At 35.5% G+C, this 144,179-nt stretch overlaps 1 protein-coding gene across 13 annotated transcripts; it reads left to right on the forward strand.

The window, feature by feature from the left end:
- The first annotated feature begins 36,925 nt into the window (after window positions 1–36,925).
- On the forward strand, window positions 36,926–114,866 carry LOC125349995 (sodium channel protein type 3 subunit alpha). Of its 13 annotated transcripts, none has more exons than XM_048344265.1 (26): window positions 36,926–37,189; window positions 42,748–42,866; window positions 43,602–43,691; window positions 48,620–48,748; window positions 49,224–49,315; window positions 50,323–50,595; window positions 50,798–50,861; window positions 53,535–53,676; window positions 55,438–55,644; window positions 61,125–61,409; window positions 67,520–67,867; window positions 68,847–68,979; window positions 71,188–71,426; window positions 78,053–78,226; window positions 78,386–78,742; window positions 80,908–81,378; window positions 93,185–93,302; window positions 94,380–94,534; window positions 95,377–95,550; window positions 103,911–104,033; window positions 107,602–107,874; window positions 108,643–108,696; window positions 109,526–109,663; window positions 110,625–110,729; window positions 112,148–112,418; window positions 113,674–114,866. In XM_048344265.1, exons 1-26 carry the CDS (start codon window positions 36,926–36,928, stop codon window positions 114,864–114,866), a joined length of 5,991 nt encoding a protein of 1,996 aa, XP_048200222.1. The 13 variants fall into 13 exon arrangements, with proteins under 13 accessions (XP_048200222.1, XP_048200228.1, XP_048200233.1 ...); XM_048344271.1 differs by having other exon boundaries at window positions 67,520–67,729; XM_048344276.1 differs by having other exon boundaries at window positions 67,520–67,720.
- Window positions 114,867–144,179: the final 29,313 nt, after the last annotated feature.

Consider the following 144,179-nt stretch of genomic DNA (forward strand, 5'->3'; position numbering starts at 1 on the left):
TAACTGACTTTCAACATTACACACTTAAAAAGCAGAAGGAATTAAGCTATCCACTTATCTATGTTTGCAAATCTACATGGATCAAAAGCATTGCCATCATTCTTTAACTGTAACTGCTACTTCCTCTGCTGTGATCTTAAAAGTGAATAAATAAATAAATAAGGGGCTAGCTAGAGTAAATTAGTAGAATCTACCTGAAGACTGGGAAACTGACAGTTTTAAAACAGTGAGAATAAATCAACAACTAATATTTATTCAAGTGCTTACAATTGTCCAGCCTTTGCACAGCACCTGCCTTGGTGTTAACCAGCATTTAACTACTGTGTAAGCAGGCTGCCAGTCTCTACTTAATTCCAGGAATTATTTTAGAATCTAAAGTCTGTGTTTGCATTATCTGCCCTTCTATTTGGCTCCCTCCCGAGCCTCCTGGAGCCCATGCCTGCCCACCTACTCAGAAAGCTGCCTAGGGCAGGAGCCAGCCAATGTGCTAAGTCCATTTGTTTCCTGTACAGCAGCCCACTCTCATCCCACCTGCTCTGCTTGACGCTGAACAATGGAGTCCAGGTGTGTTGTGACACAGTGCAAGTACTAAAGCCAGGGCCACCTGTCTTCCTAAGTGGCAGAGGGAAAGGTGGTTTTTTTTTTTTTGTTGTTTTTTTTCTAGAAAACTAACATTGCTAATTTGGCATGTAGTATGTCTGCAGCTGCAGGAGGAACATGTGTTTTTCAAGGGAAGTGAAGATACTACTGGTGGGTTTTTTTCAAAATGGAAAGCAAAAAGCCCCACAACTTGTGTTACTAGAAATAACCTATTGCAAGAAAAGTAAATATGTACTTTTTTCTCTAAAATATCTTTGAAAGCTGCTAGTGCCAATTATAAAGGGAGAGATAAGCACTGTTTGGCTCTGTCCACCCAACTGAGGAAATCTAGCAAGAATTAATTGTTGCTGGACTTCAGTGGCTCACACCTGTAATCCTAGCTACTCACCAGGCTGAGACCTGAGGATCGCAGTTGGAAGCCAGCCAAGGCATAAAAGTCCCTGTAAGACTTTATCTCCAATTAAGCATTCAAAAGCAAGAAGTAGTGCTGTGCCTCAGGGGTAGAGCTCTATCCTTGAGCACAAAGAGGCTCAGGGAGCCCCAGGCCCTGAGTACAAGTCCCACAACTAGAAAAAAAATAATTTTTTTGCTCCAGAAAATCAAATTTTTATGTATGACATAGTCTCCATGTCCTCATGTTCTCAAGGGTTCAAACTCTGTTTTAATCCAATAAAAGTTTCTCTTTAGGATTTCTGTTTTCTCCACAGTTGTGCCAGAACTACCTTTTTACCGGGCTCGGGTCGCCTCCCCTGGCGCAGGGATCAAGGCTCAGCTATGCTTCTAACAGCTCCCTTTCTCACCCTCTCCCCTGGTCACCCGACCTGCAGGCAAGGCCAGGGTGGAGTGGGGGCGGGGCTCAGGAAAGACCTCAGGTGCACAGGGCCTTAGGAGATCGCTTTACCTCCCTCCTTACCCGTGAAGAAAGCCAGGCATACGAGTATCTCGGAGACACTTCATGAGCAATCTGATTTATTAGGGCGGGGCAAAGGCTAATGGTAGGAAGGGACGAGAGAAGGTGATCAGCCAGAACGCTGATGATAGGCTATGAGATTGCCATAGGACCCGCCCATGAGCTAATGTCACTTGGAAAGTGCCACGCCAGGGGTGAAAACCCTTGAGACTGGGGGCGCATGGGCTGGCGAGAAAGTTTGGGGGCTGTTCGCAAAGCCGGTTCTTCTTCCGGACCCAGAGAATTGTGGCCTGCTTCCGCATTCTCCAGGGCTGGGGAAGGGCAGCGTCTGGGGTGCACGCTCCAATGCCCATCCCCTGAAGGCCAAGGGTGAATGAACCCCAACACCTTTTCTTTCAGGTAGCTTGTGGAAATTCTGAATTATTCTCCGCTAAAGACATTTTTCCCCACATAGAGCAAGTACAGATTTCTTATATGAATATTCTTATTGACAGTAGTTCTTAATTTTTCCATTTTTACTTCTGGTGTCTTAATCAGATCTTGGAATGAAAATGTTACAGCATTACAAAACTTACTACTTCTGTTATCAAAGAAACACTCCTTCTAGACACAATTGTCATTTGATTTCTTAGTTTTCCTTCTTCATTTCTACATTTACTTAGTGCATAGTCTATGGTGTATGAGTTCACATTAGAAAACTTAGTGAGTACAAGAGTAAGTTAAGATGTTTCAGCCTTCATAAATTTACAATACACTAGGTGAGCAAATATGTTGAACAATTACGTATGCACAAATAATGATGAAATGGAATAATGAGACAATGTAATCAGGTTAAAATAAAAAAGAACTCTTAGGAACATATAAAATATTAGAATTTTATTTTTATGTTTTTATTCATTTCATAATTGAAAGATCTGTAGATACTAAAAAACACAGACAATAGTGTAATGCGCTTATCACCATATGCAGCAATCATCAAGATTTTACAAAAATTGATTTGTTACTTTTTTATTTTTCTAAATTATTTTGAAACCAATTCCAGACTTTCACATGACAGGGTTATGCTTTCATGATGAGAATAAGCACATGTGCCCATGGACACATAGTAACTCATTGTGTGTCATATACTGAAGTGTCAGACAAGTGAAAGGAGAGTACAAACCGGTGAAAAACTGTTAGTGATGGAAGAGGGAGAGAATGTCTTGAAAACAATAATTTGGAATTTCTGCCATCTCAGTGGTATATGAGAGCAAAATTTTTTTAAAAATGCATAAATATAAGATCAAAATAGCTCAATAGCTATGCACATAGGAACACATAAGATGATGCTAAGCAAAATGAACTCTTAAGTTATGGAAATAAGTGGTTTATTTGTTGTTGTTATTTTCAACTTATTATGTGAAATTGTGCCTTTTACTTTTGTCTTTTTTCCCTATGGCTTTACCCCTGATGGCATTGTAACTGTATATACGTTTATTGAACTAGGGAAGGGAGAGGGAACATCAAAAAGGAAAGACAAAAGGTAAAAGTCAGGGCTGGGGATATGGCCTAGTGGCAAGAGTGCTTGCCTCCTATACATGAGGCCCTGGGTTCAATTCCCCAGCACCACGTATACAGAAAACGGCCAGAAGTGGCGCTGTGGCTCAAAGTGGCAGAGTGCTAGCCTTGAGCAAAAAGAAGCCAGGGACAGTGCTCAGGCCCTGAGTCCAAGCCCCAGGACAGGCCAAAAAAAAAAAAAAAAAAGGTAAAAGTCGAACCAATGCAACAGCAATACTTACAAGACTGTAAACCAATTGTACAATGGGGCGGGAGGGGGGAAGGGGATGAAAATGTGGAGGAGGGAAGGTGGGAGGAAAATGAGGGAGGAGGTAACAAGTTTGATAAGAAATGTACTCACTGCCTTACATATGAAACCGTAACCCCTTTGTACAGCACTTTGACAATAAATTAATTAATTAAACAAAAAGAAAAGGTAGTGTTTTCTGCATGTATAGCTTTAAGACTGAGTTAGTATTCTTATATGTGGCTAAGTTTTATGCCATTGAGAGCAAACACCCCATTTCTGGATTCCATCTTCTAACCACTCAGCAGCCTCCCAGGAAAATAGATCCTTATCTTGAATTTTAGTGTTGGTTTCAAATTCAGAAGAGAGAAACCTGGTCCAGGTGGGACACATTTCAAGAAAAAGAAAAGAAAAACAAAGAAACAAAGAAAAAAGATGTGCAAGGGACTCAAAGTGTTTGTAGCAAATAGCACTCCCCAAATACAGTCCTGATTACCACAGCGGGGGAACAGTACAGGACAGGCTATAACAGCAAAGGAAGGGAACAAGAAGGAATGTAGGGGATTAAAATGATAAATGTAGAGAATCAAGAGGCAGGGAACAATTTCTGCAGAGATCTCTAGAGCTAGAATAGACTGAGGACATTAGCCATGTTTGAAGTATAGCACCAGTGTTGCATCTTTTTAGCATATCATGCCATTTATTACTTATTCTCACAGTTATATATTATTTACACCTTCTTTACTCTGCAGAAAAAATGCTTTGTGGCAATGTATGCTTTGCTTACTTTGATGTTCCAAGAACCAAGAACAGTTGCTGGAAACAAGAAATACTTAATGATGATTGTGAATCAAAATTAATCTTTTCAATTTAGATTTATATACATAGGTTTCTCACAAGACTGTGGAACTTTGGTGTAATGGGTGGAGGTGTCCTGAAGTTGAAGTTATGTTCAATCTGTTAATTTTAAACATGTAGACATAGTTTGAAATTCTTATCTAGTCCATTATCTGTATATTTCATATCAAATAAAACTTCATCTTTCACCACTTCCACAGCATTTTGTACCCACATTTATAATGGTAATATTTTGTCCTTTCCCATGTTCTCATCATTTTTCTAGTATATGGGACATCTTAATGATCTGATCCCTTACTACCTCGACTGCCAGCTTTTTACTAATATCTTTCAGAATCCCAACAGCCAACATTTCCAGCAATCAGTTTGCATTTGTGACTTTAAGCAGATTGTTTTTTTTGAAACAGAAATAACATTCAAGAATTCAATTTGAATAATCTGATCAGAAAAGAATTCTTGAGTTGGGGCTATAGCTCAGTTGTATAGCACTTGCCTAGTAAATATAACATTGAAGGATCAAACTCCTATACTGTAAAAATACCATTCATCAACTGACTTCCTCTACTAATCAACTAACAAACTGTTAGGGTTATATTTTTGTTGTTGCTGCTGTTAAATTTTGTCTTTTAGAACTTAAAAACAACTGGATGCTGGGGTATCATGTCTGTAATCCTAGAAGCCCAAGAGCCTGAGATCTGAAGATCAAATTTGAAAGCCAGCCTGGGCAGGCAAAGTCCATGAAAACTCTTCTGCAATTAACTACGAAAACAATCCTTAGGTGGAGCTGTGGCTCCAATGGTAGAGCACTAGCCTTGAGCAAAAACAGCTAAGGCACAGTGTCCAGACCTTGAGTTCTAGCCTCAACCCCAGCACACACACAGAAAGGATAAAAACTAAATAAAAATTAATTTTTCATAAAGGTTTTTTAAAAGACATTATACCTTCTAGGCTTAGAAGACATGGACTCAAAATGGTTTCCCATTTTTATTGTCTTAGCTTTTTAAAAATCTTTTTGCAGTGGTAACTATTGCACCCAGCCTTCAGCATGCTACTTCAACACATTACTCATTTACATCATTAGCCCTGTTTCAGTGTTAAAAATAAAAATACAGGGGAAGATAAAAGTAGTATTAAAATAAACAGGTTTTTAAATTTTTTTAAGTATTTTGAAATAAAGTATTTTCAGTTAAATATTTTACTCCTTTCAAATATTTCCAAAGATTACTTCTAAAAAGTATTTTGAGATAAAGTATTTTCAATTAAAAATTTAATTTCACTCATAGTTACCTAATCATGTGTACATTTGTACCATAGTTACTGACATGCCCTAAATTTTTAGAGGAGAGTGTGAGATATTGCATAAGCAAAGTACCTTAAGTGCTTGTTTATCATTACCAAGAGATGTGAAGGATGCATGGAAACACTGTGTTTTTCCTTTTAGCTTAGATGATCTGACAGTTTGACAGTGTCATATGAACAAAGTTCGTGTAGGAAAAAAAAAAGGCCTGTTGCTTAGCCACAAAGCCCTAGAGTGGAGAGAGAATGTATGCAGAGGGCAAACAGGTCATCCAGTGCTCTTCTTAAGGAAGCAGAGCAGCAGATCTCCTGATACCTGTTCTTCTATATGCCATACCTGCCTTTCTCTAATGAAACCTAGTCATGACTATTGGCCTTGTAAACAGCTTAGGATATTTATTCCTGTGAAAAGATATATCGTCTTTACTTATAACATGTATATCTCTATAAAAGGACATAAAATTGGCACTTCATACTTAGATACAAGTTACCATGAGGTTATTCATTGATAAGATGGAGTAAGCTTGCCTATATTAAAAAAAAATAAACTAGAATCTTGTCTTAACTCTGCTGCTAAATGATAAGGTTTCCTTGTTGATGGCTTGTGTTAGATTTAATCAACACTATTGTATATACTTGTGACAAAATGCTACTCAGAACAGATATGTATCTGGTTCCTGATACTATGTTCCAGGCATTGTATATATATTTTTTAATTTCTAAAATTTAAAATTTTTTTCCAGTCCTGGAGCATGAACTCGGGGCCTGAGCACTGTCCCTTGCTTCCATTTGCTCAAAACTAGCACTCTACCACTTGAGCCATAGTGCCACTTCCGGCTTTTTCTCTTTATGTGGTGCTGAGGAATTGAACCCAAGGCTTCATGCATTCTAGGCAAGCACTCTACCATTAAGCCACATTCCCAGCCCCAGGCATTGTATTAAGTACTAAAAATGGGAAGCTATTGTACTTTCTCCTAAGAAACTTACAAAAAGAAGCCTTAAGAAAAAACATTGAGAAAAAAAAAATCACTGCCCCCCCAAAATGCCTTAAGAAAAACAAACAAAAAGAAAAACTAAAGAAAGAAAGAAAATGTCTAGCCTTGTGCATGGGATTGTTGAAAAGGATGGTTGCAAATAAGTCAATATTTATAATGAAGAATGAAAAAGTTTACCAAGCAATATCCAGGGAATGTAGAAGGGGATGGCTAGGTCATTCATGGGATGAGAAGAGAGGGTATCAAGTTCATGGTCCTCAGTGGGAATGCTGTAATAAATAGTAGTTGGTCAAAAGTGGTACCAGATACCTTTGCAAAATGGCAATCACAAATCTACACAGATATAGCATGGAAGCTATTTCACATTGGAAGTTATAAAGAAATCACATTCTATTCTACTTTTTTATGATGGAAAAAATATTTTAATATTATTTTAGTATACTTGTAAATATTATTTTGAGTTATCACATATGGGATACTGAACCATAGATACATAATTATATTATTTAGTGAGTAATTTTAAACTGACAATTATCCTTATGTTTGAGCCAGTTTGTGTCACCATGTAATTTTTGCTTTTCTTTATCAGTTTTTAGTGAAATATGCAAATTATTTGTGATTCTCAACTCTCATAGATGTCAATAAAATTTCATAAAGAATAAAATGAAAAAAAAAAAAACCCACCAAAGTTCTGTCTTAAGTTAATGGTTTTGGTCAATGTTGAGTTGACTTTTTATTGGATGAGAGACAGATAGCTAGTTTCATTTGTGGACATGTGGACATTCAATTTTTCCACATAATTTATTGAAGAATCTCTGTCACTCAATGCATTTCCCCCAAATAATTTCAATTTACTTTGATTTGTAAAATCTTGCTTTATATTTGAATGTGTGATCCATTTTGGGGAAAGTCCCATGGACTACTAAGGAGAATTAGTAACTAATAGATGTAATGTTTTGTAGATGTCTATTAAATATATTGGCTCTTTCATCTAAGTTATGTATTTAATTGGGGTTTTGATGTCACTCACCATTATTGAATCTTGACCTATTTGTTCATTTATTTCCAGTAGTGCTTATTTTATAAAACTAGCAGCACTAAGGTACAGTACATATATATTTGCACTCAGTATATCTTTGTGTTGGGTGCTTCTTTTATTAATATAGATGATCTTCCTTATCTCTTATAACCAATCTTTTGCTTGAAGTCTGTTTTGTCATATAAAATCATAGCTACTACTAATTTCTTTCAGCTTCTACTTGCTTAGTATATCATTTCCCATCTTTGTACTTTCAGTCTCTGTGTTTCCCAGTAAAAAGTTTTTCTTCGCCAGCAGCAAACAGTTGCATTTTGTTTTTAAGTGCCACCAGCTAGTCTGTCACTTATTTTCTATTTTAATATATCAAGCAAATTAGAGAGCAGAAACAAAAACAATTCACATATTTAAATGTAGTTTAAAAGTAGAAATACCAATAACATTCCCAATAAAGTTAGAAAAGAGCTAGGGTAGTTATGCAACAAACCAGAAGTCTAAAAAAAAATTTTTAAGCTAAGCCTGTTGTTGGTAACTAAGTGATAAAAAGGAGAAGGAGTGAATGGAAAGGAAGAAAAAGATGAGAAAGAGGTAAAGTATATGAGATGACTTATAAGAAATGATAATGAAGAACATAAAATATAAATAAGTGGAATACAAAACATAAAAAAGAGAAAGAAAAAAAAACACCAGTCAATACTATGTTGGCACGAATTTTCTCCTATCTTGTCTTTTTCAGTTTTCTTTGTGTGCCAGGTGTTGGGGAGCTATCTTTTTTCTTAAGGTTGAACAAATTAGACCAGAAAGAATTGTTTGCATACTGGGCCTGCACTGTTTTCCCTTCTCTGTGAAAAACCTTCCTGATTTCCTCAGCAATAGTTGCTTTCTGGCCATCCATGAGTGTACAAAGCAATCAAACCAAAGCCTTCTGTGCTAAGGCACAGAGATCTGTTTGATCCTGTGTGTCCTGGCCTCTCGGTTCCCTGCCTTAGGTGTCCTCCTTGTTTTCACATCCAGTTGGTCTCTTCCATGTTAACAGAGTTTGGATTGCTGCTCTGTCAATGTGTTTGTCCTTCTCTTGTCTCTGTAGAGTGACTCATGGCTTACACTTCCTACCAAATACATCTTTGCAATTCAGAATAGAAGGCACAACCAGTTTCCTGCATCTGCACTGATTCTACAGGTGATTACTTGCTTTCCTGGAGGAGAGAGGTCTTTAGGGTTTGGAGGGAAAAGAGTTCAGGGTCTGTTGCTGTCTCCCACCATCAGGTTTGATTATAAGATCTGTTATACTGATGATTCCTCTCCATGGCCCAAATGAACAAGTTAGGAAGTGCAGGCCCTTTCTCTGACATCTACTTATTTTGTGATATTTAGATCTCACATGTTTTCTGTGTGTGTGTGTGTGTGTGTGTGTGTGTGTGTGTGTGTGTGTGTCTGTGTGTGTGTGTCTGTGTGTGTGTTGTTTCAGCAGTCCTGGGGCTTGAACTCAGTGCCTAACTGAGCACTGTCCCTGAGCTTCTTTTGCTTAAGGCTAGTACTTGAGCCACAGCACCACTTCTGGCTTTTTCTGTTAAAGCAGTGGTGAGGAATCAAGCCCAGGGCTTCATGCATGTTATGCAAGCATTCTACAACTAAGCTACCTTCCCAGCCCACAGTTCTCTCCTGTTAAACTTTGCTTTTGCAGAGGGCCTGTTGGGCACTGTGGGCCTCTGAGCTTCCCCTTTTCTCTTTTGCTTGAAGTCAATTTAAGAGGATTCTTTGCCTTTCTTAGAGTACTAGGTTAGAGTCAACTTGTTTCTTTGGTAAGTCTAAAGATTAATATTACTGGCTGCCACCTGGTCCTGGTCTAACATTCATTTCCTTTCATTGCCTTTTCATGTCAACCACCTCTTCCTGAAGTTTCACACCTGATGCTTTGTTTTAGATTTATGATGTGCAGGAATGTGGTGGGTGCTTTTAACCTATTATGTTCCTTTCCTCTGGAAATGAGATCATCTGGACATGCCCTAAACCAAATTAACTAGTATTCTTGAACAACAGAATTTGGGACACATAGACAGGCATGCACAGAAGGGCAATGTAGAGAGAGAAAAAGAGAAATTTTTAAAGTACTTTTAGAGATTTGTAGGTTAAAATATATGAACATCAATTTAATTACCTCCTTTAAGTTGTTGCTATGTCATATTCACAAATCAAAATAGCCCAGTGATCTCTATTAACTAAGCTTCATTGAGTTACAAAATACTTCTCAAGTTCATTTATAATATTTTACAAATGTTTGACCAGAATGCAACCTTAAAAAACTATCCCAGAATATGTGTATATACACGTATATATCCACATACACATATGTATTACATGCAAGTATATTTACACTGTTCTCCAAAGTTACTCATTTTGGAAATCCCACGAAAAGAAAATGTCTTCACAAGTTCAAGGCCAGGATAAACCATACAAAATTTTGTATACAAATATAAAGTACTCTTTTGTATAGACGTTAATAAGTTTAAATATTGTACATAATTCCAAATATAGAAAATAATCCCAAGTACAGAAAAAAAGCCAGCAAGGTTCAATAACTGTGGGTTCAAAGAGTGTAATTTCGCTACACACACTCACATGTGGAGACAGATTACACTTTACTTGTCCAGGTAATTTTTACTCTTCATCACCCCAGCACTGTCACCTTAGGGACACTGTGACCGTTACTGATATTTCTAAGTGAGGGCACCATTCTTCCTATGATAGAGGAGAATGGGCGTGTTTTGTCTTTCCTTCAGTTACGTGTGTCTGCCAGTAGGTGGCAGTACCATGTCGAATGCTGCCAGCCTTTTTTTTTTTTTTTTTTTTTTCTCCTTTTTTTCCCCTAGGGCTGTTTTCTGATATATGTTGAGTACCATAGAGTGAATCTCAGAACAGGAAGCAGAAGCAAAAGCAGAGAGGATTCTGTAAAGGTCTCTTTGTTTTCTTTTGCACAGAGAAAGCAAGAAAAATAACATTGTAATTAATTTGCAAACCTCTGTGGCACCAAATCTTGAAGAACTGCAGGGGAGGCACATTATATTCTAACATCTTGGATTCCAGGCTTTGTTATGCTGTGATTCCTAAGGCTCTGTATCAGGTAAGCTGACAAAACATTTAATAATGTTCACGGGAGAATTTAGCTGTCAGGGCATTTTTTTTTCTTTCTCATTGTAAAATCATCTTCATGCTGCTATTTTTAACATAACATTTAAATGTAAATGACAATAACTAAAGGCATCATTTGATGTGTAAACTGCTTACTATTCCTTTATCTTCCAAAGGAAACAGAACCACTGTCTGGAAATGGTGACTTACAATACAGAATAGGCGTTAATGGTCTTGTGTATTGAAGCATGCAGAAGCTTATGATACTCTGTACTCAGAGAAAATATGTTTTATTATACATAAAGCTGACCAAAGAATTTCATGGCTGTACCCCACCTACTTAATTGTCCGGCATACCCAGTGTCTTTTACACATAAATGTATGGTGAAATTGGAACTGTCCTTCTGTGCTTTCCTCTTTTATTTAAAAGCTATGGAGAGGCCGTGCAAACAGGCAGTGATGACAATACAGAGATGTTTGATTCTTTATAACATAGCATTTTTCTCTAACATCTCTTTTTGTAGAAGTCGGCAGATCACCAAGAGTAACTATGAAAATATGTCTAGTCCTCTAATACTAAAATAATTTTTATATACTCTGCAAAGGCTCTATTGCTCTATCTTTTAATATGTCAATTTTATAATGAATATTTATCTTTTAGTTCATTGTCTTAATTGTGTAAGATGACTTTGAATTTTCTCACAAGTGTAACAATTTTCCTTTTGTTTTTCTGTGTGGATTTAATAATTTTATTAGTAGTAGTACCTTTATTAATCATCAAGAAGGACCACTTGAGCCCTAAGGAAAATTATTTACTTTGTAGTTTATCTTTTCTGAGTTTTTCCTTAAAATATTTTATAGAACAATCATGTTTCAATCAGTTAGCAGTCACATACTTAAGAGTAACAAAAATATTACCAGAAAAATCTGTAGGTATCATTAATTTAAAGATTTTCTTTTTAACCACAAAGGTTTTTAGGTATGTCTATACAACAGGTATGTCACTCCTGGGGACAAAGACGGAGGCATCAGAGCTTGCAGGAATTTGCATAGAATCTTTTTTAACAATCACATCCTCTGTGCTGTGTTTCTTATATGAAATACTGACTTGTGATTCCAATCTGGGTTTCTACTAAGTACTAGCCAGAAGAAACCACATCAGAAGTAGAATGTGAGGTGTCTCAAGTATGATTTCCAATGCTGTGGTTTAGAAAATATCTCACTTAGTTATTAACATAGAGGAGCAATCATACTCCTCCTAAAGACATTTCAAAATAGTGGTTGCCTCAGAAATTTCAGAAGAACTCCAACTATAGGATACAAAGAAAACTGCTTCCTGGCAAAGGGTTCTCAGAAATAAATGTTAATTGGCTTGAGTGTATTGTACTGTACACAACATGCGTCTCCACAGGTGACTGGATATGAGTAACTTTGTTCTGTGTAAACACCGAAGCTTCTTGATTGATCTAGCTTATATTTATGAATCGGTGTTTGTATTTTGGCCCTAAATGTTATCTTTTTGTTGGTTTTATATAACTGCAGCCATCTCTTAGTAGTCATGACCTGAAAAGCAAACACACCAAACACTTCACATTGCAAAATATACCTTTTGAAAATGTGTAAAAATAAAATGTCTCCTTAAAGTGGAGCTGTGTGGCTCAAGAGGTAAAGTACCAAACCTTGAGTGAAAAAGCTAAAGGAGAGTGCCCTGACCCTGACTTCAAGCTTCAATACCAGTACAAAAAAATATTGTCTTTTGATTAAATTATATACAAAGAAAATTTGAGTATTTTATTCTTTACAAGAATCTAACGATGGTTTGGAAGGCCAAGAATATTATAGTTTGTTCATGTAGCAAGAGAAATATGTTGATCTCTCAGCTGGAAGTCTGGGGCTCTGGTTCAAGTTTTGCCACTAACTAGCAGCCTCAGAAATGACTACAAATACTAGCAGTGCATTTCTCTGGCCTGTAAACTAAGAACTGAAGTCAAAGTAAGAACTGAAATCAAAGACATATCTGGACCATTTGCCTCTAAAATCCTACCATTCTAATTAATCTAAATTTTCTCCAGCTTAATTATAATCTTATGAATCTTTGGGTCTCACTAAGTTCTACATCACATTCAGTAGTAGACTAGTCTTGCAAATAGAGGAGATATCTTAATGGTGTTTGGTTTTCTAGGGTGGAAACAAGTAGGGAGTAATATGGAGAAGAGGTTAAGGGAAACAGCCTGGCAGGTTGAACCTGAGCTCTACTCATGCTCACAAAATATTTAACCTCTCTCTATCTCTCCATTATGTCATCTATAAAATGAAAATGATAATGCTTACTGACAAGATTGTGATGATAAATATAATAGTATCTTTTTATTGCACAGAGCCAGGGATGTCATTATTGTCTCCGTCCTCTATCTATGGCCCCAAACACCCACTGAAAGGAACAGTTATCACTAGCAGTTTTAGTGCCAGTAACAAAATACCCTCTACCACAACAGGAAGGATAGAATGAAAACATCAAGAAATCCTGTGAGTCATTTTCATTCTGGATGAAAGTTGGCTCTGGCTAAACAACAGCACAATAAATGTGTTACCTATCATAATGCCAATTAGTAGCAACATTCTAGGCACTTTCTAGAGTGTTCATTGAACTTTCCTATAATCTTCCAGAAGACATTTCTTTTTCTGCCCACTGATGTTAGTATACAAACTATTCCTAAGATTTCTTTCTGTTTTAGCAAAAGAGAAGCTAAGCTTGTGTTAATAGAATATTTCTTGGAAAGAAAAAATCACAGAAGCAATGTAACTATCATCAAAAAATCAGATTTAAATAATCAATGATTTCCACCATGACTTCCAGATTACAAAGTCTAAATCCCAGAAATAGCTTGGCTAGGTGATTGACTCACCAAACTGTCTACTGCTTAAATCCTTTAATGGTGCAATAAAAGGTAAAAGGGCAAATTGTACCAGATAAAATTGTTGGCACACTGCAAAGTCCCTGTTTCTCTCGAAAGGTTTTCTCCAAGGGCAGCTTCATGTTCCTGACAGCTGTGTGCTACTAGAAGCTAGGACCAATGTAACCTTTTGCCACCCAGTCCACTTAATCCTTCCCTTCAATCACCCTTGGCCTCTTTAATCTGACTCACATAAATGGCCTGTCAGCTTCATCTTCATGGCCACATGGATAACTTAATGGACTCATGATTACACAGATTGGAGATAGCTGAGAGCTTGGGCAGCTTAAAAATTCCAGGGTAAAAATTTTCAATCAGACAAATGTTGAATTGGGTGATTGTTGCTGTCTTGGCTCTAGAACACTCCAGATATGTGAGTTATTACTTTTAGGGTTGAAGCGAATGGAAGGCATCTATACCAATAAGCAGCAAAAGGCATAGTTTTCCACCAAATGATGAATGTGGGACCCAGATAGTGAAATTTCTTCACCTGAGTGACTTTGTAGATTAGTTTATCCCTATAACTATTCATTGTAGGAAACACTGTGAACTGACTTAAGGTTGGGAATTAAAGTTTCATTTGTCATGTTAAAAATATATTATTCATTCTACCTTAATATTGATAGTTGGTTTGTTGTTGGGTTTTTGTGGGTTTTTTTTCTATCAACTAGGATACTAGCAACCAGGATTCATTACCCTACTATACTTTACATGTCACTTAAGAACATTAGCAGTTCCTTCCTGTACTTTCAAGACCTAATCTTGGATTTAGATTAATTCTCATTTTAAATTATTTCAACTTCCTTTTTATCCCCTAAATTATGTTCACGGGACACTCAGATGTCACATTATGTATTGTTGATCTGGAGCTAAAGCAACAACTTCTTGAGACAGATTGTTTTTTTTCTTCTGGTACTGGAGCTTGAATTCAGGTCATGAACACTGTCCCTTTGCTTTTTTTTTTTTTTTCTCAAAGGTGACACACTACCATTTGGGTCACACCTTCAGTTGTGACTTTTTGGTGGGTAATTGAAGATAGAACTCTCATAGACTCTCCTGCCTGAGCTGGCTTCAAACAGTGATCTTCATATCTCATCTTCCTGAGTAACTAAAATTACAGGCATGAGACCACTGGTGCCTGTAGTGACAGATTGTTCTTGGAGATAATCATAGAATTTGGGAAGGAAAGCAGCCAATCATGCTGCTACTTTGTCTTGCAAGTTCACACTTTTACATTTGGTCTGTAGGCTATTTTTGTAGTTGAGCTCTACCTGATAATATTTTTCACTCTGAAGTGAAGCTATCACATTCTTTAGTTGCATTTTAATGTGCCATCACAAGTTATAAACACTGATTTAGAACAGAAGAGTGCCAATCTTTATTTGTTTAATATAGCAATAAATAAAAATCTTAATTGCTAGAAAAGGCATACTTTATTTTCTACAAGCTGACTCTCAGGCCCTAGTTCTTTGATTATTTGAGATATGAAGACACATATAGTTATATAATTAGCCACAGTATTAGATATCTTTAAAATTGATGTAAACAGCTATTCAATGGAATATCATAACTTTCAGTGTGCCAAGCACTAAATGTTTGAATTCTTTCTATGCTGTTCTGGTCTTCTCTGGTTTGAAGTGATAAAGAAGCTTATGAAAAGAATTTTTTAAAAAGTTTTTGCCCAAACTATATTTAAAAGGAACAATTGCAAAGTAATGCATGAACAGGCTGGCATTATTCAGATATTGTCTATAACCATATGTTACGAGGTGGTCATCTGAAGAAATTTTCAGAGATTAAATTCAATGAACCTTTTCAATGTCTGGGGTTATTTTTATAATAACTGAATTAGGCTTTCATTCTTTCTGAGGAAGCTCTTTTTTGATTAAGCTCTGCTGAAGCAAAGTAAGAGAAATGATAGTCCCTGAATTATTAAAGAGTGGTTTAATATTATTTTATTAAATGGATGGATTCAAAGATAGGAAGTAACTCTTTAAATAACTTTGTCCATTTACTGCCAAGAAGTTCCCTTTGGGGAATTTTAGTCTCCTGATAGACTATACTTTATTCTTGAGTTGTACAGAACATTTTGTAACTTTTTTTCCTCAAGAACTTTGACCTAGAATAATTCACTAAGTCACAATTCTTACTGCTAAGAAGTGACATTGTTTTTCTAGAGAAGAACATCAACTTATCCTTGGGTGAGGTTTAGTAGGAACTGTTTCTTGGGTTTCAACTCTACTTGAGAACTGGCCACCCATTTCTGCATTTCTCTGTCTCCTTGGTTCTCCTGCTATGCCATTTACTTTTCTTAAGTTATTTTTGTTCCACCTAAGCAAATATGTTCCAAAATATTCTAGGCATTTTCTTTTTATGGAACTTATGGTTGGAAATAGCGTTAAAGAATAAACTCTGTGGCATAGCTCAAGTGATAGAGCATCTGCTTAACAAGTATGAAGCCCTGAATTCATTGTTCAGTGCCACAGTTAACCACAACAATAACAGCATGCTCTGGAAATTAAAAAAAAAAAACAACCCAAACTCCTGTGTGGGAAAAATAGGTTAGAATAATGAATGGAGCTATTCAAGTTGAGAATGGGGGGCCAGACAGTTCATGAAAGTTCTCTCTTGAAAAGGAGAAGCTCTCTCATAGGCCTAGGATATTGTTGAGAGAAATGCTTTCTTTGAGAAAGCTTGAGAGTCTGAATTTTTAGTGGAGGATCTTGCCTTGTTAGCAATTGTTATCTATTTCACTTTACAGTACCAGTACTGGAAAAATCCAGCACAACATCCCCAGAGTCACATCTAGCCAAAGGATAGTCAATTCCTTGTTTTTTCCTTTGCCACTCTAACCAGTGTTTTTGTCATTGAAGGAAAATAAACCTTGTGGAGAGGAAATCACCTTAACCACATTCAGAGGCACAGCGCTACTGATGATAATCAGATTTTGTCTTTACTGCTGTAGTCTCAACCTATACCCACCATTTCTCCATCTCTTTGGTTTTAAATCTTTGAATAGCCCACGCTGCCTTACCTCCCTCCTGTTTTCTGTTTTCTCTGAAAATATTGACATCATCATAGCACTGACTGGCATCATAGATTCTTTTCTACTTCCTTGGTATTTTACTCCCTTGATGTTAGGATCTTGTTCCTTCTGACCTGTAATTCTTTTTGAGAGTTCACCAAATGTTTGTTATGATATGTTTTACAAATTAACTACAAAGACAAGCATAGACAGTAAGCATCAGTAAACTTTCACTTGTATAATCAGAGATTCACTTTACTATTTATTCTGTATTTTATAAATAGTTGTCTTGAAAATGGAGTCTTAAATTATCAATTAAGGGTGAGGTTGCAGAAAGTGACTCTAAATATCCAGGCCATCCTGCAGGGAACACAACATTTTGATTTTTCAAAACTGAAACCGAAATCCTTGGAAGACACAGAAGAAAGTCAGGTTTTATAAGCCAACAAAGTTTTAAAAGCCAAAAGGTGTTTTAAAATAATATTTCTGGGAAGAAAATGAATTAACCTAATAACTAAGTAGAATTAATAATTAACTGAATTTCCACTCTTAAGGTGAGTCAGCTTTTTAAGCTCTGTAAGAGGACATTTCTTGCTTAACAACTTGGTTGTTTTCCTGTGTTGCTTTCTCAAAGTCCTTTCCGCAGTCTAGGGAAAGACCATGGTGGCCTCTAATAAGACATTCTACTTGTTCTTTAGAGCAGATTATATCCTGAGGTGATATAACTATTTAATATTACTGCTTAAGATGGCTTTCTTCACTATCTCTTACATTTTGTCAAAACCTGGTCTGGAAAATGATCAGTGTATTAGAAAAAAAATCTGTTAAATCTCAGGATGAGACTATATTCTGAAGCAGGGAAGTGCAAGGCCAGGCTTATCACAAAAGTCTGTGATACAGTGCATGAGTTCAAATGCTGGGGCTCGATTACTTTGTTTTAAAAATTACATAAATGATTTTGGCTGTCCACATGAAAATATAATTAAGAAATAATAAGATATTATTAAGATAGAAGACCTGAAGGAACAAATACAACTACTCAATCAGTGCAGATAGCAGATAATTTATTGTGGACATACCAACCTCCCTCTCCTACCACCTACATATTGACAAGAACTAGCAGCACCTTTAGGGGAAAGCATTTAGTATATTTTGAAAAAGAGAGGATAATACTGAAGACTCGTTGAAAAGTGAATGAGCATATTCAAGTCATGATACAGGTCTTTGTGCAACTTAACACACCTCCAGAACATTAGTGAGCCAGCTCAGGCATTTACTAGATTAGGTTGTTTAAATCTAAAGATCCTGAGTCATTGTAAAACACATCTCTTTGTAAATACCTAATTAAATACACTGTAGTGGCGTGAGGTTTCGGAAAACACTCTATGAGCTCAATTTACTCAGAAAATAAACACTTTGCTCAACAATCCACATTTCTCAAGAACGTGAAATATCTTCTACTTTTACTCTTATTTTCTTTTTAGGTAATAATTTGAAGACTGAATGTTTAAAACATAAAAAATCGGACTAAATATGGAAGCCCTCTATAATTTGTAGTTAATTTTTCTACAACCCAGAGAGAGCTCTAAAAGAGCTTTTTCTTCTTCTTCTTTTTTTTTAATGGAAGAGAGGCTGGTGACCAGTTGAAGAATAATGAATGAGTTTTGTGTCCAGTTTTCCCCAAATACATTTATCAGCAACCTGAGTCACCCATGTCCTGAGGAGACACCAGGAGCTTGGTAAAATATCTGGGCCCCCAGCCTTGTCTTACATTAGCTCTTTATAGGTTTCTTCTCAGGATCACTGTCCTCTCTAATCAGCTTCTTGCCTACTAGATATTCTCTACCTGGAAAGGTGAAGACTGAGGAGCCATATCATTCTTATAAGACCCTTCTTGGCTCTTCTTAGCAGTTTGGTCATTGCGATCCCTGTTCAGAATAACATTTTGCATTCCATGAAATGGTTTCTTACCTGTGGCACTCTGGCTCTCCTTCGACCTCAAAAGGATTGAGTACTGAGCAGCATCCCTCTTGCCTTTATGTACAGAGACTGGCAACTCTATGCTCCCCGCTGCAGTAAGTGGCATCATCTACACCTAAATCAGGGCAGTGCCATCCCTTGCTCTATTTTGGTGCCAGTGATGTGCTCAGTGTCTGTGAAAGTCACACAGACTCTCTGGGTCCTGAATTCAGATCTCAGCAAAGACATTTGTTTAATTTGTTTATTTTTTCAAATTTAAATTTTAATTGGAAAGGTGATATACAGAGAGGTTAAAGTTACATAAGTCAGGTAATGAGTATATTTCTTCTTGGACAACACCCCTTTTTATTTCAAAAACTTTATTTTTAAGGAGATTTAACCAAGTGATTGGTGCCATTTCACTGTAAACCAGACTTAAAAGTTTCATAGGATTTTTTTTTTTTTCAGAAATCTTCGATTTGGTCTATAACCATTCCACCCTGAATGCACTCGATCTTGTCTGATCTCGGAAGTGAAGCAGGGTTAGGCCTGATTAGTACTTGGATGGGAGAAACCTTCAATTTGTATAGTTTCTCAGATGAAGAAAACTTTGATAGTACCATTTTGTGAAGAATTCATGTTCACAGAATTTAATATCTGCAGCCAGAATGGGGTTCAATGACAATTCTCAGCAACTAAATTGCAAGGTCTACTCTCCCCAAGGCATTCATAAGCATTTCCTAATTACAAACAGTTTGCATTTGAGCAAGCCATGATCTACACGAGGGTCCAGCTTACTTAAGTTTTCTAGAAAAAAACTTGATCTCAAACTGTCATCACACTTCTGATTCAGTTACATGGCCAGCACATAATGTCAAAGGCTCTTGTTCTGAGCACAGAAGATTGCTACATGGTCAGACTCTTTGCTGTCAGAAGGATAGAGGTTATACCATGGAGAGTCTCAAAATTTGGATGCTGAACTAGATGTTTAAAGATATGACAAATTAACCCATTAGTTACCAGCATCTCCCTTCTTTCTATAGAAATGGACCCTAAACATGTGAGATCCTAAGTGCTCACTCAATATATCACAGCAAGGGACAGCAGACTAAGCCTAGAATACAGCCCACTTTAATTGCAACCTCTTCTTATTTCTTTCATCTCTCTTCTTTCCTCTCTCTCTTCCTCTGTCTCCTCCCTCTATTCATACCCCTACCATCTCTCTCTCTTATTTCTGTTAAAGCTTATATTTAAAGGGCATAGGGGGAAGGGAGGGACATATTGTTCTAATGCACTCACTGTCTTCTGCAGCACCTCTTGAGATCTCCTAAATTTAACATTATAACCATCTAGGCACAGGGCTCACAGTTTAGAGCCAGCCTTCTAGTGCAATGGTTTTTTTGTTGTTGTTGTTTATTTTGTTTTGTTCCTGTGCTGGTCTTGGGGCTTGAGCTCAGGACCTGCACACTGTTCCTGGGTTTTTTGTGTTCAAGGCCAGTACTCTACCACTTGAGCCACAGCTCTATTTTTTACTTTTTTTGGAAGTTCATTGGTGATAAGAATCTCAAGGACTTCCCTGCCCTGTCTGGCCTTGAATCATAACCCTCATATCTCAGCCTCCTGAGTAGCTAGGATTACAAGCATGAACCAACAGGGAAGGCTGACGTGGGTTTTTGAAAATAAAGAATCACCGTCCAAATGAAATTCAGAACCTCCGATGTCATCCTATGGTCCAACACAGTTTGCCACTTGCAGGGCCCTGCAGACAGTGATTTAAAATGTCTCTGCTCCAGATAAATTCTAACCCTTGTATCTTAAACCTCTAAATAGTTGGAGGGTAGCATGTGGCATAGTCAACACCTCCATTTTGAAGTTTTACATCAAGATTCCAGTCTATATTTCCCTCAGGTTGCCAAGAGAAAAAGGCAATCAACTCTGAACACTCAGTTGTGAAAACAGTGTGCTGTCATTCTCATTACAGTCAGTGAACAGTCTGTGTTTGCTTGGAAACTGCCTATATCGCAAGGTACCAGCAAGCAGCAGGATATATTGGGCTGAAGGCAAGTTCAGGATAGGCTGTTAGTCTAAGACAGTTGTTTGCTTCCTGTTTGATATATTGCCAATATCCTTCAACATAGAATGCTCCCTGTAACTTGGTTCTATTCATATTTAAATTGTACTCCATTGTACTCCACTGCAGATCACAGGGCAAAATAGCTCTTCCACTGTAGTATACATCCTCATCTAAAGTCTACTACCCAAATCCAAAATCAACTATCTAACTAAGATAGATAAGGATTTCTGGAATTAGAGGGAGCCCTTTCCTTGTAGAACATCTTGGAATAGGGAATTGCCCTTTTCCAAATCATTCCTAGGTCTAAAGGTTTGATCACTTCTTAGTAGGGTAATAGAGTAAGAGGAAGACATACAAGAGGCAAAGCATGGTCCACTAGGAATATGATACCCATCTGTGCACTTCTAAATATTCTAGAGGCTAACATCACAAATAGAAAAAAGAAACCAGGAAATTAATTTTATGAATGATGTATTTTCTTTAAAATAATATGATCTTGGGGCTGGGGATATAGCCTAGTGGCAAGAGTGCCTGCCTCGGATACACGAGGCCCTAGGTTCAATTCCCCAGCACCACATATACAGAAAACGGCCAGAAGCGGCGCTGTGGCTCAAGTGGCAGAGTGCTAGCCTTGAGCGGGAAGAAGCCAGGGACAGTGCTCAGGCCCTGAGTCCAAGGCCCAGGACTGGCCAAAAAAAATAAAAAATAAATAAAAAAATAAAATAATATGATCTAAATATTATTTCAAAGGTTGATACTTAGCTACATTTCAAATGCTTACTTCCTATCTGTGGTCAATGGCTACCACACTTGACAGAACAGGCATAGAGTTTATTTTAGGTATTTTGTTCAACAAGTATTTAACAATGTTCTTTTTACTGTGGCAGCCAAATCCTAACCCCAGAGAATTAATCTGACATCTGCTCAATAACGACAAAGAACAATATTAAACTGTAGTATGAATTTTAAAGTATATATATATATATACATATATATATATATATTTAATTTTGGAGTTGAGAGGAATGCAAAGTCATATCTAGCCTAAAAGAGGAGTGGGATGAGATTTGAACTATACTTGGGGTGTGACAGATCAGGATTGTTGAATTATACATCAGGCAGAGGCAACATTTTCCAGTATCAGATGCAAACATCAGGAATTTTCAAGGAATGGCAATTAGATATTTTTTCTAGACAATATAGAAAGACTTTTTCATTGATTGATTGATTGACTGACATTGGTTTTATTGGTCCTTGGGCTTAAACTCTGGACTTGTGCACTGTCCTTGAGCAAGGCTAGAACTCTACCATTTGAGCCACAGCACCACTCTCAGCTTTTCCTGAGTAGTTTATTGGAGATAAGAGTCTCACAGATTTTTCTGCCCAGTCTGGCTTCAAACTGTGATCCTCAAATCTCAGCTTCCTAAATAGCTAGGATTATAGGCATGAGCCACCAGTGCCTGGCCATAGGATTTTTCAAATGAAGTGGCAGAAGTAAATTGGTAAATACTTTTAGAGAAACTTTGGTTAGTTTTTCCAAAGAAAAAAGCCACAGCAAAATTTACTGAACATGTGGTTTTTAGACAAGTTGCTTATCTCCTCTGAACCTGTTAATATTTTTTATTTGAAGAATGAGAACAATAATTGATTTTTATTTTATATGGCTATTGTGAATATTAAATCAACTATCCAGTACCTGGAATGTAGCAATGTTCTCTATTACATCATTAATATGTCTCTAAGATATTTTAAAGTAGAAAATACTTTGAGTAAGACTTTCATTGAAAAGAGAATTTACATTCTCATTGTAAAGAGAATTCTGTAGGCTTAGGATAGATAAATAATTATCTTTGAGGAAAACAGGACCTTAGCCTATGTATTTTGATCTAGATTAAATAGGACTACATAATTAGAACATACAGTGCCTATAGGGCATTTGGCTTTGTTACTGTTACATTGAGTCCTTTGTGTTTATCATCTCAATAGGAGCATAATACAAAAATAAATCACTTATTTTCCTAGTCATCCCTTATTATTGGATATTTTGGCATTTTCTTGTTGATGATATTATAAAATATTCTAATAAATAGAAAACACAACTTTCCAAAAGGGCAGATTGAATTTCCAAACAAAAAAGAAGCCCATGAAATGCTTTGAGAAGTCAAAATTAAATAATTCACTGATTAAATATGTTTGTGGAGCACCTACTTGGTGCTCTGCAATGTCTGAGGCACGTGGAATTCAAAAGGAACAAAATAGGCCCCTAAAGGTAAGTATTCCAGCCCCTGTAGCTGTCTCCATCATCTAAGAGAGGAAAAACTGAGCAGTAAATACAAGTTAGTGCTTCAGAATGTAAGAAGGCTATTAGTGCCTTGGAGACTGGAGAGCAAGGTAAGCAATTGGAAAGCAAGTATGAGCATGTTTGTTTAGGAAGACAGATTTTGAGTGAGAAGCAAGGGGATCAGGCTCCATCAGGCCAGCCTAGGTTACACAGGGAGACAGTGGCCAGGGGCAGAAAGGTAAATTTGGCTCAGTACTTAAAGGAGATGAGTGAGTGGTCATTCAGATCACTGTATAAGTGTTCCAGGAACAGGAACCAATCTGTTTTTGCTTCTAGGTGCAGAATACAGTTAGAAGCCATTTCATAGGCAACTGTAAGAGGTTTTGACTTGTTTTTCCCTATGTAGCAACTGGAGGCTTCTGTGAAGAATGGCATGATGATAATTTCTATTCTCTCAAGATTGCTCTGATGGATGGGATGAAAGTAGGCTACATGGGAATCAGGCTGAAGGCAGGAATATAGAAAGCTATTGCGGGCTGCTGCCATAAATCATTTCAAGGTTCCAGGTTCAGAGCAATCACATCACAGGACATTAAGTGCATGAATAACTGAGACAGAGGAAGCTATGATTGTCATTTTTGAGACATGAAATGAGAGCCACATTATTGATGTATATGCTTCTAACTTTAGAGGAATAAAATTTGAAGAGTTGTATTAGTGCATATCAATTGTATAAAGTAGTAGAGTGTGTTCTTATATATGTATTATATATGCATGTAACACTTCAGTTATATATACTCATATAACACTTCAGTTATAACCTCCCTCTTCTATCCTCAGTTACCTTCTCCTCTGCTTGATAGCCCCATATTACTTTCATTTCCTGCCTTTTCCTTTTTAAAAATATTCCACCAATGCAAGAAAAACACAGATTCTATAAGCCAGTTGCTGTTGACTGGGGTTCAGCAGCCTGTGCATCAATTGTGTGCTGGTTAGAAATGCAAATCCAAGCCTCTTTCACATCTACTACATGGAACGTGGGGGTGGGGCTAGGAAAGACGTATTTTAACAAGAAGTGCTTTAGGTGATTCCTCTGCTAAATTTTAAGAATCACAGCTGTGAACTAGATTAGTGAAACAAGATGGCCTAAGTGATCCTATCCAGTTTTAGGATATCATGTTTCTAATTCCAATATTTAATAGCATCAGTATAAAATTAAAGATAGTTCTTTAGAAATGGATTATGTATAATAAGTATAGATTAATGTTTAAGATAATTTGGTTTTTAATCTCTCTCTCCTTCTTGATGCCAGAAGATGGAATAAAAGTACATATGATAAATATGTTAAAGCTTATGGGTTAATAAAGTTATCTTTTAAAATGTACATTTAGTTCTGAGTCTTCTGAGCTCAGCAGTATTTGATTGATTGATCTTTTGACATTTTTAGATCTCCTGATTTTTTAAAATTTAATTTTATTGTCAAGGTGATGTATAGAGGAGTTACAGTTACATATGTATAGTAGTTAGTACATTTCTTGTTATACTTGTTACCCCCTTCCTCATTTTTCTCTCTTTACCCCCTTACAGTCCACCCCCCCACCCCCAAGTTGTCAGTTAATTTCCAACATACTATCGTGTGAGTATCATATTGATTCGCCCTTTTTCCTTTGTCTCACCATTTTGATGTTCCCCTTCCCTTCCCTAATTCAACTAAATGTATTTACAATGCCCGGGGTACCAAAATCAGCATTGTTTTAAAGTACAAATGCAAATCAATCTGATACAACTCAAAGAAATTCCAAATTGTAAGATAATATGGCTTACCATGACAGTATTCAAGGATAATCGCTAGAACCTAGAAGAAATGGATGCGCATTTTGTTTCCTAGATGACATTCCCATGTTTATTTCATGCTCCTATTGTGGTTTTGTCCACTTAAAGTTATCTTTTGGATAAAGATCTTAAGTGGTAAAGCCAATAAACTAAGTAGCAGGTGGGCAGCATAAGAGGCTAGAGAGGTGGCAATAGGTTGGATTTAGCAAACACTGACAGGGTCCCTCTGGCAAGGCCTGTGAGTTCTTCCGTGAACAGTTTTGCATTCATTTAATTCCTCATACAGAATGCTGAGGAGGCAGAGTTTAATAGTCTACTGCATGACAGAACTGATTTTGTTCTGAAAAATTCTGAAGCAGGTATGTCACGTTGTCAGCACAGAAGAAGATTAAATGTACAGGAAGAAAGTAACTCAGCAGGAATTGCAAAAACACAAAGTAAAATAAGTACATTTGGAAGCAAACTAATACTAAAAACAATGAAAATATAGTGTAATAAAACATTTTGAAAACACTGAGAAGTTGGAATAGTTTAAGATAAATTGCTAGGCTAAATGAAAATTACACAACTGAACTGATTGTTAGAAAATGTCAAATATTAATATTAATGATGCCATTTCATACAAGAATTAAAAAAATAGTAATGGGTTGAGTAAAATACAATTAAAGCAACTTTGGCCAAGATTCTATAGCTGTTATAACTCACTTATGCTGTGTAAAACTTGCCGACTTTTTTGAGGTACCACTTCCTCCTTTGTGGGATGAAGAATTTCCTCTGAATTTCTAAAATTTTTGAAATTCTAATAAGATCTTGTCAAAAGGAGGCTGACCTTTTTTTGAGAAGCTTTCTAAATTAGAATATACATCTTAAGTCATCTGAAAAAAGTTTGTGAATCATTTTATCATCCTCTAGATGAAGCTTGAAGAGTTTAATTTTAGCCAGTATTACAAGACTTTTTGGATAAACCTTGTATATTTGCACAATTAAATTTAGGGGACCTATTGAGTAAAGTGATGATCATCTCTCAAGCATGGACTTAAGCTCTACTCTTATAGTTTAATCTTGGAATAAGTCTATCTTTTATACACAATCTTATGAATTGTTTTGGTTTCATCTTGTCTTAAAATAGAATAAAATCCTTGAGATCCTGTGTGCTTCCCTGTTTTCATAATTACTGTGTAGGTTGATGCTGAATCTCAGCCTTGATTATGTAAAGTACTCATACTGTGTTTCTAGTAATTTCAATTATTTTACTTCAAAGCTTTCTTTCTTTCTCAAAGAGTAGTACATGCATCTTTTGCACCAACTTTATTTAAGAAACATTTTAATAATACAGATCTCTAGGCCTTGCTCCAGGCTTTCTTTCATTTTTTTAATTAATTAATTTATTTATTGCCAAAGTGATGTACAGAGGGGTTAAATTTTCATATGTAAGGCAGTGAGTACATTTTTAAGTACATTTTTTTCTTTATTGTCAAAGTGTGATACAGAGGGGTTATAGATTCATATGAAAAGTAGTGAGTACATTTATCATTCTACTTGTTACCTCCTCCCTCACTTTCCCCCTTCCCCTCTCCCAGGCTTTCTTTTAGAAAGTTACATCTTTACTAAATTGCCTAAAAAATATCTATGCTAAAGTTCAGAATTGCTTTAAAATGCATGGCCTAGTTTTATAGATGAAAATGATGGAAAATGTTTTAAGATATAATTCTCTCCTCCATTGACCTACCTTCATTCTACTGTGTAAAGACTTTACCACTTCCCCATGGCCCCACAAGCTGGGGACTTTTCAGACTCAATCTTATGTAGATGGGTATTACTACTAATATGACTTTAATTTTATTAAAAACAATATGTCATTAATAGTAATACTATTAAAACCTCCAACTTTTACAGAAAATTTACTCAATACCAGTTATAATTTATGATCACACTTTTGCATGTGTGTTTATTTGTGTGTGAGAGAGATTTTAAAATCTTAATTTTGATAAAAGGCCTATGTTGTTAGATATAAATCTCGGTAAGCATATCAAGAAATTAAAAATTGGTGTGGCTAACTAAACGGTTCACCATCACATAGCTCCTGAATGGGAGAGACATCTGTGTCACCTCAAAGTGAGAGGTGGAAGAGGTGAGGCAGAGTTGGGAGGTGAAGGTACTTCACATTTTGCTAAAGTGACTCTGAGTCACTGAGAGACATTGACAGATTTTCATAATAATATGTCTCTGGTGACAGAACAGAGAAATGACTGGAGTTGTAGGATAGAACGCACCTGGATCCAAAGATTTTAATAGACTCTATGCAATTTAAAAACTGACATTTAATGTTTTTGGTCATAGCAAAAGGTAGATGAAGATCTATTGCTGACCATCAGTGAGAAGGTAGGTTTACAAACATTGCACAAGTTAAATGAAGTGTACATTGTTACAAATATCAATTACTGTTGTTAGAATCATGCATATTGCCCATTTGAAACAACGGTATTGGTTTCACTTGTCATAAGATAGAACTTGTATTTAGAGCTAAGAGGAGAATGATACCAGATTGTTAAATTTTAGGTAACATCATTCTTTGGGTTAGCACGCTTGTCTAAATTTTACTTTTAGAAATGAGATTTATTTGTCTTAGTAAGCCAATTTAACTGGAGAAGAAAAGGAATTAGAACATGAACTGGGAAATTATGGAAGTATACCACGTACTCCTGTGGTTGCCCCTATGGTTTTTGAGGTATTTGAGGAAAAGAAGCAAAGGAGAAGTAGAGAGGGGAGATGAGACAAGAAGTTAGAAGATGAGGAAGAGAAAGATACTAATGAATACCAGCATGCCTTCAGAAAAAGAGCAAATGAATCAAAACAGCCAAAGAAGGACGAAAGGCCCCTAGGCACCGCCTCACCCGAGAATGCTGGCTGTGGTTCTTGGTTTCATCCTCCTCAGAGCATGCCAGGCCACACTTCTTCAAAGATCTAGCAAATATTCTGATTTGAATCAACCCTGCTTTTCTACTAGGGCTACATGTTAGCAAAGTACCAAGGGCAGTAACCTAAGCCAGCATGCCCACTTTATTCCATATGCCAAGGATGCAGGCCCGTGTTGCTCTGTTCTCTTTGCACACAGATCTTAGAGCAATAAAAATGAAGCCGGGCCACATATGAGTTGTTCAGTGTTGACATATCTGTCAGGCACTCAGGGCAGAGTGGCTTATTGGACAAAGATATTTTCAAGGGATATTGTTAGAAAACATGGGCTAATCTGAGAAAAGGCCTGAAACTATTCCAAGAAAATGTGCTGTGTATAAAAAATACCTTAAACTACTACTTGAGGATAAATTTGTGGTAGTAGAAAGTAAACTAAAATTTCTGATTCTAAGCATGGGCAGCTGTACCAGGACAAAAGAGTCCTTTCCTCTGCCTGTATAAGGTCCCCAAACTGGCAAACAAATTAAATGAAAATGTGGCAGAGATCACCTAAGTAATGGAATAATGTAAAAGCTATTGATGCAAGGAGACATTAACTTAACATTTTATTTCTTTTATGAAAGATACCAATTTTGTGTATTTTTTAAATTGGCTAGGATTACATTGAGTTTGAATTTTATGCTATATGTTTGATAATCATATTCAAAGTTCACTAGTCTCTATTGGATACAGGCCATACAAATAGGTGGTTAGTATTTGGTTTCATACTACCTTCTGAACTGGCCAAGTTTTTGTACTGACCAGAAAGGTACTTATTTATTTGGTGTATCAGCTGCAACTAACTAGAAAAGCTGTCTAAACATGTTTTAGTCAAGTAGGATGCTTATTGAAAATAACAAGCAGTGCAGAGGTTGTTTGAGTCCAAGAGCTGAGCTATCCATCAAGAGCCCAGGGGTAAATATGTCTGTGTGATCTGCTGTACTCGGTGTGTCAGCTTTGCCCTCAGAGGGGGCGTCATTCTGTTGCAAGTTGGCTAAAGTAATGCCATGTGTTATACTGTGATGCAGAAAGGTCTAGAGGGTACTAAATGCTGTTTCCTTCACCTCCTCTTCCTAAAGAGTTGCAGATATCTTTTATAGCCACTCCACAAACTTCCCCTTACCTCTTACTGGCCATAATTGGGCCTAAGATGAGGCATTTAGGGTGGAAATCCATGTCAGGAACTCAAATTCACAATGTGCTTGTTTGCAAACATGAGGTAGAAAAATTCAACAGCCATAAAACTCAGTGATGATTTGTCTGCTACAACATTGCCTTAATTGTTGTCATTAGTTAGCTTGTCTCCTCAAGCTTGTAGCTGACTTATAAGAACAAAATCAGAGAAAACAGCCTCTAAAACTAATTATGATTTCCAAGAAAATTGTTCTGAAGATAGAGAGGAGCTTGTGCTTTCTTTATCCACTTTTCCCCTCTAGAGACATGACATGTTCCAGGTAGGAAAGGAAGTCATTTTAAATAACAATACTATCTCTATGTTGACACACATGCATTTAGCTAATAGGGAAGGAAAATAGTAAAGTAGACTAGGTTTCATTTATGTCTGACTATTCTGGATTTTTTTTCAGACTAATAATGGTGTTGAGTTTCTTAATAATACAAGACCAAGAGGTATGTGAAACAGAAGGCCTTGCCTAGCATTGTCTTTTTAGATTAAATGATATATATATAATATATACACACATATATGATGTGGATCTATATTTGCTATCTACTCATTACCATTTATTTTGTGTTCTACATTAAAGTAACAGCAATGCTACATCACTACTTTCTCAGGTTAGATGACTCTTTTCCTAATTCAAGGCTTATCTAAATTCCATATCAACAAATACCAACCAAGACTCTTCTTATTTTTCTTGCAGAACCATACAGGCTACAATTTTTATTCCTCAAATCAATAATTTTGTAACTTGGATAAATCAGTTTGAAATATCAACATCATGAAATTGTATGGACATTTAATGAGCTAATGTGCATAAATCACAGGGTAATATTTGTGATAATCATTTAATAGAATTCTATTATCATTTATCCTTCAAAGCCATCTAGTTAGAAAGGCACACAAACTAGATGTTATTACCAAACTCTTTCAAAATACAGAAAGCAATGTTTTTCCTTGATTATATCCAGCACTTATTATTTTAGTATGCCAAATGCTATGTGTATGTATTATAGTCTTGGTCACATATGTAAATTGAGATTATATAAGAACTAGACTCTTATTAGTCTAAATGAAAATTCTACTGGAAAAAATAATTGTGTTTGGTAGGAAGATAGGTAATTGATTCATCTTGTCTTTTAGATTATGTCCTTCCTATAACAGTCTTGTTACCAGGAAAACATAGGATCTTTTCCTTGGCAATAAAACCAGTCCCTTAACTCACTCCTTCATAATCATAAACCTGAATTACATTGTGAATTATTTTTTATTATATTTCAAGTTGTATGACAACTTTTCTTTCTTGACTGTGGCAAAATTTCAGCTTTCTGGCACATTACAGACAAAGTAAAATGAATTGATTTTGTCTGTAATGTAATTTTTTAATGTGTGGAGAGGGAAAAGACAGTATACTAGCAGGTTGTAGAAAATAAAAAGTATCTGCTATTCTTGAAAATAAGGCAAGATGAGAGCCCATGAGCAAGAATAATGGAGAAAATATATATTTTGTGTTGGTAGTGCCACATCATACCCCAATTGTTTACTGTGCCATTTTCCTTGAACCTGATTCATCAGCAAATATTAATGTTTGTACTCATAGTATCAGGTTGTTTCTACATACTTTCATAATCTTATGATACTATCAGTTCATACTGATAAGTGACCTTAGAAAACAAATTGAACTATTCAAATCTTATTTCTCTGTAGCTAGTTATGTATATTTGGATACTTAAAATAAAATTCAAACAGTTGACCAGGTGCTAGTGGCTCTCATATGTATCCTAGCAACTCAGGAGACTGAGATCTGGGGATCATGGTTTGAATCCAGCCCAGCAAGAAAGCTAATGAGACTTTTATTTCCAAGTAACTACCACAAAACCTAGAAGTGGAGCTGTGGCTCAAGTGGTAGAGCTCTAGCCTTGAGAAAGAAAAGAATGAGAAAGAAAACTCTGGGACAGTGGTATAACTCCTGTTTCCATAACGTGGAGTTCAACATGCCATGTGAACTTGTATTATTTTTTTCTCTTTTTCCTTGTCTATTTGTTTGACTGAGTGGTTTGTCTAGTTTTGTTTCTGTTGTAATCCCTTCCTGTGGCTGTACCCTTGCTACCACTGAATTATATCCGAGTACCCTGGATATTGTCTATAGGGGTAATAGAACTAGGGAAGGGAGAGGGAATACTAAAATCGAAAGACAAAGAACAAAAAGACAAACCATTCAAAAAGCAACACTTAGAACCATTTGGTGTAAACCAACTGCATAACTCTTGGGGGGAGAGAGGAAAGGGGAGGGGGGAAATGAGGGAGAAGGTAACAAGTAGAACAAGAAATGTACTCACTGCCTTTCATATGGATCTGTAACCCCTCTGTATCACACTTTGACAATAAAGAAAAAAATAAAATGAAAAATAACAGCTAAAAAAAAAAAAAAGAAAGAAAACTCTAGGAAAGCACCTAGGCCCTGAGTTCAAGCCCCAGGACTAGGACCAAATAAGTAAGTAAATAAATAAATAAATAAACAGTAGGAAGATTCAAGACAAATATGTTAATTATAATAGCAAAGGAAATGAAGACTAGAATCTACAGAAATATCTTGCCTCAAAGCAACAATTTGTATTTTTCAGTAGAAATGTTGGTGGAAAATGCTTAGCCTTTTCTGTCTGTTCCTCATTTAAAGGCAGATTTCCAGTAATTGTCAACTCTAATATTTATCTTTAATTAAAACCTTTTCAAATATCTTTTTTGATGTCTAGGTAATTGTTCTGACATCATTGTCTAATGCCCTCTGTGTTCCTTCTCCTTGAAAATTTTCAGACATATCAGGTCAGCTTCTTCATCATCTCACGTTGTTCTTAAATGATGTCGTATGGATTCTTACCTTCAACTCTAATCTGTGACTCCTCAATCAATATTTCTGCAGTTCAGAGAGCTTTTCTGAGTATTAGACACATACTCTAATTATATACCAAATGTCTTCCAAGCATGTGGAACTAACTGGTACAAACAATTGATTTTCATGACTGACAGTCTCCATTTCTCTACAGGGTTGATGTCAACTTATTATGTACGATGTAAACATGGAAATAGATTAACCTTACAAACTCTTCTTTCATCATTTACCTGGTCATAGATCTTCTCCCTAACTTCTGGGTAGCCTACAATCTTCCAGGCACAATATTTGCACATGAGGTACATTTTTTCCATTTAAATGTCACATTACCTTTATGAAATATGTACTATTATTATTATGGTTATCTTCTCTATTAAGTGATATGATATGAAGGTTATAAAGGGCATTAGATCTTTAGATTCTGGCAGAGCAAAGCCATGAATCCAGTTGTAATTGCCAACTCTACATCTAAGACTAAAGCTCTAGAGCTCTTGTCAAATTCTCTTCTTCCTTTATACCAACTGCTTTTTTCTATGGCAGCTATTCTCAAGACAAAGATTTGAGACAAGTAGAGGAGCTTGGGATTCTTTTCCCGGGAAAAGCAGTGAGGGTTAAGATATCTTTATAATTAGACCCTTTTGCTGTTTTGCATTTGCACTGAGGATTCTGTAGTTATGGACTAAATGGTAATGCTTCAGCAGGCATCAAGGCAGTGGCATCAAACTGTGGTAGTCCTTGCTCTGCACTGTCACCTTGTCATAATGTCAACACTCTCACTGCTAGTTTACATATCTCAGAGGGAGTATTAAATATTAATTTTGCTAAAACTCAACCCTTAAGTATCCAAGTTTTTGGTGTTCAGTATAAGAAAGTGGGAATAGCATATGTTATTTTGTCTCTATGCTAAAGCATCATGGTTGTCTCTAGAGAAAGCACTGATTGGAGTCTGGAGCTGAATAAGTCACTTTACTTTCTTCATGGAAAACCATTTCAATTGAAAAGATAAAGTGACAAGCCAAGGTTATTCAGGCTCGAGTATGTGGCATATATATTCTCAAAAGTGAACAATGGAAAAGCCTGTCACTTTAGGAAAAGCAAATGACAGCATTTGTTTTCAATGTTAAAACTGGAGCTTTCAAGTAGAAATTGGGATTTGGAGAAACTGTTCACTTTCCACCAGGAACTTGACAGCCCCCCAATGTGCTAAGACTTTCCTTATGACATCACTAGCGATAATGAAGAGCTGTGGTTTAGGGTGTCACAGAATGAAACTCAAAATGTAGAAGAACATGTGTAATAGTATGGTAATATTTTTCTGAATGATATGCATGTTGGTAAAAAATCATGCCTAATTAGTTAAAAGATGCATCCAAAAGGTACAATTGATCAGTCTTGATATCAAAGATGAATATGAACAATGATGTGAAAAAGGACATTATGTGGTTCTACCTTTCATCAATAAATTTAAGAGTGTAAAAGGATTCTGGGACCCAAACATTTGAAAACTCCTGCTCTAGGATCACTTCTTGTTAATCTCTTGTTCATACTGCCACCATCCTTGAAGTCTTCAAACTGATCATGGCTTCCTCAGTCTTCTGTTGAAGACCTGTGATTTGTGTTGTCCTATCTTATACCTATCTTTTGTGCATGCTGGTCTGGGTTTAGGTGTTACAAGCTGCTTCTTGTACTTCCAAAACTTTCCATGATTTGCTTGTCTATGTGTCAAGACATATACTCCACTTTTCTTGCTTAAAACCTATTCATACATCTTTCTACCAATCCTCCCTCTACCAACTCTAAATCTTTGTCAAATCCCACTAAATCTATAAAACATAGTCCAATATCAATTTCTCCTGGAAAGTTCCTGAGCTATAATTCTCCTTCACTTCCTTGTGCAGAATGAAATGATCCCCATCATAACTTCTGATAATAAAACACCATATATATCTATAAATTCTGTGTATGGTCATCCATAGTCATACTTGACTATTAGCTCTTTGAGGGAAAATTCCATAAGGATGTGATCCATGGAAAGTAGTTGATATGTAGTAGTCCTTCAATAAAGAGGTTCCAGAGATGAGTCTCACAGACTTTCCTGTCCAGGCTGTCTTTGAACCATGATCCTCAGATCTCAGCCTCTTGAATATCTAGGATTACAGGCATGAGCCACCAGTGCCTGGCAATCTTCTAAGTTTTAAATTCTGTTCTTGGTTCTTATAATAGGATATATTAAACTTGAATCTTTGTATTAATTGAGAGAGGGGAGTGTTTGATTTGCTCACACAGTCACATACTGAGGCTCTTTTTTTAATCAAAAGGATCATATCTTAGATTTCTTCTTTAATCTTGAGAAGATAGTTCTGGAGAAAAATTTCTATGTTAAATTTGATATATTTTAATAAATTATAATGCACATATAGCCATTAATAATATATTCCACACCAAGGCATCAGTACAAATTAATTTTTAAAATTCTTCTCTAATATAGATATAAAGTTATGTAAGAACTTTGTATAATAGGATCATAGAGAACTATAATGAAAAAAAATTTCTAGAGAGCTGCCAAAATTCTGAGGGTTTTTTTTGGCAGTAAGGTGCATCTATGAGAAGCTCTGCTCTCTGACTTGTTTAGTGTCCATCTAGACAAATATTGGGCAAGCCCTAGTTCTCCTTGTAAAGGAAAACTGAGTGGAGGTAACCTGATTTCGCAGGTTTAGAGACAACCATTTCATAAAGAATTTTATTGCCTGTAACCAAGAACTGATTCTTCATTCTTCTCCTTCTTACCAAATTAAGAAATCAAGGGATGATTTCTTTATAAGCAAATGTTTATGATTTTTATCATGGTAACTTGGCCCATGACATTTCAGAGAAATCAGAATAATGTATAAAGAAATATTAGATTTTTCCTCATTTGATATGTTAAATGTAGAGTTATTTCTCTATTCTGGAACGTGGCTCACGTCTGTAATCCTAGCTACTCAGGAGGCAGAGATCTGAGGATCCCGGTTCAAAGCCAGTCAGGGCAGGAAAATCCATGAGACTCTCATGTCCAATTAACCATCAGAAAACTGGAAGTGGCACAGTGGGTCAAGTGGTAGAGTACCAGCCTTCAACTGAAGATCTCAGGGACAGTGCCCATGCCCAGAATTCAAGCCCAATGACTGAAAAAAATAGAAAGGAAGGAAGGAAGGGAGGGAGGGAGGGAGGGAGGGAGGGAAAAAAGAAAGGAAGAGAGAAGGAAGGAAAGACACAGGTAACTCTCCTAGAAATACTCCATACCAATCTAGCTCTCCTATCCCAACTTCAGCATGATTTTTACTTCTTTGTCAATAAAGAAATGCCAAATAGTTAAGTAGATACTCAAATACAAAGACAAGCTTTTTTCTGCTAAGAAAGCAACTATGTTTCAGAAAGTTTCCATGAGACATGCTTGTCATGCTATTGCTTTTTCATTTAACACTTGGGAAAAACCATTGCTACTCAGTTCATGACAGATAATGTGACACAAGTGGATTACACATCTCTGGGTATTTGATGCCTACAGAAAATGCTCATACTCATTCTGCACTTAACAGCACACGGCCTAGAGTTGGATTGAGTTTGTAGCCATCAAAATTGACAGGCCATGGCTGAAAGCATTAGTTCACTTGTTTTTCTGTCTTTTATGAATTTAAAAGGTACAAAAAATAAATGATTGATTTTTGAGAACAATGGAAAATTATCCTCACACTTCCTAATATGTGTGCTACTTGATAGGGGAAAAACAGGCTGTATAAAGTAGGGTTTTTGTTTTCACAATTAGAGAGAAAAATGGTGCCACTTTTTGACAGGTCTGATACTATGACAACAACAAAGTAAGAGGACTGATTTAAACACAGGTTGTTGTTTGTTGTTTGTTTTTTTAACTTTTATTATTGGAACACATCAGGGAAAAGAAATTCAGATGAACCTTCTAAAGCCATATAGGGATCAATTTCTTTTGTATTTTATTGTAGAATCCTGAGTTTCCAGTTTGTAAGTCAGTTGGATCTATGCAGTGAAGAGCCAACAACTCAAATGCCATTTAGGGATTAAGAACTACGAGAATAGAAAACAGTTGGGACCAGAAAGAGAGGACATTACTTATAGCAAAATGTCACAATGATTGGTGATTTTTTTGGTAATATAGTTCAAACCCTGATACAAGCCAAAACAAAACAAAGCAAAATAAGGAAAAACAAAAACAAAAACAAGAAAAACAAGGGAAATATAGTAAGGTACATTGTATCCATAAACCGCTTTGTTGAATGGCAACTCCTTTGTACAACTATTTAATGATAATAAATATATGGTACAAAGAAAAATGCAAACAAAAGATGAGCCATTTTTTCTGGAGAAGGTGGCAGCCTTGCTGCTGGTGATGCAGTTCACGATGCTGACAACTAGAGCAGCAAATGCTCCTTCCCCAACATGAAATTTTGCATCAAGCATGCATCACAATAACTGCAAATTTGCCTAACTTTTTGAATTGGGAAAGTAGTAAGTTGTGAAAAGGGAAGGGAAACAAATCATGGGTCCTTAAGCAATTCTATTGATAAACATTAATGGAATTACTACTTTACCAAACATAGGCTGTCATACAGTTCTGAATCGAAAGTTTCATAATGGACTCTTGTTAACATTCCACTCACTTTTAATGACAAATAAAATTCCATATATTGGTGGGGTACTATCTGATTACTTAACATCTATCCATTGTAAAATGGCTATTTCAGGCAAATTATCATTCAGAACAGACTTGTGATTGGTTTATAAATTTGAATTATTAAAATCCAAACAATTGATGGTTTTTCTAAGTTAAAATTTGTAGTATACATCTAAAAGCATGGCAATGTCTGTACTTTAAAAAACTATTGTAAAAATTAAAATCTATTCATTTTTTGTGATTTTTGTGTAGTTCAAGCCCTGGTACAAGTAAAAAAAAAAAGGGGGGGGGGATTTGTCAGGTTGCATTGTTTCCATACACTCCTTTGTAAAACTTAAAGATAATAAGAATATGTTAGAAAAATAGATTTTCTTATTCTCCTCTGCCACTTGCTTTCTTCGTGCTAATATTTTTTTTTCATTTACTGTAGGCAATTCTCATGCTAGAAGCTAAACGTAATTAAATGTGCAGGATGAAAAGATGGCACAGGCACTGCTGGTACCCCCGGGACCTGAAAGCTTCCGCCTGTTTACTAGAGAATCTCTTGCTGCTATCGAAAAACGTGCTGCAGAAGAGAAAACCAAGAAGCCCAAAAACGAACAAGATATTGACGATGAGAACAAACCAAAGCCAAATAGTGACTTGGAAGCTGGAAAGAACCTTCCATTTATTTATGGAGACATTCCTCCAGAGATGGTGTCAGAGCCCCTGGAGGACCTGGACCCATTCTATATCAATAAGAAAGTGAGTGTTCATTCTATACCTTACAGTAAGGTTTTCGTTACTCACATGACCTTAGAAAACTTTCCTAGGGCTTGTATATTTGTGGTGCCATGAGTTTTCACTGGTGAAAGACTTCTCAATATTCTTTAGTGGCTCTAACTTTTGTGCACCATAAAAAAAGAGATTCTTAATAGAGAAAAACTGATTATAGTAGATAAAAATGAATAAAGGATTTGTATAATTTTGCAATAATTGAGGTAGCAAACAAAACTGATATCAACAAAGTTAACTATTTGCTTTTGCTAGCCTATTTAAGTGCATAATGAACCATCAAACAGTGCTGAAGAAAAAGAAAAGTTTTGGTATGATGTTGTGCTTACATGTCTTAGTTCTTCTTTGGCTTTAGGATTCTTCAAGATTTCTTATGTGCTAGAGGACAATGAATAATCTACTTTGCAACTTCCTTTGTGCTGATAATACTGCTCACCCAGAGGTGCAGTTTTGTTTTCCATCCATGAACCTGAACTCTGATTAAGAGTTACTCTCACCATTGTTGAGATTATGACAGCTCAACTGCAGAACTCCTACTTGTATTTAAAACATTACCCTGAGGGAACAAATCATGACTAGAAAAACAAAAATGATAACCCTTGCCTATACATAACATAACTCTACATGTATAACTGCATCTTCCTAATGCTGAAATAATCACATCATATGTCAGAATTAATCAATTTCTGTCAGTAAACGAGCTGAGTGATATTTTGTTGAGAATTTTAAAAATTAGAGGAAGATGGATGCTTTCTAAGAAGAAGGTGTTTTGACATCTGAAAACACCATTTTCTATTTCATCTTTAAAAACAGTAGTTTAATTTAGAAACTAGGAGCAAATTAATATGATGATATAATGGTTATGGATTAAGGATGATATTGAACACCTTTACTAGTGAAAGCCTATCCTTTTAAAGCAATAGCTGAAGAATTGTCATTCTTTAAGCAGTATGTAATTCCAAGTTCTAAGATTAGTAAAGAAGTATGCATCAAGCTTAGCTGTCCATACAGAGCATCTGAGGATGACATAACCCCTCCATCTTGTCTTCCTCCTCGTTGTACTCTTCCTCCTCCCTCCTCTCTTCATCTTCTCATTCTTTTTCTTCTTTCTTCATCATGGTACTAGTGGTGTCCTCAACCTTTTTTTTTTTGTATTTATTAGTTTTCAAATAGGGTCTTGCTTTTTTGCTTGGACTTTCCAGGATTATGATCCTCAGTTAATCTTCTGATGTAACCGGAATCTACCAATTGGTATATACCAACACACCCAGCTTTTTATTGATGGATTGATTGATGTAGTCAGTCATGGAGCTTGATCTCAGGGCCTGGGCACTGTCTATGAGCCTCTGTGTTCTCAAGGCTAGCACTCTACCACTGGAGCCTCAGCATCACTCTGGGTTTTGAGTGGTTAATTGGAGATAAGAGCCTCAAGGTTCTGCCCAACCTGGCTTCAAACCATGATCCTCAGATCTCAGCCTCCTGAGTGTATAGGATTATGGGAGTAAGCCACAAGTGCTGGCTTTGCTCAGATTTTCAATTGGTTGACAAGGGGTCTCATGGACTTTTGCTTTCCACATCTGAGCTTAATGCACAATCCTACTAATCTCAGCCTTCTGGGTAGCTAGGACTGTAGGTGTGAGCCAATGTGCTTGGTCTTGAATACATTATTATAGCATAGATCTGATTCCACATGTCTGGGTTGAGGCCAGATATCCTACATTTTTTATAAACTATCAACTAACAACATTGCTGCCAGTACTTAAATACCCACTTGGAATAAAGCTTTATTTAAAGTCATAAAGCCAAGTGGAAACAGTTAAGCAGCCCCTTTTTTTCTTTTTAATTGGTTGCACAAAAAGTGACTACAAATATGTGTGTGTGCATGTGTCACATACACAAATATCTATACAGTTCTACAATAATTTATCTTAGTACTTTACAACTAATATGATAAATAAAACTTTATCTTATTTTAGTGTTACATATTATGTATGATATATTTGTGATATATATATATATATATGTATGATGATGATGAAAAGATAATTACCAGAAACTGGGGTGGGGGGAGGGAACCTTTCATTTGAGAACTATTGCTCTAAAGTAGACTTTTTCAAAGATGTCTTCAAGACACAAGGCCTTGATAATAAGTATTTGCTATTTGAAAAAAGAAACTTGATCAGGTTAGTACGAGCAAGGAAGAGCAAGCCAAAGTAATGGTGAAAATCATAAACCAATGGATCTTTTGCAATAACCTGAAGACATTTTTCTCCTGATGGCAATGCTTCCTAATTGCAGAGGTACTATGCCAGGCTACCTCACAGTTAGAATGTTAAATGTGCTACATCATTTTATTAAGAAAGTTGGTATTGACTCCATGCTTGACAAAGATGCTTCCACTTATCCTTTGCTTTCATAGATCTTGTTCAAAAGAAAGGTTGTGCTGGTTATGCCATTGTAATTATTTTCATGACAGTGATACATCTCACAATAAATAGAGTGACATCTGATTTTTAATATATCAGGCTTATAAATTTGGTAAGTGTGAATCTGCCACTAGCAGACATAATTCTTTGCCTTGTGCTGGCAAAGTCTGGTTTTATTGTCTCCATATCTGGGAATGATTTATCCATAGTGGCTCTGAACAATGGAGTCCTTTGGCCAGAATCTCTGCACTGTCCTCATTTACAAAGTTATGTATAAAGTTGAAGACTCAGATGCAACTACAGGAAAAAGCGCTTCTTGAAAAGAACCAGTGGAAGAAATTCTAGAATTTTAAAACATGAACTACATGAAAAAAGTCAGGTAAAAGGCATGAAAAAGTTTGAAGGCTTAATGTAACTATTTTCTGCCATTATTTAGTAACATATTTTAGTGCCTAATTTAACTGGATGTGTAACATCACAATATATTTATTTTTTTAATTCTTATTTTATTCCATTGGTGATATTCAGAGGGGTTGCAGTTACATAAGCAAGATAATGAGTACATTTATTTTTGAACAGTGTTACCATTCCCTCTTTTTCTTCCACTTTCTTTCCTCCTCAACTCCCCTCCCTCTAATGTAAAGTTTTTTTCTAACATAGTGTCTAGTGAGTATTACTGCTGCATTGATTCACCCTTTGTCTTACCACTGCTGTGACATTATAACATCTCTTAATACCATTTAAGTTAACATCATTAAATAGCGACAGTGGTAATAATAGCAAACATTTGTTGTGCTAACCCAGTGTTACACAGTACTTGAGCATTCTAGTTATTTTTTCAATTCACTAGTGAGGCAGTTATTAGGGCTAATATCAGTTTATAGGAAGGGAAACTAAAGTCAAGAAAAGTTGATTAGACAGGGTTGTATTGCATCAGTGGAAGATCCAATATCCAAAGCTAGACAACCCAGCACCAGAACAAGGGCTCATACTCACTAAATAAAATCATGTACAGACCTCATTAACAATAAAAAAGATGGCTAAAAATTGGTCTTACCAAGTTTTAAGTCCTATGATAGGTGTGGTTCTAGTCATTGACAAATAACTCCTCATCTTGCCTCAAGGTAGCAAAAATTTGAGTGGACATATAAACTGTGTATATCCTGGAAGAAAGAATGAAATGGTGTTCTAGAGTCACTGGGGGATCATTCTTCCTTCTACAGCCCTTATGCTAGAAACATTAAGTACTACTTCTTAAGATACAGAATTAGAGTTCTTTCCTTGGAATCTTGACTTTAGAGATGGCACTATTTACTCATCATCCAATCATCTGTCATGTTCTCAAATAATTTTTCAGTTTAGGCACATAATTCAATGATATCAGAACTCCATTTCAGGCATCTTTCTTATAATTCTTTTATTTATACATGGCATTAGTAATTATTCCTTGTTTCTCAGAACTGAAGATTTTTGTGTCAGTTATTGCTTTCCAGAAAGAAACTAGATTGTTTTCTTAGGAACTTAAAAGTTTAATGAACATGTAATTGGTATGTAAGCATCGATAGTACTGCAGAATCTAATCTTGCAGGAAGAATAAAGGGTTCTGGATTTGAAGGATAATTCATACCAACTCAACCTATTTCTTGAGATACTTTCAAAATAAAATTATTTGCTAATGTTGAATGTGAAAATTGCCTTTACAGAGAAATTATTTCCAAAAGCATGAGTTAATGTACCACAAATGATGGCTTACATTTACATATTTATTGCTGCTGTTCAATGCATAAGTGTACTTTGATGGCTTGTGATAATAAATGACCTAGTCATATGAATTCTTTAATGTTTATGAAGTTCAAGAGCAGTCTTTCCAAGTTTCACTGTCCCTTGCTGCTAGTAGAGGATACTCATCTTGTTGTCTTCATATAATTTATATAAGTCTATTAATTGAAAATGGTTAACCAAGTAATGGTTGACTCCATGGACTTAAAGGGCAATGCACAGAGAGCTTGTTTTGTCTCCCTTCCATATTCACAATATGAATATTGCCGCCTACCTATTCAAACAGAGCATGTTGTTGTTGAACATGAATGTATAAGATATGGCCCTTAGCTAAGGGCAAAAACATATTATCACATCAATCAATATATAGAACAGATGTCATAAAGGTAAATAGTTCCTTAAAGGTAAAGTCATATGTAATAAAAATAAGCACTCATTTGCAAACCATAGGGCAGGAGGAGGAGGAGGTGTGGAGGGGTAGATTGCAGGCTCTCTGTGCTCCATACCTTATAACATCAAACCCAGTCATATGCTCATGGAGGTGACTGCTTGACAATGATTGCAAACAGCTTATCAGAGAGTACAAATGAGTAGGGGGCAATAGGAACTATAAGGTGGTTAAAGTGGTTGGAGTAGGGTGATTCTGGTAGTAGCAAACCCAAGATGATCTTGGGGGACTTGGTAGTTAATCACTGAGAGCAGAGCTGAAATGCGAGGCTGATAGGTTGCAGACCATCGGTGTTTAACTGTGGGATACCCTTTGAAGTGATAGGTGTCAGACTGATTTTCAACCCAGCTATCCTTTCTTAACATTTTTTTGAGAAGGAAGATTCAGAAAAGTCAGGTAATTCAACCTACTTGAACATTTTAAATGGAGAAAACTCCCATAAAGAAACATAAACAAAAAGGATTTTAAAGGTTTGGCATAAATGAAAGATTGTCTTAATAGCAATATGTACAGAATAATCTGAAAAGTTTCCAAAACTGGAGACAGATGGCAAGTTTTAAATAGAATGAAAATCTGTAAAGCTTCAGTATAATTTGGTTTAAAATGTGTAGGATTATTAGTTTGTATCAGCAAGTTGGTAATTTACAGACAGATTAGATAATCATAAATTGTATCTTTATTTGCAATTGAATGTTAATGTATAGAAGCACCTAATATATTTACAGTATACAATTAACACATCGGCACCATAACAACTGGCTTCAAAAAACACATTTGAGAAAACAAGTCAGGAAAATATTTTTTATGTATGTGAACCTTCCAAACAAACCACTTGCCTAACCTAATAATATCTTTCTTGTTATTTTCTTTTTCAGACTTTTATAGTATTGAATAAAGGGAAGGCCATCTTCCGGTTCAGTGCCACCTCTGCCCTGTACATTTTAACTCCACTAAACCCTGTCAGGAAAATTGCTATTAAGATTTTGGTACACTCATATCCTTTCTATGGGATTTGCCTGAATACTATTTCTTAACGAAAATGATATTTTAAATTTAAATACTTATAAAATTATGTTGAGATGAATATTAGTTACTAAATGTTGTTAGTTTAGTTGGTTTGTTCTTACTGTTTTTTGTTGTTGTTTTATTTTTTAAAGAATAGGTGTAACACACTTAGCCATAGAGTTATCAGGGTAATTCCAGAGTAAATATGAAATCACAATAGTAAATGTGCGGAAGTAGCATACAGGAGGAACACATTTCCCTCACACAATTATCATTTCCAATTTAATGATATGTAACCATTGTTGACAAAAGTTGTAGTATATGCATTTGGTATTATTTTCTAAATATTTAAATAGACCCCCTCCTTCGATTTCTTTCTCCCTGCCTCTCTCCCTCCATAAACATAAACTGATAAATTCCCCTAGCTGTATAATTTTGCACAATGAATTAGAATGCACAGTCATTAATATTTGCAGCAAATAGAGACTTTCTTTACTAAATTCAATTTTATGAATATTTGACATATAGCTTTTCAAATAAATGTGCTAGAATGTAGAGCAAGAGTTATATTTTCTTATAATTTTTACTTTTGCTTTACTATTGCTTTAATATAACTCAGTAAGATTAATTTCAAAATTAACTTGTGTTGATGAGTTGATATGGAATTGATTCTTTATAAATGGCCGTGAAAACAAACTAGAATTTTTCCTTAACTATAATCTACTTTATTCAGCATGCTTATCATGTGCACTATTTTGACCAACTGTGTATTTATGACCTTGAGTAACCCTCCAGAATGGACAAAGAATGTAGAGTAAGTAGGAATAACTTCTTGGAGTGAGAAATGCCCACTCAAGTTCTCTAGCAATCTCCTGTGCTTATGGTCTGTGTTATAGTTTCCACTTTTTGAACTCTAAATACTACTAAGAAAAAAAGTTACTTCCGTAATATGAAAGAAGATAAGGGAAGCTCTTTGGGGGAATTTTACTTCTGTAAGGTAAGTATTTCAACAAATTCATAGAAGGTTATAATTTTCAAGGAAGATTACAATTTAGCATACACTTTTTAGTAAATTAAATCCATCTTTTAGCATAAAATTAATACAAACACTGCTAAACATTTTAAATATGCTACAATGATCACTTGAGTAATGTGATGAATAAGTTATTGTATTCTATGTACTGTTATTATTATTATAGTCTGGTTAAAATGTCATAGGTGTTAGTTCTATGTTATTTTATTTGATATTTTGTTTATGTGATATCATTATATTTAGATGTTTAAGTTCAGTGACTTTGACATTTTATATACCTAAGTTATACATTAGATTTGTAGGTTATTTAGAAACAACATGTGTACTAAAACCCTAAGATATATTTCTTAATAGAAATAAAAACATCTACCAATCTGGGCTCTAAGACATAACATGGAATAAGGAGAAAACATGATTAATGGTAGATTACTCAAAACTGTGAAATGATGCAACCAGAATACTAATAAAAACAATAATTATCCCAAAGAAAGATGCTTGTCTAGCTATTCTTCCAATATTTGCATCTAATCCTTCCTCTGATGAGATGAACACCCATCTCCATTTTTTTGATATTATCAGAGTAAAATATTTGATTCAGAATTTTAACTCAAGGAAAACTTTGTCTAACCACAGACATTTCTGAGGACATTAATCCATCTCCTACTTGCACTAAAGGAAAACACTTCTACTTATTTTCTACATTAATCTTCATTCTTTTTCTTTTGACTGCACTGGAGTTTGAACTCCTGAACATGTGTTTATAAAGCTGATATGACACTGCTGAGCTATGTCTCCAGCCCCATTGCCCATGGGTTATTTTTAGAATTGGGTCCCACTCCATGTCTAGGTATGTACTGAGAACTTTCTCACCTGGGCTGTCCTGAAGCGACAATACTACCAGTCTCTTCCTCTAAAGTAGCTAGGGATTGTAGGTGTGAGCCTTAGACTCAAATGCCTTTTTTCTTATTGCAAGAGATTTTGTATTAAAGTGTGAGATAATGTGTTCCTTATTGTTTCAAATATTAATGTTCTGTAGGAAATTACACACATACTATATGTCTGCATAATATTATGATTGCCTTGTCATAAGGTAATTTATATAAAAATACACCGAAATAAACAGAAAGTGTTTAAGTAATATGTCTTCTTTTCTGCCAAAAGCTGTTTGGATATTTACAACATCATTGGATGACTATAGAAAATTAGCAATACAGGCAGATGGTCCAGGTAGAGGATGGGGAGCATATGTGTCTGTCCCTCCAAGAACCAAATGATTTGGGGACCTTTCATGGAGCTCAGGTCAGATGTCCCCCACCCCTGAGTAGTATAGTCAATGACTGGATACTAAATTATTAAGAAGAAGTATATAAAATACTCTTATTGATTCTTATATTTTTTAGGTAACGTCCATTGGGAGATACTGTTGCTTTCATTTCTGTCAGTAAATTAGCATGTTAATCGAAGTTTATTCATAATAGTAGTTTGAAATACTTTCTAGAAGTCAATACCATAGAAAATCTATTGCTTATGTAGAGAGAGCCCATTAAATAGAGCTTTTATTATCATTTACAATTTAGAGTTGACAAAATAAACATATCACTATGAAATATGCAATGTATTTTTCTTCCAGGGAGTTACTGTAGCATTTAAATATGTACAATTTTAATTTATTGGTATAAAATTAATAAGCCACTTAAAGGGAAATTTTGAATATGTCAATCTCATGTTAAGGAAACAGTATCATCTTAGAGATGTTTTACTCATTTTGAAAATAGTCTTAGGTTATTTTTTTATTTTATTTTAATGCCAGCCTGGGGCCTGAACTCTGGGCCTAAGTGCTGTCCATGAGGTACTTTTTGATCACGGCCAGCACTCTAATACTTAAGCCATAGTACCACTTCCAGTTTATTCTGTGATTAATTGGAGATAAGATTCTCATGGACTTTCCTGCCTAGCCTGGCTTCAAATTGTGATCCTCAGATCTCACCCTCCTGAGTAGCTAGGATTATAGGTAGGAACCACCAGCACCTGGCTTTCATCTTGGCCTTAGAAAAGTTCTGACATACACCTTCCAGTTAGAAGGCTTTGAGTAATTTTTCTGATCAATTAACAAGAACAGTTTAACAGTAAACCTACAAGAAAGCAAAAAAATAGTAGTGGTTACATAAAATACATAAATAAACAGTACAAGGAATAGAGAAGATAATTCCATTTGGGGATGAAAATAGAAGTTATTGGCTAGGCATAATCAGTGAGATCCTATTTCATCAAATAAGCTGAGAAGGCCACACTTTGTAGCCCTGTTTCTCAGGAAGTAGAAGTAGGAAAATTGTGGTCAGTTCTGTACCAGTGCAACACTTTATTTGAAAAGTAGCTAAATTATTAAAATGGTAGGAACATGACAAACTGTAAGTACAAGGCCCTGAGTCTAAAGCCCAATACCAGCAAAGAAAGAGGGGGGTGGGGAGAGAGAGAGAGAGAGAGAGAGAAGCAGAAGAAAAGGAGGAGGAGGGGGAGGGGAAGGGGGAGGGGGAGGGGGAGGGGGAGGGGAAGGGAGAGGGGGAGGGGGAGGGGGAGGAGGAAAATAGGGAAGGAGGGAGGGAGGAAGGAAGAAAGGAAAAGTCATTGGTATTAGAATCAGTCTCTGTATAAAGGTACAGAATAAGAGTACAAAGAATGGAGTGTATGGGTGATATTATGTAGTGAGTTGAGTACTGTTGAAGGCAAAGTGTTTCTACTGTGACACAGGTAGACAAGATGACATGATCATATCAGCAGCCCAGAAGGGGCTGAGCCAAGAAAGATCAATCTCTCCAACTTCCCACTTACATGTCCAGTCAAATTTGCTAATTTTAGAACATATAAATGCTTGTGTATGCAATCTCTGTCTAGATGTTAAGCTCTATGTCTGGACTGGCTTCCTTGCATAGCTATTGTCACTCTATATTTCAAAGGATTTCTTATTTTGGGAATGTAGAATTTTCTTACAAGGCACTATATCTAATGTGATAAAAAGAACATCTATATAAAGTGTTTCTCTGCAAACAAAATGCCATGGTAATTACATGTAGTGCACAGAGATCTGAACTAAAATGAAGTTACACATAAGCTCAGAAAAGTAGATGTGATGGTTTCTGCATATATTAATTTTCCTCTTTTATCATTTGCCTCTTATGAAGAAATTGTATGCAGGAAACTTGTAAAACAAATACCCATCCAAACACTTGTACATATAAAATACTGGTAGGTAGGTAAATATAATGATTTTAAAAATAAGAGTACATCAGATTTTTGTGGATTGATGTACTCTGACAAAATAAACTTAATTTTTTTTAAAGAACAATGCTGAAAAAGAAGTACTCTCAACTATTCTTTGGAAGAAACAGAAATAACTTATAACACTCACAGGGAAAAGGGCTAGAAATGTACTATATTTCATAGCAAACACAGAAAAAAAGCCTTATATGATTCTGGAAACAAACTTGAATTCAAACAACTTTTACATGATTTGGACCAAGGTATATAGTAATAGGATGAATGCAGGTTAGCTTTAAGAATTTTGTTTATCCCGGGGTTGTGGTAATTGTTAGAACACACACACACACACACATAATTACACACACACACATACACACACACACACACACACTCACTCCTGAAGAACGGAAATACTGTTTCTTGTGATCATGTATACATACCTATGAAGGAAGAGACAGAGTGAAAGAGAAACAGATTAAAAGAGAAAGGAAAAGTTTTCTAATACTGAATCTGACTCAAGAATAAAAAAAGAAGTGCATTCCTACTGTGTAATACATGTCAATAGTTTTAGCATGAGCTTAATCACTGAAAATGTGAATGGAAATATTTATTATAGGCAATAAGTCTAAAATGTGTTTCCTCTAAAGTGAAGAAGCCACCTGCTTCCTGGTACCTAAAATTGGAACTGAAATTTCTCTAAGTTTGACAAAAGGGGTGGTATTTTGCAAATTCTTATTTACTATAACAGCAAATGACATTCCGTGGTTCCTTCTTACTTTGGCCACTAGAAATTAGAAGGTTGCGCAAGAGCATAAACCTTGTGGTTTTGTGGAGGATTATCCACAAAATTCATGAAATGATTATGCTAAAACCTAAATGATTTAGTAAGAATAGATTACTGAGATGGGCTGGGCTGTGGCTCAGTGGCAAAGTGCTCACCTTACAAGGACAATGTCCTGGGTTCAATTCAGAGAGACAGAGAGACAGAGACAGAGACAGAGAGACAGAGAGAGAATATATTGCTGAGGAATATATTTTCCCTTCACTATATTCATTGTCACAGTTTTATATGATTAAATAGAATATTTATAAGCAGAAATAGGAACAAAATTTTAGCAAATTGAAAAGCCGTGAAACCCAATGCTGATAGCTCATTCCTGCAGTCCCAGCTAGTTAGGAGGCTGAGATCTTGAGGATAGCAGTTCAAATCTAGCCCAGGATGTGAGATTCTTATCTCCAATGAATCACCAAGAAAGCTGGAAGTGGAACTGTGGTACAAGTGTTAGAATGCTACCCTTTAGCAAAAAAAGCTTAAAGACTGCATCCACGCCCTGAGTTCAAGCCCCAGGAAAGAGAAATAGTAACCCCCCCCCACCACACACACACACAAAAACATGTATTTTAATAATTCAAAGGAAATTTCTTTGCTTTGTCTTCTGTGCTTTTCCCAGGTATACCTTTACTGGGATCTATACCTTTGAGTCACTTATAAAAATCTTGGCGAGAGGGTTTTGCTTAGAAGATTTCACATTTCTTCGTGATCCGTGGAACTGGCTGGATTTCAGTGTCATTGTGATGGCGTGAGTAATTTTTTAAACTTGATAGAGTTAAGTAAGTGGTATTAGTTGCAGCATAAACCAAATATGTTGAGACATATTTTAAGTGAATAGTTCTCCTACTAGTTTAATAAGTTGCTTGCCTTTTGTATTTTGAGTATACATATTAGAATCTACAATGTGAGATATAGATTAATACTGAGCAATAAATAGAATTACTTTCACGTCCTGCATTCTTTCTCTTCAGTAAAATGAAATTATTTATTGACTACAGTTTAATAGCAGCAATTGTAGTTCAATATATTTTGCAAACAAAAGTGTTTATATTAGTGAAATTTGCATAGAAACAAAGCATTTTTTTCTTGAAGGCAACTATCATCATGTGATGCCAAAGTCATTCTGTTTGTTCAGGACCAGGGTCTCTACATGCCAAGCCCAGCATTAGTTATTTAGTATGAATGTTGCCAAAACTATCAGTAACTCTGATTTAATCCTACAGGTATGTAACAGAATTTGTAAGCCTAGGCAATGTTTCAGCTCTTCGAACTTTCAGAGTCTTGAGAGCTCTGAAAACTATTTCTGTAATCCCAGGTAAGAAGAAACTGTGTAAGGTAGTAGGCCCTTATATTTCCAACTTTTCTTGTGTGTTATTGTGTTTGTGTGTGAACTCCCCATTACAGATATGTGACAGAGTTTGTGGACCTGGGTAATGTCTCAGCGTTGAGAACATTCAGAGTTCTCCGGGCATTGAAAACAATTTCAGTCATTCCAGGTGAGAGCTAGGTTAAACACCGAGGCTGGCTTTAAATCATCTTGAGGTTGAAATTCCACATAGAGCAATAACCTTGATGCATTCTGGTGTTCATAATCATTTCCAAGAATTTCCAAGTGATGCTTTAATGTCAGCTTGGTCCCTATAGTTCTAGAAAGCTCACTTATTTATAAAGTCAGCCTTTGAGTTTAACAGAAAATTGCATGAGACATCTATTCAAAATACTGGTTTTACAGTCTGTCTTTCATGTGTGCTTATGACTCACAGTTTACTCATGCATTCTGATAAAGCTTTGCTACCATGGCTTTACTAACTGATTTGTATTGCACCATTCACTGCAGATCTATTTCTAACATAGATCTCTTCTATAAAAGAGCAAAGATGATTATGGAAAAGCTTGCCTAGGACAGGGAATTTGTATTAGCTTAAAATTCTTTTCTCCTTGACATCAATGCTCATGGAGACTAACTGAAAGAATGGATTGGGAGAAAACAAGTTCGTGAAACATAATCTGAAAGAAAAAATAACTTCAACTTTGTTGTGTATACATTTCTGGCAGCAAATAAAACTACACAAGCAAAACTTTAGGCCTAGATAGGTAAACTCTTATTTTGAACCTTCAGAAAGCACTGTTTGTAGAAAGCCAACTCTCCATCTATTTCCTAAATCATGAGGCTATCCATAAAGCTTTGATGTCTATGTAGCCAACCATGTGTTTGCGTTGGGAGTAGGGTGTGTGTGTGTGTGTGTGTGTGTGTGTGTGTGTGTGTATAAAGATGTGGCTTATGGTGCTTTCCTTGGCTGACAGGAGATTCTCTCTCCTTAGGCCTGAAGACCATTGTGGGGGCCCTGATCCAGTCAGTAAAGAAGCTCTCTGATGTCATGATTCTCACTGTGTTTTGTCTGAGTGTGTTTGCGCTCATTGGGCTGCAACTCTTCATGGGCAATCTGAGGAATAAATGTTTGCAATGGCCCCCGAGCGAGTCTGCTTTTGAAACCAACACCACTTCCTACTTTAATGGCACAATGGAGTCAAATGGAACATTTGTTAATATAACAATGAGCACATTCAATTGGAAGGATTACATTGCCGATGATAGTAAGAATGATTGCTATTACTTTAACATTATTATTGCTGAATGAGTTTTCATGGCTGAGACTGTGAGCATGATGCCCCCTTTGTAACAGTGTATACACTGTTAGTGTATGGTTGGAACATAAGTTATATAATTAAACTGGTGTGTTCTTAATGCAAACAGCATTGATTCAGAAATGAAATCACTTATTCTTTATATGAACAGGTCACTTTTATGTGCTGGATGGACAGAAAGACCCTTTACTCTGTGGAAATGGCTCAGATGCAGGGTAAGAGACAAATCTTTTTTTAAAGATGTATTTTTTTTGCAAAAAAAGGAAGGTATAAAAAAATCTATCTAGAAAAAAACTAGTTTCAAAGACTAGTTTCTGTATAAATGATAAGATTCTGTCTTCCTCAGAAGTGCATTGTCTGACTTATTGGATTGTCATTGCAAGGACTCTCATTCACTGCTGGTGGAAAGGGAAAAGAAGAAAACTTGAAAAAAAATGACAGGTTCTTAAAAAAACAATAGTCTTCCAAGACAACAAACAAGACTACCACAAGAAGTTTGGGACAACAAATTTGAAAATGTAGCCACAAAAGTACTTGCTTGTGAATGTTTATAACAGCCATATTCAAAATCTTCCCAAACCACAAGCAAAAAAAAAAGCCTTTCAAATGTAAAAGAACAAATAAACTGTGGCATGCTCATAAAATGAAATCATATTTAGAGATAACAGTAAATGCCACAAAAGACTTTGATAAATCTGAAATGCATATTTCCATATAAAAATACTTAAAACCAACCTGAGAAAGCTACCTACTTTACCATCCCAATTTCATAACATTCTGGGAAAGAAAAAAATCGTAGGAATGAGTAAAAAAGTTTGTGTTTTTAGTATGATAAAGAGTTGACCAAGTGAAACATAAGGCAGAAGAAACTATTCTGCATAGTTGTGCAAGTATGAATATGAACACTAAATATTTGTCAAAAGTTATGGAACAAAGTAGGAAAATTGATATATGTAAATTGTAGTCTGTGAGGAAGTGAATGTGACAAAACATTCAAATATATTTAAATGTATGAAACTACATCACTAAAGGAACTGGATTAATAATGTGCTGTCAAGAAATTGTAGTGCATGCCTGTACTGCTAGCTACTTAGGACACTGAGCTCTGAGAATGGCAGTTTGAAGTCAGTCCAGAGAGAAAAGTCTGAGAATTCTATTTTCAATTAACCAGCAAAAAGTGGAACTAGCAGCATATATCAAGTGGTAGAAATAGTGGAATAGTGGAATGAGAACATGTGGCCTTGAATTCAAGCCTTAGTATTTGGAGAAAAATAATTATATTAATAATGTGTTGAATTTCACTTTGTAACTTAGTGGAGTTTGTGAGACTAAAGGCAAAAGGAACAATGTTTCAGTAGATAAAGTTGTTTCCCAATAGTAATTTTAATATGGATTATCATAAAACATCTATGCATGGGTACTGCCATTGATCAATTAGTGGATGGTAGCAGCCAGGTTGCTTAGTTTTAGAATAACAAGTTAAAAATAAGCAAATGGAGGAGTCTAGAATGATCCCTGTGGTGATAGAATAGACTTAGAGACATAAATTTAACTTCAAGCTTAACTTATCTAAACAGATACATCAATGTGTGTATGTACATTACAAGATTGTACACAAATGTTTTGTGAGTTGAGAAGGCCCAGGAATGATGATTTCTCAGTAGCAGCAAACAACATCTGGCACCCAGATCTTGATTTCTAATAGAAATAATTAGAAACCAGGGCCTACTGGGTAAACTGTTAGGTCTAAAATTGGTAAAGGAAAGATAAAAGTTGGTCCTGAAGCATGCTGTGTGCTAGAAAATAAAAGGAAGCTAAGAAATAACAATACCCAAAAGCTTGGAGTATTTCAAATTAACACAAATATCCAACTAAGAAAGCTTTCAGTGGACAAACCAGGAAAATTTTGAGCAAGAAATGAAAATACCATCGCATGATAATTCAAGGAGTAAAACAAACATAAACATATAATGATGTAGGTGGCATATTCTTACTATTTTCAAAAGGATTCAGTATGGAAAAGAATAAAAGTGCAAATTTACAATGGAGAAACAACAAAAACTACTTTGTCAGATAGAGAAAGTTACTAAGAATGACAAGTCACTGAGTATGTTCCCTTGCAATGATGTGCTGATAACACCACCTTACTTCTATATGCCTCCACCCAAAATCTATAACCCCCAAATAATGTTAAGATAAACATGAGATAAATCTTAACCTAAGGGCATCCTACAAAATGTACAAGTACTCAAAACCAGCACTGTCATCAATAATAAGAAAAGCCTGAAAACTGATCCAATAAAGAGCCATGTAAGGAGACATGACAACTAAATTTCATGTGTATCCTCTTGTAGGAAAAGGACATTATGGGAAAACTGAGGAAATACAAATAGAGTTTAGTAAATTGGAATGTTTCAATATTAGAATCTGGCCAATCTGCATTCAGGAAGTCTGTACATTTTTCTACTTTTTCAATAAATTTAAAATGATCTTAAAAGGTAAATTTTACTCCTATGGCCTTGTTTAATAAAATAATTCACTAAGTGGTTTCCCATCCTTTGATTCTCTTCTGAATTTTAATTTTAAATTATTGGTTCCTACCACTTTATAAGGAATAGAATAATAATGGAAGTCTGTGGCTGATACCTCTTGCTATTCTAAGAGTCCATAAATCTGAATTGCTTATGCCAAACTTTTCTACTGGTTCTTTTCCTAATACATTTCATGTAATGAATTTCCTGTATGACTTGAAATGTATAAATGAAGGTCAAGTAAAGTTTATCATGGATAGCAATTACAATTCAGAGTTTTGCCAATTTCTATAAGTCAAATGATTTAAATTGCTGAAATTTCTCTACTGACCCTACTATCATTTCTGTCTCTCACAGGCAGTGTCCAGAGGGGTACATCTGTGTGAAGGCTGGTCGAAACCCCAACTATGGTTACACAAGCTTTGACACATTTAGCTGGGCCTTTTTGTCTCTGTTTCGACTCATGACTCAAGACTACTGGGAGAATCTTTATCAGTTGGTATGGTCCAAATAAGAATGCTTAGGATTCATTTTATGAGCATATATAAAATGATGGCTTTGTGTACATGTTTCTTATATTCTGGAATGAAGAAGGTATGATTTAAAGCAAAGGTGCCTGGACTCCTAAATGGTCATTTAGTTAGTATATATTTGTGTGTGTGTGTGTGTGTGTGTGTGTGTGTGTGTGTGTGTGTGTGTGTGTGCATGTGTGGGTATCCATATGGAGAGTTCTTTGTAAGATTGACATTTTGTAAGGGGATATGGAGACTGTAAAGAGTTTTCATGACTTTGGTAAATCTATAATCTAGTTATAGAGATAACAATGGCATGTGTAAACCTAAATAATAAATGGACACTAAAGACGTAAAAGGAGACTTCGTAGAAGAAGAAATAAGAATGGCCAATAGACTCATGAAGAGATGTTCAACATCTCTGGCCATAAAAGAAATGCAAATCAAAACAATACTGAGATTCCACTAGAATGGCCATATCAAGAAGACTAATAATAACAGATGCTGGTGGGAATGTGGCCAAAAGACAAGGCTACTACACTGCTGGTGGGAATATAAAATTGTTCAACCACTCTGGAAAGTAGTAGGGAAGGTCCTCAAAAGACTAAATATTGAGCTTCCCTATGACCCAGCAATCCCCCTCTTGGGCATATACCTAAACTGACCACAAAACAGCCTACACTAAAGCCACCAGCACAACCATGCTCATTGCAGTATGTTCACTATAGGCAAGAGGAATCAACCCAGATGCCCCTCAGTGGACGAATGGGTCAAGGAAATGTATAAATACACAATGGAATTCAAACCTTCCACTGGAAAGAATGACATTGCCCCATTCATAAGGAAATGGAAAGACTTTGGAAAAAGTATATTAAGCAAAGCAAGCCAGACCCAAAGAAACAAAGGCTGCATGGTTTCTCTAATTTGTAATAAATTAGAATGTACCTATCAATATATAAGTAAGCTCAATGGATAGTAAATGACAAATAATTACACATGGACATGATTACTTAAACAGCAGTCTGAACATTCACATACTGAGAAAAAACAAACAACTTGGGGGAGAGGGTAGTTGGGAAGGGGAAAACTGGGAGAGAATGAGGGAGTTGTGACACTATTCACAAGAAATATACTCATTACCTGATTTATGTAAATACAACCCTTTTTACATCACCTTTATGATAAAATTTTCAAAATTTAAAAAAATAAATAAATTTGTGAATAAAAATGTTAACAACCAAATATAAATGGCTGGTGTAAACATTTTAAAAAATCAATTATAATTTTAAAGTTAAAGCTACAGGTAATTGAATCTAAAAGAGTGAGGCAAGGGAGAGAGAGCTATGGCATTTCTAAATGATACAGACAGACTGTTATAATATGGAATTCCATTTAAAGAAATGAAGGACTAGTGTTCTCACTTGTAATATTGCTCCGCATTGTAACTCTGATAAAGTCGCTTAGTGGGGCTTAGTATATGCTCACTTAGTACATATTTATATGAAAGGACAGTATAATAAAACTTCTGATAATTTGAATAGTGTACCTCTCTGTCTCTCTCTCTCTCTCTCTCTCTCTCTCTCTCTCTCTCTCTCTCTGTACTTGTTCATTTTACCTTGCAACAAAAAGAAATAAAGTAAGTTGGTCATAGTAAGTTGGATAGTAGACAGAATTCTTCTCTTCATGAAACTTGGAGCTGGTGTACATGATCTGAAAATACCAATAAAACTATCCCCTTTCTTCTCCAGACATTACGGGCTGCTGGAAAAACATATATGATATTTTTTGTCTTGGTGATTTTCTTGGGCTCTTTTTATTTGGTGAATTTGATTCTGGCTGTGGTGGCCATGGCCTATGAGGAGCAGAACCAGGCAACCTTGGAAGAGGCAGAACAGAAAGAGGCAGAATTTCAGCAGATGCTTGAACAGCTTAAAAAACAGCAAGAAGAAGCACAGGTACTGAGTTATAATAAGCAAAACTTTGTCATTATTTTTGCCCCTAATAGGAATGTTGTTGTGACATAGCATTCTCATTAAGCCAATTCAATTGAATTTTAATTTGTGTATAGACATTGTCATTAGAAAAGAGAAAGTAATTCAACCTTAAAGTTGTGTCTGAAATCAGAGTCAAAGCAACTTCACTATTTTGTATGTACTATATTGTATTATGCTGTATCAGGCCATGCCATACTATTAAGAAATTGCAAACTATACTCTCACAGAAATAAACTTTACTATAATGAAATTAACTAGTTCATAGAGAACATTAGAAATAAAGTTTACTATGTGATTGTCTCATAGAAATTAATTTTTGGTTGCATTTGTAAAATAAATTATACTATTGAATTTATGAAAGAAACATACCTGACATTTAAAACTATTGTTGTGGCTCATCGAGTTATATATTTGAATTGTATTGTGAAGTAAATTGAACTCAAATGTAAACAAGAAAACTTTAGCATACATACCTACATTTAAGCATACCTACACTTCAGCATTCTGCTTTCTGAAAGTTGTTCACTACAGTTTATATGAAGATTTTAAAAAAGCATCTGAAACTAGGTGCCGGGTTGGGGGTGGGGTGGGGAGAGAGAGAGAGAGAGAGAGAGAGAGAGAGAGAGAGAGAGAGAGAGAGAGAGAGAGAGAGCTAGAGAGCACTAGCCAGTTCTGGAGCTTGAACTCAGGGTCTGTGTGCTGTCTCCAAAGTTTTTGCTTCAGGCTAGCACTCCACCACTTGAGCCACAGCTCTACATCTAGGTTTTGCTAGCTTTGAAAATGATCCTCAGATCTCAGCCTTATGAATAGATAGAATTATATGTGCTAGGCTTTTTTCTTTCTTTGTCTTTTTTTTTCCTGCTACTATTAAACATTATGTTATGTAAGTAGCAAATGAGATCTTCCCCTGGTAAGGAGAGGAGCACAGAACTGAATTAGAAGTGGAGTGGGTAGAATCACATATTTTAAGATGGAGATTGTGGGGAGACATATTAAGAATCTGAAATCCTCTATACAACTATTTGGAGATAATAAAACAAGTAAAAATCTAGTTTGTGTTAGATTCAGTTGTAGTTCCTCTAGATAATTGCTAATTTTTAGTTACTCATTTTAACTCAGGATTTTCTAGTGAGTACCTTATCACTGTTTAACTTGTGGAATTGTTTTTCATGCTCTTATTTTTCATGCATACATATATATATAAACATATATATACATACATATTTCTTTTATGAAGTGATTGCTGATTTCAAAACTTGGCCTTTTTCTTATTGAGCTTGATATGTTCTTTACAAATATACAATCTGTGTACAAGTGTTTTGTCATAAATTTGCTTTGCAAATATTAAATGACAGCCTGGGACTTATTTTTTCTTGTACCTAAACATATTAAGGGCTAAAGATGTTTATTTTGATTAAGAGGAATTCATTTATTTATTTTTCACTTTTATTGCCAGAAGCTTCATCTAAAAGATTTTGCCAAACAACACCACAAATATTTTTTCTATAGTTTGTTCCAATGCTATAGATTTTTAAGTTTTACATTAAAGTAAATAATATTTAAAGTTAATTTATATAAAAGGAGTTACATATTCCTTTTAATTTATGCATTAAAATATGTTATTTCAATGCAATTAATTGGATAACATAATGATTCTCCACTAAACTGGGTTTGAACTACTGTCAAAAATCACTTGTTCATTGTCATTAGGCAAATTTCTTTTTAAAACATACCTTTGTTCCATGTACTTGCTGTATTTGTTTCTATTATGTGCTGATATCATAATCTCCTAACTAGAGTGGCTTTATAGTAATCCTGGAAATCAAATGTCATCAGCTCTTCAACTTTGGCTTTCTAAAAGCCATTTTGGGCATTCAGATCCTTTACAGTTCCAAATGAAGTTTAAAATAAGATTATTGATTTAAGTTTGCACAATTTTTATTGTCTTATTTTCAAGTTTACCAGCTTTTCTTCTGTGTGATCTAAATCTTTTGTTAACCCTATCTAGTGCATTTTTCATCTCAGATACTCTGGATTTCATGTCTAAAGATTGTATCTACATCTTCTTTGTACATCTTCAATTTATATTTTTAACATGTGTAATGCAGTTATGAAAACACATTAGAGTTCTTTTTGACTGATTCCCACATCTGTTTCCGTTGTTAATTTATTTGATTATTTTTGAGTTATACATTCTTCTCTTTACATTTTGAAAAATCTTCAAATGAATACTACAACTAAGTATCCATTGTACTTTTTTGAGTGTAGGGTAAGGTTGTGTTGCTATAAAAATTATTGATCTTTGTTATAGAATATAGTTACAACACTTACAAACAGATACCTTGGCATGTTGAATCATTTGGAGGTTTGCTTGTGGCAGAGTGTAAGAGGAAGAAGTCTTTCCCACTGATCCTCAGCATTGATAAATTTTATTCTCAGAACAGAAAGGAGATCAGAAGAGTGCCAGAAGTTTGTATCTCTGTACAACTCTCTGCCTTATATTATTTATATTCATAGAAGTATCCCAAGAATTCGCACCATATATCTGCCATGAGGAAGGTCTACAGAGACACTCCACTGCATTGCAGTCTAGAATCCCAAGTCCATGATCTAATACACCAACAGAACTTGCTTTCTTCACTTTTGACTTCCAATTGTCTTAGAACACCCTGAACCAGTATCTTCAGCCATTGAGTTTATGTTTTGTCTGTTTGATGAGAGAGAGAGAGAGTATAATGATCAGAAGTCCATGTAAAGTTGAATACATAGTGACTTTCATTTACTTTTTTTTCAGATGAATGCACCCAGATAACCTGAAGTAGTCATTGAATAGCAATATGTAACTGAATTTCATAGACTCAAAATTTGATTTCTGCAGTTACTTTAAGGACTGACAACATATAGCATTTGTCCTCTTTTGAAAAACAGGGATTTATCATTGAGTTACTTGGCTTTTTACCAAAAACTCAGCATTTTCTGGACATGGAGGCCTTGCTATTTTTGTCCTGCCTTGGTGTTTAGAGTAGTCATTTGACCACACTCCACTGATTTCAGAAGGAAACTACAAACAAATTTGGAACACTTGACCATCTAATGAAGTAGCCCTTATAGTTGCCATAAATTTCTACAATATTTAATTACTTATCAGTTTAATTTCATCTGCTACAAATAAAACACACTAGTAAGACAATAAAATAAGATCGATATTCAGAAAGTAAGGACTTTCCATTTTAAAGTTTTAAGTGTTATAAGACCACATGCAATTGTATTTTTACAGCATAACATCATTCTATTATCATTCATAAAAACAAAGATACACATTTTAAAATGTTTCACAAATCACATAAATACAGCTTCTTTAAATTCAGAAACAAAAAAGCCCTGTGCCTAATGGAAGTATAAATAAGCTTGTTTTGTCAAGTCTCCTCTCATTAATCATCTATTGGCCTCTAGTACCAGAATCTTCATGATTTTACCTTCACAACATTTAAGTTGATCTTATGACAATTTTCAATACCTATGTCCTTGTTCTGAGAGACTTAGTGGCCTGGTGAGATTACCTGTCCTTCAGTGTTGCCCACATGTCAGTCACCCCCTCTGACTCCAGAACCTACTATCTAGCAAATGACTTCATAAAGCTTAGCATCATTTCCACTTCTAGTTGATATTTGTTGAAGGTTCTCTACTGTTAGTCATTGTGTAGACATGAAGAAGAATGATATATGCAGCTCAGTGGACTCAAACATCAAAACTTTAAAACATGGGAAAAGACAAGTGTTTTGGATAAGATCATTGGCATTTGTGACTTTGCGTGTGTGTGTGTGTGTGTGTGTGTGTGTGTGTGTGTGTGTGTGTGTGTTCATCCTGGGGTTTGTACTCGAGACCTGGATGTTATCCCTGAGCTTTTTTCCTTTACTAGCACTCTATCACTTGAGCCATAGCTCCACTTCCAACATTTTGGCAGTTAGAGTCTCATACACTTTTCTATCTGGGCTGGCCTCAAATTGTGATCCTGAGTTCTTGGACTTCTGAGTAGCCAGGATTACAAGCAATAGCTATCAGCAAGAGGCTTTTGTGACTTTGAAATGTTAAAAATCACACAGAGTAGTGTATGCTGTCTCCGCGTATATGAGTCTGATAAAGTGATTATTGGGAATAAGGTATAGAACAAAATTAGAAATAATGACTTTTAAGAGATTTATATAATTAGGGATGGAATCAAAACAAGTGTGGTTACTGTATTCAGACTTTGAATGGGATTTCAAATGGCTTCTGTATTTTCATGAGTAACATATAGTCATGAAATTTCATTTTTAAAGGACAATGTATAAAGCAAGTTATAGCTTACTTTGAATCATAGAGAAAAGGTCTTCTCTGTATAAATATTAAGCATCAATCTGTTGCTTGTTACAAGAAGATTTCAGGAAGTTGGTTATGAGGGGATCTTTGCTATACTAAGTAAACAGGACACTCACAGTATCATAGAGCTGGGCATAAACAGGTACACAGACACGATAGATGACAGGAAACATCTGCCTTTCAGGGACTCGGCAAATCTCTGAAAGTGGAACAAGTGACAGATTTGTGTTGATGAGTGACACAGAAAATGTGTTGTGCCGGAGGTTACCTTTGTTGCCTTAAAAATCTGTTTTGGGTTTTGAGTTATTGGAACTGTTACTGAGAATAGGTAGGGAAGTCATGTCATATGCAAAAAAAATTCCAAAAGTGATTTAAATGAGCATGACTATCAGATTTATGGTGAGAGAATAGTATTACCACTTCCTTGGTTTCTAGGACAATCAAATCAATAAGTGCTGTGTGTTTGCATCTGTACAAGGAGAAAAGAAGAATTAAGGTCCTCATTTAGACTTTTTTAAAACACAGAATATTTTTCTTCCTCCAGAAAATGGTGTGTGTATATGTATATTTCCTATTATGAATTATTATATATTTTATATAGTCATTATTATAAGTATATAAATATATACACATTTATATACTTCTGATGTATCAAGTACAATATAACTAACCTACTGTAGATAAGTGCTTCATTTATGTTCTTTAATCACAAAACACAGTCATTATAAAGCATCTTAAAGAGCTCCTATCAAATCATCCTGGATGATTTTAGAGTGATCATTATAAGCAAGAACTCAAAAACACCCCCAATTCATGCTGTCTGACAGGAAATTTTATGGAATATCAAAATTCTGAATAAGAGTTTCATTTAAATGCTGGGCACTTTGTTATATCATTTTCAGTCTAGGTTTCAACATGGATATAGTGTTTAATATGTATATATAAATATCTTTGTTACAAATTATGTGTTGTAGCATCCACCGCAAGAATTCTGTACTAGGCAATGGAATTCTATATCCTTGGAGATCATGTTGATCCTAAACGATCTGCCTCATATTGTCTTTCCTTTCCTTTCACTACAGGCCGTGGCTGCAGCATCGGCGGCATCAAGAGACTTCAGTGGGATAGGTGGATTAGGAGAACTCTTGGAGAGTTCCTCAGAAGCATCAAAATTAAGTTCCAAAAGTGCTAAGGAGTGGAGGAACCGAAGGAAGAAAAGAAGGCAGAGGGAGCATTTTGAAGGGAACAGAGAGGGAGACAGGTTCCCCAAGTCCGAATCAGAAGACAGCGTCAAAAGAAGAAGCTTCCTCTTCTCTATGGATGGAAACCGGCTCACTGGGGACAAGAAGTTCTGCTCTCCTCACCAGGTACTGATGACCACCGAGTCCCCTACTTTTGCATCTCCCTTGCTGTTGCTCTTAAGTGGTGTATTTTGTGTTGGTATATATCTTTGTAGAAGTTGTTTTAGCTGATAGGGGGTAACAATACGGTCATTTAAAATGGTCTCTAATAGCTAAGTCTGGAACCATTAATAATTTGGAAAGTAATTATCTTCATGAAACCATTTAAAAATGTGGTTTTGGTACAACCAACTTATCAGACTTTTCAATAAGAGTTTTGGAAAGTTCCACTTACCTTTTCCATATGGAAGATAAACTTAATTTCTTTGTGTATGGGTTCCTGTCTTAATCATATGAAGTTTTAATTGTAACATGTAAGTATCAGGGCTGGGAATATGGCCTAGTGGTAAGAGTACTTGCCTCATATACATGAAGTCCTGGGTTCAATTCCCCAGCACCACATATATAGAAAACGGCCAGAAGTGGTGCTGTGGCTCAATGGTAGAGTGCTAGCCTTGAGCAAAGAGAAGCCAGGGACAGTGCTCAGGCCCTGAGTCCAAGGCCCAGGACTAGCCAAAAAAACAACAACAAAAAAACAAAAGAAAAACATGTAAGTATCACACATTAAGGAATTGTGCCAACAGGAGCTTCTAGAGATGTAACACATGTATGAATTTTGGTGAGAAATGTCTCTGGGTTTGCTTATATATTTTGGTAGGAAAATTATGCTTTGGTGAGTCTACATTATCATGGCCTGGGGGAATGTGTAATACCTTAGAATGAAATTAGGATCTAAATGTTCTTAAAGAAGTGACTCTGGAGACAGTCAACTTTTACTCTAATTTAATACTCAGCATCCTATTTTCTAGCATATTTTCAAGACAAAAAGGCAAAAGAGAGTTGCAACTGTATCACTAATACATTTACATAATGTAAAGAGTAATTAGAACTGTGATAAAGAGCACTAAGGCTTTGAGCATTCTATTTAGCTCCATTAGAATTGCATGTGCTATAAATTACAAATTCTCCTAATTGTATTCATCTGATCTAAAATGGTACCCTTAGGTTAATGCTTTGAAAGGCACACTATATGATTAAGTTAAAGCAACTAAAAGCACAAGTCTATAAATCAAGCAAGGCATAGTGCACCTTAAAAAACTTAAAAAGTAAGGATGATAATCATAAAAAAGTTCAATTGAGTATTTAGGTCTTAACTGGCATAAAAGGGGAATAGACTAAATGTCAGTGCATGCTCATTTCAGTTTAGACTGAATACAGGAATAAAAATGTTAAATAGAAAAACAGACTGAACATTGATAAGCTAAAACTTGCATTCTCTTATTAGAACAACACAGACATGCCAACACAAAGAGCTGCAATGTAATCAATGTCTTGACTAAATATATGTGGGGTTAATTTGATGATCTATATAGAATTCAGTTTCTCAGACCACATTTCCTAATTAAAATTCACCTCGATAGCTTAGCATTTTAGCATAAAATATTTTGACAATTCAGCAGAATGACTGATGAATGAAAATCTGTGTCTCCACTCCAAACTAGTTCTGTGACCTTAAGTAGTTTGTTCTAAGAAATCCTGTTGAAATGAGGTAATAATGCCTATCATAAAGAGTTATGGAGGATTAAGCATTATATATAAATTTTATGTGACAAAGAAAAGTTACAGTAGATGAATGAACTTCAAATGAAGTAAACTAAAATATTGAAGTAGTCTCAATTATATGCGCACTCTCTCCTATAGATAGATAAATAGATAGATAGATAGATAGATAGATAGATAGATAGATAGATAGATGCATAGTAGCAATGTTTTCATATTTATCATTTTCCTTATTGGGTAAAAACTTTTAAATTAGTTCTTAGAAAAAAAGTTAGTTCTTAGAAATAACATATTTATTAGTCGCTTCTTGCATGGAAGGGAAAGTTGTCAAATATATAACTCAGTGAACAAAGAGATTCCATTCACTGACATTATGAAACTTTATTCTAAAGACTGAAAAACAATAAGTAAAGAAAATAAGTTGTGTATTTTGTTAGAACTCATGAAAAAGTGCTATAGTAGTAATTCCTATTAGGAGATACAATTTTAAATTAGAAATAAAGACCAAGACCCCATGAAGCAGTGTGTCTTGAAGCTCACAGAGCAGCCAGGATGCCTCAACTGCAACAACTGTGTCAACAGCTAAGGGAATTTTGCTGATAGTGGGTTTGGGTTTTTTTTTTTTTATTTGTTTTGCTGATAGTGTTTTAACATCAAAACAATCAATTCATGTGATAGAATTTTAGAAGTAAAATAATTTTTTAGCCCTGAACTTATGGGTCCCAGGAAAGATAGAGAATATTAACACAGTATGGGAGCAGTTTACAATTCTTGCTTTATAAACAGAAAAAGACTTTTGTCCGGCAGGAGCCAGCAAAGGTGGCAGGGACAGGATGTGTAAGTACAGAATATTTATCTCAAAACAGATACTCGCCCTAAAAATGTCAAGAAATTATGGCATGCTCTTCTCTAACAATGTGAGCTTTAAATATTATTTCACATGCATCACATAATTTTATTAATAAATAGTTAATGTTTATTCCTAGTTCAGCATTTAAAAAGCATTTCAAGGCATATGATAGAAACTGAATCTCTGCCAAAGATTTTTGTCCGTGTTGTTTGGACACTCAGAAGCCATTTTATTTTAAATTAGAAACCTTGTAGATATATACAAGTATATAATAAAATATAGTTGATTTATGAGGGACATTGAAAAGGATACACCTGTAAATTAAAATGCTATTTTAAATAGATGAGTAGATGAGCATTTCCAACAACTATATATTCATTTAAATACTTGCCCTAGGACATCTTGCAGTTCCCTGATCCTCCTCCCCTTCCCCCTCCCCCTCCCCCTCCCCCTCCCCCTCCCCCTCCCCCTCCCCTTCCTCCTCCTCCTCCTCCTCCTCCTCCTGTCCAGACCTTTAGTTCAGGGTTGTGTGACACAGATGTAATTCTTACATTTTCCATTTTGTTACTTAGAGGAAAGAAAAAGTATGTATTTATCTACCTGGAACAAAGTAAAAATAAATTTGTGTTTGGGCAGTCCTGAGGCAAGCCTCAATGGTCTTTCCGTCAGCACAAGAGCTGTTTCCCTCCAGAAAGGGCTGCCACAGCTGTGGGTATTCCCTTCTCCTTGCATCTTCCCATGTGTTATTTTTGGTTTATTTTCCCTGAATCCTATTTTTGTTATCTCCTTTTTCTGTCTCTGTTGCCTTGAAAGCTGTGCTCACACCCATTATTATACTTTTCAAAGAGTGAATAGAAATTTCAAAGAAACTCAGAGATCTGGAACGCCTCTGAAAATATCCTAACATAAAAACATGTCAGTTTAAAGGCACATACCAGAGGCATTGTGGGTGAAAATCATACCACATACTCACACACACAAATTCATTTTTGAAGCAGCTTTAGGACACAGGTGTATCAAGTAGATTACATTGAGCCACTCAAGAGATTAGACAGATAGATAAATAATCCATTTATCTCTCTATATAACATATAATTTAGGTTCATATTTCTCTGAATATGGAGTACACTTACGTTTAGAGTCACATGGAATGTATGTTAGAAGTTCAGATTTCTGAAACCCTATCTTTTACTGCTTCATATGTTTTGTTCTTATAGAACTACCTAGGGCTGGGTAATTTATAAGAGTAAGATGCTGACACATGATCTGCAGGTTTGGAAGTCCAAGAGCATGGAAATGGCAATTGTCTGACTTCTGGAAAAAGCCTTGCAGGTGGTAGGACACATAAATGAATGCCAGAGAGGAGTGGGGAACTGAGAACTCATTCTTACCAGAAAAAAAAATGTCCATTTATGAGAGTTCCATCCCCATGTCCCACCTACTTTAGGCTCCAACTCCCACTATAGCTACCCTGAGAATTAAGTTTTCAACACATAAATTTGTAGGACAATACTCCAACCATATCACCTGCTTACTGGATCACAATTCCAAAAAACATGAGACCTAAAATATTCATTTTAAACACTCAAAGTGATTTCTGTACAAAGTTTCAAACATTAGTGAGAACATTCACTATTATATGTATAAGTTAAGCTGCATTTGAGAAGATTAGAAACATACACATTTTTGTAAATGTGGAGGGTCTAATATCTTGATCATTTTGCTGGGAAAGCCATCTAAGTATTGTTTACTATTTGGTAGACCTTCCTCTCAGAAATGACTCCCATAGTGGCTTAGCCTTGGGTTAACATGATGAACATCTACTAGTAACCACAGAGACCTTAATCAAATATAGAAGAATAGTACATTCACAATGAATAATATCTTTCAAAAATATCACTGGGACAGAGGAGAGCAAAAATTATTCTGGTGCTTTGCAGTCTGTGAAAATTCATAAAAATAAAGCTAAAAATGGAGCCAAAGAAAATCAAGTTGACCTAATTCATGAAAAAGTCTAAAAATAATCTGATAGAATTTATTTTTCTTTTTTTCATTAAAACTACTTTTTTTCTGATGGTTAGGAGAAATGAAATGTCTAAGCATGTTTTCTCGTGTGTGTGTGTGTGTGTGTGTGTGTGTGTGTGTATTACCCTATCTATGAAAAGAAGTAGGATAGAGAATGAGAAGGCATATATAGTAAACAAAGAGGACTTCCATTATTTTATTGATTTTATAGGTCTTAGATTTGAACTTGAAGCCCCGCACTTGCTAGGCAAGTGCACTACAGCTTCAGCCATTTCCTCAGCCCTTGTTTCATTAGCTTAGTTTTCAGATATAGTTGGGTGCTTTTGTCCAGGGTTAGTCTCAGATTGAGATGCTGCTACCTCCCCTTTCCATGCTGAGGTTACAGCTGTTCACCACTACCCCAACCCAGAAATGGCATTATTACTGATGGCAGAAATAAACAAGTATTCTTCAAACTGACCGTTGACATTTTTGAAAACTATTTCCAAAATAGAATAAACACAGATTTATGAGCTGCTTCTAGTTTAAAAGGCACTCAAAAAGGGAAAGGAGATTAAAGCTAGTCACCATATTCTGGTAACAGTGAACAATATACTATGTTTATTTGTAAATATGATTTAAAGAAAAAAACAGTATGGGTTGGAGTAGTAGGCTCTCACTGAGGTATGGGTTGCCTCTCATGAATGATGGCCTAGGTTTGATCTTTAGCACCACAAAAGAACAACACAAAAAAAGAAATTTTGAAATCATCTAGTTCTTTCTAATATAGTTAAAAGTTCAGTAGAAGGAATCAGCTGTCTTCCATATCACTTTATTTGATAAAGTCATTTTATAGAACTTGCTTCTTTAAGCTACTGTTAGATTTTCAGTGAGAACAGTATTAACTGTAGTGTTGTAAGAGTGCTCTCTGTTCTGTTTGCTGCACTATGTAGACTCTCAATTAAAGGGGATCACTGATTGCTCCATGAGAAATTGTTAGGAAATAATTTGAAAATTATTTAGAAGACAGCATCACAGGTAAGTTTTGTGATTTTTAATCCCATGTGGACAAAGATAAATGTATCTAGAGAGTGGCTTTCATTTTAGAACCAGAAGAGAGTGAAGACATACTTTTTTCAATTCTATAACTGTCAAGATGTCAAACATTTGTACAACTATTTAAAGTTCAATCCCATAGTGTTACTTGAGGCAATATCTATATATCTATTCTATTATTTTCAAGTCATTCAGATGATAGCAATGAAAAGAGAAAAGTGTGTCCTAGTTGTTTAGCTATAACTCCTTCCAAAAGAATCATCTGTCTTTCCATCTTCTGGTCTTTCCCCTGTTGTATTAGGAGAACATAATCCCACTCACAATAAGACACTGAAGATTACATAAAGAGATTATTATGCACATCATGAATTGCAAATCAAGAGTCATGGTACTCTTCATACTGAAGTTAATACTTACATGTACATTGTCATCTTTAATTTAGAAAAAATCTGAATTTACATGCTCTAAATAAACTTAATTGTTCATGTTTAAGGGCAAACTATCCGAACCCCCAAACAAATTATTTCTGTACTATTAAGATTTTTACTAAACTATTGTGTCCTACCCTACACCCTGCCCCCAATTTCTTTCTTCCTTGCTTTCTCAGTCTCTATTGAGCATCCGTGGCTCCCTGTTTTCCCCAAGACGCAATAGCAAAACAAGCATTTTTAGCTTCAGAGGCAGAGCAAAGGATGTCGGATCTGAAAATGACTTTGCTGATGATGAACACAGCACATTTGAAGACAGCGAGAGCAGGAGAGATTCACTGTTTGTGCCCCACAGACATGGAGAACGACGCAACAGTAACGTTAGTCAGGCCAGTATGTCATCCAGGATGGTGCCAGGGCTTCCAGCAAATGGGAAGATGCACAGCACTGTGGATTGCAATGGTGTGGTTTCCTTGGTGGGTGGACCATCAGCTCTAACGTCACCTACTGGACAACTTCAGCCAGAGGTGATAATAGATAAGCCAGATTCTACTAACGTTACACGTCAATTTGACATATTCCAAGTCTGGGCATTGTAGCCCCTTGCACAATACTAAATGGAAGTCCTTAAAAAAATACATGATTAATTGAATGGGAAACAATAACATCTTCAGAACCTATTGAATGGCCTGGGACCATCAGTTTTTAAATGCTGTAGTGTGAAAATGGCTCAACTTTTAGTTTTACATGAGCTATCTGTCTGAAAATTCATTAACCTTACCAGCACAAACAATGAACACTTTGACAATCAAACCTTTGTTGTAGGTTTGGCCAAAATTGTATAATTATTCATTCATATTCTGAAAAGTTTGTATTCTTAAAATTTAATATTTTAATGACTAATATAATGATAATGGGAAGGTTTCATATAATTCTAGTCCTATTTTCAAATTATTCTGAAATAAAATGTTTTGATTTCTTTGTAGAATGGCACAGAAAGAATTTTTTTAAATCTCAGGAAAGCACACACATTTCATTGTACATCTGTGTTTGTGCATGGAAAATATGGCCCATATATATCCAAATTGTTAATATATCTTCAAAAAATTAAGCCTTAAGACTAATCACAATATTTATTATTGATTTTGTAAGAAAAATTTGGTCTAGTTGTTATTAATACAACTGAAAACAATGCTTGTATTTGAGTGAAATAATAATACATTTTAGCATGCTTATCAAGCTTTTCCTTGAAAATTCTACTAATTTAAAAATTCTGGAACATAACTGCATTATGCAATTGCATCCAACCTATGAATTATTATCAGATGCTGTCATATATAATTTTTAAAATGGTTACACCATATCAGTAAATTTAATATCTTATTTTTACTAGAAAATTACTACTTGAGAAAAGTGCATGTAGCATGAGCTTCCAAAGAAATGTTATGTGGTCTTGCTTCATCCATTGGAAAGGGTGGTTTGAGACATCAGGATTTTGCTTTGCAGGGTACCACCACTGAAACAGAAGTCAGAAAGAGAAGGCTAAGTTCTTACCAGATTTCAATGGAAATGCTGGAGGATTCTTCTGGAAGGCAAAGAGCCATGAGCATAGCCAGCATCCTAACCAACACAATGGAGGGTAAGATGTAGGTGGTGAGAAAGTCCCTCCTGCTGGCTTCATCCCTTGTGGACCTATTCTTTCTCTTTGTAGAAATCTTGAGGCTTACTCCTCAAGGTCAGGACTGTATTGTAGAAATACATACATGGTAAATGAAGTGCATTACTGTCACATTAATTGCAAATCTAGTTTTCGCCTATTTATTTATTTTGGTGCTGGTCCTGGGGCTTGAACTCAGGGCCTGTCCACTGTTTTTGATATTTTGTCCTCAAGGTTAGTGCCCTACCACTTTGAGCCACAGTTTCATTTCCAACTTTTTGGTAGTTACTTGATGGTAAGAGTCTCATGGATTTTCCTGCTTGGGGTGGCTTTGATCCCCAGATCTCAGCCTGCTGAGTAGTACCCAACTAGTCTATTTCTTTTTTTAACTAGGATTATTATATTGTTTATAAGGTTGTATTTCACCACTTGATATTATAGCAGTGAAAATCTATTCTGTTGCTATGTAGGCCTTCTACAAAATGAACATTTCTCTTTTATGTCTAGATCTGAAAAAGTACAGGGAGAAGTTGCCAGGATTGAGATGAGATAATTATATCCTTCTCCAACAGGGCCCCTTAGAACCTCTCTGTTCCTTACTTTTTTAATTTATTTTTTCAGTTGTAGGGCTTGAACTCTGGGCCTGGGCACTCTCCCTGGGTTCTTTTGCTCAAGGCTAACGCTCTACCACTTGAGCCACAGTGCCACTTCCAGTTTTGGGGTGGTTAATTGCAGAAAGAAGTCTCATGGACTTTCTTACCTGGGCTGGCCTTGAACTGCTATCCTCCAATCTATCTTTCTGAGTAGCTAGGATTACAGGTGTGAGCCACCAGTGCCCTGCACCTCCATTTTTTAAGTAAGCATCAATTATGACATTCCTCTAAAGAGAAGCGGATGCATGCTTATTGATTTAAACATGCACACAAATAAATATCAACTACTAAAATTTTCTGACCTTGAAGTTTGGATGAATATTACATTAGTGCTTACATTATTAAGTCTATTGTATAGGTCAATTTTAGCAAAGAATTTATAGAAAACATCAATTATATTTTATTTTTGTTCATATATTTTAAATTTTTATATAGCTGTACAAAGGGGTTTCATGTTTTGAAATTTATAGCTTATATTATTTATAGTCAAATAATTATTTTATGGATGTTTTCAGTTCTTGAAATTATTTGCCATTTGTCTGTATATAAGTGTAGGATTCTAAGTGCTAGGAATAAATCACAGGTATAAATCTGAGGCTGAGTCTATATTATAAAGAAGGACATAAGCCAGGTGTCATTGGCTCAGGCCCATAATCCTAGTTACTCAAGAAGCTGAGATCTGAGGATCATTGTACAAAGCAAGCCTGATCATAAGAGTTCCATGAGTTTCTGATCTCCAGAAAAAGCTGGAAGTGGCACTGTGGCTCAAATGGAAGAGCACTAGCCTTGAGCACAGTCTCAGGAACAGAATCCAAGCCCCAAGTTCTAGCCCCAGGATTGCAGTAAATAAACACATAAATTAATAAATGTAATGTGGAAGATTAATGTTTACAAGAAGATGATCAGAGAACACAAACATTAATGAAGATCATAGCCTTGGACAGTGTTCTTTAAAAGGTTCTTTTTAAAGTGATTATTTGTTAAATTTAACATTTGATATGTAGCTTATTTAAAGATTTTATTTTATGCTAATATAATATAATACTACATCTTCAATCATTAATTGTTTTATAAGGAGAATATTAAAAACATGGCACTTATTTTTGAACTTTAAACAGAAAAAGTCTAGAGGTATAATTTTTCATGAGCATTTATGTCTCTTTATATGTTTATTGGGGTTTGAACTCAGAACCTTGCATTTGCTCGGGAAGCACTGTATCAATTGATCCACATCCCTGGATGTTTATGCTTTATAGTTATTTTCCACAGACTTTCACACATTTTCCCAGGCTGTTCTCAAACCATGATCCACCTAATCTCTGCCTCATGATTGTAGCTTGGGTTACAGGCATTCACGCCCATGTGTGGCTTTTAATGAGCACTTTATTGGAAATAATTAATGGGATTATCTTCTCTTGTGTGTTAAACTAATATTTTTCTCTCCTAAGTATAAGCATCGATTTTATTAAACAACATTTCATCTACCAGCAACAATATTATATTTTACTCTTACTTATAAATGTTATTGTTCCTGCAGAACTTGAAGAATCTAGACAGAAATGCCCACCTTGCTGGTACAGATTTGCCAATGTGTTCTTGATCTGGGATTGCTGTGACGCATGGTTAAAAGTAAAGCATCTTGTGAATTTAATTGTAATGGATCCATTTGTTGATCTTGCCATCACTATTTGCATTGTCTTAAATACTCTCTTTATGGCCATGGAACACTACCCCATGACTGACCAATTCAGTAGTGTGTTGACTGTAGGAAACCTGGTAAGTTCATTTGAAGTCTATTTATTTTCCTTGGCAGGATATAGATAGACTAAAGGAATGTGCTATCTCTTCTGTGTTGAACCTCAAAATGATACAGCCTTTCTTCACAGGAGGAAGAAACGAACGTGGCATTATAGGACATCTCAAAGACGTGATCTAAAATTAATACAATATCAATGCAGATTGTTCAGACCAATGTCTGTACTGGTTAATCATGGATTGTTACAGTTGTAAACTCCCGACAGTCTTTACAGGATTTCCTTACCAGGATTTCTTCCTGGTCATTAATGCAGATCCAATGTAAACATGAGATCCTGGTTCCACAAACTTTTTTTTTTTCACAAACAAATCATGTCCACTGAAGAAATGACCCAAATAGATATTTTTGTGGAAAATAAAAAGTATAATCACTTAAGATTGAATTACCACATACCACTAAAATGCTGCATCATTGCCATACAAGAAATAGCTGGTTAAAAAAAAAAAGATATTTGCACATCAGCCATAATTTTGGTTCAAGTTTGGTGAACTTCCATCTGTGATTATTTGTAAATTGTCTATTATCTCTGTCACATTCATTTTTTTAGTTTTACACTTCAAATGCCCCCTGTCTCTTTCTCATAAAAGTTATCCATGTGTATAATTGAATACATTGGGTTTAGTACATATGTATACCTTATACATAACCACTGTATTGTTTGTTTTGCTCCAGTATATTCTTAGTGCTTAATCTAAAAATTATTCAAATGAAGTATGTGAGACAGTGGTTCTTCACTGTAATTTCTGGCATGTAATTTAGAATTCTTTCCTGTGAATGTTAGGATTATGAGTGGGATTGAACACTTTTAGTTAGGCCTGAACTAGTGATAGCATCAGTTTTGTTGACCTGTGCTGATATGGTTCAGATATTGTCAGCACCAAGTGTGTTCACATACATAGCTCACAGATTCTTTTTACATCTTACAGCCTGCCCACTAACAAAAGCTTAGATCTCTTTTTTAGTTCCAGTTCAAAGACTCTGAAGAGGACTTTTTGGCTTAGTTGAGTAGATGACCTTCTTTGGCTTAATCAACCTTGGTGTAAGATGTGGAGTCTGGTGAAAATGCAGCAGTCTTACAAAAGTAGAAACAGTTCCTAAGAGAAGGAAGAAAAGGAATGCTGGCCATGAATGTGTACTGTGGTGGAGGAGCTCAGCTTCTCTGTGCTGTTTAACTCAGGAGAACACCCAACATGTCCTTTGCATAATACCTCTAATGTTCTTTTCTTTCTCGTCTCCCCTCCCCTCCATACCCCTTCTTTCTCCTCCTTCCCCCTCCTCTTCTTTTTACTTCTTTTCCTTTCCTTCATCTTTCTCTTGTCTTTCCTTGCTCGTTCCCTCCCTCCCTCCCTCCCTCCCTCCCTCCCTCCCTCCCTCCCTCCCTCCCTCCCTCCCTCCCTCCCTCCCTCCCTCCCTCCCTCCCTCCCTTCCTTTTTTTCCTTCCTTGGACTTTTTTTTTTTTTTTTTTGGCCAGTCGTGGGCCTTGGACTCAGGGCCTGAGCACTGTCCCTGGCTTCTTCCCGCTCAAGGCTAGCACTGTGCCACTTGAGCCACAGCACCGCTTCTGGCCGTTTTCTGTATATGTGGTGCTGGGGAATCGAACCTAGGGCCTCGTGTATCCGAGGCAGGCACTCTTGCCACTAGGCTATATCCCCAGCCCTTCCTTGGACTTTTTAATGCCCACTAAAGAGGTCTTTTTTACTTGGTATTTTTATACTCTCAGGATTATGGACAGTACCGCTCGCTGTAAATTGTGTTCCAAATCTGTAATTCTAACTGTTTACAGATCACTGCTCAAGGACTGCTTTAAGCACCACATGCACACAGCTAGAAAATTATCTTTCCCATAGTTTATTTCAACTATTGTCATCCTCACTTCTATTTTGTTTTATTTTACCTTTAATAGTGGCCTTCTAGCCAATGATAGAAATATTATAGTCATTATGACTGATTTTTGCCTTTCTTTTATCAATTTGATATGATAGCTCCTTATTTCTTCTTCCAACAGACCTTAAGATACTACTAAAGTAATATTTATTACCTTTGTCTCTTTTTTCTTAAATAGCCACCATGAACCCCAAAGGGTTAGTCAAGTCACCATACAACATAAAACATACCTCACAAAAATTTATATGTTTAATGTTGGAAAGTTTATTATCCATTGTTCTCTACATTCATATTTGAAGTATTTTTATTCAATTCGTGTCAATAGTTCATATTCCTCAAGGTTTATCTTCATCCCCTTCTTTCCTAACCTGACAGTCCACATTGAGCACCTTTTCTTAACTCTTTTTTTTTTTTTTTTTTTTTTTTTTTGGCCAGTCGTGGGCCTTGGACTCAGGGCCTGAGCACTGTCCCTGGCTTCTTCCCGCTCAAGGCTAGCACTCTGCCACTTGAGCCACAGCACCGCTTCTGGCCGTTTTCTGTATATGTGGTGCTGGGGAATCGAACCTAGGGCCTCGTGTATCCGAGGCAGGCACTCTTGCCACTAGGCTATATCCCCAGCCCTTCTTAACTCTTAAGAACTTAAAAATGTGATTATCATTAAAAATATTCTTACATTTTGACTTTTGTTTTTCAAATCTGTTATAAATTACTCAATGATATAAGTTAAAATTCAGTTGTTTTTTTCTGTATCTCCCACAATATTTGTGCTATGGTCATTCAGTGAATCACCCATTGGTTGGTTGTATCTCCAAAGAGTTTCATTGGGTCACACAATTTGCAAAAGAACACAGGCTTTGGACTCAGCTGAAACAGCATTTGACCATAATTGCCAATCCTTACTAAAATTACAGACTCTGGAAAAGTACCACAAACAGTACAAGTGTTTGTGTTCTGTTATTGAAATGGGTGCAATAATACCTACCCATCTGTGTGAATTGTTGTGAATGAAGGTCATGTAAGGTAGTGTGAAAACACATAGCATTGTACCTGGCATCTAGCATGTGATCATTAAGCAGCTTCCTTCCTCTTACATATATGCTATTGACCTCTTAGACCTTTCTTTTGAAATAGTGATGGAAAATATTTCTGCTGTAGCTCTTATGTTTTCCCCAGGATATTGGACAGTTGGGGAAATTGAACAAGTGAGAATATTTTGGAAATTTACCAGAGTAAAGCAGGAAATTAGGGTCTTATAGACATCCAGTGTTGAATCTGTTGAGTATGCAAGCACAGGATAAAAGAGGTTGGATTAAAGATGATCAAATGGAAAAAGAGTAGATGAGAGCACATAGTCTGGGTCTTAGGGAAGAGTTCAAGCTAAAGGTCTGTGTGTCTGAACATCACATGGATTGTTGGGCCTATTTTCAAAACACACACAACTATGTGTGTTGTACTGGGGGATTTTCCACTCCTCTTCCAACTCTAAAATTGTTTTTCATCATGGCCTATATACTGAGAAGAGAAATTTATCCATACTGGATCATTATGGTAGACTCATCAGTAAAATTCAAGTTAGTGTTGGAAAAACAAGGTTGATCTAGATAGAAAGCATAAATGACAAAAATGAGTAATTTCTAACTGAATGTAACTGCCCATATTGGTTGAAACGTCTCTGCTATAATCAATAATAACATCTCCTATCAATGGGACATTGTATAATGGAGCCCGGGTGGCCTATGCCTATAATCCTAGCTACTCGGGACACTGAGATTTGAGGATTGTGATTTGAAACCAGCCTTGGCAGGAAAGTCCATGAAACTCTTGTCATGAAATAACCACCAAAAAGCTGGAAATTGAGATGTGGCTTAAGGTGCAGAGCCTCAGCCTTGAGTGAAAAAAGTTGAGAGACAGCATTCAGGTTCTGAGTTAAAATCCAGTACAATCACACACACACACACACACACACACACACACACACACACACACACACAGTACATCCTTTCAAGTAATTTCTAATATAATATCTTGTTTGATGCTCATAATTTTATAATATTTATACATATATAAATAAGAAATATATTACATATAAGGATTGAGTGAGAGAGAGAGCTAGGTAGAAACTGTTTCTTAGATTAATGAACACTTAGCTGTCTATGGGCTGTATTTTACATCAAAGGAGATTTGTGTTATATTTTATAGTTTTTTTTTCTCCAGAGCTGAGGACCGAACTCAGGGCCTTGCACTTGCCAGGCAAGTGCTCTTCCTCTGAGCTGAATCCCCAACCCCTGTGTTATAATTTGTGAGGAGATTATTTTGCTCATGAAAACAAAGTTGAATTTCTATGGGCTAGTTTACTAGTGCTCAAATTATTGCATACTGACATGGAGGTGAAGATGTAAAGGTGTTAGATGACTTAAGAATAATACTAAAATAATTTCAAAGAGTGTGGAAACTTTAGTCTTGGCATAGTTGATATGCCCCGGTTTGCATCCTGTTGCTGCAGAACATAAAAATTACATCAACTTCCTGGCTGGTTGGATTGATTACATTTGAATATAAAGGCTGAGTCTTCACAGAGTTTCTCTAAAGGACTATATTTAGATGGTAGTTTGGGGGTTAGCTTTTAGCCATTTCAAAACCCATGCTGACAACCTTAGGGTTTCTGTAAGATGAAAAGCCTTTCAGTAAAAAATAGGTTTGAAATCCTCCTCATACAGACATTCTCAAATAACCTGAAAGTACTAAATCTGCACTACAATGTTCCAATGACAATCCCGAAATTGAAAATATTTAAGAAGAGAAAGCTGTAATTTTGAATTCAAAATTGTAATTGAAAATTAAAATATTTATTTTAAAGACAGGTTTCATGGTCATGGTACATTTGGAGTTTCTTTTGCTTTGAGATGATCTCCCTGTGTAGCCCAGCTTATTCTGGTGTTCTCCAGATAGCTTAGGTTGGCCTCAAACTTGCAGCATTTCCACTCCAGCCTCCCAAGTGGGGGATTGTAGGCATATGCTACCATATATGACTCTGGGATTACATTTTTGGATGAAAGTATGAATTGAGAGTATTCGATTGTTAGCTGCATGAGATGTAATCATTTCAGAAGATCTTAAAAATCACCTCATGATATTTCTGTAGGAAGAGAGATTTGAAGGTCATTTATCTGAAGAATTTCTAGCTCTCTTTAATGCACTTCTGTCATCAGGGTGCCTGTTTCAAATAATAGCTACTTCTGAAAGTTTCATATAAGACATCAAATTTTTATAAGTTAGAATTTATTTTAAACTCACCGGGAAAACTCTGTTTGGAAAAAGATTCCAGGGTGAGCTATTCTAAAAATAAAAACATGATTTTCAGTATGAATCTCAATCATGGACTTCCATTAACAACAGCTTGCTCAAAATGAGTTCTATTTTGGGCTGGGGATATAGCCTAGTGGCAAGAGTGCCTGCCTCGGATACACGAGGCCCTAGGTTTGAATCCCCAGCACCACATATACAGAAAACGGCCAGAAGCGGTGCTGTGGCTCAAGTGGCAGAGTGCTAGCCTTGAGCGGGAAGAAGCCAGGGACGGTGCTCCGGCCCTGAGTCCAAGGCCCAGGACTGGCCAAAAAAAAAAAAAAAAGAGTTCTATTTTAATATCCATGAACACATCACTATAGTACTTAGTATTTTCTTTTAGCTTTTCTTGTGATTAGAAAAAGTAGGTGTTCACTACTTTTAAACTATTGTAAGAATGAGTTAAGTTCTCTTTGATGTGATGTTTCAGGACACCAACTACTTTCAGCACTGTGATTTTCGAGAGTTCCTTTAAGGTAAAGGCTGATTTATTTTAATAATTAAAAACTTGACATTACCATCACAAAATGCAGTTTTTACCTATAGAGAATGATAGAGTCTACCTGTAGATCTATGGAATCAGTTGCTTTTAGAAAACCTTTTGAAAAAGTAATTTTATAACACTTTATGACCTCTTATCTCTCTTACTATAGTTTTAAGTTGTAGACTCCGTGTTGACTTTGTTTCATTATTTTTTTCTTTCCATTATCAAATACACATTTTATCTAGCAACTCAAATAATTCATTTATCTTAATTATGGCTATGTGCATAGTGAGAATGTTCTCCTGCTGGCTTCAACTAACTCTGCAGTTCTTTGCCCTATTAATCCATTAACCTTAATTCTGAGGCACACATCCAAAGATCATTGTTATGAAACATTTGTAGCAAATACAATGTTGCTTCAGAAATGTTTATAAAATTCTAGAAACAAAACGCTGTGGCATAATGAAAAACTCACAATCTAGAGCCAAGTGTCCTTTTACTAATTTTTAAGTAATGTATAATAAGTGGCCCCAAATAGATGGATCTGTTCCTGATGTGGAATGACCTCCAAAACAGATTTGCTTCGAGAAGCCTCCTGTATCAAGGAACCAGTAATAAAGTAGCCTTTATCAAGTATCAGGTTGAGTTTGTGAGTGGTGAAAGTTTTTTCCAGAAAATCCAACTGATTTCTTAAGACAAATCCACTTCACAAAATACTACATTAGAAGGGGGAGGGGTGGACTCTGAACTTGAGCTGATTTGTTAATTTTAAAGTTTCCATATTTGTTTTCACTAGGCTTGGTGATCTTTATATATTGTCTTTATGGATTCTGTCAGCATGAAAGGTTTTCAGTGCTCATCTCTGTTTTCCTACAGGTCTTCACTGGGATCTTCACAGCAGAAATGGTTCTCAAGATCATTGCCATGGACCCCTATTATTATTTCCAAGAGGGCTGGAACATCTTTGATGGGATTATTGTCAGCCTGAGCTTAATGGAACTTGGTCTGTCAAATGTGGAGGGATTGTCTGTACTACGATCATTCAGATTGGTATCTACCTGCATGCACTGTTTACATCCTATCTCTTACTGGAATAACATTGAAACTTGAAATGTGTATCGACATAGCTATTATAGTTGCTTTAATGATACTGTTATGAATAAAAAATATAGTGCTTATTATTAAAAGTATCTTCTCATTGTATTATAGCTACGAGTCTTCAAGTTGGCCAAATCATGGCCCACTCTAAATATGCTAATTAAGATCATTGGCAACTCCGTGGGGGCGCTGGGAAATCTAACCCTCGTGTTGGCCATCATCGTCTTCATCTTTGCTGTGGTTGGCATGCAGCTCTTTGGTAAGAGCTACAAAGAATGCGTCTGCAAGATCAACGAGGACTGCAAGCTGCCTCGCTGGCACATGAATGACTTCTTCCACTCCTTCCTCATCGTGTTCCGCGTGCTGTGTGGAGAGTGGATAGAAACCATGTGGGACTGCATGGAGGTGGCTGGCCAAACCATGTGCCTTATTGTTTTCATGTTGGTCATGGTGATCGGAAACCTCGTGGTATGTATGAGTTGTGAATGTTCCTAAGGACTGAACTAGGTGATAGGTAATAAGGTGGCCTGAGATACAAAATTGTAGGTTTAATAGTAAGTGACTTAGACTCAAATCCCACCTATTAGCATGACCAGGAGCCAGTTACTCAGTTCTGAGGCTCTGGATTCCTACTAGGGACGCTGGAATAAGTATGGTGGGTGCAGGATTACATAAGCTACCTCTAATGAGAGTTCCAGAATCATAAAAACTTATTTTTGTTTCTTTGTTTTCCTTCACTTGATGATCAAAACATTCTTCATGAAGGCTCATTCTAATATTATTTTGATAAGAAAATCTCTGCTAATCCTGAAGACAACTATTTCACACTGAAATGACTGCTTTTTACATGTTCATACTATTTGTTTACTGAGAAATACAGATTTCATACCAGCAATTTTTGAAGATAAATTATAATAAAATAGATTATTGTATTTGAGCTTCAGGTTATAATTATTCAAAGAATTAAGTATGATACGAACCCAGGCACTGGTGGCTCATGTCTGCAATTCTAACTACTCAGTAGGCTGAATTTGGGGACCATGGCTCAAAGCTAGCCCAGGCAAGAAAGTCTATGGTACACTTATTTCTGATTAATTACCACAAAAGCTAGAAGTGGAGCCATGGCTCAAGTGGTAGAGCACTAGCCTTGAGAACTAAATCTTAGGGGCAACTCCCAAACCCACAGTTCAAAGCCAATGAACACACACACACACACACACACACACACACACACACACACACTACGTTCTTCCCTGATTTTGCCTTATCAGAAGGAAATAAGCCATTATAATTTGAATAACTTATATATATAAACTGGCAGGATCTAAAAAATAATACTTATTTTTAGCTATGACTTAAAAGCATCCATATAAAAAGTTTATATAGGTAATGTTTTTATAAGTACACTTATAAAAGTCATGTGTGGACAAACACTTCTTTACAGAATTCCTTTGAAGGGTAAATTTCAGATAAGATTACTCAAAAGAAAGATGCCTTTGAACCTGTAATTTTTCTCAAAATAATACATTAAAAAGTTATAGTCTGAACAAAATTTAATATATAAAGCAACAAAGTGGGGTTTCTTGTTTCTTCCTACAGTGTACCATGTAAAAACTCAATAATTACATTTATTTATTTCATAAATGAATTCTCTTTTAGATAATAAATTGTGAATTATTTGTGTATTCCCAATGGTTATTACTTAAATTTCTCCTCTGTATCACAAGGGTACTCTGAGAATTAGCATTTACAAATCTTTCCCCACAAAGGAAAAGGAAAAGAAAAGGCAATTTACATGATATGGGTCTACCTAAACTTCAGAATAATTTTAGAGTTCTCTCTTTTTGTTGAGCTATTTGAACAAATACGTTTCAAAAACCACTTGATAGAGGTGTTTTAAAGCTTTTATACATTTCATTTGGAAGTTTCTGGTACTGTGCATTACAGCCATTGGACCAAAGGAATTTGTATATCAAGAGTAGTGTTTCTAAGGGGAGAGAGGTAGAAGAATGAAGATAAGGCATAGGGGAAGAATGCTGTTCAGAATTCAATGTATATATGAAAAGCCTCAAAAGAATAAAGAAAGTGGTGGGTCAGAGACAATGTTGAGATGGGTGAAACTGGTCAAGAAACATTGTATTCATAAATTGCTTAATTGATGGTAACTCTTATGTACAACTACTTCAAGGTAATGAACCAAAATGTTTGTGCTTGATAAAGAAAAAAAGAATATTGTTTTTGCATGTATCATCAAGTTATTAAATAAGTTATTATTTATACATATGAAGCTAGACAAAATGGTAAAGTAAAAGGAATTAGATGGGAAAATAATTTTTTCTCCTTGATTAAAGAAAACACATGAAAGTAGGATTTTGTCTTTTCACCATAAGCCTAAGTAGAGACACTAAGTCTCTGTTTTTCTTCACAGTGGGGAAGTAGAAGTGGCTGGCTTGCCATTTTGCCTTTCCACAAGGTTAACTTTATCAGCACGTGATTTCAACAGAGGCTGATATATAATAAGCATTCAATAAGTATTCATTAAAATCTTTTAAAATCTCATGCATAATTTAATATTAACACAGAATGTCTTTCTTTCCTTGCCTTGCCTTTTTTTTTCTTTCTTATTCTTCTAGGTTCTGAACCTCTTTCTAGCCTTATTGTTGAGCTCATTTAGCTCTGACAACCTTGCTGCTACTGATGATGATAATGAAATGAACAATCTCCAGATTGCTGTGGGAAGGATGCAAAAGGGAATTGATTATGTAAAAAGTAAAATATGGGAGTGTTTTCGCAAAGCCTTTTTTAGAGAGCCCAAAGTCATAGAAATCCATAAGGACAACAAAATGGAAAGGTGCATGTCCAATAACACTGGAATTGAAATCAGCAAAGAGCTGAATTATCTTAAAGATGGAAATGGAACCACCAGTGGTGTAGGCACTGGAAGTAGTGTGGAAAAATATGCAAATGATGAAAATGATCACATGTCATTCATAAACAACCCCAGCCTCACTGTAACAGTGCCAATTGCTGTTGGAGAGTCTGACTTTGAAAATTTGAATACTGAAGAGTTCAGCAGTGAGTCAGAACTAGAAGAAAGCAAAGAGGTAAGGATGTGATTAAGTTTGGGCTGCATTTCCTATAATGCACACACACTGTTGTTATTTCTGTTGTTAATTTGCATCATTAAAAAGTAATACATTGAGAACTTATCTCAATAGTAGAATAGCATATGCAAGGGACAGTTTTAATCTCTGGCACTGAAATTACAGTACTAGTGAAGTCATAGGATAATGTTGGGAAATTATGAGAAATTGAGAAAATATAAACATTCAGCTTCTTGCAGAGAATCACTCTTGTGAAAAATTAGTAAGCTTGTCTTCTTGATAATTTGAGGGACAATTTCAAATGTGACCTTATACAATGAAGAGATACTACTTAATACATTGTCTGCCACATTATATTATGCTCTTCAGAAAAATCAGTAGTCGGTTTTATGGATAATTGTGCTGGGTTTATCTCTTTACTGTCCATATTAGACTTTTCTCTTACTTTAAAAGTGGAAGTTTTGTGTAATCTCTGTTCATCTCTGAAAGTTTTATTCAGTGGGATGAGTTGTATTATTTATAAAAGTATTAGAAATATTAGGAAAATGATAGTAGTTCTGAATTAATTCTATCCCACCAAGTATGGCCAAATCTATAAAGTCTTCCAGATCAACTCAAAAATACTAAGAATTACTTTTAAAAGCTGTACTTCAGGATTAATGTTAGATAATAGATGGAAAACCAGCTCTTACTATAGCATTCCTAGCAGTTGATGGAAAGGAGAAAGGGAGTGGTTGAGGGAGAGAAGGGGTGAAACAAAGGAGCCAGAGAGGGGAAAAGGGAAGAAAGGAGGAGGGGAAGTTGTTTATCAAAACTTCTAGAGTAGCTTAATGGCAGTAATTCTTCAATTCTTTTTTGTTGCAAAAAAAAAACTTTGACTATTATTTATTTATGGATTTCTAGTATACCAATCAGAAGTAAATCTACAAGTGGCCTCAGGAAAGATGTTTTGGCTACAGGATATAATGCTGACACCATATGATTCAGGCCAATACTGTCTGATTTTGTGGAAACATTTTGGAAGTTTCCCTTTTAAAATATGTCTACCAACAAAATTTGGTCTGAAACACTTGTAATAAGTAGCTGACAACATTACAATTCATAGTTGTCTGATTTCCCACAGACTTCAGAGTTGAGATGTGTCATAATTCTAAATATTAAAATATTTTGAAAAACGTTTTTTTTTAAATCAGGTAGTAGTGTCCTTTCCTTGAATTATACTTGAAGTCTCCTTAGCAAGTTCACTGCTATGTGATTTGACTCTTTCTAAGGATTTAATACTAACTTTATTTTCCATCACCTGACATTGATTTTTTTTTTTTTTTTGGCCAGTCCTGGGCCTTGGACTCAGGGCCTGAGCACCATCCCTGGCTTCTTCCAGCTCAAGGCTAACATTCTGCCACCTGAGCCACAGCGCCCCTTCTGGCCGTTTTCCATATATGTGGTGCTGGGGAATCGAACTGAGAGCTTCATGTGTAGGAGGCAAGCACTCTTGCCACTAGGCCATATTCCCAGCCCCTGACATTGATTTTCGAAGCACCAATTATTACTGAATGCCTTCTATAAATTGTGCAGTCTACTGTATTCTTGGGGTAAGGAAGATTTAATGAAGAATGTTAACACACAATTTTACTTGAGTGAAATCACCACATACTTGACTGACACACTTCATGGAATCTATAAATATCTATCTAAATGCTTAATCCTGCATCTAAAATTATAAATGGCAGAGATAAAATTAAAGTATGTCTGAAAGTTTGGATCAAATATAGATAAACAGAAAAAAGAAATACAGAACAGAAAAGCCAGAGATGAGAGTGAGCCTGAGTATTAAGGTGGAGAAGATAGTGGGAAATATGCTTGAGAGGGTTGGGTAGTTTCAGATAGTAATTGTTCAAGTAAGTCAGAGTGCAGAATTGACTTCACAGTCAATAAGGCATTATATTATATTAGTTTTTCACCCTAAACACAGGAAGACAAAAAGAAATTATTATATCAGAACTAATATTTTATATCCAAGGACAAACGGTCTAGATTGAGAGATATCTTGGGGAATGTGATAAAAAACATTTGACAGCAATAAGATGATAAAATTTTGAGCTAAGATAAAAAAGCAATTTAAGAAACATAAAGAATCAGAAATTCCTCTGAGTGCTAGTGGTTCATGCCTATAATCCTAGCTACTCAGGAGGCTGAGATCTGAGGATAGAGGTTCAAAACAACCCAGACAGGAAAGTCAGTGAGACTTTTATCTCCAGCTAACCACCATAAAAACTGCAAGTGGCATTGTGACTCAAGTGGTATAGCACTAGCATCAAGCTGAAGAGCTCAGGGACAGTGCCCGGGCCCAGAATTCAAGCTCCATGATTGAAACATGCACACACACACACACACACACACACACACACACACACACACACACACACACCTAAATCAGAAACTGGGAAGTGTATCATTGTCTGAAATGATCTTTACGTAAAGGTTATCAGACTTATTTGAGCTGAGAGGTTCAATTGAGTTATGTGACTGACTCTCTAAATACATGTATTCTACATCTACACAGTAAATAGACCAGGGGTCAAAACTATTATGTAAAAAATGCATCTATACTTAACATGCACAGAATTTTCTTCTTTTTTCCCCCTAAAAGTACAAAATAACAACTATTTATATAGTATATTTTCTTGTGTTAATTATTGTATTAGTTAATATAAATGATCTAGAGATTATTTCAGGTATAACGAGTTATGTTTTGGTAATATGCAGGTACAAGGGCAGTTTTCCAGGACTAGAGCATCTGCCATTTGGGTATTTGCAGGGGCTGGGAATGACTCCTCCACAGAAACAAGGAGTGACTGTGCTGAAGAAGCAATAGAACAGAGAATTGAGGTCTGGATGGAAAATGAGGGTTGAAAATGGACTTGATGCTGTAGATTTTATAGTTAATTTTGTTACCTGGAAATAGAAGAGATTAATATAAAAAGGGGGAGTGTAACGCAAAAGTGAGAGAAAAAAACACACAAAACTAACAAGACTTAGATCAAGAAAAGGTAGACATAGGGCCAAGAGAAAGCTCACAAAGCAAGAGGACTTTTATACGATGAGTACCACAGGTCTATGACATGTTCTTTATGGGAAGTAAATGTCTTAATTTCCTTCCAATCAGTTTCTAAAATACTGAAGTGAACCTCAAAAGGTCCACAGCTATTTCTTTTTCATGGCTCACCATCACAACTTGAAATATTGAAATGCAATTTCTTGCTCCATTACCAAGTTTTGGAAAACATTGGTTAGCTAAACAAAATTTCCTTACTGGGTGATTTTTATAACCAATCTTTTGTAGATTAAGCTAATTTGCATACATGAAATGTGGTTATGGAATGTAGTAAAATTGCTTAAAATACATAGATATACTAGGGGGAAATCACCAAAATGAAAGTACCGCTTTGTATTTTGACAAAGCTGGTTTAAAATTTCAAATGATATTGCCCAGCAATTATTAAATTGAACCATGTATTTTATATGGATGATCTGTTTAAATTAGTACCTAACAAACCCCAGCTGAAACAGGACAATTTTCATTTAGATTCACACACAAAATAGAAAATTGAGTTTTAAAAGTAAGAGCAAAAAATGACATGTTCTATTAGGTGGATTTATATAAATTATAGCTAAGTACAGTTACATCTGAAATTTTCCCAAAGTGCCAACTTTGAATATGGGCTATCTATCAGGTAGATACTTACTTCAGCTGGGTTTTTTTTTTAAAGGCTCACATATGGACAGACAGAACACACACACACGCACACACACACGCACACACACACTGTAAACAAGTGTTTCAGTCCATACTGCTTAGTTTTTTGGCCACAAAATAGTGCAACAGCAAGCTATGCTTTGGGGAACAGAAGATGTCTTTCCTCCTTGCTGACCATACAGGCTATCCAGGCTATACAGGTTTAGCCATACAGGCTAAACCACTGGGCTGTGCATTTCTCACTAAAAAGCAAACTCCTTCAAAATTATATAAATGTTCTGCCTTAAGAGGAAACCATAAATTAATAATTAATTTAGATGATGTTTGAAAACTCCAGCTCCTCTATTATTTCCCTTTTTTAAATAACAAAACTTGCTTGACCCTTGAAAGTTTTTAGAGATATAAATGTGGATTGCTGTAATTCAACATATGGTACACTATATTACATAAGTACATGTACATTGTATCTGTGTAGATATATGTTACTGATATAAACATGTTGGCATAAAAGTAAATATAAAGCTATGCATGAGAAAAATATAAGACAGTTGAAGGCATTTTTTTTAATCTTGGAAAAACAGAAATATATTAACCATGCGAGCAACAAATATAGAGTTTCATTTGATTTTGCATTTTTAAAGTTGAAGTCATCATTTCATCGCCTCTTTACCTAATTTTAGATATTTATACAATAGCTCTTAATTGTTTCTTGGTTTTATTTGAAAGAGGGAGAAGAAATGGTTTTAACAGTCGTTAATTGTGGTTGAATTCCAAGCTCAATCTAGCAATATCATATGATGACCCTCACTGCTTACCCTTCTTACTTCTCACAGGGGTAAAATCAAGCTGGAGCCATCAAGAATGCAGCTCTGGGGTTTTTTAACCAGCCAGAGATTCGTGCCACCACTTTTGCCCAGGTTACCCAAGCAAGTTGTACATGTACAATCACTTTCTCAATGACTTTTGACTGGCCTGCATGTTACTCGGCTACATTCCTTCCCCTGCCGTGGCAAGGAAGTGCTAGACTGGCGCAGCTGCTCTGTGCTTAGCGTGTGACACTTCACAGCATGGTCAGGCGACACTGGCAGTCCCAACATCTTATTTAGCTCTGTGACTGGGCTTTCCAGTTTAACCTTGTAGACTTTAAAAAGCAAAAATTGCATGCTCTAGTGGATTTATAATATCTATTTTGAAGCATTATAGAAATGTTTTAGATTCAGTATAGTCTAGGATTTAAGAAGGCATGCAATTTTTATTTCTCTGCTTTAATTTCATTAAAATAAGACCACAACTTTTTGTTGATGATTCAGCCCTTATGTATATATATATATATAAATATATACACGCACGCACACACACACACACACACACACACACACACACACACGTTTATACGCTATATCCCCAAAATGAATCTCCTAACTGTGTTTGCTTTTTTCTAATGGCAATGTCACTTTTAGGTCATTATTTTCACATCTTTGAATATAATTTTTGACCTAACAATTCTTGTGCTCCAGATTAAAATGTTTGGTTTCATGATGAAGGAAGAGGCTTAGTAACAGAGGACAGTGATCCTAAGTTTGTGGAGAAGAAGAGCCACAGTCTGTATATGCATTTGGGCACCACATATCTTGGATTTTCAGTAGTTTAGGAAAGTTAAATCAGTTGTCTGAAAATAAAACAAAACATTAATTATCATTGTAATTGAAATAAGGAAAATATCTACTATGAGGAGGGAAAATGGAATGTATCTTGATCATTGATTAGCCTACTGAACTTATTTTTTATTTGGAATTTCTTTCATATACATTGATTTCTTCCTAAACATCCTACCACAAACTGGGCGTGGAGTGTTCATTATTTTTGAGTATTAATTATTGTACTTACATAAGGAAAAAATGATCGTTCCTAAGACTATTGCAGTTGATTGGATTAACAAAGATTTTAATCACTTGAGAGACTTTCCATTGTTGAAATCCTAGCCTACTGAAATTGCCACCAGTATAGGGAATTTATGAAGCAAAAGTATAAAGTTCATATGCATTGACCCATTTCGAGGGTATTGGTGAAAAGGAATATCTAATAGGAGATTAAAGTCTCTAAGTTTAGTTTATATGCACATTCATTTTTTCTTAGAGACAATTAAGAATAAGTGATATAATACAACCAATTGAGAAATAACACTTTTAACTAAAAATTGATTTAAAAAACAGTTCTTATTTGTGCAGTTTTCACTTATCACTAATGTAGTTCTCAAACTATATTATTATTCATGGAAAAAAATCTTTTCTACACAAGAAAATTAAATGAAATGGTGCTGGCAAAATTTGCTTTTACACCATGTTTATCACAGAACACTCTCCTTTTTGAAGCTTTGCTAGAAACTATGAAAGTAGATGTTTGACTAAGGTCCTGAGCATAAGATGCAGAAAAGATGCAGTGTCTGTTCTGAGACTTGGAAGAACAATAAGATAAGGACTTTAACTCTCAATCTCTACCAGTATCCCAGAATGTCCTTTCTGAGAGGCACAGATGGGGACTTGACTAGCCATTGTGACATTTTAACCTTCATTGAACTGTGTTGGTGCTTTAGTGGCTTTCTGCTGAGTCAAACCAATTAAGACTGGTTCAGATGGAAATTGTTGGACCCCTTCTCAAGATAAATGACCTTTTGCTTATACTTTCTTGATGCTTTTTGGCCCTGCTCTTCAATTTCCATCTAATGATTTCTGTTACATATATCATGCTCTTATGAAGGCTATTTTTAGAAAAAGAGAGCACTACGGGTGTTGTACATTTAACATATGTCAGGCCAAAAACCAGATGGTGGCAGTTTATATTTTTAATCACTCAGTAACTGATCACAAAATTAAAGCAGCTATTTTCTCATATTCTTTTTGTGCCAGACAAGTATCCAAATAGCTTCAGTACATGGCTGCCTGTAATTCAAGGGAAATATCCAAAGTCAAGATATGGCTATGCATATTCAAAACATCAGACTAAGGGCCTGGTAGTATGTGTGACCAAAAGATTTTCCTCTTCTACGAGTAACACAAACTTCAGAATTTTTTTAGAGAAATGACTAGATTTTAAAAGCAATCTGTAATGGCTGAATCTTTTATTTTGTCTCTTGAATCATACAGCAATTTGTGGGAGTCAAACATTTGAGAGCTGACTGAAAATAAATGAAATGTGAGCGCATTTCAGTGGAAGTAGGCCAGTTGCTAACATTCTCTTCAACTTCTGCAAGTTAAAATTCATTCTTTAATTGGGTAAAAATCAAGAGCGCTATTTGTCACAAAGGGATTTACACATAAATTCATATTGCTATGGGTGTGGGGAATGTTTCCATGGCCTTTTTGAGTTCTAATATTGTCTTTCTTATTTGAAGTAACCCATTCCTCTAAGTGGTGGTTGTGGTTATTCTTCTCAAAACGTTCATGCCAGGTACCATGTGTTTGAGAGCATGGTTCTTGGATGAGTGTGCAGCTTCTACAGCATTGCGCCGGGCTTCTGCTACAGCCAGGCATGTTTTCTGTGGCTGAATTAGACCTGGAGAATGTTGCATCTTAAAACCTGCTTTCCAGCGTGCATTTGTAGAGCATACACCATCATCCTTCTGTAGACTCAATTTGTTTCTACAAAGGATGGAAAAATCTAAACTTAAGTGCCATAAATTACTGAAGGCATTAGGAAGAAAATAGTACAAGAAAGTCTGAACTTGTACTATGTGATTTTTTTTTTAATATGGAAGCTTTCTTTCTACTTTTAACTAGTTCAGAACAAGTATTAAGTTTGGTTATTTAGTACAGTCATCAAGGTCCTTAATATGATACATTTCATTTCAGGTTGCTATGCTTTTGTAAAATTGTATGTCATATAGTAACACAGGTATGGCAGTATAAAGTAAGTTATCCTTTGTGTCTGTCATCAGTCACTTGTTTTTAAGTCAGCTATATGTTTTTAAAATCTACAAGTAAGTTTTGTATGCCATTAGTAAGAGTAACACAAACCATCCTCTATTAGAGTATGAATGCCAAGGTTAATGTGTTATGTAGATTATATTTATGTATAGAATTAACAAACTGCTATTACATTAATGTGCAGAACTTTAAATGATTAAATAATTATGTGGAATGTAAATTATTGATTTAGGAGCACTGTATTGAACAAAATCAATATATATTGGATATACAGGAGACTTCCATTCTGATATTTCCAGTGTCTCCCATTCAAAATCGACCTCCCTGTCATTCACTGTCCATCATGGTCTCTTCTTAAAACCATTTCAAAGGATTCAGTGTTCTATTTGCATGCATGCCTATAAGATACTTCAGCCTTATTTACCCTCCTTCATCCTCTCCATCATTATCTTCCTTCTCACTATTAACCATATCCCAATTGGAGTTTTAATACATTACTGTCATTTATTTTTAGTGTATACTAATTGTACAGAGGAATCTTACCATGATATTTCAACATAAACATGCATTATACTTTACTCAAAATAATTCTCTCTTCAGTAAACTTTATACAAGCAATAATGAAGCCTATGTATTGTTCAAGAGATATAATTGATAGAAACCCAATTCAAATTTTAGCTCATTAATGTAAGTAAAAGCATAGCTTTTGAAATTTTCATAATTCATATATTTCTTAATACCATAGAATAAAATATAAATACTACCATTTGATTTTTTTAATGTGGCCTATGAGCTGAAAAACAGTGTAGTGGCATTTCTGATTGGTGCAATTAAAACAGTGAGTTCCATTTGGTGAGAGCTGACTTTGTGCTAACAAAGGGAAGAAGAAATCTCATATAACACTTGTTAGGAAAGACATCACTTGCCCATCACTTCCCAGCTTTGTTTATGAAATTCCTGGAGACTGGGAACATTACCTCTGAAAATTCCTTGGAATCTTCCAGAGTCTTAGCTTACAAAGCTTATCCTCATTATCAGAAAACTTTCTGGATAATAGTGAAGCAATTCTCCATATAAATAGATTCTTAGCAGGGCACTGGTAGCTCTCACATAACTACTCAGGAGGATGCGATCTGAGGATCATGCTTCAATGCCAGCTCTGGCAGGAAAGTACCTGAGACTCTTGTCTCCAATTAACCACTACAAAACCAGAAGTGGCACTGAAGCTAAAGTGGTAGAGCACTAGCCTTGAGCAAAAGAGCTCAGGAACATCATAGTTCAAGCCCCACAACCAACCAAAAAAAAAAAAAAAAAAAAGATTATTTCCCTTGGAGAGAAGAAAAGCATAGGGGCAAGCCTTTCCCTTGTGTCTTTTCAAATGAAATGGGTTTCAGAGTGCCAAGGAGATAGCAATGAGTTAACTGAACACTGTCTCTCTCCACTTCAGTTAATGCAAATGTGCAGTATATCCCAGAGCTAACTGGGATATGATGATTATTCACATACAAACATGTTAGTCACGTTCACAAATGTTTGTTATCTAAAGAGAAACTAACAATAACACATTCTCTCATCCATACTTGGTGAGCAATTAATTGAACTTCCATCCTCCTTTTGGGCTACTATACTCTGTACTGTGAATCACTGGTTTTAAGTAAGTATTGTAATTAAATTTATGACACAAGTAGAATATATGACAATTCCCATTTCAATTACTTTATCTGTGGTAAAATGAGGTATGAAGGGTAAGTATATTTTCTCATGTTTTCAAGTTGTAAAGTATATAAGTCTGTGTGTTCGTTCATACATATAATGCTTATGACTTTCTTCTCTCATATTTCCTTGTTGGGCATCTCACAAAATTTGGAAATTTAGGTTTTTATATTAAATTATTATTGATGAAATAATTTCTATTTAATAAGAAAAATCATTTTCTAATACAAGTAGATAGGCTTCTGTCAAGGCCATTTCTGAGTGTTATAAATTATAAGAAATGAGAGATAAAAGTGTTCAGTTATCATCATTATCCCTAGAAAAGTAATATAAAGTACATTTATTTTTTTATTCATGAACTCGGCATAACTACTGAGTGTCATTTTTAAATATATAATGTAAGTGTCATTTTTAAACTACTGAGTGGATTTTTAAATATACAATATGTGTGTTTGTTATATATGTGTAAATATATGCATGTGTACATCCACATACATGTATATGTGAGTACATGCACACACACACACACACACACACACACACACACACACACACTACATTTGACCAACGGGGGCAAGTATAATGAACTATATACTTAGCTGGAAAAAGCATGCATAAAAAATAAAGAATTTGTGAAAAAGGTGTACTATGACTAGAAAATTATCAGAAAAATATTGATGGTCAGGAAAATATTGATGCACTTGAACTAGCTAAGAGGAAGAAGATGAATCATAGGCTTTTTGAAGAGCATTTCGAACCAATTTGATTTCATACTGATGTCATTTATGAAGTGTCTATAATTGTGGTCTGTCACCAGAGCCATAGTGTCCAATCAGCAGGGAAATGGCTGGGACCAAACTGTTATCCAGTATTTTCATAATTATTCCAAAAGCTGCTATGATTATACCAAGTTGTTGCTTCTCTAGGATGTAGGTATAGGAAGCAGAAAAATCCCAAGAGAAAATTTATCTGCATTTCTCAGGTTTCCTAAAAGTAAAGGATTTTTTTTTCAAAGTTCCTATTCTCTAACAATCCTAAGAACCATCAGCCACATGATGACCTAGCTTTTCTTTTTAGCAAACTCCACAGTAGAAGGAATTATATCATGGGATTATATTTTGACTTGAAATCATTCTCAAAATATATTTAGTTGGACATGATTAATATCACCTTCAAAGTCACACCATGGCAAGTATTATCTGAACATTACTCTTCAATTTTAGTTCACATTATAAAATATTAAGCTTACATTGACATTATGATTTCAATAAATCAGAAAATTTTGAGCTAAATTTTTCCCAATATGGCTTGTCATTAGCCCTTTTTAAAATAGGACTTTAACTCAGGAGGATAAGGCAGAGTGCCTCTCACACTGAGCTATTGATGTTAATGATGGGGGCTTTGAAACCATTCACATGTTCATGAGTTGCTGTTCTTTCATCATAAAAGCTTTACATTGTCTGGCTGAGCTATGTGTCATCATGTCTTTGCCTCAGTTTCCACAAGGTGTTACACATTCAAAATGTCTTCTGAAATGATCTCAGAAATCATATTAGATCTTTATTCCTGTGACATTAAAGTGGTATGTTTCACCATGTAGAATGTCACAATTATTTGTTTAAAGGAGAAAGTTGCAGCCTGATTACATGTTGAATATAAGAAAGACCTCCTGTAGAAAGTCTATGTAGATTCTAGGTGATGTCACTTATGAAGAAATTTCCATTTCATTTACAATTCTTCAGCAAGTGTTGGACTCATTTATCCAGTTAAAAAAGGGAGAAAGAATGACCCATCACTTTGTTCTAGTAAAGTAAGGAGAAAATTATGTAAGCCAGAGAAAAATATAGCTCAAAGTTGAAATATAATGACTGTGACTAATGTTAATGCACTGCTCTCCCTTTTGAAAATTACAGAAACATGGACAGCCCTTAGAAACAACCGATAATGTTCTTTGCCCTCTGAACATTTCTATCTGAAGAGGTGCAAGTTATAGTTTGATTTGTTGTACTTAATTAATATAATCATGAGTGAATGTTAGCATACTAAGTTCTTCTCAAACTATTTTTGGTTTAGCCAGAATATTAATGTTATCCGGTTATTTTCCTATGGCATTCATACATAAATGGAGAAGATAAAACAAATTAATCAGTATAATCAACCCTTTCAAATCTACCTTTCAAATTATCTACAGTAACTGCCATTTAACCTTTATTTGCCTGAATGAGGTTACTCATCACATTGTTATGATTAGTAAAAATTTAATTATGTGAAATTATTAGTCTAAAATCAGCAGTATAACTATTCAAGTCAAATGCAAACACCATTATACTTTTGCATTGTGGGAGAGCATTTCCCAATTATTTGAATAAATGGAGACAAAATTCACATCTTGGATATGGGATTGTGCTTCCAGAAATTAAATGCGACCAGCTCATCAGAAGGAAGCACAGTAGATGTTGCCCCACCCCGAGAAGGTGAACCTGAAATTGAACCTGAGGAAGACCTTAAGCCAGAAGCTTGTTTCACTGAAGGTAACAAAACTCATATGGTGAGAAAAAAAATCTCCCCTCGGTCCTTCCAAATGTGTATGAGGGAAATGTTTAAGACAATGAAGACAGGCTTATCTTTGTTTTTCTCATCACTTCTAAACAAAATTTAGGTTTCCAGATTCTTCAATAGCAGAAACTATTTCTGGAAAAAATAAGAACTAGGATTTTTTTCTCTTCACCCTAAAGAATACAAGAATAAATATCCCAAATTATATTTGTTGCTCTACAATGTCATGTCACTGATATTGATAACCCTTCAGAAAAGTCACCGATTGTGTGACTTGACTTCTAGAGGCTAGGTTAATGGCATTCCATCCCACCTTCTATAGTTTCAAATGTGATTAGTTTGTGCTATGGCCAGAGCTGTTTGGAGATATAACTTTACTGTAGAGATTGGCAGAGGGAGCCACAATTTTTCTTGCAGCACTTACAGCAACTTGTGCACAAATCAGTAAAGATATATTGCCTGATCAAAATTGGATTTAATTTGCTGAGTGGTAGCTCAAAGAGTAAGAGCAGAATAGGAGAGAGAAGTAAAAGAGTAATGTGAAATCTAGGTGGCAGAAGACAAAGGAATTAGGAGATCCTGACTGACAAGATGAGTCATGGTGAGACTAAGAAAAGCACTGGTGCTGAAAATAAATTAGCTGGAGAAAACTGACAGCAGCTGATACCTGGAAAAACAGTGGGGTGTTCTATGCTTCAAAAAAAGGAAATCAAAAATCAGGATTGCATGAATAAACTTCAAACTGTGGGTTTGCCCCTATCTTGAGATTTTCTTATGGCAAAGAAATCCTGTTGTCCATTGAAATATATACATATGTATACATTGAAGGAAATATGAGTAAAGTGGTTTCTTAAATTCTAAGTATATAAGCATAACAATATTTTATTGCATGGGAAAGATGTTGGAGGAGACTAGGGAATGACACAACCAGCTACCCCATAAAATGATGAACTGGAACTGAGGTGGAAAGGGAGCAAGGCATTTTATGCTTTTCCTATTTAAGAATAAAATATAGTTTTTATGATTTGTTTCATTTAACCATTGCCTTTTAGGATGTATTAAAAAGTTTCCCTTCTGTCAAGTAAGTACAGAAGAAGGCAAAGGAAAGATCTGGTGGAACCTTCGGAAAACCTGCTACAGTATTGTTGAACACAACTGGTTTGAGACTTTCATCGTTTTCATGATTCTTCTCAGTAGTGGTGCTTTGGTAAGTAAAATGCATGCTGGGCAGACTCAGGCTCCAGTGAAGAAGCTCATTCTATTAAAAATCCAGAAATATGCACAGAGTTTAGGAATCAAAAGAGGAGTGATATCTGTTGCCTTGCAGAGCTGACTACTCTATGCAAAATTCTGTTTGAAACAAATCAGATGAAACAGCCAGATGGAATTTTTCATCTGGTGTTTAGCTAGCAGATGTTTTTCCTCACTGAGACAATCATTTGCAGAAACATTCTGTGGCTACTTTGCCTTCCTTGTCAAATGCCATCTAGTTTTTCCTAATAATTATGTTAACATTTATGGATGAAAATTGTATCTTGCTTTCTTCATCTGTAATCAAGTTATTCCCTCAAAATAAGCTACATCATTCAATGAATGAAAGAAAATGTTGGAATAAGCATATACTACCCTTAGAACCTCTAGTTATTTTTTAAATTCATGTCATTTCACTAAAAACATGCCTTTGTAGTAGTAATTGAGACAGACACTTGAGGGAGTGCAATTCAGGGGATTAAATTATGTGTAAAAGCAATAAAAGTAAGATACTATACAAAAAAACATATTCATTACCTGACTCATGTACATCTCTGTACATCACCTTTAAATAACAGATTTTTTGAAAAAGAAATGCAATAAAGATGTTGACATTCCCTTGCCAATACTTTCCTAGTTAGTTTTAGTCTTTAGATTTTTCTTCAGTTGTTCAATGTCTATATGATACTTGTCAATACTTATCAAGCTATTTCTTTGTACTGAATATACGTTAAGCATATCTGAAGTATTTGGAGTAGTCACACTATTGAGACAAATTAACATTATCTTTATTCTCAGGCTTTTGAAGATATATACATTGAGCAGCGAAAAACCATCAAAACCATGTTAGAATATGCTGACAAGGTCTTCACGTATATATTCATTCTGGAAATGCTTCTCAAATGGGTAGCTTATGGGTTTCAAACCTATTTCACTAATGCATGGTGCTGGCTAGATTTCTTGATTGTTGATGTAAGTATCCCAAATGATTTCCATAAAATTATTTTTTAATATCCAAGTTCAACTAAAACCTGAACAGAACGTAGTTTCATTAATGCTGACATAATTGTACAAGGCTTTTATTTTTAGTTACAATAATTTCACCAATGCAGAATGTCTCTCACAAAAGAGTAGAGCAGAATGGCTTATTCCTTCCCACCAGCAGACGATCTTTTTTTTTCCCTGAAAGTAAAGGACAACAAAGTAAATAACAGATAAAAAGTATTGATAGTTGATATATCTAAGAACCTAGCTTACTAACAGTTCAGCACAGATTTGGGCCAGAAATTGTAAGAATTGGATTTTCCATCCTTAAATTAACCAATTTTCTGTATTTCTTAAACAATGAACCTCAGAGATAGCAAAATAGTCTCTCTGCTTTTCGTGTCATGGGGCTTGCACTCTGGGCATGGGCACTATCCTTTACCTTTTTCACCCAAGGCTAACACTCTACCACTTAAAATACAGTTCCACTTTTGTCATTTTGGTGATTAATTGGAGATCAAAGTCAGACAGATATTCCATGCTGGTTTCAAACTACACCCACAGATCTCAGCCTCTGAGAAGCTAGAATAAAAAGCAGGAGGCCCTGGTGCCCGGCTACTCTCATTTTCAAATCAATAGTGAGATTAAACCATTGCTAATAATAACTTTACCATGTAAAGTTAGGTGTAGATCTGCTCTAAATCTGATTACTCTGTTATGAGTAGTCATAGGAACCGTGCAATTATGGACTCTATCTGACTTGCAGCCTATTTTTTTATTTCAAATGCAGGAAAATCAAACTGGTAGTCATCTGGTTCTTGATAGCCTATGATATTCTGTTGTACAGGCTTCATAGCTTTCCCCAAAAGCAAAGGTCTTCGCTATCCCTGTTTCCTAGCAATCATGAAGCACTTTATTTTTAACTCTCACACTTGCCAATATGAATCAGTAATTGTTGCATATGTGTACATTCATTATTTTGTATCATCTTTGACAAATCTGGGTCTGTTAAAGTTGTATTGTCTTCCATATCACAAATATGTGTCCACAGTTTTGTAGTCAAATGTATGTAACCTCGAGTTCATGACAAATCGGTTGCCAGTGTCTGTTTAGACAGGATCAGGTAACTCAGAGTAGGGTAGTGGTGGTAGATAGTCAAGGTGCTTTATTTTTAAATATATTTGGGGTTTTTTGTGTGTTAGTACCAGCACTTGATTAAACTATAGCTAGTACTCTAACACATGAATGCTTCTTCTAGTCAGGTACTTTGCTGGTTAATTGGAGGTTAAGTAGAGTCATACAGATTTTATTCCTCCCCAAGTAAAAAACAATAATAAGTATAGTTTCACTGGTCAGATTTTAAGATAATCCTATTAAATTAGCTATGCATATCTATTACTCTTTATTTTTTATCATACGACTTTTATTCTTCAACTATGATCTTTTCTTAAACCCCAACCCACACTACTAATTGTTTCCTAGATAGTACCTACACATACTCCTCTCTATTTTCTCCTCCAAACATGAATTTCTTCCTACATTCCTTTTTGAGTCTTATGGAAATTCATGTATATCGGTGAATCCAGTGCTATCTCAGCCTGTCTCTCTTTCACTTCTCATAGACAATCAATAAGCAAGGTCTTGTTTATGTAATTGACTGATAAATAAGTTGATGCTTTGGTGTTCCTCTTTAGCACTACATCAACACTACCATTACTAACTGGACCAGGCAACGGCCTTCTAATTGTGCTTCTTGCCTTCAATCACAACCTCATCAAATGTCTCTTTTGGGAAGATCCACATAGTCCTTTCACTTTCTAAAGCACTCCCCAAGGGATACAACTCATGAAGCACCACGCTAAATATTGATAGTGTAGACAGATATGGGTTCTCATTTGTACCATTAATAACAAGTAACCTTTTCTGAGCCATAAAGTGACCTGTATTTAATATGTCCTAATTGATTTTATGTTCACCATAACGAGTGAAATATCTAATAATATCCCATTTTTTTAGTCGAGGAAATTGAAGTACAGAATAGTAAGGTAACTCTTAATTGTCTATATACCATCCATACATTATGTAAAATGTCCAAAATATTTTGTGACTTTTCAAAAAAAAAGTCAAGTACACATTCATGTGGTTACACACCACATAAACAGAAGTAGTCACGTGCACTCTCAATCAAACCAGCATTTCCAGTATTTTTCCAGTAGTGTGCTTCATGAAAGATGATGTGTCCATTAACAAAGGCACTGATTTATTTTTTTTCAGTGTGATTAAAATATAGTATAATTTTCTTTAATGATCTTGAAATTCAAAAATTAAGATTCTAGACAAGGAAGTAAGGTTTAGTAAGATTACCTGATCCAGACTCTTTATTTTAAAACAAATGAAAATAGGTGTTTTGAACATTTCTATGAATGATTGTGGAATCCTTGGCTTCTGTTCACCACATAGCAGTCTCAGTGATACACTCACTGTTTCTTTTCATCCTTTCACAGAAATAAACACATATATATGATTCCCACTGCAACAAATAGCACAGTGAACAAGATGTTTGCTTTGTTTTTAAATCATTCATGAACCTGCTGAATATTCTGATTATGTAAAATTAAATACGCACAAGTATACTGGAAATACCTAAGTTTGAAATGGAAAGGAAGTCACATTACCCTGAGTTATAAATTCCTATGACAAAAATGAACTCCCACATCTGATTGTCATGGCCTAGGAGCTACTTTACTTTTCTTCCAGCCACAGCAATCTTCATTCTATCTTTATTATATGCCTAACCCTAAGTCACCAAATTCCTTTATCTCTAGCAGTCCATACTCCAGTCTCCACCAGTGACTTTTACTACCACCCCCATCGAAACTATTCCCTACCACTATCTGAACACCCAACTAGGAGTAGCACAGGAAATAAAGGTACTCTAGAATGGAAGTTGGGAAGTGTGCATGTAGCAATCTGAAGTTTCAATTGCACTGGCCAGGAGAAATCTTGACTTAATTCACATGTTATTCAAACCTTTTGGTACTATTAATATATGAGGTTAATGTCTTAACCTCAAATACATGATATATTAAAGAGGCCTTTGTGGGCTCACAGGCAACCCAACCACAATGTGGATTATGGTTTCTATGTGCTGACTTCTGTAACAGGTCTATATAGTACTCTCTTAGCAATGAAGATGTATTTCACTGAACTCTCACAGGGTTGGAGATAAATGGGTGGGAGCGCACAGCTTTTCTAGATAGAGACTTTTAATCAATTCTGTTTCTACTTCGTTAACAGGGAGCTGGTGGTTCCAAGCCCCAGGGACTTTCAGATAGTCATGGAAGCAATTTGACTTGCTTCTACAGGCACCTGGGAGAAACTAATCATACTTGGTCTTTGTATAATGCAGAATTCCTTAGCCTCATTCACTTTAATGCCTCTTCTGTCATTTTCTATGTACGCCGTTGCCTTCCTTCTAGTTGATTTTCAGCCAATAGGGAGCATAATATGTTAAGCAGATAGAATAAATCTCAAGGTTCGAAAGAATTCATGTGTGTTGCTATTTAATGAATGACATTTGTGGATTTATAGGAGCACATTTTATGTGAAAAATACTTACTGTACTGTCATGGGTGGCATAAATATTTTTCCTGGACTTGTCATAATGTTTCTGTGATATAGGAATTTTGCATGGCTATTTAGTCACATTTAGTTTTCTCTTCTTGTATTTTTTTACATGTATGAAGACCCTCTCCTACCAAATCTTTATTAATATTGCTTCATTTTTCTTAATTGTAGTTTAGGGAGTTTTATTTGCTAATTAGTTTATATTTTATGTTTTAATTTTGGGCCAATCTGGAAATTAATTTGGTGAAGAATGTGAATATTACCAATATGATTTGCCTCCAAATGGTTTCTCATTTAATTAAATAATCACAAGTAGTTGTTTCATCCTCTTATTTTTAATCCTGTCCTTGTCCACATGCTATTTCTCAGTCTGTACTGGTTTCAATTTGAATTTTTATTTTTATTCACTTTTTTTTCTTTCTCTCTCTCTGTCCCTCTGTGTGTTAATATATATGTAGGAGAGGAGAGAAGAGCTTTAATTACTAATACTTATAATTAATTCTCCCATCAAGATATTGTCCTTTTAAAATAATAATATCATAATTTATTTTATGCTCTTATTCCACATTCTCTATTTGTATAAAACATAAACTTTCTACAAGGATGATGTAAAAATTATATTATCATTTATAACAATTTTCACTTGCTTCTCTTGAAATTTTCTGATACAACACAGTGTATCTGGTAATGATTACTTTGTTTAATTTTGTGATTCTTAAAACTTCTGTTTCTTTTCCCAGAAATGACTAATTGTGATGAGAATATTCCTGTGTGTGTGTGTGTGTGTGTGTGTGTGTGTGTGTGTGTGCATATGCCAGTCCTGGGGGCTTGAATTCAGGGTGTGTGCTCTGTCACTGTGCTTCTTTTACTAAGGCTAGTGCTCTACCACTTGAGTCACAACCTCACTTCCTGCTTTTTTTGGTAGTTCATCGGACATAAGAGTCTCACAGACTTTGCTGCCTTGGGTGGCCTGGAACTGTGATCCTCATATCTCAGCCTCCTGAGCAGCTAGCATTATAGACATGAGCCATTGACACCTGTCAGGAATATTCTTTTATCCTAGTTATAATGCAAGTGCTCCTTCATTGGCCATCAGAATTATATAACATTTAAGATTAGCATTAGAATATAGTATAATTTAATTTAATATACATTATAACCTAATATTGATTAAATCAATCATCACTGAATATCCTCAACATCCAAACATTACTTTTAACTATATAACAAATTCCAGCAATATTCAGGAAATTCAATGTTAAGGAATTTTTTAAGTTTTCCTTTTGGAACTTTCAATGGCTCAAAATACTGCAGCCTAAGAAAAGAGTAGTAAACTATACTGATACCCTGAAATCAGGCCTGCGACTCTAGCATTTTGTCCTCTGCACCAAGAGATCTATTCTCTAAATCAAAGTTTCCCTAACACCATTTCTCTAATGAGCACTTCTGTCCCTCTGATGGATGAGTGAAAGTAAGTTATACCTCATTGCCTTTGGGTGAATTATTTCATATTCCAGGCCTCTCCGGCTTTCCACAGGATCTGTCTTTACCTCTTAAAACAGGAGGTTCCATACTTTAGGATCTTGAGAAATTTAAAACCACTTTTTTTTGAAGTTTTTATTATAAAAGTGATGTACAGAGAGGTTACAGTTTCATACGTTAGGCATTGGATACATTTCTTGTACTATTTGTTACCTTGTCCCTCATACCCACCTCCCCCCTCCCCCTTTCCCTTCCCCCCATGAGGTGTTCAGTTCACTTACACCAAACAGTTTTGCAAGTATTGTTTTTGTTGTTGTTTCTCTTATTTTACCCTTTGTCTCTCAATTTTGGTATTCCCTTTCAATTTCCTAATTCTAATACAAGTATACACAGTTTCCAATATATTCAGATAAGATTAAAGAGATAGTGTAGATACAATCACAAGAAGGTGATACAAGAACATCATTAATAGTGGAAACTACAGATACACATGGGATGTTGAAAGTAGTTACAACTGTGATATAACAATCATTTCCATAAAAAGGAGTTCATTACACTTAGCATCATCTTATGTGATCATAATGGTATAGGTATTGGGCTCTTGTGATCCTCTGCTATGACTTGCCTAAACCTGTGCTAATTATTCTCAGTAAGGGAGACCATAGAGTCCATGTTTCTTTGGGTCTGGCTCACTTCACTTAGTATAATTTTTTCCAAGTCCTTCCATTTCCTTACAAATGGGGCAATGTCATTCTTTCTGATAGAGGCATAAAATTCCATTGTGTATATGTGCCACATTTTCCTGATCCATTCGTCTACGGAGGGGCATCTGGGTTGGTTTCAGAATCTCGCTATGACAAATTGTGCTGCAATGAACATTGTTGTGCTGGTGGCTTTACTGTGATTTTGTTTGTGGTTTTTTGGATAAATCCCCAAAAGTGGGGTTGCTGGGTCATAGGGGAGTTCTACATTTAGCCTTCTGAGGAATCTCCATACTGCTTGCCAGAGTGGCTGAACCAGTTTACATTCCCACCAACAATGAAGTAGGGTTCCCTTTTGGCCACATCCCCTCCAACAACTGTTATTGTTAGTTTTCTTGATATATGACATTCTTACTGGGGTGAGATGGAATCTCAATGTAAAACCACTTTTTTAAAGACCCAATCTTAACTAAAGATCTTAGTTGGGAGGTTGAAGGAAAAAGTCTTTAGAGTAATGTCAGAAACTTTAAAAAAAAAAAAAAGAAATCTTTTGATGTCTCTTGAGGTAAAGGAGGATCCTAGAACATAGAATCCTGTGAGTTCCATAATAGCTTTTCAAATCTTTTCAGTCTTCTGTGGTATCGAGCCCAGGACAGAAATGAATAGGTCTATGAATTATCCTGCCATTGATCAAATTCAACACTCAAGTCACTTATTATTTTGTTGAACTCCATGCTCAGTTAATCAGTGAGAAGGCAGTATATTCATTTACCTTCAAAGCCTAGATTCTAGTTTTGGTGTTGTGACCATGTATGCTTGAACAGATGATTGATTTTATCTTAATTCACAGGATTTTTGGGAAATTTTCCATCAATTCATTTCAAACATTTTTTCCAGCATAACATTAACTCCCAGTGTCCTGAAATCACTCCCTGAATACAAGAAATTCGCTTTTCTCTGATGCCTTAAGGAAAGCACTAATTATGTGTCACCTTCATAAAACATGAAAATGGTCATTAAAATCATTTTTGTGTTCTATGGTTCAAATTAAGAGCATATTTTCAAATGGATACAAAAAATTTAGAAATGTTTTTGAAGCCAAATAATTTGAGTTTAAACTTCTTTATTATTACCTGTGCTTTTCCTTTTCTCTTCTTTCTTCTGGGGGTAGGAATGGTAAGGAACAGGAAATTCTCATGTTCTTTACCAAGAAAAGGGTTATAGCAACTACTCCTTGTGATTCATGCACATAGGCATGAAAGGATATATATCAAAAAATCAAGACACAGAAATTACCCCTAAATGTCATACCACCTTTAATTTTATTTAAGTAAAAGTTAACAACTACCAGAAAAAAATGGATGATCACTGAACAAGAGGTATTATATTTTTGTGGAGTGTTTGGTGGCTTATATCTGTGGATTCTGGTGTCTAAAAAGGCTGAGACCTGAAGGTTCAATGTTTAAAGCCAGCAGAGCAGAAAAGATGTTGAGAGTCCATTTGCAGTTAACCAGAAAAAATTCAAGGCTGAAGACATGGCTGAAATGGTAGAATGCCAGCCATGAGCAAGGAAGCTGAGCAAGAACATGAGGTCCTGAGCTCAATCTATAGTATCAATATATGTTAATATTAATACTGAATTTTATATCTTTATATGAGAAATACTATATTCTTATCATAAGTCTAGTAGTTGAATCAAAATTTCTAGGAATATTTCCTTCTTTACTTATTCATACAACACAAAACCACTAAAGTGTACCCAACCAGACAGTATGGAACATGTTAATAAAAGGAGGTTTTTTCCCCAGTTAATTAAGAGCTATGTGACCTGGAAGGAAGAGAAGAAACTTCACCATTACATGTAACTAACATTGCATGGCAAATGACTCTAGAATGTAGAAACAAGACACCATGGAAATTTAGATGAGAAACATGATTCCTAATTAACAGTTTTAAATATAGATACAAAGGGAATTTGGCTTTTGAATTATACTCCAAATTCTCAGTGATACACATGCAGGTTGAAAGAGTACATGATATGGAGTATCTATCAGGAAAGGCTTACAAATATATGGAGAGAAATAGGAAAGTATTGTGCTTTCACTTAAAAAATAAAGGCAACAGTTCAGAGTGCCAGTGACTCACACCTATAATCCTATGATCTGAGGATCACATGTAATTCTGTGATCTGAGTATCATAGTTTGAAGCGAAAATTTGTGAGACTCACATCTCCAGGTAACCACCAGAAAGCCAGAAGTGAGGCTGTGGATCAAGCAGTAGAGTATTAGCTTTGAGTAAAAAACTCAGGAACAGTGCCTAGGACCTGGGTTCCACCTCCAAGAACTCCCCCCTCCCATCTCCCCCACACAGCAGTAATATTAGATGGAGATAATAGAATAAGATGATCCCTTACAGGGAAGGAAAAGTCTGAAAGTCTAAAAGTCTTTGATTGGTACCAAAGAAGAGAAAGCACATCCTATGACTCTAGTCAGTACTTTATTTCCTGGTGGAGTGATTATTTTTTTCTTCTTCTACAGGTTTCTCTGGTGAGCTTGGTAGCCACTGCTCTGGGCTATTCAGAACTTGGTGCCATCAAATCCCTACGGACTCTAAGAGCTTTACGACCACTGAGAGCCTTATCACGGTTTGAAGGCATGAGGGTACGATGACTAGATGCAGCCTAAGCTTCATGTCAAATTTATATGGATGACATGCTTTAGAAAGAAGATATGCCATTCTGATAATTACTTTATAGAGTTGCATAATATCAGAGCAAGATTCAAGAGGTTGCTAAGCTCTGCCTACTCAAACTAACTATATTTAAACATATGCTCAGAACTTATGGCATCATTAAGGCTAAAACCTAAGTTGTGGGCCCACAATTTCTTTTTCTGATGGTATTGTTTGAACTCAGAGCCTCATGCTTACTAGTCAGTTGCTTTACCACTTTAACAAAGCCCCCAGTCCTTTGGCTTTGAGTCTACTTTTAAGATAGGGTCTTATACTTTTTTCTAGGGCTGGCCCCAGGTCAAAATCTTCCTACCTCTACCTCTTAAATATCTGGAATTTAAAGTTCTCAGACCTGGTTGTTTCTTTTTATTACTTAGCCATTTTGAAATGACTATTTACTACTGATATTCATTGCAGGAGGACTTTTAATCCTAGTTTTGATTACTCAAAAAGTACTAGAGCTAAGTGCAGTGGCTCACATATGAAATCCTAGTTACTAATGAAAGAACTGAAGTTGGACACAAGCCATTTTGTACAGGAAAGCTCAAAAAAGTGGATCAAGATTCAGGCACTGGCCTAGGCAAAAAGTGATACCCTATATTAAATAAACTGTGCAAAAGGAAGCTGGAGGCGTGGTTCAGCAGTAAAGCACTTGCCAACTAGCCAGGAAGCCCTGAGCTTAAATTCTAGTAGTGGAAAAAAAAATAGCAATGAAATAAAAGCAAAATGTAATTGGATATGCATTACTTCTTGAGTTAATATTAGTATTTAAATTTGTTGTAAGAAAACAACATTAAGTCATAGCACTCAACAAAATCTGCACATTCTTAATGGCTGAAGTAAATTGTTAGGATAATTATTTCAGGCAAGGCTAAGCTTCCATTTACAAATCTGAAATTTGAGTACACAAGTTGAATAAGGTTCATTTTTTTCCAAAGCACTTGGAATTTTCTCTTTAGTTCTCTCCCTTAGCAATTACATCATCCATCTAAACATTACACACACTCTTGCCACGCCCCTCTCAGTACTATTTTGCACAAAGCCATCTTTGTTTAATCTGCCTTGCAAATGCACCATGGATATTGAATTTCTTCAAGGCCAGAAGGTTTTTATATTAGGAGGTGGTTTGTTTGGGGCAATAAAAACCTTTCAGCCTTGACTGCAAAATTTGTTCATCAAGGGGAAAAACAAAAAACACTCTCCAGATTCTCTAGGAACGTTGAAAGCAAAACAAAACAAAACAAAACAACACACATACACAAAAAACTTTGTCCTTGCATTACAATTTTTTTTCATGGCTATTGTTAACAAATACACAACAGTTACTACACCATTTCAAGTTATTTTCAAAACAATCACCTATGATTACTGATATTACTTGAGCCCTCATGCAGATTCATGTTAATATTTCATTTCTGAACAGAAGCAGCAATTGTACAATATGGAAATTTGCCCTAATCCAAAAAAAATCTGCAATTCATTCATATGGAAGATCAACATTCCAGCGAAATGTACAATTTATTTGAAGAGATTTAATAAAGGCATAGAGCCAACTTTATACAAATGTTTTAATAATTTTTAAATTTTTAATTTTTAATAATAATCTTTTTAAATTGCTTTAAAATTACCTGTCAAATATATGTATCACTTAATTCCCAAAGGGAATAAAATTCAATTAGCACAGTATTTTTCTTTTTTTTGAAAAGTTGATGTACAGAGAGAGAGGTTACAGTTACATAAGTGTGGAAATGAATATGAATCTTGTTAAACACTGTTACCCCTTGCCTAGTCTGTTCCCACATTCCCTCCAGACTCTCCTCCCCCTTCACTTCCAACATAGTGCCTTTCGAGTATCCTTGTTGCATTGGTTCACCCTTTGTCCTTTGTCTCACCATTTCTGTGATTCTCCAAATCAGATAAACTTATATACAAGAAAAAGGATATTGAAATCAAAAATTGTAAAAACACACAGGAAGTGATTTTTGAGCTTACATTTTGATGTCACTTTAAAAATCTTTGGTATTGAATTCTAGAATAATGCTTGAGGTTTTTGTGTGAATGAGGTGTGTGTGTGTGTGGGTGTGTGTGTGTGTGTGTGTGTGTATGTGTGAGCGTATGCAGTGTCTGTCTGTATGCTGGCCCTAAGGCTTGAAATCAGGGCCTGAGGACTCTGTTCCTGAGCTTTTTGTTCACAGTTAGTGCTCTACCACTTGAGCCACAGCTCCACTTATGGCTTTTTGGTGGTTTGTTAGAGTCTCACAGACTTTCTTGCCAGGCTGGTTTTGAATCTTGGTCTTCATATCTTGACTTCTTGGATATCTAGGTGTAAATGCTTGAGTCACCAGTGCTAAGAAATCTCAAATGAAGCAATTTTTCCACCTAGTAACAAATGCTTAATAAAAGTAACCCAATATGAGGTATATAAAATTAGGTAAGAAAAATTGCTGTAGGGCTCTTTAGAGATTTTTTTTTTGACAGTCCTGGGGTTTGGACTCAGTATCTGAGCACTGCCCTTGGCTTCTTTTTACTCAAGGCTCGCTCTATACCACTTGAACCACAGTCCCACTTCTGGCTTTTTCTATATATGTGGTGCTGAGGAATCAAACCCAGGGCTTCATGTATGTGAGGCAAGCACTTTACCATTAGACCATAATCCCAGACCTCTTTTGAGATTTTAATACTCATCTTAATCACTTCTGAATTTGAAGAACATACAGGTGATTTAAGTCCTGCTCTACAAAGTGGGATAGACTAGTTTAATGGAATTTGTGAAATAATAATAATGAGGACATATTCACTATGTTCATGCCTAAAGTCTAATCTTGTCTCCTTAGCATCTTGAGCAGCTAGGCTTACTCACAGGAGCCACCCATGCCTTGCTTGCTTAATTTAAAAATAAGGCAATATTTTCATTTAGTAATACATGCTTATTAAAAAATATCCCTAATTTAATATAGTTCTTTTAAAAGTAAAGGAAATAAAAGACCTTTTATGTTTCTAATTCCATTCTTCATAGTGATAAAACAAAAAGGTCTCAATCCGAGAAGACTGACTTAAGACATTTGTAACACTTATTTGTAAAAGTTTCATTTTGTTTTTCAAATCGTCATTCATTCATTATTACTCTGGAAGACTAAAGTATATTGCTGAACAATCATGATTTCCTCATTGTCATTTAATACAGTTTTCTTTTATTCCTTTCTTCCCAGCATGTAAATGTTTTCTGGTTCCATCTTGCCATACCAGGTTTTTGTTTATTTCTTTTCATATTTTACCATATTCAGTTTTCCTTAAATCCTTAGCACTATACTTGTGTTGCCCTTTGTTGTTCCTTACAAAATGTGTACTAGAAAATATTAGAAGAAACATCTTAAAAGTAGAAGTCTCCCCATATTATCCTCAACTCCTTTCAAATGCCTCCTAAAACTAAATGCACTAATGATCAGAATGGTTTTTGTTTTAAGAATCTTTACCTTCTCTGTTTATGTCCTGCTCTAGGTGGTTGTGAATGCACTTGTGGGAGCAATTCCCTCCATCATGAATGTGCTCCTGGTTTGTCTCATCTTCTGGCTCATTTTTAGCATCATGGGTGTGAATCTGTTTGCGGGCAAGTTCTACCATTGTGTTAATATGACAACAGGTGAAACAGTTGATGTTAGCATAGTCAACAATTTCAGCGATTGTCAGGCTCTTGGCAAGCAAGCCCGGTGGAAAAACGTAAAAGTAAACTTTGATAATGTTGGTGCTGGCTATCTCGCTTTGCTTCAGGTGGTAAGTGGCTTCACTATGAGCTTCTTAAATACTTCACGAACGATCATTTCTCTGATACTCATTCTTACATTTCACATTAGGGAAGTATTTGACAGTAACACCTGTACTGGCTTAACTGGACTTAAAGAAATTCGAGTTTTTTAATAGTTTTCCTATAGTTAAATATGCTTTTATGTAATTATACATGGTTTCTGCCTGTTTTTCTTGTCAATATGAAGCACTATACCATCTTTAATTTTTGTGGCAGTTGTTTCCAAAGAAGCAAATTTACATATTAAAATAGCAAAGTATATATGGTAGTAATGAGCTAAATGTTATAAATTATTAATCAAGATATTTATTATAGTAGTGTTTTAAAAGTGTAATTCTACAATGCTTAGAAATACATATAGTAGAATTCAAAATATATAAGATTTCAAAATATGTCGTTTTACCCAATTAGTTAATAGTGAAAATGTCTTGTGTCTAAACCTAACAATAAGTTTGAATCACAACATTTATCTTAAAGAAACATAAGACAGATATGTTTAACATTGAACAAACCTCTCAATTTTTTCTATAAACATATCATGTCTCTCTGAAGAGACAAAGAAAACAAGTTTCAAACTCTACGTACATAGTTTTTTCAATTTCAACTTTGTTCATTCATTTAAATCTCTTACTAGAGATTTTCACAAGTTGTTCAAAGTTATTTATAATAATAACACTTTCAGAACTTTTTCTGGTATAATGTTATTTATGGAAAGTTCAAATATATATTGTTTACAGGCCACATTCAAGGGCTGGATGGATATAATGTATGCAGCTGTTGATTCACGAGAAGTAAGTATTGATCAAATATTATTTATACTTACTAGATTTTCCATGACAACAATTAGTGATAATTAACTGGAAGACTCATATTTTATTAGATGAAATCAGAATACTACTATATTTATTTGGTTTTTATAGGTATAATATGTTATGTACATTGTATATCAACTGTAAAAAGCTGTCTAAATTGAGATATCAAATGAGTCCTATAAATGAAACATGCAGTATTAAAGTGACTCAGTGAGAATGAACTTGTTTCTTGTACCACTAAGAGTATGATCAACCAGTTTTTTGAAGCAAGTCCTAAGACTATCATGACACAGCTGAGCAAGCAAATTTCAAGGAAACTCACTTTTGAAAACAGAAATTAAAGTAGCTCTAAGAACATAGCTATGCTTTATTTTCCTTTCAGCAGGTGTTCTTTCTTTAAAGCTATATTTCTATGAACCACCATTTCTAAAACCAAGCTGAAAATATTGCATGTCGTTATGGTAATAACACTAATAATAGGTTTTGGCCTTATTTACATCTTCGTTGTTTTTAAGACTATTTTGCAGGTAAGATAGCGTAGGAAAATGGATCCAGGAATAACTGTAAATCAGGCAGATAGATACATTAACTTGTAATCCAACACCTAAGAGGCCTGAGGGTAATGAGTCAGAGGTGAGCTTGGGCTACATAGTGAGATGCTGTCTCTAAAAAAAAGAGAGAACAATTTGCATATTCTCATGTTAGTTTGAAAAATACTTCTTATAAAAAGCAAGGTAAAACAGTTTGATATTAAGTAATAGTATTACTATGTTATTTTAAAATACTTAACATTTTCAAAATTGTTTAGGTTAAGCTTCAGCCTGTATATGAAGAAAATCTGTATATGTATTTATATTTTGTCATCTTTATCATCTTTGGATCTTTCTTCACTTTGAATTTATTCATTGGTGTCATCATAGATAACTTCAATCAGCAGAAAAAGAAGATAAGTATTCCTCAGCTTCCATCTTTCCTTATTCTGAATCTTGACTGATATATAACCAAAATCATTGGATTTTTGTAGCCCTGATAAAATTAGGCCACATGTGTATGTTGTTTTCAGTTTACTACATGGTCAGTTAACCTTCCAGTTTCTTCAGAAAATCCTACTCATATTTGTCCACTGTAGAGCTTGTCTAGTTCCTCATACAAAAATGTGACCACATCTTCAGGAATAACTGCCACATTTATCCAGCTTCATTTTCTATGTGTCAGTGTCTGTCTACTATCTTGCCACATATTTATCCCACCCACTGTGAGCACCTGCTCTACACATAGGTTCATCACTTTTACTGACATTTTCTGAACATGTCAAGTTCTTGTATTTCCATGGCTGTATCTGGGGTATTTTCTCTTTCTGGAATGTTTGGCTCAGAAAACTCTTAATCATTGCCTAAAGCCTAGACTTAAGGGTACTTTCTGTGTAAAGTCTGTCTCTGAGCTTCAAAATTTATTGTACCCTCTGCCTTGCATCAGTTTTGTATATCACTATACATTTTTGCGTATGTCTTTCCATTTTCTGCCTCATTCAGGAGCAAGACACTATGTAATTGTGGCACTATGTCCATTATTTGGAACATAAAAATGCCCCCAAATAATAAAACAATCAATAATAAAATAGACTATGAAACCATTTTGCCTCATGAAAATAGAATTCAAACTCTAACTTTCTTCTTTCTAAACTTAATCAAATTAGGATCCTGTACTAGTCTGAAGTTCATGTGCAGTGCAAAATATTAAAGCACTCAGAATTTTGCATGTATAGGATAAGCAGGAAAATATTTATTTAGAAGGATCAATTTAAAAACTAAGAAAAGTAAATTAAAGTATAACTCAGAAATACTTTGATCCAAGTGTTATTGTAGTGTGTGCTGGGATTGTAACCAGTTTTTATACTATATCTATACTTTGGAGGTCAAGATATCTTCATGACAGAAGAACAGAAAAAGTATTATAATGCCATGAAGAAACTTGGATCCAAGAAACCTCAGAAACCTATACCACGTCCTGCAGTAAGAATATCTCATATTATTTAAAATTCCTATTCTGCCGTGGGTCCTTTATAGTCAGATGGGGCAATCAGAACATATTAAGCGATTAAGATACTAAGGTATTAAGACCAAGATACAGCCCTAATTATAAAGTCCATGTTATGTGACAAATTGGTAACCATTGTAATGGGTGCAAACTCATAAACTAAAAGAATGATTTTTATGATGTAAGTTGAAAACACCAACTCCAGATTCCCACACCAATGTTGTCCCTGCTATTGCCAAAAGTATTCTAGATTCTGCTCCTCTGATCTCTTTGTTTAGCATTCTCTCGTCCTTTATGTAGATAGTTATTTCTAGCCTTCTTACCTACCCTGCTGACTTACCTTGTTTCTTTCAATGTTAAGACTAGAAAATATTCCCAACTGTTTCAGAATGGAAGACTATCATCAAAATTATTAATTGTTTCACCAAATACAAAAAGGAAAAAAAAACATAGACTTGTTCAGAATGCATAGTCGATAGAACTTCATAACAATGGAATGGCATAACAGTGATAAATTATATCGAGCTGCACTCGAACTCATCAATACGCTGAGATAGGTTAAAAAGAAATGAGACTGGAGTCCAAATATAATTATTGTAGACGAGATCACAGAACTGGGACTTCACAAGGTCATAAGAATCCTATAAATGGTTTCATTTTATAATGTACTTACTGGTAGTTATTTAAGTTTGGGAAGAGGAGCAGTTCATGACAGTTGGTTTGTGGTGACCTATGGAATGTAGTTTATTCTAAATTAGTCTTTAATTCTTTCATGAATACAATTTTACTAATAGCCATATTAATATAGGAATATTTGAAAACAGATGATTACTGAGATGGTTACTAATTATACCAAAGAGAAAAAATTTAAACCAAGTGTTTTGTTGAAGTATAGATGCAGGAAAAGCCCAGAGAATGCCAGCTAAATTAAGAAACAACCACATAGTCACTCAGAGCTAGAAACAGAACTGAATTGAGGAAATAAATCATCCCAAAGTCTTAAGATAATCATAGATTCTATCTATATTCCACTACTTTGTACACTTTCATTGTTGGTTTCTCTTATCTTCTTAAGAATTATCAAGCAAAGCCTCTGCCTACTATAGGCCGTTCACTGCCAATTTATTCAGCTTTTTCTTCCCCAAACCTAAATGATCCAACAAACACTTTGCTATTTTTTGTTGTTTTAAACATGAAGCTTTGCTATGATTTGTAAAACATGAAGCAAGTGGAGCTCCAGATTGTTTAAGGTAATACAAAGAGGGTGCGCATATCTTGACAGTATGTGGAACTTTATCTGAAATTTTATAGGATCATTGTTTATGATCTGTTACATATTTATGATCCATTTATGTACACATATAGGGTTTCTCTCTATTCTCTCCATCTTTAGAACAAATTTCAAGGGATGGTCTTTGATTTTGTAACGAGGCAAGTCTTCGATATCAGCATCATGATCCTCATCTGCCTAAACATGGTCACCATGATGGTGGAGACAGATGACCAGAGCAAATACATGACCCTTGTTTTGTCCCGGATCAACCTTGTCTTTATCGTCCTGTTCACTGGAGAGTTTGTGCTGAAGCTCATCTCTCTCAGATACTACTACTTCACTATAGGCTGGAACATCTTTGACTTTGTGGTTGTCATTCTCTCCATCGTAGGTAAGAACAGGCCAAATACAGAAAGCATGCAGATTGTCAGTGGCTCACATCTCTCATTCTAACCACTCAGAAGGTTGAGATCTGAGAAATGCTGTTTGAAGCCAGTCAGGCCAGGAAAATACTGTAGCTCACGTAGTAGAACACTAGCCTTGCAAAAAAAAGAATCTAAGGGAGAGCGTCCAGACCAAGTTCAAGCCCTGAGACCTGCACACACACACACACACATACACACACACGTGTGCATTTACAGGAAAGCATTCTCCAACTCCATCCATCTAACCAACTCCATAAATTAAAAGTAGACTTGTATACAAATTTGAAGTTCACTGTTAATATATATAAACAAAACTTTGAAACTTGGGCTAATGGACAAAGGTAACTAGTTAGAAACTAGGTTAGACTTGGGGAGAACGGATGACTAAATCAGGAAACAAAATGATCAGATACTCTCCAACTCCTTACCAAAGTCATAGGCTGGGAGATCAGGCATGTATCTTTGAAAAAGAAATTTGAGGATTGCAGTTTAAAGCCAGCCACGGCAGAGATTCTTATTTCCTACTAAGCACGCATACACAATAAACCAGAATTGGAGCTGTGGCACAAGTGGTAGAGTATTTGTCTTGAGCACAAAAGCTCATGCACATTACCCAGTCCCAGAGTTCAAGTCCCAAGGCCAGCCTATACAGTATATATTTATATATACCTAATGAAATACTACTTCAAGAAGTACTGAAAATAAAGTAATTCTTTTCCATACAATACATACAATCTTTTCCATCAGTAAGAATAATGATATCTGAGATTGGTCCTGAAAGAAAGGATGAGATATAACAATAAAAAAGAAGCACACCAGAATATTACAGAAATCTAAAGTTAGAAACACCATGTTAAGGATGGTCCTTTTTTTCTAACTGAAAAATGATCTTTCATTATTCAAACACAGGAAAAAGCATATTCATAATTTCAAATTTTACTTTTATTTGTCTTTGCCACATTTCACTGTGGGGAATTTTAGTACAGAATTTTAAATTGCCATACTTATATTAACATTATTTTGGATATTTCAGAAATCCATATTAAGTATGACATTGTAGAATAATTGAATAAACCTCAATAATTTTGAATTGCTAATGTAAAGAGTGTTAAGTGTTCATGAAGAACTATCTATATCATGACTTTGTTTTTGTAGAACATGAGAAAATCATTCATATACGCAAGATAAACACACTATTTGGGTTCTATATTTTTTGCACAGGAATGTTTCTAGCAGATCTGATAGAAAAATATTTCGTGTCCCCTACCCTGTTCCGAGTGATCCGCCTTGCCCGGATTGGCCGCATCCTACGTTTGATCAAAGGGGCCAAAGGAATCCGCACGCTCCTCTTCGCGCTGATGATGTCACTTCCTGCCCTGTTCAATATTGGCCTCCTGCTCTTCCTCGTCATGTTCATCTACGCCATCTTCGGGATGTCCAACTTTGCCTATGTGAAAAGGGAAGCTGGAATTGATGATATGTTCAACTTTGAGACGTTTGGCAACAGCATGATCTGCCTGTTCCAAATCACCACATCTGCGGGCTGGGATGGGTTGCTAGCCCCCATTCTTAATAGTGCACCCCCAGATTGTGATCCTGATGCAATTCACCCAGGAAGCTCAGTGAAGGGAGACTGTGGGAACCCATCCGTTGGGATTTTCTTCTTTGTCAGCTACATCATCATCTCCTTCCTGGTGGTGGTGAACATGTACATCGCTGTCATCCTGGAGAATTTCAGTGTGGCCACCGAAGAAAGCACTGAGCCCTTGAGCGAGGATGACTTTGAGATGTTCTATGAGGTTTGGGAGAAGTTCGACCCTGATGCCACCCAGTTCATAGAATTCGCCAAGCTGTCTGATTTTGCAGCTGCCCTGGATCCGCCCCTTCTCATAGCAAAACCAAACAAAGTCCAGCTCATTGCCATGGACCTGCCCATGGTGAGTGGAGACCGGATCCACTGCCTCGACATCTTGTTTGCTTTTACAAAGCGTGTTTTGGGTGAGAGTGGGGAGATGGATGCCCTTCGCATACAGATGGAGGATCGTTTTATGGCATCGAACCCCTCCAAGGTCTCTTACGAGCCCATCACCACCACTCTGAAACGCAAGCAAGAGGAGGTGTCTGCTGCTATTATCCAGCGTAATTACAGATGTTATCTTCTAAAACAAAGATTAAAAAATATATCAGATAACTATAACAAAGAGACAAAAGGGAGGATTGACTTACCCATAAAAGGAGACATGATTATTGATAAACTAAATGGGAATTCCACTCCAGAAAAAACAGATGGCAGTTCCTCTACCACTTCTCCCCCTTCCTACGATAGCGTCACAAAACCAGACAAGGAGAAATTCGAGAAAGACAAAACTGAAAAAGAGAGCAAAGGAAAAGGGGCCAGAGAAAATCAAAAGTAAAAAAAAAATGAAAAAAGAAAAAGAAACAAAGAATTTATCTATGTAATCAATTGTTTACAGCCTATGAAGGTAAAGTATATGTGTCAATTGGACTCCTAGAGGAGATCCATGCCAAACTGACTGTTGCAACACATACTCCTGGTCAGTGCCTACACAAGACAGTAACCTCTCTGCTGCTCCCACGCTGTTAGTCAGGGCATCAACATTGACAAGAGGTTTCTGTTTTCATTACCAGCTGACACTGCTGAGGGGAAGTCAGTGGCTACCTACGCGATAGGGATAGTTGTGCAAAGTGATCATTGTGACACCATTTTTAGTACAGCTCTTTCATCCACATGATTTTTGACTCCATATTCGCCAAATTTTTAAAAAATTTGTTCCAGTGATCCCTAACTCATACTTTATTCATAATACGATGTCACTATTTTTGTAAAATGAGATGTATGTTAAGGGGAAATTATATAAGAACCCATGTTCCTACTCCAAAGTCTCTCCAGTAATTAGAAAATAATTATTTTGCCTCATAGATAAAATTCTTTCCTAAAACCAGAAAAATTCTAATAATAACCAGTTTCAAATATTTCCATTTTCAACATGGCTTTACTTTTTTTTTAAAAAAAAAAAGTGTTTTATTTGTTATGTTTGTTTCTATCTAAGCAGTTATGTGCCTGTAAAGTCTCTTCTGATACTTAAAGGATTATTTTTTATGCAAAGTATTCTGTTTCAGCAAGTGCAAATTTTATTCTAAGTTCCAGAGCTCTATATATTGAATTTTGGTTAAATGTTCCCCCATGCCCCCAAAGTAATAATCTAATAAATCTGTTCTTAAAAAAAAGTATATCTAAAGTAGCACTTTAGAGTAGTCATTCCACTTTCTGCTGCAGTATTGCTTTGCCATATTCTGCTCTAAGCAAGGCTGACAATTATGTAAATAGTTATTTTATCCTGTGGTGCATGTTTGGGCAAATATATATACATATATATAGCCTCATAAACAACTTCTATTAAATCAAATATGTACCACAGTGTATGTGTCTTTTGCGAGCTTCCAACAGGATCTAACCTGTACCATCGTCACACAGAAATAGTTTGAAGGCTGCCACTAACGCATGTTAATATTGTCTATACTCTATTTGACTCAATCCATTTTTCACAGGTCTTGGTTAGAAGAGTTACATGGTGGTGGTAGAATGAATTCAACTTGCTCTCTGTCTTTATGAGAAGAAGACCATTTCAAAGTTATTTACAAACACCTTTACTTTTGCATTTTTAATTCGACTTTAGGATTATGTCTCTTTTGAAAGAAATACTACATATGGCCTATTCTCAAAACCTATACATCATATTTTGCAAAAAGAGTCCAAAACTTGTTAACTAATGTAAAAAAATCATCAATTTTATTTGTCAGCATTTGTACATAGAATATTATTTTCAGGTTGATGACATGAAATTTAATTTTACTTTATGCTCTTTGTTTTCTATTTTTAATCACAATCCAAGTCTTTTGAATCTGTAGACTTTTCAGCAGATAATTTCCTAAGATAAAAGCTAGACTATGGGTTTTATGGATTTCTTTGTTATAACATTTTTTACCATTCTAATAAGTGATACATTGGTCAAAACCTAAACCTAGACAGTTTTCTACCAACTATGGTTGCCTCCAAATAACCCTTCATTCATGGAAGTTTGTTCATTTTTTAACTCAACTTTTGTAGTATTTGCATATGCAGACTAGGCTTATTTTTTTAATTCCTGCTGCACTAAAGCTATTACAGATATAACATGGGCGCTGTCCTTTTTAGCCATGGACAAAATGGCAACGTTGTGCAATTATTTAATGAGATGGTTTTTTGTTTCTTGCACAAACCAAAAGTCTAATGTTAATTCCTTTTACAAAACTATTTACTGTAGTGTACTGATGAACTGCATGCAGGGAATTGCTATTACTAAAAGAATGGTGATTTACTTCATTATTGAGCCAAAAGAATAAATATTTCATTTTTTATTGTATCTCATTTGTTGGCCTCTGATTCTTTTTTATTCTTGGCATTTAAAACTATACATCTTTAACAAAACCTGCATTTCACCTGGTATTTGTAAGCATAAATGTTTACATAAATTTAGAATGCCCTATTTTATGATCTATCAAGAATTTCTTCAAAATATAGGCTAATTAAAAGCAGTTTTGTGAACCTTATGAGTACAAAGCATCAGGCCCATACATCCCAACTTTTGGGTTGAAAATAACAGAATAGCTAGGAGAATTTTAGCCACCACTAATGCTGTCAATTCCACTTAATTCCTTTGATGATTAACATTCTACTTTCAGTTCCTTTTAATGAAACTGATGTCATCTCCTTATTTTTTGGTGACTAACAGATATCATGTGCTTTGGGACTTCAATGAACTCTATGAGCTATTCATGAATAAAGTATTAATGATACAGATATTGAAAAATTAGGTTGTCTTTAATGATATTTGGATTTTTGTTAGGTAAAAACCAAACTTTTATTCTCAGTGGGAAACTCATTTTTAGTTCATGTTTTAAGACAACTTGAATATCATATGCATTTAATTATTGCCACAAAATAAATTATATGAAGTGACTAATGGAATTCATTTAGTCTCTTTCATTTCAAGTTAATTTACAGATCTTGCTTACATCACAGAGGAGACAACTATTGCTTTGCAAACTTCTTGGTTTTTATGCCTCCTGATGTATAATCATTCACTAAACTTTCTTTAAGCAATCTATTAATTAGTCTGAATTACATATCAAAATATTCAAAACAGCCATTAGTTGAAAAAATAATATTTTAAATATACCTACTTTCATAACAATTATTATTATTCAGAATACAGAATCATCAATATAAGTTGACTGATTTTTTAAAAATTACTGCTTCCATAACTAAGGATATAGCTTAGATATACAATGATTATCTATCATATTCAAGGCCCAAGGCTTGATCACCAAAAGAAAAAGAGTGAGACTGAGGGAGAAAGAGAAAAACCAAAAGAAAGAGAGAGGAAGAAAGAGAAAGGAAAAAGGAGGAAGGAAGGAGGAGGGAAGGACAAGGAAAGCAGGAAGCTAAGATGGAAGGAAGGAAGAAAATTATGCTTTCATAAGAAAAATCCTACTATTACTAGATTTCATGATAAAATTCTGCTTGGAAAATCAGTAGTAGAAACAATAAAGGTGACCTTAGAAATAACTGTACCATGAAGTGAAAGAAACTTAATTCCACCAACAAGTGACACTAAATAGTCTTCAGTTTAAAAAAATTACATGAAAATACTTGTTTTTAAATATTGTAGTCCAGGAATAATGACTATGTAAATTTATGCATCTTATGAACTTCCAAATGATTAGGATACAATAACATAAAATGACAATCACTACTTTTACATTTTAAACTACTCAGTAATAATTTTCAAAGTGCTGACTATTCTTATGGAAATGTAAAAGGAACTCACAAAACCACCAGTCCTAACATTTGATTTTAGTGTTACTTGGGCATTAAGGTAACTATATTATTCAAGCAAATCAAATTTTAGTCCTCAGATTCCTGCTGTACTATAAAAGGATGTTGAATCTGTGTTCTTGTCTACAGTATTCCATGAGCTTCATGTTTCATAAAAAATCACTTATTTGAAACAAATAATTTCCTCTGTATGGACAATAATTAGTGAGGAAACTGCGTTGTCAAAATACCACTAAAATCATTACTCATAAATACTTAACAGAGAGAAATAACACTTGATCAGACTTATCTCTATTAAGGAAAAGTCACCTTATTATATAAAAAATTATTCCACAAAGCTCAAGAATATTTTAAATAAATAAGAGAGTAACTGCTATTTTTTCTATACCATGACTGATATCTACAAGAGAGTATCTGCTAGGTAATCAAACACATTAAAGTAAATAAATCACCAGTAATTTATAAAATTGTCTCAAAGCACAAACTTTTCAATTAGAACATTTATTGCAACAGCCTGAGAAGCTATGCTATGGCTTAGAGGACATTCTCTGGAACAATAATTAATTACAAAGAAATAAAATATTCACATTGTTTTCATACTGATACCTAGAACATTTTATTCTATTACAGAAAAATAATAGTTGATGTCTCCAAAACTGGATCTATATTGAGTGCCATGTGTTCTTTTCACTGCAATATCTCTTTAATCATCTCTTCTCTCCAGGATATTTCTGTCTTCCATAATCTGTTTACTGAAACATGTATTTGAAAGTGTATTGTACCATTGCCCAGACAAACAGATTCCTCTTATCATTACAAAACAAGAAATATGCTACGTAAGTTGTCCTTGGTATATCCCTGTGCCATCATCTATCCACCACTTCACAATTTATGAAATCTTCCCAAGTTACACAACCTCCAGTGTTGCAATGTATTCACATCTCTCTTCTCTTGGAATCTGCTACTCTTCACGTGGGATGCTCTTCCATCTTTCTTTTCCTAGAAAATCATTGCCCCCTTTCTATAACTGGATCAAATGCCACCACCTCTTAAGGGAATTCCTCAAACTTCTCCAAGAGAAATATAGTATTTCTCCTCAAGATTCCTAGTGTGTATATATGGTGGTGTTTTCCCTACCCTGTTATAATGAGCTATACACTCATCTCTTCTCAAAGATTGTAGTGTCCAAGAAACAAAATAAATTAATTTTCTTGCCACTCTATACTTTAATTCACTGTGCCTAGCAAGAGAATATGACTGTCAGCATTCAGCTATCTAGCTAGTAAAATGTGTTCTTTCAGAAACATACAAAAATATTTATACATCAAACAAAATAAGATTAATGCTTCAGTTTGTACCAAAGATTACTCTCAAAGTCATTAAATCTATAATAATCAGATAATCCTTAGTTAAAATAACTGAAATATATTCAAATAACTTAGAAACAATGCATACCTTGTGCCAATAGCTATTACCTAACAGAAAATACTGTGATAAAAATTGATTTACATGAATTCTATCAATGAAAAAAAATAGTTCTATTGATTTTGCCCTCAATTAGAGAAACAGTACCTGAGTAAAAAATACATTTGGTTTTACTTTGGTATCCTATTTTGTGGATATTCTTCATTTTTTTTTATTTTATTATTTTTTTTCTCAAATTTTTATTATCAAACTGACGTACAGAGAGGTTACAGTATCATACGTTGGGCATTGGATACATTTCTTGTACTGTTTGTTGCCTTGTCCCTCATGCCCCCCTCCCTCCCCCCCTTTCCCTCCCCCCTCCCAGTTGTTCAGTTCACTTACACCAAACAGTTTTGCAAGTATTGCTTTTGTAGTTATTTCTCTTTTTTTACCCTGTGTCTCTCGAATTTGGTATTCCCTTTGAATTTCCTACTTCCAATACCAGTAAACACGGTTTCCAATATACTCAGATAAGATTACAGAGATAGTGTAGGTGCAAACATAGGAAGGTGATACAAAACATCATCAATAATAGAAACTACACATACACATAAGACGTTGAAAGTAGTTATAACTGTGATATATCACTTGTTTCCATATCAAGGAGTTCATTTCATTTAGCATCATCTTATGTGTTTCTAAGGGTATAGCTATTGGGCCTTGTGATGCTCTGCTATGGCTTGCCTAAACCTGTACTAATGATTCCCAATAAGGGAGGCCATAGAGTCCATGTTTCTTTGGGTCTGGCTCACTTCACTTAGTATAACTATTTCCAAGTCCTTCCATTTCCTTACAAATGGAACAATGTCATTCTTTCTGATAGAGGCATAAAATTCCATTGTGTAAATGTACCACATTTTCCTGATCCATTCATCTATGGAGGGGCATCTGGGTTGGTTCCAGCTTCTCGCTATGACAAATTGTGCTGCGATGAACATTGTTGTGCTGGTGGCATTACTGTGATTTTGTTTGTGGGCTTTTGGATAGATACCCAACAGTGGGGCTGCTGGGTCATAGGGGAGTTCTATATTGAGCCTTCTGAGGAATCTCCATACTGCTTGCCAGAGTGGCTGAACCAGTTTACATTCCCACCAACAATGAAGTAGGGTTCCCTTTTGGCCACATCCCCTCCAACAATTGTTATTATTAGTTTTCTTGATATATGACATTCTTGCTGGGGTGAGATGGAATCTCAATGTTGTTTTGATTTGCATTTCCTTTATGGCCAGAGATGTAGAGCATTTTTTCATATGTCTATTGGCCATTCTCATTTCCTCATCAGAGAAGTTTCTTTGTAAGTCTTTAGCCCACTTGATGAGGGGGCTATTGGTTCTTTGCAGTTTTGTTTTGGAAGAAGGTAATTTTTTTAGTTCTGCATATATTTTAGAGATGAGGCCTTTGTCTGTTGAATGTCCGGTAAAGATTTTCTCCCAGTCTGTGGGCTTTCTGTTTATCTTGAGAGCTATGTCCTTTGCCGTGCAGAAGCTCTGGAGTTTGATGCAATCCCATTTGTCCAACCTTTCTTTGATTTGTAGCCTTTCAGGGTCTTTGTTAAGGAAGTTCTGTCCTGTGCCAAGGAGCCCAAGTGTTTCTCCTACTCCTTCCTTTAGTGTCTTCAGGGTGCCTGTTTTGATTTCAAGGTCTTTAATCCATTTGGAATTGACTTTGGTGCAGGGTGATATATAAGGATCTAGTTTTAGTTTGTTGCATGTGTTGAGCCAGTTTTGCCAGCACCACTTGTTAAAGAGGCTATCTTTCTTCCATACTATTGTTTTAGCTCCTTTATCAAAGATTAAGTAGGCATAGTTCTGTGGGTTTAATTCTGGGTCTTCAATTCTGTTCCATTGGTCTTCAGGCCTGTTCCGGTGCCAATACCAAGCTGGTTTTATTACTATAGCTTTATAATACAGCTTGAAGTTGGGTATTGTAATTCCTCCAGCACTGTTCTTTCTGCTTAGGAGTGTTTTTGCTATTCTAGGTCTTTTATTGTTCCATATGAATTTCTGGATTGCTTCCTCTATTTCATTAAAGAATGGTGTTGGGATATTAATGGGTATTGCATTGAATTTGTAGATAGCCTTTGGCAATATTGCCATTTTGATTATATTAATCCTCCCAATCCAGGAGCATGGGAGGTTTTTCCATTTTCTTAGTTCTGACTTAATTTCATTTTTCAAGCTTTTAAAGTTCTCTTCAAAGAGGTCTTTCACTTCTTTGGTTAAGGTTATTCCTAGGTATTTTATGTTTTGGGGGGCTATTGCAAAAGGAGTTGCTTTCCTGATTTCAGCCTCGGTCTTCAGGTTGTTAGCATAGAGAAAGGCCGTTGATTTTTGAAGGTTTATTTTATATCCTGCAACTTTGCCAAAGTTTTGTATCAGCTCTAGTAGCTTGGTGGTAGAGTCTATGGGATTCTTTAGGTATAGGATCATGTCATCTGCGAAGAGAGAAAGTTTAACTTCATCTTTTCCTATTTGGATCCCCTTTATATTCTCTTCTTGCCTAATTGCTCTGGCTAGGAATTCTAGTACTATGTTGAAGAGCAGGGGAGAGAGTGGACATCCCTGCCTTGTTCCTGATTTTAAAGGGAATGGCTTTAGTTTTTCACCATTTAGAGTTATGCTTGCTGTTGGTTTGTCATAAACTGCCTTGATTATATTCAGGAATGTTCCCTGGAATCCCAGTTTTTCCAGGGCTTTTAGCATAAATGGGTGCTGGATTTTATCGAACGCTTTTTCCGCATCCAGCGATAAAACCATGTGGTTCTTTGCCTTGCTCCGGTTGATGTGGTGGATTACATTAATTGACTTGCGTATATTAAACCAGCTTTGCATCCCTGGGATGAATCCAGTTTGATCGTGGTGTATGATTTTTTTGATGACCTGTTGAAGTCGATTGGCCAGAATTTTGTTGAGAATTTTTGCATCTATGTTCATCAGGGAGATTGGTCTGTAGTCCTCTTTCCGTGATGAGTCTCTGCCTGGTTTTGGGATGAGGGTTATACTGGCTTCATAAAATGAGTCTGGCAGTGAACGTTCTCTTTCAATTTCATTGAAGAGTTTGAGAAATATTGGAGTGAGTTCTGTTTTGAAGGCTTGTAGAATTCTGTGGTGAATCCATCTGGGCCTGGGCTTTTCTTGGATGGGAGATCATTTATTGCTGTTTCTATTTCAATACTGGATATGGGTCTGTTTAGAAGGTTTAAGTCTTCATAGTTGAGTTTGGGGGTATCAATGTTTTCTAGGAAATCATCCATTTCTTCCAAGTTCTCGAATTTGTTGGCATAAAGGTTTGCAAAATAGTCCCTTATTATTTTCTGAATTTCGGTTATTTCTGTGGTGATGCTACCTGTTTCATCTCTTATCTTGTTTATTTGAGTGTGCTGCCTTCGTTCTTTGGTCAGGTTTGCCAGGGGTCTGTCTATCTTGTTGATTTTTTCAAAGAACCAACTCTTTGTTTTGTTGATTCTTTCGATGGTTTTTTTTGTCTCTAATTGATTTAATTCTGATTTGATTTTAATTATTTGCTTCCGTCTATTGACTTGGGGTTTGGCTTGCTGTTCTCTCTCCAGAAAATTAAGGTGCTTCCTTAAATTACTGAGCTGCTGTTTCTCCAGTTTGTTGATGTATGTACTCAGAGATATAAATTTTCCTCTGAGTACTGCCTTTGCTGTGTCCCAAAGGAGCTGGTACTTTGTGCCCTCAACTTGGTTGAAGTCCATAAACCTTTGAATTTCTATATTAATTTCTTCAATGATCCACTGATGGTTCAGCAGTGTGTTCTTTAGTCTCCATGAATTGTGGGATTTTCTGTGGTGGCTGAATGAGTTGAGCTCTAATTTTATTCCATTGTGGTCTGAAAGAATGCAGGGAATGATTTTGATACTTCTGAATTTGTACAGATTTTCTTTGTGTCCTAAGATGTGATCTATTTTGGAGAATGTTCCGTGTGCTGCCGAAAAGAATGTGTATTCTGTCCTTGCTGGGTGGAATATTCTGTAGATGTCGATTAAGTCTAGTTGGTCTATGCAATTGTTTAGTTCTGTGGTTTCTTTGTTCAGTTTTTGGCGTGTTGATCTGTCCAGAGGTGATAGTGGAGTGTTAAAGTCCCCCACTATCATTGTGTTTGGGTCTATGAATGTTTTTAGAGCCAATAGTGTTTGTTTGATGAAGTTGGGTGCTCCTGCATTTGGCGTGTAGATATTTAGGATGGTTATTTCTTCCTGTTGGAGAGATCCTTTTACTAGTATGTAGTAACCTTCTTTGTCTCTTCTTACCTTTTTTAATTTGAAGTCAATTTTGTCTGATACTAGGATTGCAACTCCAGCCTGCTTATGGGGGCCACTTGCTTGATAGATTTGTTTCCAGCCTTTCACTTTTAGAAGATGTTTACTTTTGCTGGATAGATGTGTCTCTTGGAGGCAGCAGAAAGATGGATCTTGATTTTTGATCCAACTTATGAGCCTATGTCGTTTGATTGGAGAATTAAGTCCATTAATGTTGACAGTTAGGATTGAGAGGTGATCGTTTGTTCCTTTCATTATCACTGTCTTGTTTAAAGCTGTGTCTTCCCATTTCTTGATCTAGTATTTACTAATTAGGGTTCATTTCTCTGTCTGTGTTGGGATCTTGATTATTTTCCCTGTATAGTACATCTTTAAGGATTTTGTGTAAAGCTGGTTTGGTGGAGATATATTGTTTCAGTTTTTCCTTATTGTGGAAGACTTTTATTTGACCTTCGGCTATGAAGGAGAGTTTGGTGGGGTACAGAATTCTTGGTTGGTAGTTATTTTTATTTAGAGTTTGGCATACTTCATTCCAGGCTCACCTTGCTTTCATGGTCTCTGCTGAGAAGTCTGGGGTAATTCTGATTGCTTTTCCTTTATATGTGATTGTTTTCTTTGCCCTAACAGCTTTGAGTATTTTTTCCTTGCACTCTGCTGAAGCTGTTTTGATCACAATGTGTCGGTGGGAAGTCCTATTCTGGTCTGGTCGATTTGGGGTTCTAAATGCTTCTTGTATCTCTATAGGCCTTTCCTTCTGGATATTTGGGAAGTTCTCAGCTAATATTCTGTTAAATAGGTTGCCTATCCCATTAACCTCTTTCTCCAAGTTTTCCTCAATACCTATTATCCTTAAATTGGGCTTCCTGATTGTGTCTTGAATCTCCTGTAGCGATCTGTTTTGTTGCTTGGACTGGATTTGTATTGATTTTTGATCTTTCTCCATAGAATCTAAGGAATCTTCAGCTCCTGAGATTCGATCCTCTGCTTCAGTTAGTCGGGACTGTAGGCTAACTACTTGATTTTGAATCTCTTTTCCTTCTGACTGGTCTTTCCTGATGTTTTCCATGTCATTTCTTAGGTCCTGTATGGACTTCTTTACTTCATTAACTTCATTACTTTGGTTTTGAGTGTTGTCTCTCAAATCTTTAAGTTGGGTAGCTATCTTTTCATTTGACTCTTGAAGCTCACTTATCTTTCTATTTGTGGATGCCATGAAATTCTCCATTAATTTTTGCTTTGCCTCCTCACGCTCTAACATAATTGACTGAAGAGATTTAAACTTTTCATTTATCATGTTTATCAGTAAACTTTGTAGAGCATTTTGGGGGTTTTCTTCTATGTTTTTGATTGACTGCTCTGTTTCCTGCTTGTTTTGGGTGGGGGATAAGACTTCATTATTTGCCATCTTTCTTGTGTTTCTTCTGCCCATTTGAATTGGGAATGCCAGTCTACCAGCACCTGTGAGCACTGTTTAAGACCCAAAACAGCCCTTACCAAGCACTGTTGTGTAAATCTTACAATTTCACAATTATAAACAGATAACTTGTATACCTGTCTATAAAGTTAGATTTGGTGTTCCTAAAGAATACAATTTCAATATAACATCTGATCCTGGGCCCTGTATTCAGTAGTTACTTATTTACTGTTACAACCTTATACGCAATTCTTGTTTTTATATTAAGTTCTTTTAGGACTGGCTTTCTCTATGAACCCCTTTGATTCACTCGTATTAAGCTGGATATCCTCTATCCAATAACCAGGAGTCAATGGAACCTGGAGGTCCAGGCAGTAAGACCGGAGGGTAAGTTGGAGGTAGTAAAGAGAATAGAGTAAAGTGTATTGGGGGTGGTGGTGGTGATTTTGGTTTAGTTTCAGTGACGTGGAAATGTGGAGAAGAGTAGAATCAGTAGAAAGAACATTCATAAAATGACAGACACTGGAGAGTTAGCAGAAAAGGGTGTAGGTGTTATTTATAGGAAAGTAATTTTTATAGGAAGAGGACGCAACGAGAGAAATGAAGTAAAAATCCTGGAAGACAGATACACAAAACAGAGAAAAATTATTTAACAAGGAAGTATAATTAAATAAAAAGGAAAATAACAGAAAAGGAACAAACCTAGCAAATAAACAAACACACAAAAAAAACTTGATAAAACAAACCAGTAAAAATGGAAAACAAACAAACAAACAAAAAAACAGCCAATGATGTTTCAGGTGTGAAAAAATTAAAAAGAAAATTTAAAAGAAAAGTTAAAAAAAAATGTTTGAAAAGAAAAAGAAACCAGTCTCTCGTTTCCCTGCAATGGGCTGCTGTCTATTTTCCTGATTGGCTGGTTTGACTTGATTTCAGTTGGCAAGGGGTGTTCTGACTTTCTCCCCTGTTGGTGCAATCGTGGGTCTCTGAGGTTCGCACAGCTTGCAGGCAGGCCTTGGGCGTCCTCTGTCGATGGGGACGTGGGCAGTCACAGGAACTGTGGCTCCTCTGTCTGCTGTGGGGCCGCTGCCTTTGATGCCTGGACTTGACTAGACTGTGAACTCAGCAGAGCGTGGCGCCTCTAGCCTGTTTTGCTCCACTAAGAGTTGCTTGCCTGAGGGAGGCGGCCTCCTTGGCATAGGTAGCTATGGAATGCAGCTCCGTTTGGGGCTGGGAATTAGTTTCCTCTGTGACGGGAACATTTAGCTGTCCCCGGAACTGTTTGTTCCTCCGTCTGTTGTTTCCGCGCCCCTGGTAGCTGCTCGCAGCTTTTGCTTTAAGTTTAGAAGTTCCGGCGGGCAGGGCGGGGCTTCTCTGGCTAGGCCCCGGACTCGCCTCCCACCAGGGCAGGGGGCGTTCTTCTGGGCAGATCTGGTTCTCACTGATTCCGCCCCTCCTGCCCTTTTCAAAGATGGCTTTTTTGACTTCGCTTTCCCCAGGCCCACTTCAGTTCCAGTCTGGTCTGACCCTATGCCAGTGGCAAAGATGGCGCTTTGCTCTGGCGGTGGGGACAGGGATGCCTTCCAGAAGCTGGACTGTGGGCACAAGCGAGAATAATTTTTTTTTTTTTTTTTTTTTTTTTGCGGGGTACTCACGCTGTCTCTTCGATGTCAGGTCCTCCGTGCTCGGCTGCCGTCTGGAGTATTTCTCGCTTTAGCTGCGCGGAGTGCTGGGGGCTGTGCCCGGCACTGTGACGGAGCGGGCGCTGGCGCCGCGGCGGGACGCCGCCCGGAGCTCAAAACTGTGTTTTCAGACCAGCAAAGTCAATTTTTCCTTCCTGTAGAGAATCCCTGTACTGTTAGAACTTACTTTGGCTGTCTTTCTCGGAGAGTTTCTATGAGGTGAGAAAACTACGATATTGGAGGGAGCTCTGCAGGGCACAGCCGCTCCTCCGCCGTCTTCCCCCTCCTTATTCGATATTCTTCATTTTAATAACACAAGTGAATATTGGCATGCCAGTAATGTACTGGCAATCTTTGGATTTAATCTTGTGAATGTATATTTCAATCATATGGTCAGAAAATTACTCTAAAACTGTCCTCTTTTAAAATACCTAATGACAGAGACAAAAACTACTATGTAAAGACAAATTTTATGCATAGATGGACTTAGAAGACACCAAGGTAACATCTCTGGGGCCAACAGATAAAGGTAAGCCAGCACTGAAATTAGAGGGCATGCTCTATGGTCTCCTATGGTCTTCCAGAGGCCTATCTTGGTTTTCATTGCCATTTGAGATGTTTAATTTTGATTTGAATTTTATTGGATTAATAAAAGCCTAGACCATTAGTAAAGCCTAACTCTGGGTGTGTCTTCAAAGGTAGATCAATTAGAGGATTAAATCATGATGGCTCAGTCTTAATCAACACATTTATTATCCCTTGATAGATTTGTGATGTGCATATCATCATTGGGAGGCAATGAAAGATAGAAAGTGAGGACCAGTCAGAGGAGTAAAGATGTCTTGGATTGTTTTCTTGGAGTCTTTAGCTTTCTCAGAACCCTTTCTCTATCCCCCATTTCTCTGCTTCTTGACTATCGCAGTATAAACTGTTCTTCTCCCCAATGCCTTCCCTGCCATAATGTACTGATTCCCCTGAAATGATGAGCCAAAATAACAATTGCTTCTTTTAAGTTGTGTATATCAGATATTGGACACCAACTCAAAAGTAACAAGCCTGCATTCAGGGATGAGAAGGAAAAGATTTGAATCCATATATTGATTAGACATCCTGCTTAAATTCAGGAGTCTCAAAAAGTGATACTTTAATGAGAGTGTTTCTAAAAATCAACCTTGTAGCAAACTCTTTTATTTGGTCATAGTTGTAGGTTTATGAAAACTATCTCTCTTGAAACTCAAAGCCATTAAATAAATCCTATTCTAGTACACAATATTCGAAGCTGAAAATCCAAAGTGGACCTTTATGCCTGTACTCCCAGGTTCCCAAAACAAACTGAAAAATCTTCCTGAGGAATCATGAATCAAGCCAGAAATCCATTGTGCACACAGTCCAAGAAATGTGAATTTATAATAAGAAAAAAAATCAACATGATAGTGAGAAAAAAACACAATTTGCAAAAGTAGCTGGATATATCCACCAAATGAAAGACTTAAGATATTCTTAAATTATTAATAACTGAAGTGGACAGAAAAACCTAAAAATATATGTAAGCTTTGAACATCACTTGTCATATTTTTTTAGGATTCACTATATGGTAGGTCAAAAGTAAAGTTGAAAAAATTTGAAGAATTTATGTCATACCTGTCAGCTTTGAATGAAACAAATTATGAATCTGGCTTTATAGAATATGATTAGTGACTTAAAAATGTACTTCTAGGCTGGGGATATGGCCTACTGGCAAGAGTGCTTGCCTTGTATACATGAAGTCTGGGTTAAATTCCCCAGCACCACATATGCAGAAAATGGCCAGAAGTGGCGCTGTGTCTCCCGTGGTAGAGTGCTAGCCTTGAGCAGAAAGAAGCAAGGGACAGTGCTCAGGCCTTAAGTCCAAACCCCAAGACTGGCAAAATAAAATAAAATAAATAGAAGTACAAATTTAAAAGAAATGTACTTCTGGCTTTCCTACATGCAAATGGTAAATAGTAGTCAGATAAGTTCTCTAACAGATAGCTATAGTCCAGGAGAAAAAAAAATAAGTATCTTAAAGTACTAACAGATGACCGCTCTACCTCCCTATCACACACAAAAAGTGAGACGATGAGAATGATCCTGATGGAGTTTCATGATTTTTACAGGGTTTCCTAAGGTTAGCACCCGGTTAGGCACTGATCTGAAATTCAGGTAGGCTGTAATCTTGCTTGCTAAAAGGTCGAATTGACAGTGTTTTTAAAAACACATAGGAGGGCTGGGAATATGGCCCCGTGGCAAGAGTGTTTGCTTCATATACATGAAGCCCTGGGTTCAATTCCCCAGCACCACATATATAGAAAATGGCCAGAAGTGGTGCTGTGGCTCAAGTGGCAGAGTGTTAGTCTTGAGCAAAAAGAAGCCAGAGGCAATGCTCAGGCCCTGAGTCCAAGGCCCAGGACTGGCAACAACAACAAAAAGAGTTTAAAAACACATAGGAGCTGGAAAATGAAAGCGCTATAGCCAAGGAGCCTTCAGTTGCCCACATGAATTGCCTGAGATTGATCTATGAACTTCATGTGTATAAGGATGGTTTAAAGCTGTCGTGATTTTCAAATTTAATTATTGAAAGAATTTTCAATAAAATATTTACAAGGCTCAAAAGAAAAGGCAAAAAATGGGTTCTAGCATTAGGATTAATAAGAATTCAAAATATACTTGAATTATACTTTAATATATGTTTATCATGAATAAGCAGATAGTAAATACTAGTGATTCTGAGAGGAACCAAAATAAAATTTGAGAGTTGAAAAAGTTCCTGATATCAAAACTTAACATAAGCCTGGCTGAGATTCATGCCTATAATCCTAACTAACCAAGAGGCTGAGACGTAAGAATTGAGGTTTGAAGTCAGTCTGTCAGACAAATCTAAAAGACTATTATCTCCAATTAGCCATTAAAAACGTCTGACAGTGGAACCAGTCTTGCACAGAAAAACTAAGGGAGAAAAAAAGATTGTAAGGCCCTAAATTCAAGCCCCAATATTAGCAAATAAAAAAAAAAAAAGAAAACCAACTTAGCATAGCATATTAGAAACAATAGAAGAAAAGGGCAGTAAAACTGAAAAAAAATCACTAGAAACCATCAACTATGAAACTGTATTTCACTATTAAGAAAAAGGCAAAAATTAACAGAATCAAATGAAAGGAAAAAAATGTTTGATAATCTAAAAATACCACAATGTAGAAACTCTTAGGTGAAAATAACAGTATTTTAGGTAAACATGTAGCCAGAAATCTTTGAACTAAAAAAAAAAATGGCTAAAAATGTATTGAACTGAAGAATCATGTAAAAAGAAAAGAGAATAATCATCCCCAAACCTAAAAACAATGAGCTAATGATGATTATATTTAGAGATATGACAGATGATACATACATAGATAATGAAAACTATCATATGTATTTTAAACATTTAGCAAGATTAATTTAAAATAAATAAGCAATATGAGGAATAAAACCAGAACAATACCACAAATATTGCTGAGATTATAATAGTAATAAATTTATAAGTGAGGCCATGTCTCGAAGAATTGAAAAAACAAGTGTGAGATCTTGAGTTTAAATCCCAGTATCACCAAGCAAATGTAAAATATTTTTTAAAACCAAAGCAACAGATTTAAACTATAAATTTAAAGTTTAAATAAGATGCTTTTTTTAATTTTGAGAACAAAATGAAGAGAAATAATACGCATTTACACAGAAAGCAAACTAACATTTTTAAAAACTATAGCTTTAATTAATTTACTCCCTAGTTAAAAATTCATCCTGCAACACAAAGAGAGACAAAGGACACAGGAAAAAATAATCACCATAACATTTTCTGAAGATAAGAAAAGTAAGAAACTCTTCTAACGCTGTCCTAAAAGCCCTGAAGAACTAGAATAATACCTTCCTCAGAAGAATATTGACAGAAATCACTGAATAATTATACTCACATAATTTTATGATCAAAATATATAAAAACCAAATCCAGTAACATATGTCAAATACAACATACACAGGAGTTCTAAAACTGCAGATTTAAAAACTCAGCCTTTTATTCATCACAAAGCAATACTTGAGGAACTAAAATTTACTATAAGCAACTATTTAAATTATCTAGTAATTGTCATAAAGGCATATAAAATTTTCATTCAAAAATATGTAAATAGACATAAAGGTCCTAGAATTAGAGCCTTGATAATTACCAATACATTATTAAAGAAATTTTTAAGATTGGCTGATCCAAAGTATGGTTACCTTCTCACTTCCTTAATTGTGTGTAATTAGATATAGTTATACATACTAAGAGATTGGGATACATTCTGAGAAATTCGTGATTCCACTATTTCATTATTGGGTAAACATCATAGGGAGTGCTAACATAGACATAGATACTGTAGCTACCTATACACGTAGGCTTTATTATAATTCTTTGGGACTTCCATCATACATGTGGCCTATCATTGACCAGTCATTACATGACACATGACTGTAATTCAACATTAATTTTTATGTGGTATGTGATGGGTTTCAAGTTGCATTTTTTTCCTCCTATAGATAACCATGTTGTCAAGTACCATTTGAAGAAACATGGCTTTCCCATGAGGCTTTACAGGCAAAGAATACTCATATAAATATCAATTCTGGACATTCTACTGTTTTCTCTTGTATATTCATTAATACTGAACTGTGTAATTTATTTTAAACGTACAATTATTGATTTGTAATAGCTCAGGTCCTCTAAATACATTATTTCAGATCATTTAGTTATTAAATCATTTTAGCTATTAGTTATTAGTTAAATATCTAAAACTTGATTTATTTTGAGCATGAACAATATTTTATTAACATAAATTAATAATCAAGGCTTTTCATATTATAATACCACTTATATGTGCAGTGTACTTAAAAAGATTTCATCTCACATATTTTTCCTTAACTCTCCTCTTTCCAATCCCTTTTTCAGAATGTATTCTTACTTTTCATTATGCTATCATCACATGTTTACATGCATACTTCTAAACGCTCCAGTACACCTTATTTTCACATCACCTTCCCCCAGAGGCTCCAAGACAACCACTTTTTACAATCATTTACTATTAAGAGTATCATAATTATCAACATCATCATCATCACATCATTTTACGTTTAGATTGCATATATGAGCAAAATCGTGCAATAGTTAGCTTTTTAGCTTGGTTTCTCTTCTTCAACCTGATGATCATTAGTTTCAGACATTTTCCTGCAAAGGACATAATTTCATTCATCCTGGCTGAGTAAATCTGCATTGTAATAGGCTACATTCTCTTTATCCATTTATCAGTTGTGGCCACCCAGTCTAAATCTGTCACTGACTATTATGGCTATTATTAGTAGCACTTTTCTAAACATCTCTAGTGTATATACAATACTGACCTATATTTATTCAAGTATTTGCCCAGGAACACGAGAGAAGGATATTAGAGTATTTCTATTTTTTGTTTTATGAGAAATCTCCACACAGCTTTTTATAGTGGCTGTACTCATTTATATTCCCAACAAAATTTTATGAGGATTCCTCCCCATCCCACATCCTTGATAGCATTTTCCATTTGTTTCCTTGGTGGTAGCCATTCTGATGGGTGAGAGAGAATTTCAATATTGGTTTTATTTTCATTTCTTTTATGGATAAAGATGCTAAAAGCATTTCATGTGCCTAACATTTTTACTTCTTTGGAAAACTGTTCACTTCATTTTTCTGTTTATTAGTCTGGCTATTTGCTCTATTCATGATGTTTTAGCTCTTTATATACTCTGAATATAAATACATTAATGAATAGCTTAACAAGATTTTCTTTCATTCTATAGGCTATTACTTGTTTCTGATAATTGTTTTATTGTATGTGCAAAAGCTTTTTAATCTGATACATAATTCAATTTGTCAATTCCCACTCTTATTTTCTGAGTTGTTGGAGTCCTATTTGGGAAGGCATTGCTATGCCTGTGTCTTCAAATGTTTTTCCTATATTTTCCTGTTATAGTTTCAAAATCAGAGATACTACATTAATATATTTAGCTTATTTTAAATTTATTTTTATGAATCTAGTTTTATTCTATTACATTCAGTTTTTCCCGATGAATGTTTTCAGTGCCATTTTTTATATAAATTAAATGACGGGAACTCTATTGCCTTATTTCTGGCTCTTCTTTGCTTTTGTTGTTGTTGCGAATTTGTACATGCTATTGAATAAGTACCAGTGTTTCTTTTTTTTTTTAATTTTCAAAGTGAAGTACAAAGGGATTACAGTCATATACGTTAGGAAGTGAGTATATTTTGTGTCCAACTTGTTTCTCCTTCCCTCATTTTTCTCCCTTCCTTCCCTCCTCCCCACTCCCCACCACGAGTTGTACAGTTTATAATATATTGTCTTGTAAGTATCGCCGTTGCATTTTTTTGCCTTTTACCCTTTGTCTCACCATTTTAATGTTCCCTTCCCTTTCCTAGTTCAGACAAGCATATATAAAATACCCAGGGTTCCAGAGTCAAATACAGTGACAAGAGGGGCTAAATAATAGGGAAGATAAACAGAACAAAAAAGAAATAATTTCACATAGCACATTGAAAATAACATCAATGATAAACCACTTGTTTCCATATTTTGGAGATCATTTCTCTTGGCATCATCTCTGATTATAATCACATACCTGTTGAGCTATTGTGATCATTTGCCAGGGCTCTCATAGATATATACTAATTATTACGAATAAGGGAGACCATAGAGTTTATATTTCTTTGGGTCTGGATCACTGCATCCTCTGTTCTATTCCACTGATTCATGTGCCTGCTTCTCTGACAAAACCATGGTGATTTTTTTACTCTGGCTCTGTAGAGTAATTGAAGTCAGGTATTGTGATAGCTATAGTATAGTTCTTGTTAGTCACAATTCCCTTAGCTATTCAGGGTCTTTTCAGTGATTCCATATAAATCTTAGGATTGATTTTTCTATCTTTGAAGAATTTCATTGGAATTTTGATGGGGATTGAATTGAATCTGAAGATCGCTTTCAGTAACATAGCCATTTTCTTCTTCAAATTGCCTTTGCTGAGCCTCAGAATTATATTTTCATTTGCATTTGCATTTAGGATTTTTATATCCTCCTTTCTTCCTTGTGACCCAATCATTATTCAGAAATCAGTTATTTAGTTTCTATGTGTTTGAATATTTCCTATAGTTTCCCTTGAAAATGAATCCAAGTTGTAATTCATTGTGGTATAACAAAAACACAGGAAGTAATTTTAGGTTTGGGTTGTTGGGGTGTTTTTTTTGTTTTATTTGGTGTGACTTGTTTTATGTCACATCATATGATCTATTTTGGAGAAAAGTATGTGGGCAGCCAAGAAGAATGTGCATTCTGCAGCTGTTGGATGGAATGTTCCGTAGATTCCAGTTAAGTCCATTTAATCTATATTGTCATTTATTTCTGAAATTTCCTTGTTGCTATTCCTCTGTGTGGATGATTTATCTGTTGGTGAGAATAAGATATTTAAGTCATATACTATTACTGTGTCAAGACCTAGCCATTCTTTTATATCCAGTAGTGATTGTTTTATGAAACTGGGCACCAACATTCCATGAATATACATTTACAATTGATATCACCTCTTGATGGATGTTTCTCTTTGTGGGTAAGAAATGGCCTTATTTGTCTCTTTTGGTCCTGCTTATTTGGGGGTTCCATTTGCTGGAAACTCTTTTCCAACCTTTCCCTTCAAGTTCAGTATTTTCTTTGCCAGTGAGCCTGAGTACTATGGTGTTTTGGAATTCCCTCTGTCAGATTAACAAGACTATTAGTTTTAAATTCAGCCTTACTCCAAGTCTCAGGACATAGAAAATATGTAGACAAAATCTTTCCCAGAATATAACATGAATGACCTCTCATCTAAACCACAATAAAGTTCACCTCCATTTAAATCCTCATGAGTGCAGCTTTGACTCTTCACATTCCTATCTGCATTCTGGCCTTCTGAGACTGGACTTCAAGCCATGTTTATAACATCAGAGGCTTTGTCTGGCCTGCTTCTTCAAATTTTTCTACAGCTTCCTACAAACCAGTTCCAAAGGCTTAATAACTACATGGTCAGGTTAATCACAGAAATAACCCATTCTGACACTGTTTTTCTGTATTAGTTAGCATATCTCATCTGTCTAAAAGAATGGGAGAATAAGCCTAAGGGAGGAATTATTTATTTTGACTCATGAATTCAGAGGGTTCAGGTCACAGTCTGTTGACCTCATGCATTTGTCCAAAAAACTGTGGCAGTGGGAGCATGTAGCAGAAAAGAATTTTACCTCATGATGGACAGTAAGTAAAAAAATAGATGTATCAGGGGGGCCAGGGCAAGATAATGTTTTCAGGACATGATCCCAGTGAATTATTTCTTCTAGTTATGTCTCTTCATAAAGCTTCCAGAACCATCCAAGTTAGTATCATCAACAGGGGGCCCAAGCCCACAAGACATGTGTCTTTGAGGGTACACTTTATATCCAAACCATAAAAGTTGCATTCCATAAGTTTTGCATACAATATTTTTATTATCACACTTTCAAAATGTTTTATTTTAATTGTAATTTCTTCTTTGACATACAGATCTACTTTCAAAAATGTCAGAATATTCTAATAGCTTTTGTCATTAACTGCTAGTTTAATCCCATGGAAGGCAGAAATTATAAATCTTTTTATTTTTCTAAAAAGTGGTCTCACAGTTTCCCAGATTGGCCCCAAATTTATAATGGTCCTCTCTTAGCTTACAGAATAGCTGGAACTGCAGAGGTACACCATCACATCAGGAAATTATTTAAAATCTTATCTATGACTTATTTTACAGATGGCAGTCTTCAGTACATGTTCTGTATACATTTAAAACAATATCTATTTTCAAATTGTGAAGTAAAATGACATACATACTTAAATGTGTAACCATGTCTGTGTTAGCTAAGTCTCTGCTGATTCTATGACTGGAAAAGAATATGTTTTTAAAAATATCTTATACAAGTGCACATCTATTTCTCCTGTTGAATGTAGTTACATTTCTTCTTCCTCTCTGAGAAGCCGAAAAGCAAAGATCCAGGTTGGGGTGGGGGAGGGGATCTGCAAGAAAAACTGACACTCTGCAACGTGGAGCTTGACATCAGTCTCAGAGAAGGTGAAGGAGGAAATGCAGTACAACTCAAGGAATCAAAGGGTCGTTGCACCATGCACATCACAGATGAATAGTGAGTACAATACCTGGCCCGTGATCCCCTATCTGGGGGATAAAAATAATATGGTAGTTTCTCCATTCTGTCTAGAGGATAAAGCTAAGTCAAAGCTAGACCAGAAAGGGGATTCTTAGAGGTGCTGTTCCATGCTAAAAGTCACCACACCTTGCAAAGGCCATGCTAAAGACACCCATAAAGCATAGTCATTCATTTGAGTAGCGATGAAGTCAAAGCCTCATGACTGGGAGAGACTTCCGGGTAGAGAGAACAGAAGGAATATAACTAAGCTAACTCACTACTACAACATGGTATAAATAGGAAATAAAGTTTAAGTGCTTGTTTTCTAGAAACTATTTTTTTTAAAACCTTAGTAGGTATAAAATGTTGTTTGGAAAGTGAGGAAATTATAAATCAGTTCTTCATTCACTAATGAATTAAATTTGAAAATTGGGGTTTCTTATTGTTGTATATGAAAAGCTAGGTGCCAGTCACTCATGCCTGTAATCCTAGCTACCCAAGAGGCTGAGATCTGAGGATCAAGGTTCAAAGCCAGCCAAGGTAAGAAAGTCTGTGAGATCCTTATCTCCAGTTAACCACTAAGTAGCCCAAAGTGGAACAGTGGCTCAAATGGCAGAATACTAGCCTTGAGCTCAAAAGCTCAAGGACAGTGCCCAGGCCTTGAGTTCAAGCCCCAGGATTGGCAAATCACCACAAAAAATTGATGTGCATGACCTATATCTGTATTGTCTAAAGACAAGATAGAATTGTAAGTGTTCAATTTCAAATTATACTGTCTATTTTGTTGAAGCAGAAATGAAAGACAGTTTGTTGTTTGAAATATTCATAATGCATCACAATATTAGCAAGCAAGGAAATATTTGCTCTACAATGATAATTAATTTTTTGATTATTTCAGGTAACTGGAGAACTAACAACAGAGTTAACGTTAACACAGAAAAGGGGATGTGAGGCTGCACAGTAGATGCTAGAAAAATCATTGTGATGTGGATTTTCTTATTGATGAAATAAGATTTGGGTGTGTGGATTTGAGTTAATAGAATTATGGGAAAACACATGGTATTATGTAAAAGCACATATAATTTAGCAAATTGCCCTGGAAAGAGGGGAAATGAGGTGAGATTTTCCTCCACAAAGGCCCCTGATCTTGCTCTCAGAAGATGTTTCCCTATAAGCAACTTCCCAGAGGACACACGGTTGTCATGGAGACAGGAGGGACTTCCTCCTCTACCCTCTAAGCAGAAACAGCAGGGTTGGTTGGGAGCAAGCATGGGAACACAACATGAGTCTTTTGCTGCTGGCAGTGGACACCACACAATGATCTAGTATATTGGGAGAGAAAAGAAACAAAACACAAATCAGTCTTACACATACACAACACACACACACACACACACACACACACACACACACACACACACACCAGTACAATGATATTAGGGAACAATAAAAAAATTCTTCAACCACCCATTTACTTAGCTAAATTTTAAATAGATCAAAATGCTATTTTGGGAAAAAAAATCCTATTTCTTCTGTGGCCTAATAAAGATAAGGGTACTCCTATGCTGAAAAAATTCACTCTTTCTATATAAAAATAAATGGTTGAGGGCTGGGAATATGGCCTAATGGTAGAGTGCTTGCTTCATATACATGAAGCCCTGGGTTCATTTCCTCAGCATTACATATACAGAAAAAGCCAGAAGTGGTGCTGTGGTTCAAGTGGTAGAGTTCTAGCCTTGAGCAAAAAGAAGCCAGAGACATTGCTCAGGCCCTGAGTTCAAGCCCCAGGACTGCCCCCAAAAATGGTTATGAGTAATAAGAATAAACAACATGACAAGAATGTTACATTCTTTAAAACTACATATCAGTGTAGTTACTGGTATCTTTCAGTCTTTAAATACCAGTGTATATGCAGAAATGTGTAAGCTTGAGCTAATATTAAGCTTAGGAATGATTCAAGCCAACATAAAAAATATACAGCTTTAGTACTAGCAAAGAATGCATTCTGATTTATAAATATGTTCAATTTGTATTACAAAGTAAATATATTAAACTAGAAGTTAAAATGTAATTAAAAGTGAAAATGTAACCCAATAATATTAAGTAGTGCTTATGTCTAGAAAAACACAGGAAACACATCTTCCTTTTGTGTAGTTATTAAATTTGAAGTACAGACCTGTTCTGTCACAAAAATCTGGTGACATATTTTCAATATATGTGCACACCACATTACCATATACCTTCAAGGGAGACTGTAAACAGGGAAAAATAATATATAAGTGTAAAAGGATAATGAAGTTTGTAAATTATAAGATAATTTGCATATAATTTACATGTAAACTATTTTATTATTGCCAGCTACATGAGTTGGAAAACATTGCAAGACAAAATTCACAAGATCCAGTCTCAAAGAAGAGAAGTCAGGAAAGTTGAAAAACAAAAGATTGTATGGCAATTATTGCAGCAAAAGATCGTCACTGTCCAGTTGTGTTTGTAACTGAAGCAAATAATTTTAGTTTATTTTAAACAGTAGATATGTGTGTATGCATGTATGTGTGTATTCTTTTCCCTCTCAAATTTTATTCCAAGAGTCTAACAGCTTAAAATATTCAGTGATTTCTTAATTTACTGTAGTACCAGATATGGAATAGAAGAACAGACTTTAATCATCTTTATCAGATCTTATTTTTTTAATTTAAAAATAGAATACCAAAGAAAGATGAACATTGAAATTAAGCTATATTTTAATGTGTACTATAAGCAAAAGTTCTGAGATATAATTCTGTCACTTGCATGGATACATGGAATTGGATTTCAAACACTAGAATGTAGGGTGACTCATTTCTAACTTTAGTCTCCACTCCAAATAACATGATTTTGATCTTAAAAAAAAAAAGATTTGTTTTCAAATGTGAACACTGTGTTTTGAAAAACATTTGGTAGAAGTAATAATCTACAAAAGAAAATAGTAGATGCTACATTCTATCTTAAAGTATGCAGTCCACCTTGACTTGAATTGTTCTTTCTACAAGGCATTGTGCAACTGAGCTTAAGACAAACAAGCGGGAAACGGGCACTCTGTGGCCAGATATTCTCCACTTGCCACTCCAGTTTCCAAGTGTGTCCATATGTGGAAGCTGCAATATAAAGTTCATGTATTTGCTGTATAAATTCTTATTTATCCAGAATTAGAAGCTTAAACATTTTGTAATACTCCTTTTTTTTTTCTTGCCAGTCCTGGGTCTTGAACTCAGGGCCTGAGCACTGTCCCTGGCTTCTTTTTGCTCAAGGCTAGCACTCTGCCACTTGAGCCACGACGACACTTCTGGCCATTTTCTACATAGGTGGTGCTGGGGAATCGAACCCAGAGCTTCATGTATATGAGGCAAGCACTCTTGACACTAGGCCATATTCCCAGCCCCAATACTCCTTTTTTGTGTAGAGAAAGATAAGCCAGTAGATATGCAGGTATAATATACATTAACATTGATCAAAAATTGGTCAACAGGAAAGTGATAAAACAACTATTACAGATCACTATACTATCTGTCCTATGTTTATACAAGCTTATATGCTTTTATTCATCATATAACCTCAATGAGATAAATTTTGTTTATTCCATTTAAAAGACATAGAAACATAGGTTGAGCACCAGAAAGTCAATGCAGACACAACATTCAAATCCAAATCTGGCTGGTGTCCAAACTTGATGCTATTCAACCCTTGTTCAGTACAACTCCTCTAAAACTATCAGGCAGAAGTCTGCCTGATAATGTTACCTAATATTTATTGATTATTCTTTAATGAATAAAATCAAAAGTTGTGGGAGAATTTTTTTTAATTCCTCTGTTCTTGCCCTTGAGCTTAAAATAATTTTTCTGAGTTATTCTAAGCTAGTCTGTTTTGCACATAAGAAAAACTGATAAAGTAAACAATATCTTACTCAACTAGGACCAGGTAGCACTGATAAACACCAAAGAAATAGTTAAATAAATAATAATTAAAAGGTATAACACAGTATATAAATAGAGACAGTGAAGTGGTCAGAATCAAGTGCAGGCAAGATAACCCAGTGATTCATGGTTGATACATTTATTGAGTATCAACTGTGCCTGATAGGGGGCTAAAAGTTGAGAAAATAACTTTGACCAAGCTATGTGACTGAGCTCTGTATTCTTAGCAGCTTGTGTTTAACTGTTTAAAACTCTGTATCTTTCAAAGGTGCTAGAAAAGACAGGAAAGGAAATTTACAAATTTTGAATTTTGATTTGGCCAAGATTTTGCATATGTTTTAATTGATAGTACACAAACTCATCAGCCATGCTTGCTATCTGAAGAAAAGCAAGAACTGGTGACTGAGCCGCAAGGTAAACTAGCTACATTTTTCATGGAACACCACTTTTACTTGAAAGAACAAAAGACAGGCAAGCTATCGTTATTCTGACTCTTGTGCTTGACAGGCATTTTACTGAAAAATGAATGGAATAATACTGTCACCTCAAGGAAAACACCCAGCACTGTTTTTTGCCAATGAAAAAATTCAAGCTTTCAAGCCAAAATAAAAAATTTTGAAACTTGTATTTGCTGCCATGATCTTGACAGCTTCTTAGTACTTAAAAACTTTCCTGACAAATCCAGGGACATACTAAAAAATGTAAGCTTTGATGCTGAATAATGAAATGCATTACTATTTAGAAAGTACGCATCAACAAACTAAACAATATTTTTTCTGACCATTCCATGATGGTAGAAATTCACCTATGTGTCAAAAATCGAAGTACAAAATAGATTTTATAGGTATCAGATATGTAAAATTTATTGGTATGGATTCAGAATCTACATTAACTTCTAATGAACTCCAACTTTTCAAGAGTTAGGGTAGTATCATTGTATGTGAAAAGCTATGAATGTGTTCCTCCATTTTAGCTACTCAGGGAAGAGGAGATAGAAAGATCCTCATTCAAGGCCAGCTGTGAAAAGAACCTATCCCAAAACTAAGCTTGGTGTGCTGGAGTGAGTCATCTGGGATGATTTGCACCTGTAATCACAGGTATGTGAGAAGCACAAGTAGCAGAACCTAGAACCATGTCCAGTCAAGGCATAACATGATACCCTGATCTTAGAAACAAGAAGAAATATTCTCTGCTCAAATGGAAAACCAGCAAGTAAGAGACCTCAAACACTACCAAACAAAACAACAACTCTTCTCCCTTTTACAGTGATGTATCTATGTAAGGCTGTGTGTTCTTCATACACTTCAACTGAAACAATATACTAATAGGTATAACATGTAGAAGTAGATACTATAATCTAGCTGGTTTTTATGAAATCAGGCATAAGACAGATTTGCAAAAATGTGATAGTGTTTTTCTTCTTACTAAACCCTATTCAAAATATACTTTATTTTCCAGAAACAAGTATATTACTTACATTATCATTGTTATTTTATACTCAATCAGCAAGTATACATATTTAATTTTCAATTTCTAATAGCATAAATGGCAAGAAATATGACATACATAAACAAAAACACATCAGACTGCTCAACTATTTTTAAGCCTATAGAGGGTATTCAAAAAGATGAATGACACAATGCTAATATAAAGTATTATTTCCTCTGCCACATGCACAAACAGTATCTGCTTTCACATTCATCATGAAGAAATGATCCTATGGTTCAGGCAACAAAGAAGGCCAGAATGAGAAATGAGCCTATAAACATCTTCTGCAGACAGAATCATAAGAGAAGTTCATTCAGTCCAGAATGATCTAGCAGTCATCTATCAGACACATACCTCTAGTTGTGGGTTTAGTTGCCACTCTGTATAAAAAATAACTTCTGCATGCTAACTCTACACAAAAACTTCACAATTAATGTTTATACACAGAAACACACAGAATTTTTTTTCATTGTGTTCTATTTTCACAAAATAAGGAAGCTAAATAATAAACCCCTGCTACCCATTTATAATATTCTTCTTGGTTTGACAGCAGGTCTGCTAAGATTGTTACTGTTAGCTGCTTGCAGGAAGGTGGATTTAATTCACTGAGTACAGACACAATGTTCTGTAACCGCATCCTTAAGTTCTCATTATTACAGGAGGGGTAAAGAATAAATCTACCTGTAATAGATTATATGGAAAAGAGAAATCTTAAAACAAGAAATATCATAGAAAATGCACAATTTTGTGTGATGCTTGGATTCTTCTACAGGAAAATTTCAAACAAATAATTTTATCTGATGCTTTGCTGAAGCAAAGCTCCAGAATGCTGTTGCTAGCGCTGCAATTTATTTTTAGTCAGAATTGCAGATAACCCCTTTGTTCTGTTTACAACCCACACAGTCATGAAACATTCCCTTTTCTCCTACCACAAAAATCAGTCGCTTTAGTGCTCTGGGAAGAGAATCATATTGTGGTTACCAGAAGTATGACTCATTTCAATAAGGGGCCCTTATTGCATCAAGATAATGTTACCATGGCAAACAAATAAGAGTGTCTGGTTCTGACCATGAGCTGGGGAATACAGTTACCACTTCAAGTGCACATGCAGTGACATGAATACAAATGCAAAGCTGCTGGCTAATTCAAGAACTACTGAGCAAACCTTCCTTCCCAGTGGAGGTAAAGGAAATGCTGCCAAATTATTTTGGTTTGGATTGAGAGTATCAATTGTTTCCAGAGAAGATAAAAGACTAATATATTTTATATCAATAAATTTTATTTTTGAAGCAGTTTAGATTCAGATAAAAGCAATCAGAAGGTATAGGCAATCCCTCATCATGCTCCCTATAGGATAGTGTAACAAATCACCAGGGATGTGTCTGTATGGATACATTTTATTATCTGGAGCTTAATACCAGGGTTCACAATTGCTCTTGGCCATCCTATGGGTTTTTAAAAATGGGTTTTTATGGGTTTTAAGAAATGATTAATACATAGACTATATGGTCTCCCTTATAGGGAATAATTAGCACAGGTTTAGGCAAGTCACAGCAGAGGCTCACAGGAGCCCAATAGCTATACCCTTATGAACACATAAGATGATGCTAACTGAAATGAACTCCATATTATGGAAACAATTGTTATATCACAGTTGTAAATACTTTCAACGTGCCATATGTAACTGTAGCCTCTATTATTGATGATATTCCTGTATCACCTTCCTGTGGTTGTACCTACACTATCTTTGTATCTTATCTGAATATATTGGAAACCAGGTATACTGGTATTAGAACCAGGAAATTGGAAAGGAATACCAAAATCGAGAGACACAGGGTAAAAAAAGACAAACAACTACAAAAGCAATACTTACAAACTGTTTGGTGAAAATGAACTGAACAACTGAACAACTCATGGTGGGGGGAAGGGAAAGAGGGAGGGGGAAGGAGGAATGAGGGACGAGGTAACAAACAGTACAAGAAATGTATCCAATGCCTAATGTATGAAACTGTAACCTCTCTGTAATTCAGTTTGATAATAAAAATATATATGTATTAAAGAAAAGAAATGGTTAATGAATGATAAGTGACCCATATTTGTTTTACTGTGCAGAAGATTTTCCCTGATCTGTACTCTGTCTGCTCTTCACTCTCATCAGTCTGACAACCACCGGTCTCCTACTGTTTCCAGAGCTTTGTCTTTTCCACAATGAAATATATCTGGATATGTACAACATATAACCTTTTCATATTGGCTTCTTTTTTTTCCAGTGATTTG

Source organism: Perognathus longimembris, chromosome 4, assembly GCF_023159225.1.
Source record: "Perognathus longimembris pacificus isolate PPM17 chromosome 4, ASM2315922v1, whole genome shotgun sequence".
NCBI lineage: Eukaryota > Metazoa > Chordata > Mammalia > Rodentia > Heteromyidae > Perognathus > Perognathus longimembris.

Coding starts and splice junctions, on each gene's coding strand:
- LOC125349995 (XM_048344264.1), top strand. CDS start 36,926: ATGGCACAGGCACTGCTGGTACCCCCGGGACCTGAAAGCTTCCGCCTG. Junction 68,980..71,187: donor CCTAACCAACACAATGGAGG/GTAAGATGTAGG, acceptor TTGTTCCTGCAG/AACTTGAAGAATCTAGACAG. Junction 93,303..94,379: donor AGAAGCTTGTTTCACTGAAG/GTAACAAAACTC, acceptor ATTGCCTTTTAG/GATGTATTAAAAAGTTTCCC.